A 141843-nucleotide genomic window follows, 5' to 3' on the forward strand; every position below is an offset into this window, starting at 1 on the left:
GTACTAGGTGAAAGGAACTGCTATAAATAGGTCTTGATAAAGCGTAGGGAGGGGAGTTCTACAGTCCTGATTAGTCTCGGTTTTGCAGTGAGCCTGTCTCGACTGTGAACGTCAACAGTGTTTCTCAGTTTTTTCCTTCCCCCTGATCTGGGACAGAAGGCCCGACGGGACAGGAGTTGGGTCATTTCCCTTCCTCGAGGTCAGTTAGGCTCTGGTAACTGTTTCCCTGGAGGGCAGGCTTTGTTAGGAAGGACAGAGTGCTCCGGCTGTTTCCAAATGGTTCTTTTCCCCTCCCCCTGCTGGAAGCGTGAGGGAATTCTTCTGATATTTACTGTGGGAACCTGGTCGTGCTCCTGGAGGTAAATCTCACAATATTGTGGGGGGCTCCTTTGGCTGGTTCACCCTGGAGTTTTTAACTCTCAGAATTGTGCACTCTGAGCCTCCAGAAATTCGTCAACTACAGTTTAGGTTTTCCTGCCCCAGCACTGGTGCCCATGGTGGTTCCTGCTCGTGAGTCTCTGCTCCAGTAATTCATGACTCTATTTGCCTGTCTGTCTCTCCAGCCCTGGGGACAAGTTTGCCCTGTGTCTTCCTCTCTCTTACAGATCCAAGAAGAGTTGCAGTTTTTCAGTTTTTTCTGCTTTTTACTTGTGGTTAGGATGGACTTGCAGCTTCCATGCTCCTTACATGCAGAACCCCAAACTGGAAGCCAATAATTGTTTTTTAAAAACATGTATGAGTCTCTCAAATCATGCAGAAAACAAAAAGTGGAGTTACAAACCCTGGTTACAATAATACTAGATTTGATAGCTGCCCTTGCATTTGCCTTTATTGGCACGTGTGTTTCCTCACATGGCTTCAGGTTACTGTCTTGTGTCCTTTGTCTCGCCCTGCAGGACTGTGCCTTTCTTGCAGGGCTGGTCTAGTGGTCACATCTCTCTCAGATCTTGTCTATTTGGGAATGTCTTAATTTCTCCCTCACTTTCGAAGGACAGTTTTGCCAGATACAGGATTTTTGGTTGAAAGTTTTTTCTCTTAGCACTTTGAATATATCAGCCCTCTGCCTTCTGGCTCCTCAGGTTTATGAGAAATCTGCGGATAATCTTATTGATGATCCTTCATATATGATGGGTCACTTCTCTCTTGATGCTTTCAAGATCCTCCCTTTGTCTTTTGACAGTTTGATTATATAATGTGTCTCCGTGTGAGTCTCTTTGAGTTCATCTTACTTGAAGTTCATTAAGCTTCTTAGATGCTTTTTTTTCCTGCTTTTTCTCCCCAAACTCCCCCAGTACATAGTTGTATATTTTAGTTGTGGGTCCTCCTAGTTGTGGCATGTGGGACACCACCTCAGTGTGACCTGATGAGCAGTGCCATGTCTGCGCCCAGGATCCAAACCAGTGAAACCCTGGGCCACCGAAGTGGAGCACATGAACTTAACCACTTGGCCACGGGGCCGGCCCTAGCTTCTTAGACGTTTATATTCATGTCTTATATCAAATTTGGGAAGTTTATGGCCATTTTATCTTCACATATTCCCTCTGCCCCTTTCTCTCTTCTTCTGGGACACCACAATGCACATGTTGGTTGCTTGATGATGTCCCAGAGGTCCCTTAGGCTCTGGTTTGTTTTCCTTCAATCTTCTTTCTTTCTGATTTTCAGACTCAATAATTTCCATTGTCTTATCTTTAAGTTCTCTGATTCTTTCTTCTTTCTGTTCAGATCTGCCTTTGGATCCCACTAGTGAATTTTTCATTTCAGTGATTATACTTTTCAACTCCAAATTTCTTTCTAGGTTCTGTCTCCTTTTTGATATTTCCATTTTGATCATACATCATTTTCTTGACTTTGTCCGTATCCTCCTTTAGTTCGTTGAGCATCTTTATGATGGTTGCTTTAAAGTCTTTGTCTAGATCTGCCGTCAGGTCTTTTTCAGGGGCAGTTTATGTTGATGAATGAGCCATACTTTCCTGTTTCTTTGTGTGCCCTGTGAGTTTCTGTTGAAAACTGGATGTTGAATCTAGTAATGCAGTAACTCTGGAATCAGATTATCCTCCTTCTGCAGGGTTTGCTGTTTAATGTTTTTGGTTTTTGACTCTTGTAGGCTGTCTCTGTGCCTGAGCTGTAGACTTATGGTCTTCTCTGAGCCTTTCCCTGGGCATGCGTGCTACGTACTAAATTCCCCTGTATATGCAGTTGCTTTTAAATGTCCTAGTCTTTAACGTCTGGCTCCTGAAAGGGGAAAAGCAAAAATTGAAGGGCAGGGGAGAAGGGCACTGGCCCTTTAAATCCCTGGGGGTGGATGGGGGGAGGGTTACAACAGTGTGGGGGGTCCAACAATAGGGGCTGCCCCTCTGTCTGCACGTCTAAGGTCGGAGGCAGTGAGGACACAGTCCCTGGTATTTGGAGGACGGGGTCCTTTCTGCCTCCCCGGCACCCACACCCTGTGTGCAAGCTGCTCCAGGAACAGGTGCACAGCTGGCTGTCCCGGGCCTGGGGTGGGCGGAGGGGAGCTGCTGCTGTTACGTCGGAGATTCTGCCAGTGCGCTTGTTGTCTGAGCAGGGACCTGGGTTCCTAGTGCCTCCTACTCCACCATCTTCCCAGATCCTCTCTCATTTCATATGAATTTTTTTTAGTTCATCCTTTTATTTAAATATATATATTTTTTTGAGGTAACATTGGTTTATAACATTATATAAATTTCAGGTGTACATCATATTTCAATTTCTGTGTAGATTACATCATGTTCACCACCCAAAGACTAATTACCATCCATCCCCACACACATGTGTCTAACTACCCCTTTCACCCTCCGCCCTCCCCTCTTCCCCTCTGGTAAACTCCAGTCTCTGTTTCTCTGTGTTTGTTATTTTTATCTTTCACTTTTGAGTGGGATCATACGGTATTTGACTTTCTCCCTCTGACTTACTTCACTTAGCCTAATACCCTCAAGGTCCATCCATGTTGTTGCAAATGGCCGGATTTCATAGTTTCTTTTGGCTGAGTAGCAGTCCACTGTGTATGTATACCACATCTTTACCCATTTGTCCCTTAATAGGCACCTAGGTTGCTTCCAAGTCTTGGCTATTGTGAATAATGCTGCAGTCAACATAGGGGTGCATATATTTTTATGCATTCATGTTTTCATGTTCTTTGGATAAATACCTAGCAGCGGAATAGCTGGATCATATGGTAGTTCTATTCTTAATTTTTTGAGGAATCTCCACACTGTTTTCCATAGCAGCTGCACCAGTTTGCATTCCCACTAGCAGAGTTATGAGGGTTCTTTTCTCCACACCCTCTCCAACACTTGTTATTTCCTGTCTTGTTAATTATAGCCATTCTGCTGGGTGTGGGATGATATCTCATTGTAGTTTTGATTTGTATTTCCCTAATGATTAGTGATGTTGAACATCTTTTCATGTGCCTGTTGGCCATCTGTATATCTTCTCTGGAAAATTGACATTAACTTTTACAATGACTATCCCAAATGTCTTGTAGATTTTTCTATGCTACAGATTTGTCCTACTGTTATTTAACTCAGTCCTCTATTCCTGTATTTCTTGTAAACTGGAAATTAAGTCTAAAGGCTTAAATAAATTCAGGTTAAATTTTCCTGGCAAGACCTCATTTATGGACTGTACTTCCTGCTGCATCAAGCATGCATGAAAACACTTTCCTGTGGTGCCCAATGGTGAAGAATTTGATTCCATGATGAATGGTTATTGGCAAGTTCCCCCACTGGGAGAGTAGCTCGAAGATCTTCCCAAAAAATTCAGTTTAGAATGCATTAGGGAGGGCCCAGCAAGAGTCTGCCATGAAGGGGCAGGGAGGCCACTGTGGCCAGCAAGAGATGCCAAAGGCCACGTGGACCGAGCAGCGAGTTGCTCAGGAGGGCACCCTAGCACCCAGGTTTGGAGGTCATGCAGAGTAAGGAGGGTTTCCATGGGGTAAGGGGGGAGCAGGGTACAACGGCCTGGCATGGGAGGTCAGAGCCTGAGTGGGGTGAGAGGGCATCACGGGGGGCAGCATTGCATCCCCCCAGTAGACAAGGGGACCCATCAAATAAACGTATTAAAGAGAAGTAGAGATGGTCTGAGAAGGGAGCCGGAAACATGGAAAGGGAGAGAACTAGAATGAACCCTGTGGTGTTGGATCAGAGTTGGTGGTATGAAGTTGTGGTTTTGGTGGATCTAGATGTAGAAATATAAATGCACGTGTGCACTGGGAGTCCACAGTCAGGAACATCCGAGCAGCAACAAGCACGCCCAGCGCCCAGACGTCGGTTTCCAGACACCACCTCCAAGAGAAGAACCAAAGTGCCTTGGAGAAATGCCTCATCCTGGGACAGGGCAGGGAAGACAGAAGATGAACCAGGAAGACATTTTCCCCCAGAAAGGAAAAAAGTCTCAGAATGATGGGGACTTGCCAAAGAGACACAAAGGCCAGACTGAGGGGCTCCCACTGGCCAAATCTGGGAAAATTTGAGCAAAATAATGATAGTAACAGACACTTCATAAATGAGACAAGAAACCCTGAGTTCACAGTGATATAAATGAATAAAGTGTTACAAGGAATGGGATGTTTACATTGTCTCAGAGCTTCCACACAAAGTACTTTTTAATTACAAAGGGGTAACAAGTAACTTGCAGTGAGACGCCTGGTGGAGCCACCTTCCCCAAGCAATTGAAAAGAACGTCAGCAGTGGTAGCACAGGTTGACCCCATGTGCCGCATGGCGGACACGGCGATGAGAATGAGCGTCACTTACGTGACGCATGACCTGAATCTCATCATGAGGAAGCACCACATAAGCCCCGCCTGAGGGACACTCCACAGAATGAACAGCCTGTTTGCATGAGTGCCGAGGTCACGGAACACTGAGGAATGTTCCAGACTGAAGGGAACTGAAGGGGCATGTCAACTAAATGTGACATAAGCTGCAGGGCTGGATCCGTTGTTGCATTGCTGCCACATCTGGCACTCCTTGGACGAGTGCCTGGGCTGTCCTGTGTGAAGCAGAAGTGACTGAGGGCCTCCAGCTGCAGCGGGCAGGGGCCTGGGGTCTACGTGGACTCTCTGACGGCACCCTCAGGTCTGCATTGTGGTCTGAGGCTCTCCCTGCCGTCTGCTTCCTCCCCACAAACCTTCCTGAGGGGCTGACCTGTCGAGATGAGTCCCCTGGTTGTGGTGGCTCTGCTGCGGTCACAGAAATGCTCTGGTGTGCAGGCTTGCGGGGGTCATGGGGCCTTGAGCCGGCCACTCACAAGTGATTCAGGAAGAAGGTTCTTTGTATTATACTTGCAACAATCCTGCAAGATTGAGATTGTTTTATGACAAAATTATTTTTAAAAACTAGTTTGGATACTCCAGATATTATGAAAACCAGCTCATATACAGTTTTCATTAAACCTAGCTATGCACAGGAACTTCCATTAGAACAGGTTGAACACGATGGCTTCTTCAAAACTCAGAGGATGGAGGGAAGGTGGCCCTGGCGGTAGCATTCCGTGCTGGTCAGGTGGCCCCGACTTCCTCGCTGTCTTGTCAGCCACTGACACTTCTGTGCCGTCTTCACTGCAGGCTCGGTCCTAGTGATTCAGCTGTGGCACGAGGAGTAGGAGCCCAATGCCATTTTTGTAGAGGTCAGTATTAAACAAAACAATGCACTATTTAAGTATAAATGTACTTATAATAAAGCTATTTGCCAAATTGAGCTATAAATTCAATTCCATTTCAATCGAAATACTGTAAGAATTTTTCAGGGAACTTGGCAACTGATTTTGAAATTTTCAGGGGACAAAGTGCCAAGATAGATATTGAAAGGACAAGGGGAGGCATACCTGAACTGCAGTGCTTTCAAAGTCAGGGCACTGTGCGAGGCAGAGGGACAAACAGGACAGAGTGGACGGAGGGTCCAGAGGTGACCCAGACCTGCATCAGGGGCCGTGAGCCCAGCAGGACGGGGTCATGTGACCTCTCCTCAGGAATATGCTGGCGATGTCCTCTGGGACCCATTGCAGCCAGACAGGTGTGTGCTGGGCTGCTCTGGAAAAGCTTTCACTCCTGAGGAGGAGCTGTAGCCACAGATGTTCCCACTCATGGGTCTGTGGCAGCCATTTGGAAACTGAGAGGGAGAAGTCAAGAGGATCAGAGAAAATCAAGGCCCAGAGCCCTGTGGTCACGGAGCCACCATGCTCTCTGGTACACAAGACACACACATGCCTCTAATTCTTTTTTTTTTTAACTTTACTATTATTATTATTATTATTTTCAAAGATTGGCACCTAGGCTAACAACTGTTGCCAATCTTTTTTTTCTTTTCCACTTTATTTCCCAACATCCCGCCCGCCCCTCACCCCCCGGGGAACATAGTTGTATATCTTAGTTGCAGGTCCTTCCAGCTGTGGGACGTGGGACACCGCCTCAATGTGGCCTGACGAGCGGTGCCATGTCTGTGCCCAGGATCCGAACCCTGGGCTGCCGCAGCGGAACGCGCGAACCCAACCGCTCGGCCATGGAGCCAGCCCCTGCCTCTAATTCTTGAGTAGCGTCATCAGGTCTTGTCTGGTCTGTGCAGACAGCGTGTGAAAAGCAGAGCAACATTTGTGGAAGAGGCCCACACAGGAGTCATGGCCAGCTCCCTGTGGAGGCGGTGGGCAGCCTCGGGAGGACTGAGCTCATCCCCAGGCACAGCGCTGAGCGCCAAGCAGGACAGGGCTGCTCCCAGGAGGCATGGCACGGGTGCTCGCCTGAAAACTCATCTCACCAGGCTGCCAGTGAGACCAATGCTGAGTGAGTGCAATACCATTTACCTAAGGCCTCTTTTATAGTGATTAGTTTCATAATTAAAATTCATTAAATTTATAAATAGAAGAAATTCCTTTAAATGTTTAAAGAAAACAATTTTTGAATTAGTAACCTCAATAAACTGAATGTTAATTGTGTAGCCCCAAGTAACCACACATGCTCTTCCTCAAGGGCACAAGTGACAATGCCATTTGAAATGTTAACAGAGCTACAGAAGGGCCCCCGGAGGCCGAGGAGCAGGTGGAAGCAGGCATGCACTTGGGAGATGGCGTTTGGGGCAGGAGTTAACTGGGGCTGGCCTGGTGGTCAGAACCAGGACACATTTGCCCACCAAGGCTCACTGGCCTTGCTGCTGAGGTGAGTGAGCAAATCTCTCACTACGGTTGTTTTTCTCCTTTCAGTTCTTTCGTGTCAGCCTCATTTTGGTGCTGTGCTCTTCGGGGCGTCTAGGGAATTTAGGATTATTATATCTTCCCTTCAACTGATCATTTTATCACTGAGATGTCCCTCTCTCTAGGAATGGCTCCTGCCCAGACACTGCCTTGCCTGCTGTTAGCAGCCGTGCCAGCTCTGTCCCCTCACATCGACTGTCCTCAGCGTGCAGGAGTGGATCTTGTAAAGGAACTGGGTTTTGTCATTTTATCCAACCTGACAATCTCTTCCAATTAGAGTATGCGTTCCACTGACATTTAATCGCTGATACACTTGGGTTTAAATCTACCGTTTTACTGTGTCTTCTTTTTGTCCCACCTATTTGGTTCCTTCTTACCTTCTCTTGGATTAATGAAAGTATTTGTTAGTCCATTTCCCTCCTTATTACTTTCTTAAACATTTTTATTGCTTTTACTGTTTATCTTAGAGATTACATGCATCTGACTTTTTAGAGTTTACTTTAAATTCAAATTTTTACCACTTATGGGACAGTGCAAGGGGCCTATAATCCTTTACTTCATGTACCGTCCCTCCCACCTTGTGTGCTAAAGTCTATGTATTTTAAGCCTACTTGTATGTTAAACCCTAAAAGATCTTGTTTAAACAGCCAGTATTCATTTTGATTTCCCCACTTTTTACCCTTCTCAGAAATGTTCCTCCTTCCTTCTTGCACCATCATACTTCCGTCTGGGACTGTTTTCCTTCTGTCTGGAGAACTCCCTCAGGGTGTATTTTTAGGGAAGGTGTGATGGTGACAAATTCCTTCAGTTTTGTTTTGTCTGAAAACGTCATTTCATGCTCATTTTTGAGGAATCTTTACTGAGCATATAAATTTGATTGGCAATTATCTTCTTTCAGCACTTTATAGGCGCCACTCTACTGTTAGGCCTTCCACTGCTTCTGTTAGCATCAGCTGCCAGCTGATTGTCCCTCTGAAGGTGAGAGTGTCTTTCTTCCTCTGCTTCTCAGATCTCCTGTCTTCGGTTTTCAGCACTTCACTGTGATGTGCTGAGGTGGAGGTTTCAAGTTTGTTACTTCTAATTTATCCTGCTTGGGGTCCAGAGATTCTCACAGCGATGGGGGTTGTCCGCTGTCAGTGTAGGAAAGCCCTGCACGTCCTCTCTCTCCCCTCGCCTCTGCTCATTCTTGCTGTTCCTCCAGGACTCAGCGACCGGTGTCAGACCTCCCAATAGCTCACATCTCTCATGTGCCCTTCCCCACGTTCCATCCATTCTTCTCTCTGTACTTGAGTCTAGATGTTTTCTACTGATGTCTTCCCGTCTAGCAGTCATCTCATCTAACGCGATAGTAGATCTATTAATTCTTAATTTGTCATTGTATTTTTCAGTTTTAGACGCTCTGTTTACAAATTCTTCCCATCAATTTTCTTGAATGTCCATCGTGGTTGAAGTCCATGTCTGAACACTGGCCTCTGCATCACCTCTGAGTGTTTCTGTTGTCTCCTCTTACCTTTTAGTCTTTGGTCCTATTTTTTTAGTGTGTCTGGTACTTCTTATTAAGAGTCAGTCTGTATGTCTGTGAAGTGACAGAGCTCTGGATCTTTCCACTGAAAGGGAACTTAATTCTGCTGTGGGCAGAAAGATGGAAAGGGCTGGCCCTCAATACCGTTGAGGGTTGAGATGACACAGCTGTTTCAGGCTCTGAGATGGCTGGTCCGTCTCACTTGCCCTTCAGAAGCACCCCTGGAAACCTGGGGTTATCTCATGGGCCAGCTGGCACTGAAGCTGTCTGTCCCCTGCACAGGGTGTCTGCTTAGCTGTTCAGCCTCCCGCCCTGGGCACAAGCATCTCTCAGGATCTGGCAGCTGCCTCCAGCAAAAGCTGCATAAGATACGGGCCCCTCTTGAGGCCCCCTCTTCTCCAAGATCTTGGCTCCTGGAGTCCTAGCCGATGTCACTCTTGTCTCTCCCTATCCCAATGCCACTGCTGCCAGCTCTGGCTGCCACCTTCTGCACACCAGCAAATGTTCCAACAGGAAAAAGTTGTGAAATAGAGGACCTGGCTTTATGCAAGTCTCTTCTCGCTGGGATTGTTTCTTCAAAGCCTTGGATGCTCTCTGATCTCTTCAGTAAGCTTGTTTTAAAAATGTATTTTCTCTGGCCTTGATGGTTCTTGGGGCAGGGTTGGTCTGATCCCAGCTGCTGCCTCATAGTCAGAAGTGGAAGGGAAGGGAATTTTAACTTTAAATGAAGTCCAATGTTTTATTAATATACAACATTTATTCACTGAAATGAGACAGTTCCTGAGGCTTATACAAATGGCATTTTATTATGAGAATGACCAGAGAAATTAAGCCGCCTGCCGAAAACATCACCCAGTGGCAGGGAACTAAACAGCTCATGATTCAGGTGTGACTGGAGAGTTACGTCGGAAATGGCTGAGAGAAGATGCGTGTTCTAGCTGCACCCACAGCCCCCTCAGTCAGGCAAATGTTTGCCTAAGTTCTGGCAATGAGAAGTATCACATACCGCTGTCAACGCTGCTCGTTTCTTCCTGCAGGGCTGGCCGCAACCCCAGAATAGAGGTGGTTTGACTTTCTGCAGTGCCCAGTGGTGCCTGGTCTCCACAAACGCCTGCCAGCCACACGAGCAGAACGCATGAGGTGCCGACAGCCTCCTCGTGTTCGTGACTCTCGTGGGGCCATGTCTCCTGAGTCCCCTCTACACGATGACTGTTACAGAGCCCCTCAAATGGAAAACAACAGCCTGAGGCCAAAAGTTTTAGAAAATGGAACAGAAAGGGTGGCTAGCTCAGAGACCAGAAAACTTGTTCTTTAAAGGGCCAGAGAGTAAAGATTTTCAGCTGTTTGGCCTATTGTCTCTGTCACAACTACTCAATTCCGCTACGGCAGCTTGGAAGCAACTGTGGACTATGTGTGAACAAATGGGCACCGCTGTGTTCAAGAAAACTTCACTTAGAAAACAAGCAGGAGGCGGGTTTGACCCTCAGGCTGTCGTCTGCCATCTTAGCCCAGACCATGGGCTCTGATGAGCAGGGACTGTGTCTGTTTCAATCACTGCTCTGGACAGCAGCCAGCCCAGGCCCTGGGGAAAGGAGGGCCACCCAGTGAGTGAAGGACAGGATACATTCTGCAGTTAGTTTGTGCTGACTTATCTTAGGGGGAAAATTCATGAAGCTCAGTAGCCCCCAGTCCTTAGGATGTTACCTTTCAAAATAGAATCCTAAGAAAAGGAGGACTGCAAGGTGGCCACGGGCCACATCAGGGCCAGTCCCAGCTTGTGCAGGGGACAGTAACAAGGAGTAGCAGGGCTCTGAGCAAGGTACCCCAGAGCTCTGGGAGGGAATGGGCTGGCCAAATTCCTGGGCCACACTGCTGTCCCCACAGATCACTGGCCTTAAACGTGATGAACCTCCCCTTACTATGGAAACCTGACTAAATCAAAGTCTTGAAGTGTGAACAGAGAGAGGTAGGAAAGTGTATCAAACTTGTCCCAGATTCCTAACGGTCGCTGGTGTGAACCAGGTGGCTACCACCACAACCCAGTGAGCATGCACAGAGCATCATGTGGCCCTCAGAATCCCAAGGACTCCCCTGCTCGATCCTGACTCCAGTCCTCCCAGAGTCCTACTCTCTTGGGCCCTGGAACTCGCAGGCAGTCCCAGCTCGTCATCTGTAAACTAGAGGCAGGAGAACAGCTGTCGTTCTGAAATTAATGACTCTCAGTCTCAGCCCCGCCTCTAGGTGTACAGGCATACAAAACCTGCAAAGAAACATTCCACATGTCAGCCAAGCCGAGCGCTCAGAGGAGAGCACAGGGTCCCCAGGGCCTCGGTGCTGTGTGCTGGGCCCCACCAGGAAGCGGTCCAGGGCCTTGCCCCACCAGGTCTCGTGGAGGTAGAACTGTTGCTAGCCCCCAGATAAAACATTAGAAGGATTCTCCTTTCAGGAAAGCCATGTGCTTCAATACCTGAACTTTGTAACAGCTACTCTGCACTTTGGCGTCACTTCCTGGAGCTTGGTTAGATCCTGGATGGGGAAGACTGATGAAGGGCTGAATTCCAAATTGGTGAAGTTTCAAGTCTTTACACATAGTATCACTTTGAACACACATTTATAGAAATTTGCATGTTGAGAGTCATGGCGGAAACCATGTCAGCATAATTCACTAGTACATCCCTGATCAGTGCTCCTGGGGCATCCACAACAGAGGCTGGTCTCAGGAGAACAGGCACACAGGCACCGAGGAGAGGCATAGGGAAGGGTGTGCACGTATGCAGAGGCCACACGGCCAACCACGTGGCTGCCTGCTGGGAAGTTCTCGTCACTGTCATTACCAGTATCAGAAATGCTGTTGTAAGAATTACATCTCCGCTTTTCCCATGTCCTGTCTGGGGCTAAGGTGAAAATTCAAAGGCTGCCTGAATGTGGTTTCTAAATATACTGGCCCCCAAAGAGTATGATGGCTTTATTATCCTAAGAATAAAAGCCAGTGTCCTCCAGCAGTAGAAAATTACAAATAAAAAGTTTAATTTCAGAAACTGAGTTCACCATTTATAAATACACTAAAACATAGTCAATGCAAATTCAGGTTAATAATAGGTACAGTATTTTAACAAAACGACAACTTTTCTAAAAGGTCATAGGCAAATGAGTGACTTGTTTCACCCAGAATATTTCATTGGTTTGAAATAAGAAAACAAACCCTTTCCTAGACACTGAAGCAAAAACTTTGAAGACATATTATTGTTAAAAAATCTGACAACTGATACTTCATTCTGATGTCCTTGGGAGTCTAAAATACCCCAGTGATGGCTGAATCTTCCCTATTATAAAAAAAAAATCTAAACACCTAAGGCTATTCTTATAGCTGTAATATAACAATCTTCTTCCCTGTTAATGAGCCATCTCTTCCAAAAAGAATTTTGTACATAATTTGATCAAATTGGGGGTCAGTGCACAAATTTCAAAAGAAACTTCATAGTGTAGACACACTAAGTCAGGGACTTGGAGATCTAATCGACAGGAGGGCTGTAAACGTGTCATGTTGTGCACCGGCCCGACAATAGGCAACGAGCTCATCATAAACACCTGGGGGCCCCCATGTAAAACCTGAATGCAAAACACGAAATGGAAAAGTTCTCTTTACGAAATCACTATATAACTGACATACATGATACAGCTAAGTGTAGTTTTGTCTTCAAATGCCACGTCTCTGTCGCAGTAAACAGTTATCTTCCAGAATATTCTCTGTACTCCTTGACATACTTTAGAGCCTGCAGTTAAAAACTGCTCAGTCAGGATGGCTTGAGCTCCACCTCCTATTTACAGATTTTATTTGACAGCCACAAAAGCTGTTTTGTTGCAAGTAAAGCAATTTTTAAAATACAGTACCTGATTTGTGGTTTTTACATAATTGAATAAAAAGCCTACTGAATAAAACTGTTTACATCTTCTCTGCCATTCTAGCAAAACAAATTACTAACGCCTAACTTTTAAAAAAACTTTACAATTATGAATTAAAACCTAATCATCGTATTCATAATTGACGAGACAGGCTATTTCTAGTGGACTTCTTAAAAAACACACCGTGATACCTGGCCTGAAGGACTAGGAGTAAGGCACATGGAGACACTACGGCGAGAGCTGGAAATGAAACTCAACGTGGACCTGAGAGTGCCTGGTCTGCTGTCCTACAGGGCCCCGACCGGAGCAAGCCACCAGCCCCGGGACAAAGAGCTGGTGCCTGATAAGCAACAATATCTTTAGTCTCGTGGCTCCACTGTGAGTTTCAATACTGAAAGTATATTAAGGGAAGATTCACTTTCAAAAAGATAAGTTTTTCAAAATGTTCCATCATGAGCCTGGACTGGCCAAAGCTACCATTCTCGGTGGGTGTGTTGAACAGCTTTTCTGAAGGGACGATACTTGGGGGACAGCCCAAAAACCTGACAGCTAGAGTTGAGAGGGCCGGCCAGGACGACTTCTTTAGGTTCCAGTAGGTGAGTGGGTCACAGCTGTGTTCAAGCACCTCCTCCTCCAGATACGCAAGCACCATGTCCTCGGGTACCTTCGTCTTTTCTCTTGGGGCTTTCCTTTTCATCTTGGCCATGAGTGACCACAGGTTCTCCTCAACGGAGTCTTTTGACGGGGAGCCTGGATCACACCCATTAGAGACAGGCGTGTCCTCTGAGGTAGAAGTCAACATTTCTAGTTCCCTGATTAAATCTTGCTTGTACTGCTCTGCCTCCTCCTCGGAGAACAGGGAGGCTTTGTAACGAGGGTCCAACAGTGTAGCAAAGATGTACCTGGGGTCATGGAGCGTGGAGGACAGTCGGCTCACCATGGCTTCCTTCAAAGACTTCAGCATGGTGTCGATGCCCATCGTTTCCTCAAACAGCATCTCGATCTTCCTGTTGAGGATGTGGATCATGGGGATGACCTGGCTGAGTGTGGACATGTGGGTGCTCATCTCCCGACTCGCAGCATCAAAGGGTTTCAGCGCATGACACACAGACTGCATGACTTCCCACTGGTCACAACTAATCAGTTCTCTGAAGTTACACTCGATTGACATCTCATTAACTGCCCTTTTCTGTTCAATGAGTCGTTCAAGCATATGAAACGATGTGTTCCATTTGGATGGGACATCTTGGATAAGATGGTGTGGTGGCAGCTCGTACTCCTTCTGCAGCTCTGCTAGTTTCTCTTTTGCTTTGGGTGACCGATGCACCCGCTCACATATTTTCCGTGCGATGCTAAGTAAATTCTGGACCATTCTCTGGCTTTTAATGGCCTCACTGACAATGAGATTAACTGTGTGACTGAAGCACTGCACGCTCGAGTGCTCCCCTTCATTCAGTGTCTTTCCTATGCTTGCATTGTCGGTGACCGTGATGCCAATCTGAAGGCCAGTGGATGTCACCCAGGCCTCCCACCAACATTCCAGCTGCTTCTGAATGCTGTTGCCGCTGTAGTCGCAGTCAATCTGTGACACATCTAAAAGTGCTGAGCAGTGGTGGTCCTCACAGTGCGGCCGGACCGACGACTCAAAGGTGACCCAGTGAGCAGTGAGTGTCAGGTACTCACGGGTCTGGTTACTCATCCATATGCCAGATGTGAAGTGGATCACGCCACTCTCAGCTTCCTTAAGATGTGACAGAATTATCTGTTTCACATTATCATACATACCTGGGATAGCTGTCCTAGAGAAGTAAGAAGGTGAGGGTAAAGAGTACTGAGGTTTCAAGTATTCGAGCAGCCTGTTAAAGCCAACATTGTCTACAAAAGAATATGGCTGAAGGTCAAGTGCAATCATTTCGGCTATGAGACTTGTTATTTTTTTGGCAACTGGATGAGAATCATAAAACTTCTCACTGGTGTCATCAAAGGAGGAAGCTCCTGATAATTCTGTGCTCAGGGGCACCCGGATGCCTGGAGAGGCGGGCAGCGCCGTCTGGGGGACATCAGTCTTGAGCACGCCGCTGTGGAACCTCTGTAAATGCCTTAGGAGACAACTGGTGCCCAGGTTACTCGGCTTCTTGCCCCTGCTTATTGTCCGGCCACAGTGCAGGCACACGACTTTAGTGGGGTCTGCGGAGCAGATAGAAAAGTGATTCCACAACTTTGAGGTCTTTTTGCTATTAACAGGAAATATAACTTGATTGTTTTTTGTAACCATTGTTGGCAAGTCAGTTAATTTGGAGGAGGAACTTTCTGCAGAAGCCAAAGTGGCATAGGGAGAATTTGCCAAACTGGTCCCCAGAAAGCCCTTCTGGTTCCCAACAACTTCCGGGTGGCGTCTGTAGAGATGTCTCATCAAACAGCTGGTGCCCACGTCCCCCTGCTTCCCCCTACTGATGACACAACTGCAGTGTCTGCACACTGCCTTGAGACTATCCATGGGGGCTAATGAAAAGTGATGCCAAACTTCTGACTTCAGTCTCTTCATGACCTTTTTGTTCTGCTGGAATACAGCACCAGATTCAAATATGCTGGGGCTCAACCCCTCCCTCTGCTGCTTCTCAGGAGAGGACACCAACGAGGCCTCACCGACGTCATCAGAGGACGACAACACGGATGCATCTTCCATAAGCGTATCTCTGGGATTCAAGTGCGATTGCAGGTCCTCGGTCAGCCGATCAGGGGAGGAGGATGCTGAAGGGGACTCTTGGACCAGCTTCCCTGGAGACGATGACACGGAGTTTGGGTCTCCCTCAGGAGGAGGGAGGGCAGGCAGCAGGGTAGGGGGAGCGGAGTACAGGGGTGGTATGCCTGTGCCCCCGCCGTTCTCCTGCAGCACAATGGAGCGGTGTGCCCTCCACATGTGCCTGATCAGGCAGCTGGTGCCCAGATCCTTCCCGTTCTTCCCTCGGCTGAACTCGTTCATGCAGTGAATGCAGACAGCTTTGGAGTTGTCCAGGGGCGAAAGGTAGAAGTGCTTCCAGACAGCAGACCTTCTTCTGGACCCAGACGCACCCTTTGGAAGCGGGAGGCTTTTCTCTGCTCCATTCTCTGCAGTTTCCTCATAATGGAGAGTGGAGAGGTGGGGAGGTGGCCCCACCAGGGCTTCTTCCCTGCTATACTTCTCAGAGATGGACAGGTCAGAGGAGACTTCTTCAGAAGAAACTACAGACACAGATTCCTCTGTTACTTGATCAGCAGATGGGATCTTAGATGCCATCTTTTGGACCAGTTTGATGGGTGAAAGTATGGTGCCCAGGTCTCCAACGTCTGCAGGCTGGGGCGGGGGCCGCGGTGAAGGGGAAGAGAATGAGGACAGGGCTGACACACTTCCATTTTCTTGAATGAGCACAGTAGGGTGTGCTCTCCTCACGTGTCTCATGAGACAACTTGTGCTCAGGTCCTTTTCATTTTTTCCTCTACTGAACTCTTTCATACAGTACATACATATTGCTTTAGTGCTATCCCGAGGAGAGATAAAAAAATGTTTCCAAGCTGGAGACTTCTTCCTGGAGCTTATGTTCCGGCTGGAAAGGAGGCTCTGCGTCACAGCCTCCATTGCAACATCATACAGTGTACTACTGTACTGTGAGAACAGGGACCCATAGTCATCCTCACTGTCAGCTGAGAAGTACTTCCCAGGGAGCTTACAGCTATGGCTCGTTTCCCTGATTTCTGCCTGTTCATCACCACTGTCAGCTTGTTTCCTGTCCTCTTGCTCATTTTTAAAGTCCATTCTTTCCAAACTGTGATCAGGAATCTGCTCATCATCTTCCTCTTCTATTTTAAAATTTATTTTATCGGAAACAAAATCATCATCCCCTTTGGGACAAGCTTCCTGGTTATTCTCCATGACTGACCATAACTATTGTAGCTGCTTCATCACATTGATATCTTATGTCGGTAAGAAACTGATCCAAATGCTCATTTGTGCCCCTAAATGAACCTTATCTTCAGTTTTTCCAAAACAATTCTATCTTTCAGGATGTTTATCAATATGGCTAATCATAAATCTTACTGAAAAGCAGAATATGGAACTCATGAGCACATCATCTAGGGCGTGGATCACTGCTTCCCAGGAGTTCTGCTATTAAATACTTCATGGTGTGGACAGAAATTTACACAGTGGAGACCTGCTTCTTGTCTTAGGAACAGGATTGCTGTCATCTTGATAGCATAATGATCCTTTTGCATTACCTATAAAAGATGAAATCAAGTTAAGCATTGAACTAAATCATACGTTTCAAATCTATACTGTCATGGATATACTGGCCTCAATATGCATAGAAAAAATTCCATAATGGTACAGTAAAATAGAAAAAGTTGTTCCTTGACGCTTTTACAATCCACTTACACAATGAAAATACCCTAAAACTGCAAAATAAAGACAGGAATTTAAATTCAAATGGCCTATTAATAAAGGATTGGGGGAACATAAAAAAAACCCCTACAATGGTATAAAAAGGTCAGTTTGGTCTAGAATTTACACCTCCAACCTTCAAGGGCTACTTGTAGCTGCTATAATCAGCAAAGAAGAATTCCCTGAAGTCCATTTTCATTCTACTTTGCTATAAGAACTGACACATAAAATAAGAAATTTAAAAAACCTACAGCTGACCTATGAATCAATTCACAGACTAAAAACTGAATATCATAAAGAAAATGATGATTCCCTGCATCTAAGGTGGAGGAAAGTCCTGCGAGAGGAGAGCAGCCTCCAGCCAGTTTCTCTGGGACACTCCCTGGGCGACTTGGTGCTGTGCAGGTGCTGGGGTGCAACAGCGAGGAAATGGCCACAGGGACGTTAGGATTTTAACTGTGACAAATGCTGGCAGCCAGGATAAATGATGTTAGGAAGGCAGGTGAGAGCAGGACAGGACCCAGAACAGGAGCAGGAGGGGTCAGCATATAATGACTGAGCTGAAATGTGAAGGATGATGAAGATGGGTGGGGGAGTGGAGCAGTTAATTAAAAAGTATTTAAGAAAAGCCAACAAAAAACCATTCTTGGCAATACGGCAGCATAAACACTAGGAAGAACATGCTTACTATAATAAAACCTTCAACAAACTTCCTTCTTTTTTTTTTCTTTTCCACCATCCCGGGGTTTAATATAAATACAACCAGCACAGAAAAACTCAAACTACACATAAACCAAATCAGAACGCCAAGTGGTGGGGACAAAAGAGAGGTTTCTGACCCTTTTGCTCAGCAAGCCCCCAAAGAAAAGCCACCAGAGGACAAATCAGGAAACGGAAGGTCCACGCAGGGTGTGGGAGGAGAGGCCACAGTCCTTCACCACAACTCAGCCAAAGCTGAGCTGCCCCAGGTGCCCTGGGCCTGCCCACCTGGGAGGCTGTGCCAGCTGAAGGCAGGGCTCACGCTCCTCCCCTGTGGGATCAGATGGTAGCTGCCCAGGCCTGCTGAGCTGGGGTAGGACACAGGCTCTGCCTATGCGTTCAGGCTGCCCATGGAGAGGACGGGGGTCACTACTTACCCCAGTGCCTGCATCGCCTCAGCAGACTACAGACGGCTGGCCCCAGACTGGCTCAGTGCCTCCAGCAGCTGTGCAGACACAGCATCCTTGGCCACCTCATGCCAGTCCTGCCTATCCGGGGCCAGCACAGCCCAGATAGGCATCTGAAGGGCACAAGATGCCCAAACACGTGGTGAGGAACACTGGCTGCCCAGCTTCATGTGTTGGCACAACAGCTGCAGGGTAGCCTGAGCCTTGGGACTCCAGCTCGTCCCTGGCCAGGGCCAATCTGCTGCCCTCACACAGTAGGCACAGTCGCGAGGGACCCACAAGCTGCTGGCAGAGTTGCTGTCTCAGGTCTGGCTTGAGCCACTCCATGCCAGCTGTCCTCCACAGAGGCATGACTGCCCTTTTTGGCCATGGGGGTGGCCTGGGCTGGGCAGCAATAGCCCCTCCTGCAGGCTGGGACTCAGCGGGCATGGAGTGGTGGGTAGGTGTGCCATGGACCATGGCAGCCCAAGCCCAGAACAGCAGCATCGGCAGGTGCTCAGACAAGAGCAGGACAGACACCACCCTGGTCAACACTTCTGCCCCAGGCAGCCATGTGTCCCCTGCCTGTCCCTCTGTCCTGCCCCCAGCACCACCTTGTCTCCCGGATTTGCCCTCTCACCAGCAGCTCATACTCCCACCTGGCCTGCACGGCTCTCCACCTTTACTCTCTAACACATTACTGGGCACACAAAGAGCAGAGTGGGGCCCGAGATAGGAGGGGGCTGAGCTGTGCCCAGCTGTGCAAACCAAGGCTGTCCATGGGCAATGCCTGATCGCGGGCCACACCAGCCAGGTGAGCCACCATCGAGAGCAGGAGCCAAAGCAGGGAGGCCACCCAGAATTTAGGCCACACAGTGCATTTCTCCCTATGAGAGGAGGCACTGTCAATAAGAACGCTGGACAACAGGCTTCCTCGGAGCCTCCCTGGGGCCCAGCAGTATGTATGGTCATCCTATCAAAGTCTTCCTGGCTTAACAAAAACGGCTAGCTGTCACCAGAAGCAAATGCAGGTTGTTCTGGAAAGAAAGCATTCCAAACAATGAATTCCACAAAGTTTAGCCAAATACTCAAAATTAAAAATTAGTATGTAAACAAAATATCACTGAACACACAGGAAACAGGACACGAGGCGTGAGAGTCGGCAAAAGCAGCAGATTTAGAGCACCAAGGACTTCATCCACTGGAATGACGACACACAGGACACAAAATAATTAGATACAGGGCCAGCCCCAGTGGCCTAGTGGTTAAGTTTGGCATGCTCTGCTCTGGCGGCCCGGGTTCGATTCCCAGGCACGGACATGCACCACAGATCAGTGGCCATGCTGTGGCGGCAGCTCACATACAAAAGAGAGGAAGACTGGCAACAGATGTTAGCTCAGGGCAAATCTTCCCAAGCAAAAACGAACAAACAAACAAAAATTTAGATATAATTGTGTTTCTAAAACATTATACATAATAACATATTTCATACATATAACCAGGCAGTTTATTTAAAAAATAAAATAGAAAATAAAGAAAAATGAGCAAAAAAGAAGAGACTATAAAAGTGAGAAGCTAGATTTGGAAAGGAATTTTTAAAAATTAGAATTAAAAATATACATAAATCCAAACCACGATGAGACACCCACTAGGATGACTATAATAAAAAAACAGACAGTAAGTGTTGACAAGGATTTGGAGAAATGGGAACCCTCATGCACTCCTAGTGGGAACGTAAGACGGTGCAACCACTTTGGAAGTCAGTCTGGCAGCTCCTCAAAACGTTACACATAGAGTTACCACACAACCTGGGAATTCTACTTCTATGTATATACCCAAGAGAAATGAAAATGCGTGTTCACTCAACAACTTGTACACGAATAGCAACATTACTAACATCAGCTAGAAAGTGGAAACAACCCAAATGTCCATCTACTGATGAACGGATAAAAAATATGATCCACTCCTACGACGGCAGGTCACATGCAGCCATTAAAAGGAATGAAGTACTAATTCAAGCCATCGCATGGATGAAGCTTTACAAACCTCAAAAACATCAAGCTAAATGAAAGAAGCCAGACACAAAAGATCACATACTGTATGACTGACTTCAAATGAAAGGTCCAAAATGGGCAGATCCATGGAGACAGAGCAGATCAGTGGCTGCTCCTGTGATCGGCACCCTTCCAGACCTCGCCCTATGCACCTCTTCATCCGGCTGTTCATCTGTGTTCTTTTCCATATCCTTTATTCTACAATAAACCAGTAAATGTAAGTAAGTGTTCCCCTGAGTTCTGTGAGCCGCTCCAGCAAATTACTGAACCTGAGGAGGGGGTTGTGGGAACCCTGATTTACAGCTGGTCGGCTGGAAGTACAGGTGACAACTGAGGCTGGTGTCTGAGTGGGGGCAGTCTTGACGGACTAAGCTCTTAACCTGTGGTATCTGACACTGTCTCCAGGTAGATGGTGTCAGAACTGAAGTGAATTGTGGGACACCCAGCTGGTGTTGGAGAACTGGTCAGTGTGGGGGAAAAACCCCACACGTTTGGTGGCCAAAAGTGAAGTATTCTGTGAGTAGAGTATAAGAACAAAGGAGAAACAGGAGAGATTTTTCCCAGATACCCAAATAAAGCTGTTTTTTTAAGGAAGGCAGAGATTGTCAGATTGGATGAGAAAGCAAGACTAACTAAATGCTGCCTGCGAGAGACACACTTCAAACATAAAGACACCAGCAGGTTAATGCAAAAGGACGGAAAAGCTGCGCCACGCTAACTCTAACCAATAGAGAGCTGGAGGGGCTATATCACCATCAGACGAAGACTTAAGAATTGCACACCAGGGACACAAGGGACATGACAGAGAGTGACAAAGAGGTCAATCCACCAAGTGTGCACACATCTGCCAACAGCCCTTCAAGTATATGAAGCAAAACTGAGGGAACGAAAGGGAGAGCAAAACAATTCACAATTACAGATGGGGGTCTCAACACACCTCTTCAATAGTTAATTCAACAGGGAGACAGAAAACCAGTGAAGATAACAGAAGATTTAAAAACACTATTATTAAACTTGACCAAATTGACATTTACCGAACAGTCCAACCAACACCACCAGAATACATATTATTTACAGGTACATACAAAACACTCACCAAGATAGATTATTCTCTGGACAATAAAACAAATCTCAATAAATTTAAAAGAACTGAAATAAAACACAGGATAGTCTCTGACAATAGGGAACTGAATGGGAAATCAACAACAGAATGAGACCTGGAAAAATCCAAAATATTTTCAAATAAATAACTCTTCTATATCAAGCCAAGGGTCAAAGAAAAAACTCACAAGGAAAAGTAAAGTAAATTTAATCCCAAAGTAAACAGGGGTGAAAAGATATGAAATCAGTGAAATGGGAAAAAAAGAGAGAGAAAACAAAATCAATGATACTAAACACTGGTTCTTTGGAAAGATCAATAAAACTGACAAACTTCTACAGATTGGTCAGAGAAACAAATGGAGAAGACAGAAACTACCACACTGGGAATGAAGGAGGCGGGGATCACTATAGATCTGACAGATGTAAGAGGATATAGTAAGGAAATAGTCTGAATAACTTTACCACCATAAATTCAGCAACTTAGATGAAATGGACAAATTCCTGGCAAGACACACATTACAGAAAAGAATACTGTAATACTAACTAAAGAAGAGAGAATGTAAATTTAATTAAAAAATTAAACTTGTAGTTAAAAAACCCTCTCAAAGAAACTTTCAGGCCCAGATGGCTTCACTGGTGAATTCTACCAAACATTAAAGGAAGAAAAACTACCCATGAAACACGAACTCTTCCAGAAAAGAAAAGAAGAAACTTCCCAATTCTTTTCATGAGGCAGCAAAACCAGCAAAGACATTACAAGGAAAGAAACAGATCTATTTCCCTGGAACCACAGAAAAGTCTTAACAAAATTTAGCAAGTTCTTGACAAATATTCAGCAAATCAAATTCAGCACTATATATAAAAAAATACACCATGAGTAAGTTGGGTTTATCACAAGAATAAAAGTTTGGTTTCACATTTAAAAAATCAATCAATATAATTCACCATATTAGGAGAATGAAGAAGTAAAACCATATGGCCATGTCATTCAATATATGAAGACATTTAACAACACACTTCTATCCCTATTCATGACACACTGTCACAAAGCAGGAACAGAAGAAACTCTCCTCAACCTTACGAGGGGCATTCAGGAACACCTGCAGCTAACACCACACGGAACAGTGAGAATGAGTGCTCCCCGTAAGCTCTGCAACAAGGCAAGAAGACCCACGTGCCCTCCCACTTCCATCCAACACTGTCCTGGAGGGTCCCAGGGCAGCAGGCAGACTGGAAAGGAAAAAGCACAACTGCTTGTACTCACAGAAGATGGCCATTGATGTGATAAAGGTCTGAAGGCCTCTATAGAAAGGTACTAGACCTCAGTGAGTTTGGGAAGGTCAGAGGATTCAAGGTCATTGTCTCTGGATGTCCCAGCCCCTCTTTGCTGCTCCTCCCCATTGGCAGCATGCCGCCTCATTCCTCAGCCCTCATCTTCTCGTTTTTGAACAACCTTGCCCTGTGCCCCTCTCCATGCTACAAGGTGGGCCCTTCATCTCTCTGGGTCTGGAAGAACCCAGCTCTGCTCTCTTCAAGGCTAACGTCTCATTCTAGGTTGATTCTGACTTTCTCTGAAGACTCTCTTGGGGAAGAGCGTGGGGTGGTAAGGATGGTAAGAGCCAATATGTACTGAGTACGTACTGTGGGCCATCTTCTGAGTGTTTGACCTGTATTATCTCTAAACCATGTGACAATCTCTTGCAGAAGGTTTAGTATGACTTTTCTCCTTGTACACATGAGGAAACTGAGGCACAGAGAGGGTAAGAAACCTGTCCAGGGCACACGGGTATGAAGTGGTAGAAGCGAGCACTGGAAGCACTGGGGGAGGGAGAGGGGAAGAAAAGAGTAGTAAGGAAGGGGAGATGTAATGGCTGTGAAATTCCCAGTACTGAGGAAAGACTTCTGACCACAGATTCAAGAACCCCTACAGATCCAAGTAAGATTTTTTTTAAAAAAGAGCTGCAAACAAAAGATAAAGCAGGGGCCAGCCCAGTGATACAGCAGTTAAGTTCACACATTCCACTTCAGCAGCCCAGGGTTTGCTGGTTCGGATCCAGGGTGCAAACCTACACACCACTTATCAAGCCATGGTGTGGCAGGTGTCCCACATATAAAGTGGAGGAAGACAGACATGGATGGTAGCTCAGGGCCAATCTTCCTCAGCAAAAAGAGGAGGATTGGCAGCAAATGTTAACTCAGGGCCAATCTTCCTCAAAAAAAACAAAAAAGAGAGAGAGAGAGATAAAGCAGACAGATAAAAATTACAAGGGACAGAGGAACATACTGAAACACCAGAGGAATGAAATCAGTAAAATCCAGATTATGAGATTTTCTGTGGGATGAACCCAGTTTCTTTAACGAAAAAATTCTGCTTACATCTTGATTTGAATTAGCAAACTGTTTAAGAACATTTTTTAGAAAATGTGGGAAATTTGGATACTGAGTTAATATATGACATTAAGTAATTGCTGTTAGTTTTTTAAGGTGTGATAAAGGTATTGTGGATATAACTTTTGACAGAATCCCATCTTTCCAAGTTACTTATTGAAATATATCCAGACGAAATATGATTTCTGGTATTTCCTTCAAAAATAATTGAGTGAGGGGCCGGCCCTGTGGCTCAGTGGTTAAGTTCGCGTACTCCGCCTTTGGAGGCCCAGGGTTTCGCTGATTTGGATCCTGGGCGCGGACATGGCACCACTCATCAGGCCATGCTGAGGTGGCATCCCACATGCCACAACTAGAAGGACCCACAACTAAAAAAAACATACAACTATGAACTGGGGGGCTTAGGGGAGAAGAAGCAGGGGAGGAAAAAAAGAAAAAGAAGACTGGCAACAGTTGTTAGCTCAGGTGCCAATCTTTAAAAAAGAAACTGAGCGAGGGCTACAGAAAAAACAGGAATGGCTGTGAGCTGGTAAGTGCTGAAGGTGGGTGTTGAGTGCATGGGGTCCACTACGCTAGTCTTCCTAAAGTACATTAGAATACTTCTGGAAGAATTATGTTAAGAAAAAATACTTAGACACACTGCTGACTTTTCAAGAGAAGCCCTGCCAATCGGGATCCATAAACACACACACATACTGCCATGCATATGCATATGTGAATAAAAACCATGAGTTCACACTGATACCTCCAATCTCAAGCCAACATCACAGGATCACTCTAGCACCCCTTTCTCCACATTTGTAACTTCCTTCTCCAACAGCGAGAAATCTGGCTCCCACTGTCCTTATAAGACCCAATCGCTTGCTCAACCCTACAACACCCAGAAAGCGGCGTTAGAGCCCTCACCCAGAGCACCAAGGGAAGCAAGCTCTCTAACCAGAGACAGTAGTTTGTGAATTTTTGTCTTTGGGCTTGAGGGTGTGTAAGCGAGCACTGTGTCCAAGAGTTTCTTTGGTCAATTTTCTCTCTTAAGCGTAGTTATTTTATTCATTTGAAACAGTTATATTCCTTTGTTTTTCTTGGTAACACAGCACAGAACTAGAAGAGCAAAACCACAATCATATGGATGAGAGCAACAAGGCAAAATTAATGAGGTATTTCCTTAACTCCAAAATATAAGCAGAGAGGACAAACCAAGAATAAAAACAAGGCCCGTGTGGACGCAGATCTGCACAGATGGAAAAAGAAGGCAGCCCTGAGCATGTAATATACTAATAATCCCAAAGTAGCCAACAGGTACTCACTGTAAGTCCCAAGGACCACGCTCTGAAATTGGGACTTTCCTGACTGCAATAAGGCAGACGCGTGTCAGGGGTCCAAGGTAAGAGGCTGGAGCAAAACAACCCAGACAAAACTTCCTTCCAGGGCAAAGACCCACATTAAAGACAAACTGGTGGGAAAAGACTCTAAACCGAGCAGCTCAGGGACAAAAGAAACAAAGAAAAGGAAGGGTGGAGAAGGGAGAAGGACACAAAACCTCAGGACCTCAGAAAGCAGCCCACTGTCCCAGAATGGCAGAGTGAGGACCCCCGAGAATGCACTGTGCCAGAGCAGCAAAGAAGGGGCTGGCAAGTTGTCAGTATCAAACTGTGCAGAACTCTGGGAATTAACCAAAGGCTTGCAACAGTCTGAGGAGCATTTATTTAAGAAAAACTATTGGACCTTTGTAACAACAGCAGGTTGTGGCAGTTGAACTCCCATCCTCCTTTCCCCACGAGAGCCATGAAACCAGCAGCCCCACACCACGGTAGGTGTGAAAATCAGCAACCTTGCAGCCACCAGAGGGGGCAGACCAGGTCTGCGGCCCCTCAAAAAGTCCCACTGTCTATGGCATTGTCACTATTTGACCTTTGTCACAGGTCCCTGGAAAAGCCCCATTCACAGGGCATGGCTGCTATTTGACCTGACTCAGATCTTGCTTTGTGGGAAAAGCCCTATACCCAGGATGTTTGCTGAAAACCAATATCTGCACTTTTTTTTACATCACAGCTGCCTATAGCTGCAATACCAGCTGGGGCAAGCAAAAGCCTGGCCAAAGGTTTAAAAGGAAGATCTGGAGAATAAGATGTCTATGGGGAGTGCTGAAAAGCTCTGACAAATTCCCAAGGATGTAGAAGGACACGCATGTCCAGAACTGCACAGCCCAGGAAAGACCTGAGGGGCTACCCCAATCTCTCATGTCTGGCTGGCCCTGGTGCCCTGTGTAAGAAGAAGGCAAAGGCAAAGTGCTAGAAGACGAAGGCCTGTCCCAGCATTGCGTGTGTGTGCACTCACACAGAGCCTCTTGGCAAAGATGGCAGACAGATTTGTTCCAGGCATGTAAGGAAACCTCTGACCAATCATTAACTGACCACCAAGCTAACCAAGCAGAGGCCTCAGCAGCCACACACTACAAGCAATACAGACTTTTCAGAATTAGTCCAGGCAAGCTGCAAAAGAGACAAACAGGCAAAAAACAAAACCCCAGCAACAACAAAAACTCAAGAGGGAGGGGAATCTGATGTCCAGTTTTCAACAGAAACAAAAACGTTACAGGACAGGTAAAAAGGCAGGAAAGTATGGCCCATACACAGCTAAAAAAATGTCAAAAGAAACTGTCCCTAAGGGAGCCCAGATGTTGGACTTCGTAGACAAAGTCTTTATATCAGCTATTACAAATATGTTGAAAGAACTAAAGGAAATCATGACAAGGTCTCACCAAATAAGTATCAATATACAGAGAAAAATTATAACAGAGAACCAAGCAGGAATTATGGAGTTGAAATGCATAACTAAAATTCACTAGAAGGGCAATAACTGGCAGAAGAAAGAATCAACCAACTTGAAGATGGGTCAAGTAGAACAACCAGACAGAAAATCAGCAAGGATACAGAAGACTTGAACAACACTGTCAACCAACTCGAACAGACAGACAGCTATACAACACTACAACACTCCATCCAACAGCAGCACAACACACTCAGGCGCACACTGAAACATCCCACAGTACAGACCAGACGGCAGGCCATAAAACAAGTGTTAACAAATTTAAAAAGACAAACTATGCCAGGATGCCCTTCAACCACAAAGGAGTTAGATTATAAAACAATAACAGAATGGAATTTGAGAAATCAATAAATATTTGGAAATAAAAAACATATTTCTAAATAATCCATGGGTCAAAAAGAAATTACAAGGAAAATTAGAAAGTATCTTCAGCGGTTGGCCTGGAGGCGCAACACTTAAGTTCGCATGTTCCGCTTTGGTGGCCCAGGATTCGCCGGTTCCGATCCCAGGTGCAGACATGGCACCACTTGGCAAGCCATGCTGTGGCAGGCATCCCACATATAAAGTAGAGGAAGATCGGCAAGGATGTTAGCTCAGGGCCAGTCTTCCTCAGCAAAAAGAGGAGGATTGGCAGCAGTTAGCTCAGGGCTAATCTTCCTCAAAAAAAAAAAAAAAAAAAAAAAAGAATATTTTCATCTGAACGAAAATAAAAACACAACACACCAGAATTTCTGAGATGCAGCTAAAGTGGTGCTCTGAGAGAAATTTATAGCTTTAAATACCTACATTAGATAAGAAGAAAGATCTCAAATCAATAATGTAAGCATTCACCTTAAAAAAAAAAACCTAGAAAAACAAAACAAACCAAGGCAGAATAAAAGGAAAAAGTAAAAATTAGAGTGGGTATTAACGAAACAGAAACAAAAAAGTAATGCAGAACATCAATGAAACCAAAAGTTGGTTCTTTGAAAAGATCAACAAAAGTGAAAAATCCTTAGCCAGATTAACCAAGAAAAAAAGAAGACACAGACTGCAAAAATGTGGGAACATTACCACTGATTCCTCAGAAATGCAATGGAATATAAGAGAATACAATGAATAACTTTCTACCAACAAATTTAACATCTTACGTGAAATGGGAAAATTCCTAGAAAGTAATAAATTACCAAAAGTGACTCAAGAAGAAATAGAAAATCAGAACAGACCTATAATAACTAAAGAAACTGAATTAATAACCTAAAATCTTTCCACAAAGAAAAACGTAGGCCCAGATGGCTTCGCTGGTGAATTTTACCAAACATTTACAGAAAAAAATAATACCAATACTCCACAAACTTTTTGAAAACAGAGGAGGATGGAATACTTTCCAGCCTATTCTAAGAGGCCAGTATCATCTGGCTACTGAAGTCAGACAAAGAAATAGCAAGAAAAGAAGACTAAAGATTGATATTCCTAGATACATAAAGGAAGCCACCATATTTTTAATAGTACATCAAGACTGCAGAAGAGAAAGCACCATGAAGTTAGACAAAGTTCTCTTGGGTCATGAAGCCTTCTTAAATTTCAAAAAAACTAGTATCATATAAAAATAAATGTGGCAGATGGAATAATGGGCCCTTGAAGAAGTCCATGTACTAATCCTCAGACCTGTGAATGTCAGGTTACATGGCAAAGGGGATTTATTAATAAGGTTGCAGAGGCAACTATGCAACAATTATGCAATAATAGGAAGATTATACTGGATTATCTTAAAAGTGGAAGAAAGAGGCCAGAAGAGAAACAGAGGGAACAGGACTTCAGAAGAATGACCAGAGAGATGCGGTGCTGCTGGCTTTGAAGATGGAGGAAGGGGGATCCCACAAGCGGGTGTAAGGTAAGTGTAAAAGGCAAGGAAACAGATACCGTGAGGACCTCCAGAAAGAAAAGCAGCCTGCCAATAACCTGATTTTAGCCCAATGAGACCCATTGTAGATTTCTGACCTCCAAATTTATGCTGTTTCAGTCACTAAGTTTGTAATAATTTGTTAAAGAAGCACTAGAAAACTCATCCAACATGGAGGAGAAAAGGATGAAGGTCAACTCCCACAAAACGACAGGATAAAAAGTAATACAGGGCAGAAAAACATCTCTATAGATAATGAAAGCACACCAGAAAAACACAACCTCAACTTACACAGTGACTACAACTTATTTCAAAAGCTAAAGATATTAAGAAAATAACACAAAAGAACAACATAAATCAAAATAGAACACACTGAAATGAGATTATGGATCCTAAGAAAATGCCAGAAAAATAAAATATCATTTGAGGAATAGAGACTAAGCTAGAAGCAACATAAGAACAAACAGACTCTACAAATGATTGCTTGAGATAAACAGAAGAGGAAAATACTTTTTTTTTTAATGAAAAAGAAATGAAGGGATAAAAAAGACTCAACAGAAACTGACCAATTTAAGTGATAGGTAAAGAAGATCCAACATATGGCTAATCAGAGCGCCCCCAACAAAAGAGGAGACGAAGCGAGAGATGAGAATCCTAAAACTTGAAAACCTTTCCAGGAATAAAAATTGTGAAACTACATATTGAAAGAGCATACTATATAGCTGAGAAGACCCATCCTTAACAATTAACACTGAGGTATATGCTAGTAAAACTGTTGGACTTAAAGAAAAAGAAATGCCATTCAAACAAAAAACAAAGTCACTTATAAGGGAAAGAAAATAAAACTGTCATGTGTCTGAAAGCAGTGTTTTATGCTAGAGGACAGCAGAATAACATATTCAAGGAAAGAAAGTGTGAGCCAAGGATTTTATATCCAGTCAAACTATCAAGTATAAAGGATGCAAAAAAACTATTATCAATATGCAAGAATTCAGGAAATGTTTTTCCATGAGTCCTTCCTGAGAAGTGTACTAGAGAACAAACTTAAACCAAAAAGTCTAGAGAAACACTGACGTAAGGTCCAGGTGTGCACATTTAATATCCATTTTCTTGTAGAACTAAGACCAAATGAGGGTTTACGGGAGAGAATATATAGGTAATGGCTCCGTGCTCTACAATGCAGAGCCTGTGTAACTATGAAGAAGAATGGGAGGATAATGGGAAATCCTATGCAAAAAATATTTTACCTGTTTTCAGTTATAATACAAGTGGTAGTAGAACTGCCATTGCTATTCCAAGCTTGGGATGTGTGTAGAGAGAGGTAAGGCAGATGAGTAATTAGTGACAGTCTAACACTCTCGTTTCCTCTGTCCTTGAGAACCAGGATTCTCAGTGTGGAAAGGAGACAGATTTGTGATTAAAAAGGTCAAATAGGGGCCGGCCCTGTGGCCAAGTGGTTAAGTTCGTGCACTCCGCTTTACGCGCCAAGGGTTTCACTGGTTTGAATCCTGGGCACAGACACGGCACTAGTCATCAGGCCACTTTGAGGCAGCATCCCACATGTCACAACTAGAAGGACCCACAACTAAAATATACAAGTATGTACTGGGGGGATTCGGGGAGAAAAAAGAAAAATAAAATCGTTTTTTTCTTTTTTTTAAGACTGTGTTTTACATTTTTTTTAAAGATTTTATTTTTTCCTTTTTCTCCCCAAAGCCCCCCAGTACACAGTTGTATATTCTTCGTTGTGGGTCCTTCTAGTTGTGGCATGTGGGACGCTGCCTCAGCATGGTTTGATGAGCAGTGCCATGTCCGCACCCAGGATTCGAACCAACGAAACACTGGGCCGCCTGCAGTGGAGCACGCGAACTTAACCACTCGGCCACGGGGCCAGCCCCAAAAAATAAAATCTTAAAAAAAAAAAAGGTCAAATAGACATCCTATAGTCAGTGAACAGAATATACACTCTAGCTCTGTTCACTGCAAAGACCTAGAAACACTGACCAACCCAACCGCAATGAGCATATCTAACATCCAGACTGTGGTTTTGAAACGTCATTTCCCATTACAAAAAGACCAGGGCTTCTTGAAGGAACGGCTTACTCCACGTCTGGGGCAGGAGGAATGCACGCTGGGCCTAGAACAGCCTGGCATACCAGGTAGCAAGGAACCTTTGAGAGGGCCCTGGGACTGTGCCAAAGGCTCTAGGAGCCAACTTGTAAAGGCTCCCACTATCCAAAAATGAGATGATCCGAACACAAACAGGGATCATAACAACAATACATCAAAACTCAAACATGTTTAAATCTATGAGTTCATAATACCAAAATAAAATCCACAATTATTACTTTGAGAACTGATACAAGGAAAGAATCAAGCACTTAGCTTCAGTTTCCCACGTGAACTACCTACCACACTAGATCACCAAACAGCAGATAGGGACAGGTCTCTCAGAGCAGCAGTCCAGCTCACAGACAAAGCGGCAGTACCTGAGCCAGAACGTCACCACTCCTAACTCTCTACGGATGAATGGACATAGGTGTGTGCATCGTTGGCTGCCAACATCAAAACAGAGAGACACAGCACATTAGGTGTCTCCTGATGGAACAACACAACACTCCCGTGAAAGCGTTACCACAACTCAAACCTGAATCTCATGAAGCCTCCAGAACCAGTACTGACTCCCAGCAACCAAGGACAGAGGAACACATTAAAGCACACCTGAGGCCCACGATCAGCCCCACCGAGACTGTGAGAACACCAGTCCGACCACCTGGCTTCCTCACAGATAACCTCCACGGGCAGGGGGTGACCCACAGACGAGAGACTAAAATGTCATCAAACACCAGGTAAACGAGCTACAACTTAGAGCTGCACAATTCAGGCAGAAACCCATGAAGAAAAACAAGTACTAATTGCCGCAGAAGTGAGCTCAGCAGTTCCTTTTGTCGGGAGGGAGGTGTGACTGAGACAGGACACGCAGAAGGACTATGGGGAGCCGGAAAATTTTATTTCTTAACCCAAATGATGGTTACAAAAGTGTCCACCTTATAATAACTCATCAAGCTATACGCTCATTTTATGCAGTTTCTCTATCTGTGCTATACTCTAAAATAAAAAAGCCTTAAAAAAACAAACCTTAAGAAACAACAAAGAAAAAAATAAATTAATTAAAAAAAACAAAAATAAAATAAAATAAATATTAAAAACAGGAAGAAAAAAGAAGAAGAAGAAAAAAAAGAAACCACAACAAGAAGGGCATTATGGTATTGGTGCCAGGGGCTCACAGACCAAGGCTCCGACTGGAGAGTCCAGGAATAGACCTGCACACAGTGTCTGCACACACTTGCTTTTTTATGCCGGAGATGCTGCAGAACAGTGAAGAAGGAAGATCTTTTAAATAAATGGTGTCAGGACAATTAGATCTCTTTATGGAAAAAATGACACTTGACCCCTAGCTCCTGCCATCCTCCGAATCAACTCCAGGTGGATGGTAGTGCTAAAGGCAAAACAATAAAGAATATAAGAAAATATCCATATAACCTTGATTTAGAGCAAAACGGGACTAACCACCGAGGGAAGGTGGATAAAATCAGGCCACATTAAAATTAAGGAACTTAAAAAAAAGAAACTGTTCTTCAAGGAACACCATTAACTGAGTAAAAAAAGTAAGCCTCAGATAAGGAGAAGATTTAGGAAAAAAGGCAAAAGAGTTACGAGCAGGTACTTCACCTCTCTCTCTCTCGCCTCTCTCTCCACCCCCCTACACACCAAATGCTGGGGAAGATCTGCAACAGAGAAGTACAACCACACAGGAAAAACACCTGCCACTGCCTAATAAGACTACACCCCACAACTAGTATCACCCCATGATTCCACTCACAGGTACATGCCCAACAGAAATGCTCGTGTACATGCAGCAAAAGACAACTGTGACAACATTCATCACAGTATTCATAAAGGTAAGAAATCGGTATTGACCAGAGATACCTCTTGTGACCTGTTCATGCAATGGAACATCATACAGCAAAGAAAATGAAGAAACTATCATTATTCTCAAGAAATATGACAGTGACCAAGAGAAGCCAGACACAAAAGAACACACATCATGGGATCCCCCTTACATGAATTACAGTGGCAGAAATGCAGAGAACGGTTAAGAGAAGGGCGCAGGAATAGGAGAGCACAGGGGCAATCTCCTACCTCTTCATCTGGTGATGGGAACATCAGTCTGTCTCCAGATGACAATTTACTGAGATGTGCATTTCTTTGCATGTGAGTTATTTGCCACAGTAAAAGAGGTAAAAAGATGGAAATCATCTACATGTCCTCCAGTGGCTGCCATCTGAGTGCTCCTATGGTGCATCTGTTCTGAGGCTTTAGATGCAGTCCTGTAACCCAGGGACCACCCAGCAGGAGGGAGACACTGCCACTGCTGCCTTCAGTGCAGAAGAGAGGGTGGGCCGAACGGCTCTGGTGGAAAGGTGCACCCACACACATAACGTGTGTCTAGAAGGGCAATTACGAAAGTTTCACTTTCAACTTCATAGGTTTCTCTACTGCTTGACTATTTCTGCACATTTTATTTGATAACCATAAACAGCAAAGATGTTTCTATCTTAGGAAAAATCCTGTCACTTGCTCTAGGAGTTTATTACTAAAGAAAAGAATTTTTTCTTACTATTTCAGCATCAATTTAAAAAAAGCATGTCAGCTTTGGTTTTCAAACCACAAAAGGATTATGTTCTTGTGACATTTTTGCTAATTTTACAATATGTGTGAAGAACTTGTTTTTTGCCACCTACCGCCAAACTCTGGAGATGGTACTGTGGCCCTGAAAGATGAGGGTTACCTTTTACAGGGCATGTGGATGGCACGTGGAACCAGGTATTCCATGGTTCAGATGCTATTCTCCAGCAAACAAAAGTTAGTTAAAAAATAAAACCAAACAGCATGAATATAAAATAGGGTAATCAATGACAACAAGTACAACACAGAATCCTTTCAGAACAAATCTAGTCACTGCTTCCACTGTTGTCACTGCTGCTCACAGGACAGAAGGGAAGCCCAGCTCACTTGGCCCCACCCATCTCTTCACAGCCAGAGGGCCACTCTGATGCCAGGCACTACAGCAATTAAGAAATTACCATTACACTCAAACACTGAGCAGCAATCTAAATTACGACTAGAAATTGAAGGGAGAGGAGGATGAGAGGTAGAAAGGAGGCATCCAAAACCAAAATTTTCTGGAATTTATTCTACACTTTTTAGTTTCAAAGACAAAATAGATAAAAGTAAACGCAGCTAACTGGAGGAGCCCTTCCATAAACTAGAAAACAAAATGTATGGAATATTCTCAACCTTAGACACGTGTTCTGACTTGCTAGAGAATGTACTGCTAATTTTTACTTAAAAAATTACAGAAATCACCTTCCAAATTACAGTCCTGCACTGCATAAAGACATTTTGGTCAACGACAGACCACATATATGATGGTGGTCCCATAAGATTAGTACCATGGGAGGCCAGCCCGGCGGCATTGTGGTTAAGTTCGTGAGCTCCACTTCAGTGGCCTGGGGTTTGTGGGTTCAGATTCTAGTTGTGGACCTACACATCATTCATCAAGCTACGCTGTGGCAGCATCCCATATACAAAATAGAGGAAGACTGGCACAGATGTTAGCTCAGGGCCAATCTTCCTCACCAAAAAAAAAAAAAAAAAAAAAAGGAGAGAGAGAGAGATTAGTACCACACAGCCTAGATGTGTTGGAGGCAATACCATCTAGGTTTGAGTAAGTACCTCTATGATGCTCATGCAACAACAAAATCGCCTAATGATGTGTTTCTCATAAGGTATCCCCATTGTTAAGGGACATGTGACTGTGCTATGATGCAGAGTTAGGTGTCAGAGTGTGAATTCTCACAGCAGGGTTTTCCAGTTCTCATCCTACAGTGCTTGATCAGACTGAGTAACTTACTAACATAATAATCAACTTTCATTTAATGATCGCAAATGCTTTCACTACCAAATACATCCAATTTGGTATAGTATATTTTTCCATTTTTCACATTCAAATTGAAGCATATTAAATGAAAACTACTCTAAGATATCAGGTCCCCCTGGATCAGACTGGCAGAGGCCCAAACACTTGGCAGCACCTTCTGCCGGTGAGGCTGTGAAGGGTGCTGATGGCATGCAAACTGGGGACCACATCCACAGAGGGGAATTCGGAAACACTATCAAAATGACACTGACCTGTGGACCCAGTGATCCCACTTCTAGAAACAGGGCCTGAAGATGGCCCTCATCAGATACAAACAGCGCCTGCCCACAGTCAGTCACTGCGGCCACATCCATCAACGAGGATGGGTGCTCAGATGTGTCGGGTAAAAAGGCAGCCAACACAGCGTGAATAGTGCTTGCTACCTTTTATGAGACAGAAGGGAAAACAAGGGGAATTACAAATATGTCTCTACGTGTGTGCTTTTTTTTGCAGGATAAAGCAGAAATAAAAATGGTTGCCTCTAAAAAGTGGAGGAGATAGGGATGGAAGTGAGATTTCTAATCAAATCTTTTATGTAATTTTGACTTTTGAGCCATGTAATTATTTTGTACATAAAAAGAAAATAAAAAAAGAAAATTCCAAATCTGAAACAAATAAACCTAATTGTATACTGATTGGGCAATATAACTGCAGATAAAAGAATATTCCTCAAGGGGCTTTATAACACAGTACTTTAACTTCATCCTAAGCAGAATATACACTAAGGACAAAAAGAACTTAAAAACACCTTAAACTTTGCTAAGTAGTTTCATCAGTAGTAGTAGTAACATAATATAGTAATTTTACAGTCCATTTTATGTACATTTTAGCATAAAATAAATATGCCAATGACACTAAGAATCAAGATTTTCAGGATAAGAAAAAGATACAAATTTTAAAAAATCAAAGAAAGTAAATAAAACCACATAATTTTAAATTTGTACTGAGAATAATCAGCGCGAACTGAAGATGTTTTAAGAATTTATTTCTTAGCTCTGCCCACCAGACAGGTGCTTACAGCAGCAATAACATATGAACACAATGAACACATCTAATTCCGAGACTTCAGTTTCTACCTTTCTGCACTAAAAGGAACCAAAGCACTGTGGAGGAATGGCTGAGGGCAGTCCTGGGAGAGAAAGGGGAAAGTGCCAGAAAGGAAGTGCTTCCAGGACGATGCTGCCTGAGAAGGACCAGGAGCCACCTTTGCGGGGAGCCCAAGTGGTCATAGTTATATCAATGTGAACATCAAAAAACAATAACAAAACACTTTAATAGATTACAATATAATGAATAAATGAAAATCCATTAGTCTGCACATTCAAAAAGGAAAAATAGAAACATTTGCCACAACTCAGGTGAATATTACAACCCACTGCTTCCCCTGAAAAGTGGTAATAAAGGGAGAGAATTCAGCATTTGTCCTGTCTTCTTAGGACATAATGGATGAGGGAAACATAGATAAAACAAAGAAAGAAAGAAAACAGCATTAGAAAGTCAGCTTCAGTCCCAGTAGGACAGCCTCTGAGGACCGTGCACTAAGCAGCACATGTCACCACCTGCATGAAAACATGTGCCTGAATCCATCAGCCTCTTCATGTGAGATCACAGGGCATATATAGGGAGCAGAGGAACATGCTAAATGACACAGCACGAAAACAGCAAACAAGTCCAGAACATGGGATGTTTGCAAGACAACTGGCCTGGTGTCTTCAAAAAGTCAATGTCATGGAAAAAAACTGAGGCAGGCAAGTGGGGTACGGTGCAGAGTATTCCAGAATAACGGAGACTAAGACATAACCACCAATGCAATGAGCTAGACTAGACTGGTTTGGGAAAAGCAGCTACTAAAGTCAACTGGGGGACAATTGGGGGATGTGACTGTGGATTTGGCCACTCGATGACACAGATTATTGTTACGTTTCTTAGACGTTATCGATGACAGTATTGTTGGTTATAGAGAAGAATCCCCTTTTGCCTTTTCTTCAGAGAAAAGAGCACTTAGAGGTGATGTGCTGTGAAATCTGCAATTTCCTTTGAAAAAGTGTGGCAAGCCCCAGATGGGTGCAAGGTGGCAATCACAGCTGTGACAAGTGCTCCATCCTGGGGCGGGCACAGAGGGGCCATGACCGTGCTTTCAACTCTCTGGTCAGTTAGGAACTTCACAATACAACCTTGAAAACCCTGAAGCATATTTGTTTCCAACTCAAAGTACACATGCTCTCAGTTAGCTGTCAAGTGACCCAGGGGATCAGAGAGCGGCAGCTGACACTCTTGCCTGGGTCACACTTGGGGATGACGGTCTTCCCCAAGGCTATAAATTAAGAAGTGGTCTACAGCTGAGAGTAACTTGAACGTATTCTGAGGATACATAACCACAACACATTCTAGGGGTGGCAATAGCATCAACTCCTCAAAGCCAGAAATTCCAGCGACAGCTACTGTGCTTGTGCAAAGAAACACTATAATCAAGTCCTGGCTAAAGTGAGATGGAGAACCCAAAGCTAAAAGCTAGAGACGGCTGCTAAGGGTTAAACTTCCAAAGCCCAGAACCAGTGCTGTTTCCACGCGATGTGGTCAGACGCCGTGATAAGGCTACCTTGGAAACAAAGCACATTCCAAAGCGAGCAAACAGCACAGTAAGGTCAGCTGGTCCCTGTTCTGTCCCTGAAATGTTCTGGGTCACAGACCAGGGCTATTTGGGTTGTTCTGCTCACTTTTCTGTGGGTCCCCCTTACCCAACACCAGTACTCTTGCCGCCTACCTTTTCTCCTGGGGTACAGGGCAATCCCACCCGTGACAAGTCTGAAATAGCTGCTGTGGCTGGAAGCTGCTGGAAGAGTCTTTAAAGCATCCTTTTCCTTATAGGATGTGGAACATGGCCTCTGTGACAGAGCAACTGGAACTCTCCCCGAACAGCACACAGCTCCCAGTGCTGCTCCCTCCACAGCAAGCAGACCACAGGTGAGGCTCAGTCGGTGGTGCCCTCAGATGAAAACTCAGCTCCTTACCATTTATATCTGCGGGGGCGGCGAAGTAGGAAAGAGCGAGTGCAGGGCCACAAGGCCAAGGGGCTGGGACCTCCCCAGCCAGATCAAGGACACACAGAGAGTGTCCAGTGGGCCATCGGGGGACACCCGAACCCCACCCGACCCCCAGGCCAGTGTCAGCTCTTTCTACGGTCTGCAGACTTTGCTGGGAAACAGCTGGGACACAAATGCTGAAAGGCCTTCACCTGAATGAGAGGGAAACCAAGCAGAGAAGACACCTTATCAGGAGCATGAGGAGCCAAGGAGGGGCTCTACCGACAGGACACAGGCTCAAGCAGAGGGACCAGCCTCTCCACCACACTGGTGCTTCTCACTCAGGGCCTCCACCCTGTCACCCCCAGACCATCCAGGGCTGAACTCAATGTCCTCTCCCTCTAGAAGAAGAGGTATTCCCAGAGCACACTTCTCACACAGGAACTGCTCATCATGTCTGCCCGTGCCTGCCTGTATCTTTTCCTTGGAGCATTTATTGGGCCTTTTTTGCTGGCTGACGTCCATTCCCACCACCACTACGTAGGTCCTCTGAGGAAATCCAGGGTAAGGCCTTCTTTTAAAAACCACCATTGCCCCCAGCAGGTAGAATAGTGCCTCGTGCAGAGAAGAGAGGTGAGAATACCTCATGGAGAGTCAAGCATCTGTCTCTCCTGCTCCCCTCTGCCTCAGAAAAAGGGGGCATGAGAAGAAAAGATTTTATTTCTAGCAATGCCTTGCAGAATTGAAACTACTGAAAGGACACAGCAAATAAATAGCAAGGAAGTGATCTGAGATATTCTAGAATGAAGGAAAATCCAGGTAACGAAAAGCGGGGTGAGGTAGAAGGGCAGGAAACACAGAGATGCATAAAGGGCCAAGGCCCTGGAAGTGTGCGGGACTGAAATCTGCTGCAATCCAGACACTTGAGAGGCCAGAACCGAGGCTGCAGGACGGTAAGGGCCAGAGGCACCCTCTGACTTTTCACGCAGCTGAGTTCAGTAAAATACAAAATGTGAACATGAACAATAGATTCCTATAGCCTACGTCCTCTAGTCCTGAGATTTAAATAGAAATTTAAAAATCAAATAGTAATTAGAACAACGACAGTCTCTTGACCCTATGAAACTGCATGTTTTGTGCAGAGAAGCTCAGCAGGAAACAGAACGCCAGTGACGGAGAGTCGGATGGGCCTCGAACCCACTATCAGAGGCTCCTTGCCCCGCACCAGCTGCTATGCCCAACGGTCACTCACCTGCTTCCCTCCCCTGAGAGGCAATCATCAATCATCATACCAAACGAGGAGAAAAGAGACAAGAGTTCAGAGACTGAAGGAGCTGAAGCCAGCAAAGAAAAAACCCAAATACCAAGTGAAGAGAAGGACTGCACTGACCATGATCACCACTCTTCGTGCTGCAACAGCTCCGTCTCCCAGCTCCGGTCACTCTCCAAATTCTACGCCGGACAGGGATCTGAAATACAGACACACACGTCTCCTTCACTAAATAAATACTGCCTGTCAGCTCCTTTGCACAGACACAGAATTCAATCAACGATCCTACTAATTTACTTAAAACCTTTCTCCAAGGTGTTAGGAACATTCTTTGCACAGCTTGAGTTACTTACAAACCTCTTCATGTGGATGCGGTGGCGTGAAAGAACAGAGTTTTCACATCCAAAGACTTCAGGAATTAACCAGAACAAACAGTGAGTGTGTGGGAGGGGAGCACTGTCAAGTAATCACATGTCAAGCGGACTAAAAGTCTGAGTTTTCTTCCAATAAAAGGACTGTGTCCTTTGAAACTTTTGAAGATTCACAGAATATCTCTTAACGTGAGCTGGATCTTTTCCAGAGAAAATGTAACTTATGACAGCCAGATATAATCTGTTTAAGGATTACAGGAAGTACACATCCCTGCATGGACAGCCCACGGGAAACCCTCAGAGTATGGAGTCCAGCGCCTGTAAGCTGTTTCCTCTCACAAGATAACTCTGTTTAGTAATGGAAATTAATTCCTAATTGAAAGTTGGCTTATTCATAGCACTTTTTAAAAAACTCCAACTAAATCCTTCCTAGTCCCCTAATTTTATCACCATGATATAGAGAAAACATGAAAAACTAGTATTCCAATATAAAAAGTCAGGAGGATGCCCTTGCTTTAGCAACCTGGCCTCATGAAAGTCTGAAGTGGATTTCTAAAACTATGCACTTGATCTCATCAGAGAGAACTTCAAAATAACTTCCCCTTTTTACACACACGAGCACGCCGATGGAGGCCTCTCCTGCCGGCTCACCTGGGCGGGCACCTGTGTCAAAGTCGCCCAAAACACCGAGAGAGGACCAGGGGAGCCCGCAACCCTCTTAAGCAACGGAGGTGGTGTGGGTCACGGAAACAGGACAAAAGACACACAAATGACTCCAAGTTTACTTGGGTCTAGGAAAATAGCAGCTGGAAAAATACTCGAAATTATGCTGTGTAGTGAGTCGTATCTTTATTAATTAAATTGGAATGGTCACACCCAAACACACACAGTAACTAAAAAGCCTGGAAAGCACGTAGTAACACTGAACCCGTCTCATCCGCTCCCTAAGACACATTTAAACAGGCCCTCGGCTGTCTCTTCCTGGATATGCCGCTGAAAACCAAGCACAGCTAGAGGAAACCCCAACGACACAGTTTGCAAGGCAGCTCGCTGTGCTGGCGGAGGGGCACCTGCCCCGGCTCCGGGCTGCCCGCGCCTGCCAGCGACCCCCGCGGACCCCTCCTCGGGGACGACCGCCGTGGCCTCGGCCCGGCCCGGCCCCCGGGCCACGCTCGCGTGCGCGCACAGACGCACGCGCGGCCAGCGCGCACTCACACCGGCGGCCACACTCCCGCTCGCCAAGCCGCTCCGGCCGGCACCACGGCCCGCGGGGCCGCACCAACTTTTTACCACTTTAGGTGTTTCCTCCACAAAATCCTACCGCCCGGACAACGCGCCTCGGGGGCGACCGTCCGGCCGGGCCCCGGGCGCCAGCTGTCAGCGGGGTCGGGGGCCGGGGGCGCGGGGTCCGCCGTGGCCGCGCGGGGTCTAGGCCACGGAGGCCGCGCCCGGCCCCCGGCCCCCGACCCGGTAAGGGCAGTACCGCGGGCCCCGGCTCGGCCCCTCGGCCCCGACCCCGGCCTGACCCTCATTCCCCAACCCCTTCCCCGGCCCGGCGCTCCGACCCCGGCCCCTCGACGCCGACCCCGACCGGAACCCCCAGCCCGGCCCCCGGCCCCGGCCCGGCCCGGGCCCGACGGCGCGCCAGGACGGCCGGGCCCGGGGCGCGAGCTCGCGGCTGAGGCAGAGCCGGCTCGGCCGCCGCCGCGTACTCACCGCGGGCGCCGGGCTCGGGGCGGCGCGGCTCCCGCCCGGCTGCGGACGACGGACGGCGCGGGCGGACGCGCTCCCATTCATTAGCCGCGGCTTTGTCTGCCCCCGCCGCCCCTCCCGCCGCCGCTGCCGCCGCCGCCGCCGCCGTCGCCGCCGCCGCCCGCAGCCCGCCTGCCCGCGACGCCGCCGGACGCTGCGCCCCTCCCAGGGCCCCGCGCGGCGCGGGGCGGGGCTGGGGGCGGGGCCGGCGTGCGCAAGCGCAGAGTCCGCACGCCCGCCCCGCCCCAGGGCCCGGCCTGGCGGGCAGCAGGAGGCGCCGCGGCGCTCCCGTCAGGGTGGGCCCGGGACGACCACGCAGGCGCAGTTCCCGCCCCCGCGCTGGAGGGTGGGGGGGGGGCCGGACAATCACGCAGGCGCAATCCCAGCCCCCGTGCTGGGCGGACCGACCACTCAGGTGCAGAGTCTGTGCGCCGGCCCCGCCCCCGTGCTGGGCAGAGCCGACCACGCAGGCGCAGTCCCCGCTCGCCAGCCCCGCCCGCGGGTCCGACCCAGGGGGCGGCAGGGTCCGGACGCGCTGGCTGGGCGGGGCCGGCCGTGGCGGTGTCTCTGGCGGCTGTGCAGTTGGCGGTGGCCGGCTGCGAGTTTCCGGGCGGCCGCGCACGTGCCTGGGCGCAGAGGGCGGCTGCGCCGCCGATGGGCCCTCGGCTCGGCCGGCAGGTGTGCGCAGGTGCCGGCAGGTGCGCCGAGCGGGGCCCGATTGCGCGTTCCCGGCCCCGGGCCCGACACCCAGCCCGCCGCGGGGGCCGCGAGCGCGGGGAGGGGAGCGGACGCGGGGCCGACTTGCCCCTCCGCCTACGGCCGCGTCACGCGGGCGCCCTGAGCCCGGCTGACCTGAGACGGCGCCGAGGTCCTCCTTCACGCAGAGCGCTCCGAGGCTGCGGCGGCAGCGTGCAGGGTGCGCTTAAGCCCTTAAGTCTAAGGCGATAAGTGCTTCCATGCGCGGCCTCGTTCACTGTAGAACAGGGATTAAGCTTAACCCCTGTGGGGGCGGAGGAAAAGAGCGACCCTCACCCCGCAGTGGCCAGCACCAGGGAGGCGTCGAGGTGGGGGGCTGTGGCCCAGCGGCAGCAGGCGCCTATGGCTGCTTTCACAATGCACTGGCCGAGCTCAGGAGCTGCAACAGGGACCGTATGACCCGCGAAGCTAGGAATGTTCACTGTCTAGTCCTTTACAGAAAAAGTTGTCAACTCCTGCTCTTGATGAACAAACCTCTTCAGATCTCTGCCCAAATGTCATCCTATTGAGGCTCTCCCTCACCATTCTCTATAAAGTTGCACCCCATTCCCTTTACCGGCTCTTCTGCTTTCATGCTTCTCTGCAATTTACTCATTCATTCGTGATCAGCCTCCCCAGCTAGAATTAACAATCCAGAAGAGCAGGGCCTTCTCTCTCGTGTGCACTGATGGATTATACACAGTGCCAAGAAGAGCAAACACTCTTTAAGTCTTGGTGGAATAGGTTGATTGAGTCTCCGCAATTGCCAGGCATGGAGGTAGGTGTGGACATAAAAGATTCCCCTAGCAGAATGGCGACAACTCTTCCCGGAAGGACTTACCAGGTCCACCTCCCTCCTTCCTCCTCCCTCCTGTACCTTCTGTATCCTGCAGGTCAGCCAGGTGTGGCCTGCTCTGAACCTTCCCAGGAAGGATTTTGTTCTGTACATAGGGTGGCCATATAACTTAATGCCCAAATGGGACATTAGGTCATGAAATGGGGATGCTACCAATCATGAAGCTGGCACCAGCATAAACTGGGACTGTCGTGGCAAGTCAGGGCGCTTGGTGGACCTATCTAACAGCTGTGATCCATTCATTTAACAAATGTTTGAAGAGCACTTTCTGTGTGCCCAAGGCACTGCACCTTTTTTTTTTTTTTCACGTGAACCAAAGTTTAGGCTCCTGGGTTTTATTTGAGTTCTGAGTACAAACCTGGAGTCCCAGAAAAGCGAAGGGGGGGGGGGGTTGTCTTCAGAGTCAGCAGCAACAAGTACAAGGCACAGTGTGTAGTCCATGCAGTCAACACGGGGATTGAAGAGTGACCGAGCACTCTGCTCCAAGGTCACTGAGGCTATTGAGGCAGAGGACTGACCTATAGCACCCTCCACCGGCTGAGTGGTCCTCTGTGACTGCGGGCAGCACTGCGTCCCTTGGAGAGGTTTCACTCCATGTGCAGCTTCCCAGCCCTGTGACATTGGGCATTTCTTCGTTTCTCAGATGTGAATTAAGATTCCAAGCCCACCTAAGGGGACATGGGGTCGACAGTGTCACACGTAGAAGCAGCTGAGTCCCCTGGCCCTGGTGACCACTTGGTCACCGGGGCAGCGTAGCAGGGTCCTGAGGGCTGGGCCTGAAGCAAGAGTGACTGTATCTCGGAGCCCCTCCCCATAGTGGTTTGGGGTGGACACCTGCCAGTCTCCTGCTGAAGATGCCATGGCTGAGTCCAGTGGTTACCTTCTTCTGGAACAAGAGAACAGCCAAAATAATTGAAGCAGACAAAGCACACGCTAGGACCAAGCATAGACAAACCCGGAGAATAAGCCAGGAGAGCTGCTTTTATAGAGAAAAAGGGGGAGGGCGGGGCTGTCCTTAAAGAAAGTCCATTGGGGAAGAGTAACAGTTCGGGGGCAACAGCTTCTCATTGGCTGAGCTGGGCATTTCTCATTGGCTGAGCTGTGACGTTTCTCATTGGCTGAGCTGTGGCGTTTCTCATTGGCTGGGCTGTGGCGCTTCTCATTGGCTGGGCTGTTACCGGGCTGGGAGAGAAATCTTCCTTTGGTACCAGAGTGGTGTTACTTGGGGTGGAAGACACAAGCGTTTGTCTTTTCGTGTTTGGAGTAACTGATGTGTGATGGGGCTGAGAGCTCCCCCTGCAGGCCTTCCCCATCCAGTTTAGTTAAGGTTTCTTTTGTTAATTTCCACCGGCATTTGCAGGACAGACGGAAAACAGGCGTGGGGGGGGGGAGTTTGGGGTGGGTGGGGGTCGGAGGGCGAGGGGGCATTGTGCAAGCTGTGTTCAGGGGGAAAGGTTTCCTTGATGATCTGGGTGCAAGTTCCCCCTGATGGCACTTGGCCCAGAGACACTGCCAGGATGCACACAGGCCACACACTCCTGGGAGGCCTCTGTGGGGCAGGTGGGGCAGGGTGGGCAGCAAACACATACCAAGCCTGGTAGGGTTGGGCCCCGATACCAGGTGAACCCATACATTCCTCACTTGGGCTCCCCTACAACTGGGTGCCCCCGCACCAGGGTACCACTGCACCCGGGTACCTCCCACCTGGAGTCCTCCCATCCGGGTATCTCTGGTATCTCCATCATTGCGGTTCCCAGGACCTCCCAGGCCTCCTGGGGTAGGCGGGACCTAGAGTGGAGGCTCTAGTTCCCCCAGGCCCAGCGAAGAGGAAGTGCCTCTGTGGCTTCCACTTCTGAAACGTTTTCGCTTTGTCACTGTGCTGTTAGAGGCAAGACTCCAGCTCCTGCTGAGGATGTGCGACGGTGTCCTGGCCGTGTTCCTCCGGAGGCTCGTGGCTGGAGTGGCCTTCCTCCTTTGTGGCAGACGAGCTACGAGGGCCTGCACTCAACCGCTTCCGGAAGGCCTGCCACGGGGCCCTGGGACCTCAGAGCTGCAGCAGATGGTCATCTTCTCGGTGCAGGAGGTGACGTTGATGTCGTGGTGCCTGGAGAGTGACGCGGCCAGCGGCAGGCAGGTGCAGGGGCCCCCAGCACAGGGTAGCCAAGCCGTGAACACTGGCCCAGCTGCCTAACTGATGGCAGGGCAGACCCCACAGTGTGGCCAGGGCCACCGCCAAGCCCCAGGCCCAGCCCTGCTGCTGAGATCTCTGGAGGCCTCCTTGTCCCCACCTGAACGGTCGGAATGATGGTGGTACCGCCTCCTCCGGGCGAGGGAGGGTGTGCGCAGTGCAAGGCAGGCGGGAGGAGCTGCCTTGCCAGAGCCCTGGTGCGACCTGACCCTCTGTTGCGCGGGCCGGAGGATCCCGTCCGGGTGGAGGCCCGAGGTGGAAGCACCCAGCCTATGGAAGGTGAGGACTCTGAAGGAGTCGGGAACAAACCCTGGGGGCTTGGCTGGAGCTTGGCCCCTTCCTGGCGTGCAGAGGAGAGGTTTGAAGGTGAACTGGGGTGACTGTGTTAAGAAGACCACTCGGGGTGCTGGAGAGGCAGTGAGGTGACCATCTATGTCACCTCGGGAGATGCTCCAGAGGGCCTTAGGAGAGAAAATGGCCTGATTTGGTGAGGGATTAAGGTGGACAGAGATGCAGGCAGGGTCCCTAGCAAGTGGTGAGGACCTCAGGTGAGATGGAGTATGTGGGAAGAGAGCTGCACTTACCTTCTTCCTGGCAGGGAAAAGTGGCAGCAGTAGGTGCCATGAGGAAATCTCAAGCCTGGCAGGGGAGACAGGGGCTGTGGGGCAGCGATGGGGTGCTCGGGGTGCTCGGGAGGGAGTAGGCAGGAAGTCTTCAGATGCAAGGCCCTGGGGCAGGAGCAAATGGCTGCCCATGGGAATGGTGGAATGGTGAGACCAGGAGGAGGGGCTGCTAAGGGTCATGGGCATGGGTCCAGGGAGGAAGAGAGGTGATGACAGAATGATCCGGAGGGAGAGAGAGAGCCAAGGAAATCCCAGGAGGCATCCTTGGTGGCAGTAGGTAGGACCCACCAGGACGTGGGGAGGAGCCCAGGTGGGGGCAGGCCCTGACTGAGGCAGAGGGCTCAGGTGGGCTCACACGCAGGCCTGCCTGTGGCAGCTGGTTTTCTTTTATTTTTGGAGGTGGCAGTGGCATCAGAGTTTGTAATTGTAACTAGGACTGCCAGCTTTAGCAGATAGAGGTACAAGTATTCTATGGGGCAGCCTCATACTAAAACATTATTTGTTTATCTGGATTTAAAAGTTAACTGGGTGTACTGTATTTTACCTGGCAATCCTGATTGTAACAGGAATACTCTTCCCTATTAACAGTCCAGCCAACACCAAAATAAAGAAAAACTGAGAACTATCTATGATCACACTAAATGGATAACTTTGAAGACAATGAGATGTCTATCTCACTCAGGTTTTATATACAAGCCTGTAGATTAAAAAAAAAAAGGTTTTACTGTATGTATTCTTTTTTAATTAGCTGTTTTCGCTTAATAAAATACCTAGGTGTCCCCACCACCGATTATGGCTGCACAGTGCCGTTCTGAATGGCCGCTTGATATCACACAGCAGGGTGGGCACACAGCCCTGTGGAAGGGTCCCAGCTGTGTCCAGCGCCCTGTCATAAACAATTCTCAGAGAAGCATGACTGCTCTTATGCCTTTGCAGACCCGTCTGTTATTTCCTCACAAAAAATTCCTAGAGGTGGAATTTTCTTAATTGAAAATTTTATGGAAGCAATCATAGGTTCACAGGCAATTCTAAGAAATAATACAGAAGGATCCCTTGTACATGTTAGCTCATTTTTCCCAATGGCAACTAACATTTTATAAAATGACAGCAGAAGATTGCAACCAGGATATTGACGCCAATACAATCCACTGATCTGGTTCCAATTTCCCCGGGGTTTTACTTTTGTTCATGTTTTATCACCAATGCAGTTTATCACCCTTGTTGGTTTTTGCATCCAGTCAAGATACTGGAGAGTTCCAACAAGCATTGCTCCAGGGGGTCCTTTTGTAACCACATCTACTTCCCTCCTGCCCCTGCCGTGTCACGAATCCCTGGCAACCACTAATCTGTTCACCATTCCTCAAATTTTGTCATTTTAGTGTTCCACAAATGGAATCATGTAGTAAGTAACCTTTTGGGATCGGCTATTTTTGCTCAGCGTAACTCCCTGGAGATCCAACCAAGTAGTTGCCTGTATCAGTAATTTGCTTCTTTGTATTGGTCAGTAGTGTTCCATGGTGTGGATGGACCACACTTTGTTTAACCACTCCCCTAATAAAGAACGTCTGGGTTGATTCCAGTTTTAGTGCATTACTAATAAAGATGCTATGAACACTTGTGTACGGCTTTTGGTGTGAACAGAAGTCTTTATTTCTCTGGGATAAATGCCCAGGAGTGCAATGACTGGGTCATAAGGTAGTTGCATAAGGTAGTTGGAGAAATTGCCAAACTGTTTCCAGAGAGGTGGCACCATTTTACATCCCCACTAGCAGTGTATGAGGGATCCAGTTTCTCCACACCCTCACCAGCATTTGTTGGTCACACTTTTTATTTTCATCGTTGTAATAGGTGTGATACCTCATGGTGTTTTAGTTTGCCTTTCCCTAGTGGCTAATGATGTCGAACATCTTTGCATATGCTTATTTGACGTCTGCATGTGCTCTTCATTAAAATGTCTCTTCATATCTTTTGCCAATTTTTTAAGTGGATTACTGATTTTCTTACTGTTGAGTTTTGAGAGTGTTTGTACATTCTATACGCCAGCCCTCTGTCAGCTAGGTGGTTTGCAAATATTTTCTCCCAGTCTGCAGCTTGTCTTGTCATTCTCTTAACAGGGTGGTTTGCAAAGCAAAAGTTATTAATTTTGATGAGGCCTAGTTTATCAGTATTTTATGTCTCTTGCTTTTGGTGTCGAGTTAGGAACTTTTTGCCTAGCTCTAGATCCCGAAGATTTTCTCCTACGTTTTTTTCTAAAAGCTTTATAGTTTTAAGTTCGTGATCCATTTCAAGTTAGATTTTGTATAAGACGTGAAACCCTTAGGTTGAGGTTCTCCTCTTCCTCCTCCCTGTCTTCTCCTCCTCTTCTCATCCCCGTTGTCTCCCTGTCTTCCTCCTCCTTCTTGCCTGTGGGTGTCTAATTGCTCCAGCACGATTTGTTGAAAAGGCTGCCTTTCCTCCATTGAAATGCTTTTGCACATTTATCAAAAATCAGTTGGACATATTTGTGTGGGTCTAGTTTGAGTTTTGTATTTTGTTCCATTGACCTGTGTGTGTATCCCTCTGCCAACACCACAGTCTTCTTTTTTTTTTAAAGATATTATTTTTCCTTTTTCTCCCCCAAGTCCCTGGGTACATAGTTGCGTATTTTTAGTTGTGGGTCATTCTAGTTGTGGCATGCGGGATGCCACCTCAGCATGGCCTGATGAGTGGTGCCATGTCCGCGCCCAGGATTTGAACCAGAGAAATCCTGGGCCACCGAAGCAGAGCACATGCGAACTTAACTACTCGGCCGTGGGGCGGACCTCCAATACCACAGTCTTGATTACCATAGCTATAATAAGTCTTGAAATTGGGTAGACTGATTCCTCCCTCTTTATTCTCCTTTTCAAAATCATTTTAGCTATTGTAGGTCCTTTGCCATTCCATATACATTTGAGAATAATCTTGTGTGTATGTACAAAAGAACTTGCTAGGATTTTGATAGGAATTGTGTTAAACTTGTTTATCAAGTTGGAGAGAACTGGCATTTTTACTATTTTGAATTTTCTAACATGAAAATGGTACCTCTCTCCATTTGTTTAGATCTTTGATTTCTTTCATCAGCATTTTATTATTTTCAGCATAGTCTGTACATATTTTGTTAGATTTACACCTATTTCATTTTATTTTGAATTATTGTAAATGGTGTTGTATTTTTAATTTCAGTGTCCTGTGTTCATTGCTAGTATGTAGAAATACAACTGATTTTTAAAAAATGTTTGTGTCGTATCCTGAGACCTTGCTGAGCTCACTTATTAGTCTTAGGAATTTTGTTGGTAGATTCCTTGGGATATTCTGTGTAGATAATCATTTAATCTGCAAATAGAGATGGCTTTATTTCTTCCTTTTGGAAATAACTGCATTTTCCCTCTTTTCTTGTCTTACTACACTGGCTAATACTTCCAGCACTATGGTGATTAAGAGTGATGAGAGTAACACACTTACCTTGTTCCTCATCTTTGGGGGAAAGCATTCAGTCTTTTACCATTAAGTATAATGTTATCTCTACGTTATTTGTGGATGATCTTCATCAAGTTGATGTCATTACCCTCTATTGCTACTTTACTGAGAGTTTTTATTATGAATTGCTGTTGAATTTTGTCAAATGCCTTTTCTGTAACAATTGATGTCATGAAGTTTTTTTTTTTTTTGAAGATTTTATTTTTCCTTCTTCTCCCAAAGCCCCCTGGTACGTAGTTGTATTTTTTTAGTTGTGGGTCCTTCTAGTTGTGGCATGTGGAATGCCACCTCAGCGTGGCTTGATGAGCGGTGCCATGTCCACACCCAGGATTTGAACTGGCAAAACCCTAGGCCACCGAAGCAGAGCTTGCGAACTTAACCACTCAGCGACAGGGCTGGTCCCTGATGTCATGAAGGTTTTATACTTCAAACTGTTAATATGATGGATCACATTGATTATTTAATTTTTTTTTTTAGCCCTGAGCTAATATCTGCTGCCAATCCTCCTCTTCTTGCTGAGGAAGACTGGCCCTGAGCTAACATCCGTGCCCATCTTCCTCTGCTTTGTATGTGGGACGCCTGCCACAGCATGGCTTGCCAAGCGGTGCCGTGTCTGCATCCGGGATCCGAACCGGCAAACCCTGGGCTGCCTAAGTGGAATGTGTGAACTTAACCGCTGCGCCACCGGGTGGGCCCCACATTAATTTAATTTTGAATGTTGAACCAGCCTTGCGGTCTTGCAGTAAACCCTACTTGGTCATTGTGTATAATTCTTTTTGAATATTTCTGAATTCTATTTATTAATCCTTTGTTACAGATTTTTGTGTCTATATTCATGAGAGATATTGGTCTGTAGTTTTCTATTTTGATTCTGTCTTTATTTGGTTTTGGTATCAGGATAACACTAGTTTCATAAAATGAGCTGGGCAGTGTTCTCTTCTGTTTTCTGAAAAAGATTGTGTAGAACTGGTGTTAATTCTTATTTAAACATTTGGAAAAATCTCTGCTAAAACCATCTGGGCCTGGAGATTTCTTTTTTTTAAGTTTTAAAATTATGAATTCAACTTATTTAATAGCTATATGGCTCTTTAAATTGTCTATTTTATTTGGGGGTAGCTGTGGTAATTTGTGTTTTTCAAGAGATTGGTCCATTTCATCTAAATGTCAAATTTGTGTGTCCAGAGTTGTTCATAATATTTGCTTATTATCCTTTTGATGTCTGTGGGGCCCATCGTGATATCCACTGTTACGTTCCTGATATTGGTAATTTGTCTTTTCTTTTCCTTCTTGTTTGTATAGGGTTCTCTAAAGAAACAGAACCAATAGGATGTGTATATATGTATATATGATGTGTGTGTATATATGTACATATGCGTGTACAGTAAGGATATTTATCATAAGCAATTGGCTCATGAGATTGTGGAGGCTTGCTGAGTCCAAAATCTGATGAGGGAGGCCAGCAGGCTGGAGGCTCAGGAAAGAATCAAAGTTCAAGTCCAGAGGTGGTCTGCCGTCGAACCAGGAAGAACTGATGTTGCAAATGAAGTCAGAAGGCAGTCTGCTGGAGAATTCTTTCCTGCTTGGGGAGGTCAGCCTTTTGTTCTATTCGGGCCTTCAGCTGATTGGATGAGGCTCATCTGCATTATGGACGGCAATCTGCTTTACTCAAAGCCCACCAATTTAAATGTAAATATCATCTAAAAACACCCTCACAGAAATATCCAGAGTAACGTTTGACCCAAATATCTGGGCACTGTGGCCCAGGCAAGTTGACACATAAATTTAGCCATCACAATTCTCTTATTACCCTTTTGATGTCTGTAGCTTCTGGAGTGATATCTCCTGCTTCATTCTTGTTATTGGTGATTTGTCTTTTCTCTTTTTTCTCCTTTGTAAGTGTTCCCTCAGGTTTGTGAATTTTATTGATCTTTTGAAAGAACTAGCTCTTGTTTTATTGTTTTTCTGTTTTCAATTTCATTGATTTCTGCTCTTATTTGTGTTATTTTCTTCCTTCTGCTTGCCTTGGGCTTAATTTGCTTTCCTTTTTTTTTTTCTTTTTGTAGGTTCTTAAAGTGGAAGCTTAGGTTATTGATTTGAGACTTTCCCTCTTTTCTCAGATATAGATTTCCCTCTCAGCACTGTTTTAGTTGTGTCCCAGAAATTTTGATATATTGTATTTCCATTTTATTCAACTCAATGCATTTTAAATCCCCTTGAGCCTTCCTCTTTGACCTATGGATTCTTTAGAAGCTTATTGTTTAGTTTCCAAGCATTTGGAGATTTTCCTGTGGTCTTTCTGCTATTGCTTTCTAGTTTGGTTCTATTATGATCACAGAACATAGTCTGTATGATTTCAATCCTTTTAACTTTGTTGACTTTTGCTCTGTGACCCAGGATATGGGCCATCTTTGTTGATGTTCCGTGGGTGCTTGTGCAGGATGTGTATGCTGCTGTTGTTTGTAGCGTGTTCTATGCGTGTTGTTTAGATCCTCTTGGTTGATGATGGTGTCAGGCTCTTCTAGATCTTTGCTGACTCGCTGTCTAGCAGTTCTGTCAGTTGCAGAGAGTAGGGTGTAGGAGTCCCTAACTATAATTGTAGATTTGTGTATTTTTCCTTTCAGCTCTATTATTTTTTGCTTTCTATATTTTTAAACTCTGTTGTTTGGGGCATACACGTTTAGTGTCATGATGTCTTCCAGAGGATTGATCATTTTATGGTTGTGCAATGTTCCTCTTTGTTCCCAGTAATTTTCTTTGCTCTATCTTTACTTCATCTGATTTTATTTATAATAAATAACATAATATATAATTATATCATATTGTAATATCTAATAAATGATACACTATGGCCACTTCTACACTTTTTTTTACTGATATTTGCATTATATATGTTTTTTCATTCTTTTATTTTTAACCTACCTATGTCATTATGTTTGAAGTGAGTTTGCTATAGACAACCTATTGTTGGGTCGTTTTTTTTTTTTAATCCACTCTGACAATCTGTGTGTTTTAGTCAGTGTATTTAGAACATTTACATTTAAATTTTTGATATATTAGGACTTATTTATTTATTTATTTATGACTTCCTCTTCTGCTTGTTTCCTCTCTTTCTCATTCCTCTCTCTCTTTTCTTGCTTTCCTGTGGGATACTTGAACATTGTTTAGAATTCCATTTTGATTTTTTGTAGTGTTTTTGAGTCTGACATTTTGTATAATTGTCTCAGTGGTTCTCTGGGTGTTCTAGTAAACTAACATAAGTTATCACAGTCTGTGGATATTGTTTTAGCACTTGGAGTGAAGTATAAAAAACTTACTTCCATTTAACTCCCTTTACCATCCCCCTTTTTCTTTTGTTTTGCTTGAGGAAGACCAGCTCTGAGCTCACATCTGTGTCAGTCTTCCTCTATTTTGTATGTGGGCTGCCTCCACAACACAGCTGACGAGTGGAGTAGGTCCACACTCAGGATCTGAACCCATGAACCCACGCTGCTGAAGCAGAGTGTGCAGAACTTTAACCACTTGGCCCTGGGGCCAACCCTCTACTATCCTCTTTTAAAAAATTAAAAAATATAATTTTCCAAAGTATTTCCTATATATACATTTAATACCACATCAAATAATGTTATAAGTTTTGCTTCTACCACCCAATATGACTTAAGAAACTCAGGATGAGAAAGATAATCCTGTTGGTATTATCCCATGGTAAAGAAATCCCATGGTGTTTTACCCATTCCATTGTTCTTCTTTTCTTTTCTAAAGTTCTCGGCCTTCTCTTATCATTTCTTCTCTATTTGGAGAAATCCCTTTATCTGTTCTTTACGCGTAGTTCTGCTAGTGATACCTTCTTTAATTTTCCTTTGTCTGAGAATTTTTTTATTTCCCCTTCATTCCTGAAGCATATTTTTACTAGATATAGAATTCTTTCTTTGCAGCCCTTGAAAAGTGTGCTGCTTCCTTCTGGCCTCCGTGGTTCTGATGAGAAATCCACTGTTGTTCCAGTCGTTCTTCCCTTAGATGCAATGTGTTGTTTCTCTCTGTCTGCTTTCAAGATTTTTTTCTTTGTCATTTGTTTTCAGAAATTATCATGTGTGGCATAGATTTCTTTGAGTTTATCATTCACTCTGCTTCTTGAATGTGTAGGTTTATGTCATTTGCCAAATTTGGAAAGTTTCTGCCATTAGTTCTCCAAATATTTTTTCAGCCTCATACTCTTTCTTCTCTCCTTCTGGGATACAATGACACAAATGTTTCATTTATATTTTTATAGCCCCACAGATCCCTGAGGCTTTGTTATTTTTTTCCCCCTTCAGTCTATTTTCTCTCTGTTGTTCAGATTGGGTCATTTCTACTGTTCTATCTTCTAGTTCATGGATTCTTTCTTCTGTCACATTTATTGTGTTACTGTGTCCATTCAGTGAGTTTTGTATTTTGGTGTATTGTATTTTTCAGTTCTATAATTTCCATTTGGTTTTTTTTAATAATTTGTTTCTTTGCTAAGATGTTCTATATTTTCACCCATTTCAAGATAATTTGTACTTGCTGTTGAAGCACTTTTGTGATGGCTGCTTTACAGTCCCTGTCAGGTAATTCCAACATCTGATTCATCTCAGTGTTGGTATCTGTTGATTGTTTCTCATTCAAGTTATGAATTTCCTGGTTCATGGTGTGACAAGCGATTTTTTTAAAATTGTAATCTGAGCAGTTTGGGTGTTGTGTTAGGAGACTCTGAATCCTGTTTAAGCCTGTGTGGTAGCAGGCAGTCATCCTGTTCAGGCGCAGCACGTCCTGGCCTCCTTTTGTGAGTTGTACTTCCAATGATCATTGTTTTCAGAGCCCTTACATTTCTGTCCTGTCTGTTTTGTTTATCTGGCCTACTGGAGCTTCCACTTAATTTTGCTGGTGCTGAGCCAGCCCTGGTGGCCTACTGGTTAAAGTTTGGTGTGCTTGTCTGTCAGTAGCCATGCTGTGGCAGCAGCTCACATAGCAGAACTAGAACAACCTACAACTAGAATATATAACTATGTACTGGGGCTGTGGGGAGGAAAAAACAAAAAAAGAGAGAGGAAGATTGGCAACAGATGTTAGCTCAGAACGAATCTTTCTCAGCAAAAAAAAAAAAAAAATCTTATTGATGCTGCCTATGGGAACAGAGGTAATTCTCCAGGCTGCCCAGAGCCAGTAGGTGGGGAGTGAGTGAGGTTGGACCCATGGGAAGGAGAATGCTTCCAGAGATCTGGTGCCATCAGGGTTCCTGCTCAATCTCTGCCAATTCCCCCATGGGAGGATGGTTAGCCTTCCCACAGCTGCTCAGTGGGAGGGTGGGGATATACTGGCCCTGGGCTGCCTTCTACTGCTGGGTGGAGGATGAGAGATGCCAGGTTGCTGTGTTTTTCCTCAGTCCTAGGTCCCCAGCTAGCCTACTTTTCTTTTCCCACCAGAGTCCCATAATTGTCTGCGCTATTATTTCCCAGTTTTTAAAGTTATAGTTAGTTGGAGAAGCAGGGAGAGATGAGTCTAGCCCATTTATTCCTGAACTAGAAGTCTCTGGTGTTATTTTTTATTTTTATTGATGTAATTTTTTATTCAATGTATTTTTAAAACAGCTCCATTGAGATATAATTCATATACCATACAATTCACTCACTTAAAATGTATAATTCAGTGGTTTTTAGTATATGCATGGGATTGTACAATCCTTCTCACAGTCAATTTTAGAACATTTTCATCATCCCCAAAGAAACCCCATACCCATTTGTAGTCACTTTCCATTTCCTCCTCCCCAGCCTCTGGCAACCAGTAACCTGCTCTGTTTCTCTATAGATTTGCCTATCATGGGTGTTTCATATGAATGGAATCATACAATATGTGGCGTTTGTCTTCTTTCACTTTGCATATTATTTTCAAGATTTATCCATGTTGTAGCACATTTTAATACTTCATTCCTTTATATCACCACATAATATTCCATTTATGGATATACCACATTTTATTTATCCATTCATTAGTTGATGGACATTTGGTTTGTTTTAACGTTTTGGCTATTATGAATAATACTGCTATGAATCTTCATGTACAAGTTTCTGTGTGGACATGTATTTTCATTTCTCTTGGGTATATACCTAGGAGTAGAAATCCAGGGTCATATGGTAACCCTATGTTTAACATTTTGAACTGCCCAACTGTTTTCCAAAGCAGCTGCACCATTTTACATTCCCACCAGCAATGCAAGAGAGTTTCAATTTCTCCACATCTTCACCAACACTTGTTACTATCTGACTTTTTGATTCTAGCCATCCTAGTAGGTATGAAGTGGTATGTCATTGTGGTTTTGATTAGCATTTCCCTGATGGCTAATGATGTTGAGCATCTTTTCATGTGCTTACTGACTATTTGTATATCTTCTTTGGAGAAGTGTCTATTCAAGTCCATTGCCCATTTTTTATTTGGTTATTTTTTGGTTGTTGAGTTGAGGCCTTTGGCTTTTATTCTGAGAGATGGGAACCCACTGGGAGGTTCTGAGCACGAGTGTGGCAGTATCACTTGGGCTGCTGGGTAGAGAAAAAAATACAGAGGTACAAGGGTGAATCAGAGAGACTAGTTAGGATACTGAGATAATCCAGATGAGAGATGACAGTGACTGGCCCTGGGTAGTAACAGAGGTGGTGACACGGGCTGGGTCTGGACACATTTTGAAGGGGGACCAACAGGATTTGCTGATGGATCAGTTGGAGATGAAGGCCAGAAGCTGAGTATCAGTTGTGTTAAGTTTGAGGTGCCTATTAGACATTTCAGAGGAGATACTGAGGAGGTAGCTAGATATAGGAGCTGTCAAAGCATAATTTTCAAAAACTTAAAAATATGACTCTACATAAATACAGCTCTAAAATGAAGATGTGTCAAAGATTTATTTAAATCATTAATGAGGAAACTGGTATGATGGTGAGGGTGGTTCGAAAGATTGGAGAGAGAGGGAAGTATTTGAAGTGGCTGGAAAAAAGCTTGCTAATTTAGATTGAAAACTGGTTAATGTTCTACAGGGCCATAAAACTGCAACCTTTTCTAACTGTAATCTTTTCTACTAGACAGAAATAATTTTTATCACTTACTACTGGGCAAAATACATTTGCATTGCTGTCAGACAAGAATCATTTTACCTAGTCATCCATTTTCTACAAGTTAAAGTCTACTTTTACTGAGTTGTAAAAAAATCATTGTTGTCGTTACTGTTGTCAGGTGGATTCCGACTCCTAGTGACCCTGTGTACAGCAGAGCAGAAGCCTGCCTAGTCTTTTTGCACCATTCCTAGAGGTTTTTTTTTTTTTTTTTTTTAGGACGATTAACCCTGAGCTAACATCTGCTGCCAATCCTCCTCTTTTTGCTGAGGAAGATTGGCCCTGAGCTAACATCCACACCTCTCTTCCTCCACTTTATATGTGGGATGCCTACCACAGCATGGCTTGCCAAGGCGTGTCATGTCCACACCCGGGATCCGAACCAGCGAACCCCGGGCCACCGAAGTGGAACATGTGAACTTAACCGCTGTGCCACCGGGCTGGCCCCTCCTAGAGTTTTCATGGCAAATTTTTTGGGAAATAAGTGGCCAGGTCCTTATTTTTAGTCTGTCTTAGTCTGGAAGCTCCACTGAAACCTGTCTACCATGGATGACCCTGCTGGTATTTGAAATCCCGGTGGCATGGCTTTCAGCATCACAGCAACACAAAGCCACCACAGTATGACAACCAACAGATGGGTGGTATGGTTACCTGACCTGGAAATAAATCTGGGCCAGGGCAGTGAGAGTACCAAATCCCTCTTTTTTTTTTTTTGCAGGGAAAGATTCACCCTGAGCTAACATCTGTTGCCAATCTTCCTTTTTTTTTTTCTCCCCAAAGCCCCAGTGCATGGTTATATATCCTGGTTGTAAGTCCTTCTATGTGAACCACCACCACAGCATGGCAACTGACAGACAGGTGGTGTGGCTCTGCAACTAGGAAACAAACTCGGGCCGTCGAAGCAGTGAGAGCGCCAATCTTTAACCACTAGACCATCAGGGCTGGCTTGAGGGCACCAAATCTAAACCACTAGACCACCGGGGCTGGCCAAAAAATCATAATCAACAGTAAATAGCAAGTTAAATAGTTTTACACCCAAGAAAATTCCAAATCTCTTGGCACGTGTGCTAGACAACACTTGGCTTCCCATGGAAAGGACCCACCACCATCCTTTTGCCTATTCATAAGTTTTGGAAAATTTTTATTAGTCTCCTGCTGCCGCGCCCCCCCCCTCCCCCGCCCCCTTATGAGGAGAAATAGTCTCCAAAGGTTATTCTTGACCACAGAAAGCTGGTCTTATTGTGTTTGGACCTGATTCATCTACACAGGTGCTGTAAGAAGTGGTAATTAACATGTACAGGCCTCCTTGTTGGGCCAGCACGTCTAAGCCATATGGCATTACCCAACAACCAAGTCCGGAAAATCAACTTCTGTCTAGAGATGTCATCATAAGGAATGTAGGCATGAGCCTCTATTATGCCTGAGATTTAAATTTCTCTTATTTGCTCTTCTAGTCCTGGGTTAGGAAACCAAATCAAACTAATCTTCCTCTGGTTTGCCTGCAGTACCTGTGCATGTAGGGAAGTTTCTATCTTCTCAAGGTCTGTGGTGTCTGCCACAGTTCTTGTTTTCCTTACTACTTGTAAGACAGAGCCCTGGTATGCCATAGTACAGGTACCTGACCAGTATCGGTTTGAGGGCTGTGTGGGCATTGGTTCAACACAGCTGTCACAAGCCTTTTTCTAAGGTAGGTGGGTCATATTGAATCACATGAGATGTATTCTCAAATATGACACCCACATAAAGCCTTGGTTGCACAATCAATTTGTCTAATTATATCCTGGTAAAAAGGAAGACTGATTTCTATTGAAACTATGCAAATAACTAGATTTCTGTTAAAAGAGAAGAGTCAGTAAAACTACTTTTTCTGAATTATGAAGTGAGAAAATATCATTTGAAGAATGTTTTGTTTGTGAAAATTAAAGGTTGGAGATAGATCAAGAAGGAAAAAGGATTTTTTTTTTGGTGAGGAAGATTGGCCCTGAGCGAACATCTGTTCCCAGTCTTCCTCTACTTTGTATATGGGATGCCGCGATGGCATGGCTTGATGAGCGGTGTGTAGGTCCACACCTGGGATCCAAAACAGCAAACCACAGGCTGCCAGAGCAGAGCATGTGAACTTAACCATTAAGCCACTGGGCAGCCCCAGATGAAGGATTTTATCTTACTTCTGCCAGACTTCTTCTATCTTCTGCAATAGAACATTAAAAAAATAACACTAGTACCCTTATCCTTGCCCTTTGTTGGGTCGAGACTTCAGCCACAGATCTAATGGTGTGGAGGTGGAGGTGTGGAGTGGGAGGGGGCAGTGATGTTTCTAGAGCTGAGCTTTTGGCTGGTACATCTAATGGAAGGGGCAGTGGTTGATGTGTCTGGGGCCACGTTTCTGGCTGGTATAGGCCTGACACACAGTGAGGACTGAGCTACGATGAGGTGAATGCATAGAGGTTTGCTCAAACTGATTGTTGAAAAAGAGTTATATCGAAAGGGGAAAGGATAGAATGAACTCTGTTGGATTGGAATTGGAGCTATCAGTATGAACTCAAGGTTTGCTAATAGATATTGAAAAAATATAGGGGTGTGTGTACATACTTACACATATTTTTCCTAGCTCTCTCTGCTGAGTGTAAATGGAATCCACTTTATATTAACAACCTTCTGTGATTTGTTTCTCCCATTCAGCATTATGTGTCTGAGATTCAGCCATGTGGCTAAGTGGTGCAATTCATTTGTTTTAGTAGCTGTGTGCTATTCCATTGTGCAGACGTATCTCACTTTATTCATTTTATTGTCCATGGACAGGTAAGATTTTTCCCCAGTATTTTTTCTATTAAAAACAGTGCTGCTTTGAACATTCACGAACATGTTGCCTGAAGAACAAGTGTAGGTTTCTCTGGCATACAGCTAGGCGTGGAATGTACCTAGGAATATATACTGGCTTGCTGGTAGTGGGTATGCACATTATGGCAGCTTGCATTTTCCCAATGTGGCTACAACAACTTCTCCTATACCACATGCTTCTCTTAAAATGTGACTTCGAAACTTCTCTCCACAGGAAGTAGGGGTCGATGTCCACCCATCTCTGGAATCTGGACAGGCTTGTGTAGATGCTGTGTGACTTCTGAGGCTACGATATGAAAAGCGATACAGGTCCCTCCTAGTTCTCTTGGGACTCTTGCTCTTGGAAGCTGGCCACCATCCCACAAAGAAGTCCCCAAAGCCCTCAGCCCACAGCCTGAACCAGCTTACCAGCCACATGACTGCACTGTCTTGGAACAGCCTCTCCAGCCTCCAGTGGAGATGCCCCAGCTGGTGCAGCATGGACTAGACCAACTATGTCTACCGAATCCACCCCAAACAGCAGATCTGCGAGCAGGAGGAATGATTGTTGTTTTGAGCTACGAAGTTTCAGGGGTGGTTTGTTGTGCAGCAATACACACACATGTCCAGCTTCATTGGGTGATGCCATCTTATTTACCAAGATAATGGTACCACTTGACATCCTGGGCAACAGTGTATGAGTGTTTCCGTTGACTCACCTTCTTGCCATCACTGGGTTTTGTCAGACTTCAACATTTGTGCTTATTTGGTGTGGTTTTAGTTTGCATTTCCAATTACTAGTGAGGTTATTGACCCTTTCCATGTTCTTCTTTGCAAGGAGCCTAATTATGGGTTTTGCCTGTCATTCTGTTGGCTTGTCTTTTTCTAATGGATTCGAAAGGGTTCTTTATATATTCTGGAGACTAATCATTTGCAAGGTATATGTGTTGCAAATATCTTCTGGTTTTCACTTTTTGTTCTTTATTCTCCTTATGGTCTTTTGAGGAACAAAAATTCTATGATACATATTTTCTATTCTTTTTATTTTCAATCTCTGACATTTTTAGGTGTATTTCTTGTAAGCAGTATTTGATATTTATATTCCAATCTCAGAGTCTCTGTTTTTTAATAGATGAATTTAATTCAATCATGTCTCTGATTACTCAAACATTTGAATTATTCCTGTTGCCTCTTACTATGTTCCTTATTTATCATGCATTTATCTTTTTCTCTTTCCTGCTTTTTGTTGGCACTGTCAGTTTTTCTTCCTTTCAGTTTTCCCCAGCTGTTTTCAAAGTTGTAAATTCCATTTCCATTTTTCTAGTGGAAACTTTGATATTTTAACATTTTAAATTTTTTTCTATTGATTCTAAATCCTCTAGCAATACAACTTTTGCGTGCTTTTACTTCCTGCTTCCCCCTCCGCTTGCCATGTGCCATGAGTTTACCTGGGATTTTCTCTCAGGTTATTATTTGATTTTAACAGTCCAAACTGGTTTCTTTGCTGGCACTCATGTCTCACTCTTGAATTCACTTTTCATTTTGCTAGGGTATATCTCTTAGTAACTTTGTTGTTGTTGTTGAGGGAGATTCACCCAGAGCTAACATCTCTTGCCAATCTTCCTCTTTTTTTGCTGAGGAAGATTAGCCCTGAGCTAACATCTGTGCCAGTCTTCCTCTATTTTGTATGTGGGTTGCTGCCACAGCATGACTGTGTGGTGTAGGTCCGCACCCGGGATCCAAACCTGTGAACCCCAGGCCGCTGAAGTGGAGCGTGCCGAATTTACTTACTATACCACAGGTCCCCTTTTGTTAACTTTTTAGAGACTGCGTCTGTGGTAAACTTGGATGTTTCTAGGCTGTGAAGATACTTTATTTTGCTGCCTCACTCCAATGCTAGTTTCACTGTGTATGGAATTCTAGGTTCAGCCCTTTTAGAGTTTTGACAACCACTCCTTTGCCAAGTGACACTCAGGTTCAGTCTGGTTAAAGATCCTTCCCCTCTGCAGGCTTTGAGCTAGTCTCTTTATCCTCGGAATTCCAGTGTCTCTCTGACTGCGTGTGTGGGTCTTTTCCCCTCACCCCTCCTGGGCATCACTTCCATCCTTTGAGAAGCCACTCTCCTTTTCTGCAAAGGGTTTTGTGTCTTCCACCTTCTCTTCCACGAGGCTGTCTCTCACCTTTGCTCTGCGTTGTAGGAGATCCTCCAGCTCACTGGTTTGCATCTGGCTTGCCCAGGGTGCTGGCGAGAAAGGTGCGGGCCCGCTCGCTTGCCCTCCACTGCCGGCCGCTCAGCACATGTGGACTCGGTTAAGCAGACAGGAGTGGAGGAGACACTTGCAGCCCCTGGGACTGGTGCAGATGTGGTCGGGGCGCCCCTCCTTGGCCCAAGAATGTGTCTGGAGGGGGCACTAGCTTCGAGGTGGGACCTTGCTCAGGACAGAACACTGGGTGACCTTGGCTGCAGTCCTAACCTGCTCTCCAAGCCTTCACTTCCCAACCCGTATACTGGGTGCAGAGGGGGACAAGTACTGGTCAGCAAAAGGCCTGGGGCTCTAGCCCCTACCTAGGACACTTGGGTGGACAGGGCCAGCCCACTCCCAGTGAGGCGGTTGGTGGAGGGTCCTAGGCAGTGGACCCTGCCCCGCCTGCCCCTGTGGGGGAAGGTCTCCTGGCTCAGAAAGACTCAGCCTCTGCCCTGGGGGTGCCCCTCCTCTTCCTGAGGGGCTTCCCCTGCTGCCACAGCGGGGGGCCACCTGCCACCTCCTTTCCCTTGGGGCTGGGCTCCCCACACAGTTAGGGGCTCCTTCATGGCCACCGCACTAAGCACAAATCCTCGAAAGAAACCAAGGAACCATCTAGGCTTCTCCCTCTTAAAACATTTTGGGATTTAATGTATGAATGAGGGTGTCATGAAATGACTGAATTTGAGTTTAAACAAAGGCCAAAGTGAAAGCAGCTAGTGGGAGAGTGGGACTCAGGTCCCTGAACCAGGCCCAGGGGCCCCTTCTTCTCCCCTCCGTGCCCCCTCCCAGCCCCACACACGCTGGGCACCTCCTCCAGGCTACACGCTCCCCAGTGCCCTCTGCCACGGCCGCATCCCCTGCCAGTGCCCCCTTCCTCTCCACCACCAGCCCTGTCCAGTGACCCCCCTCCTGACCTCCCCTCAGGTCCCCTCTCAGTCCCCACCCGTCAGGCTCCCCCCAACCTCCTGACTGGCCCAGCCTGTCCCCCTCTGGTTCTCCTCACTCCATCTCTGGGGGTTCCCTTTCCCCCCAGCCCAGCGCTCCCCGAATGCCGCCTGGCCCGCCCCTGTCCAGTGTTCCCCTACTTCTCTCCAGCCCCCCGTGCATTATGTGCCCTCCCTGCCGGCCTCCCAACCGGCACACCTTCTGCCCTGCACCCCCTCAGGTCTGATGTCCACTCAGCCTGCCCACCCCTGTCTGGCCCCCCCTGTCAGGGATCCCATCAGCACCCCCCATAAATCCAGTGCCCCCTCAGGTCGCTCCCACTTAGTCGGGTCACCTCCCATCCCCTGAATCCAAGCCTCCCTTCAGGACCCCAGCCGCAGGGTCTGGTCCACCCCTCAGGTTCTCCTGTTCCCCTGCCCGACGCTCCCTCAGGCCCCCTGGGTCCCTGAGTCGGGTCTTTTCCTCAGGCCCCCTCGGCCCCCGGCCCGCTCGCCCCTCAGGCGCCCTCGGCCCCCGGCCCGCTCGCCCCTCAGGCCCGCTCGGCCCCTCAAGCCAACTCGCCCCTCAGGGCCCCGCGGCCCCGGGGTCCGGTCTGCCCCTTAGACCCCCTCGGCCCCCGGCCCGCTTGCCCCTCAGGCCCCCTCCCCCCGGCCGGCGACGGCCCGCGCGTCATGGCGGCGGCGGCGGGCGGGGCGCGTCTCGCACGCAGCGCGCCGGGCGGAGCGCTCGCCGCATTGTTTGCTTCGCTGGGGAGCGAGCGAGCTAGCCGGCCCGGGCGTCCGCGCCAGCCCCGCGCCCCGCGCTCCGCGCCCCGCGCTCGCTCCGCCGCCCGCCGGCCGGGCTCCGCGCCGGGCCTCCCCGCTGGGCCCCCGCCGCCCGCCGCCCGCTCGCCCGCCGCCCGCCGCGCGAGTCGCCGCCCGAGAGCCCGCGGCCGCCGAGCCGGGCCGGGCCGCCGCCGACAGGAGCCCGCGCCCGAGCGGCGGGCCGGGCCTGCGCGGCCGTTGGCGGAGGAGCCTGGGCGCCATTAGCGCCGCCTCGGCCGCGCCGGCCCCCGCGCCCGCCCGCCGGGCTCCCGCGGCCGCGGCCCCGAAGGTGAGTGGGCGGGGGCCGGGCCGGGGTCGCCGCCGCCGCCGCCGCCTCGCGGGCCGCCCGCCGCCGCCCGCCGGCCTCTCGGGTGGTGGTGCCGACGCCATGTTTGGCGGCCGCGGCGGCGGGCGCATTGTCCGCGGGCGGCGGGCGGCGCAGGGAGGCCGGGTGTCGGCGGGCGGGCGGGGGAGTCCGGGCGGGCGTGGGGCCGCGAGGGCGGCCGGGCTGTCGGGGAGGCGGGACGGGGAAGCCGGGAGGCCGGGGTTCGGGGCGGCCGGGCGGGGAGGCCGGGAGGCGGGACCGGGGAGCGGAGGAGGCCGGGCTGTCGGGCGGCCGGGCTCGTCTGGCGCCGTCCCCGCCCGGCCTGCGCGTGGGGTCGCGGCGGCCCCGGACGCGCTGCCTGTGGCGGCGCGGCGCGTTATGTAACAGACACGCTCGGGGTTTGGCCCGACAGGAAACTCCCGCGAGTGGGGCCGTGCCGGGAGCGCTCCCGACCGAGCCCGGGCGGCCCCGCGCGCCCTCGGCGGTTGGGGACAGGGACGGCGGGATCGCGCTGCCGGCTTCCGGGCGGGTTTGCAGTGAGCCCCCGAAGTGGACTTGCGCCCGGCTGCCCCGGGCCCGGCTGCGAGAAGCAACTTTGCCGAGGTGTAACTTGCGGACAGTACCGCTCCCGCGAGCGCGCAGTCGGGTCCTGGCCAATGTATACGCGCCCAGGAGGCCGCCCCCGTCGGAAGCATCCCCGCCGCCCCACAGAGTTCGCCCCGGCCCGGTCTCCAGGTAAAGCATGGTCTCCGGGAGGGGGGCTCGGTGCCGCGCGCGCGCAGGGGCGCAGGTGGGGCGGCGGCGGCCCGCCGCGCGAGTGGAGACCGGGAGCCGGCCGCCCGCTGCAGTCTCCCCTCGCGCCACCCGGCTTTCCGGGGTGCGTCCAGCAGGCTTGTTGTCCTTGTGATGCCCGCCCTGTGGACGCGCTTGTCCTGCACGGCGGCGCGAGCGGGGATGGAGCCGGAGGGCCGCGTGCGGAGCCCGTGGGGCGGCGGGTGGTCGCTCTGCTCGGCAGTGCTGCCGGAGGCCGCCGCGCCCGCACGGCCGCGTTCGGGTGGCGGAGCCACCGCGCCGTCGTGTCAGGCGGCGGCGTCCTCGGGAGGCTGGTGGTGAGGAGCCCCAGCGCCCGGGGCGCGGCCTCCGAGGGGCTGCTTGGCGCCTGGCTGGAGGGGGGAAAATTACACGTTTGGTGTCCGTCGGTGAGGAGCCCACTGTTGCTGCCCCGCCTCCGTCGTGACGCGTGAAGCTGGCCGCGGGTCCCCTCCCCGCGCGCCGGTGCCGACACACTGGGGCCGCCCAGGTCCCCTCGGAGGGCTGGCAGGCCGGGGCACCCGCTGGGCCGGGAGTTGGGGTTCGGCTGCCGTGTTCCTGTGTTGCTCTGGGTAGGGAATTCCTGTCAAATTTCAACATGAAACGTGGGTTTCTACTTGACAGAAGGAAAGAAAACCGCATCCTGAGGGCTCTCTGTCTTAGAGAGTCCGTTAAGGTTTGCGGGGATTGCCTTTAGGGACTTGGAGAGCGAAGCCTGCTCTTTGAGGGCTTTTCCTGAAGACGAACTAGGCCTCGGTGCAGCTGCTGCGGGCTCCCGTGGGCGCCCTGACCGGCGGGCCGCGTGCTGCATGGGCCCTGGGCTCCAGCTTGGGACGTTTGTTTGTGAGCCCATCTCTTGGAAATGGCTCTGCTTCCTGTCAGTAAGGTGGTGGTTGGAGGGAGGTGTCTGAGAGGTGTTGAGAAGTCTCCGCCGTCAGTTCCTAAGGTGACACCTGCTTGGCAGGCGGTGGTCCAGAGTCGGGAGTCTTCAGGAGAAGTGAATTGTGGAAGTAGACTCCGTGGAGTGTCGGGGACATGCGCGCAGAGAGTGGAGGTTAGAGGGGAGCGAATTCTCCTAGATCTCTCTGGCCAAGGTTTCAGGCATCTGAGCTAGTGCTGGTGATCCCATAGTCGGGGGCTCTGCAGGCAGTGTGGGGTTCTCAAGCGTGGCCCTTGCTGTGGGACAAGAGCGAAGGTGCCGTCTGTGGGCGTCTCTGGGGTGTACTTGAGAACGAGGAGGGCATGGCCCATCTCTGTGGTCAAGCCAAGAGGGGAGAAGTGCCCCTGAGGGGAAGGGGCAGGCTGACTGGCCCATAAGGGGTTTCTGTGGTGGTCACTGCTGAGGCTCTGCGGAAGCTGGGTTGCGTGCTCCCCTCTTGGGTCCTTGTGTGGCTAGTGGGCCTCCGCCTTAACACAGGTGTGAAGGGTGTGTTCATGGAGAGCACCCACTGGCCATGATTGGACTGCTGAGGCCTTTGGCCCTCAGCAGGGTTGCTGCCAGGACCAGTGCACTGGGCTCCGGGGGGATCTTTCCAGGGCAGCAGCAGGGGAGGGGAAGAACGGGTCAGGGGCAGCGTTGGTCAGGAGCAGGGAGCCACTGAGCATGCCTGCTTTGCTGTCACAGCCTCTGTGCCTGCTGGAGTCCAGCTCTGTGCATGGGCTTCCCTGGGCTTCCCTACTCCTGAGGGATGCTGCAGTCGTCTTGGTGACCTGTTGGCTTTGTGTAAGAACGTGACTGGTGAGCAGTGGTAATCACTGAGAGACCTAGAGGAACTTGTTTGCTGTGCATGCCTCTCAAGGGCCACTCCTCACCGCCTGCCCTCTCTGGTCCTAGGAGTCCCTGGGGAGGGGTGGCCTGGTGGGGATGGGCTGTTGAAGGTTGTTGAAATATGATCATGAGTCCTGGGATGAGTGATTTTGGAAACCTCAGATACGTTAGCTTGGAGTTTCGTTTTGATTTAGCGTGAGTTGCTTAGTTAGCTCTGCCCAAGTATACTTGATGGTTTTCTCATCTTGTGTTCTCTGTATGGAGTTAACTTTATCTCTGCCTCTGTTTTAGGGAGTCAGTACCAAATGAGGAGGAAAGGACGATGTCATCGAGGCGCTGCAGCAAGGCACCCTTCCTCCCCGTGCAGTACTAAACACTCCCCCACGCGGGAGACCCTGACCTACGCACAAGCCCAGAGGATGGTTGAGATAGAGATTGAGGGTCGCTTGCATAGGATCAGTATTTTTGATCCGTTGGAGATCATATTAGAAGATGACCTCACTGCTCAAGAAATGAGTGAATGCAACAGCAATAAAGAAAATAGTGAGAGGCCCCCTGTGTGCCTAAGAACTAAGCGTCACAAAAACAACAGAGTGAAAAAGAAAAATGAAGCCCTTCCCAGCGCCCACGGTATGCCAGCCTCAGCCAGTGCGCTTCCTGAGCCCAAGGTGCGGATCGTGGAGTACAGCCCTCCCTCTGCCCCCAGGAGACCCCCTGTCTACTACAAGTTTATTGAGAAGTCGGCTGAGGAGTTGGACAACGAAGTGGAGTATGACATGGATGAGGAGGACTATGCTTGGCTGGAGATCGTCAATGAGAAGCGGAAGGGCGACTGTGTTTCAGCCGTGTCACAGAGTGTGTTTGAGTTCCTGATGGACCGCTTCGAGAAGGAGTCGTACTGTGAGAACCAGAAGCAGGGGGAGCAGCAGTCCCTAATCGACGAGGATGCTGTGTGCTGCATCTGCATGGACGGCGAGTGCCAGAACAGCAATGTGATTCTGTTTTGCGACATGTGCAACCTGGCCGTGCACCAGGAGTGTTATGGGGTGCCCTACATCCCCGAGGGCCAGTGGCTCTGCCGACACTGCCTGCAGTCCCGGGCCCGGCCTGCCGACTGTGTGCTGTGCCCAAATAAGGGAGGTGCCTTCAAAAAGACGGACGACGACCGCTGGGGCCACGTGGTGTGTGCCCTGTGGATCCCGGAGGTCGGCTTTGCCAACACGGTATTCATAGAGCCTATCGATGGCGTGAGGAACATCCCTCCAGCCCGGTGGAAACTGACATGCTACCTCTGTAAGCAGAAGGGTGTGGGTGCCTGCATCCAGTGCCACAAGGCAAACTGCTACACAGCATTCCATGTGACATGTGCCCAGAAGGCTGGCCTCTACATGAAAATGGAGCCCGTGAAAGAACTGACTGGCGGTGCGACGACCTTCTCTGTTAGAAAGACCGCTTACTGTGATGTCCACACACCCCCGGGCTGCACCCGGAGGCCTCTGAACATTTATGGGGATGTCGAAATGAAAAATGGTGTTTGTCGAAAAGAGAGCTCAGTCAAAACGGTCAGGTCCGCTTCCAAGGTCAGGAAGAAAGCAAAGAAAGCGAAGAAGACAATGAGCGAGCCCTGTGCGGTGCTGCCGCCTGTGTGCGCTCCGTATATTCCCCCTCAGAGGTAAGTGTAAGCATGGTCGAGGGTGAGCTTAGAATGAGGGACACCAGGGAAGGGCACAGCAGGGCTGTGTTAGAGGATCATCGCGCTGTTTACCTAGCTCCCTGAAGGTCCTCTAAAACTTGGTCACGTTCATTCGCTATGTTGTGGGAGCATGCATGTTGCAAAAGACTTGAATCTGTGAGACCTGGAAAAATGTATAGATTCCTTAATGCACACAGGCCTACGGGGTAAGCCAGACACTGTCAGGCTGACTGCAGCTACACTGACTGCAGGGACCGGAGTCTGGGACCCCGTGGCACTCCACATGTTGTCACTGTCTTTGACACAATAAAATACTATTCCTCGCCTTGCTCCCCCACTAAAATTTGGGAACCTTGTAGGATCTTTAAGAGAATTTGTTGGAAAGTGAAGCAGCATGGCTAAGACAGACACTGGAGTGGAGATGAGAGTGGAGCCGACGAGAGCCTCGTGGAGGGAGGTGCTGGCCTCCTTCCTGTCATTTGATAGCCTTTCTGGTTTTCCTGACTGTTTCCTTCATGGTGTGAACATTGCCTGGTCTGTGTAGGGCTCTCTAACCTAGAGCAGTCCACAGTGGTGAGGGTTGGGGCTCTGCTGGTGCCTGTTGCGGGCAAGCCCTGTCTTGCTCTTGCGAGGTGTCCTGGGGCCGATCCCCATCCACCTGTGTGCACTCCTGTCCCTGAACTTGTTTCCTCCTCTTTGCCTGCTCATCTTGTTACTGACTTGGTCTTTTTATTCTCTTATCTTTAAAAATGCTCTTTTTCAGAATACGAGGTAAGTGACTTGGTGAGTTTCACACCAGAGCCTGTGAGTGCCGTGTGAGTTTGGGAGAGCAGAAACCCCACTCGAACACTTCCTTGAGCTTTGAGGAAGTAACACGGTTTATAATAGGGCATGGGGCTTTAAAACAGTTTGGTTAAGGAAGTAAAGCATCCAGATGATGAAGTAAGGATGCCAATGAACGTGTGCTCCAGAGAACAGTTTATGTGATATCTCTTGTTACCTGGACTGTCTTTTTATTTGGAAGTGAGTCACATATACATAAAATTATATTCATCTTCAAATTAAATGAATGACAAACTTTTAGGATATTTTTATTATTAAAGAGTAAAAGTTATCTTCAACATACTGCATATTAGCTCCTTGTATTATTTTTCTGTATATCTGTGATATAAAATAATTCATGCCTACCAACACATTGTAATTAAATGATATAGTTTGATTTTCACGTGTCATGAATTTCATTAAGCTCACTAGTTACGTTCCAAGATGTAATGGGATCTGCCGCTTAGAATATTGGTTTTATCCTAAGAGAAGCAAACACCTTGTATTAAGAATTAGGAGTATGGCGTTTTTCCTTGAAATGAAATCTTTTTTCTTTTTACAGAGCAGTACATACTCATTATGGAATCAGTGCATAAGTGCTCGTATTCTCTCTCAACCACAGAGAACCACTGTCAAAACCAAGGTGTCTCTTTGTAAATCAGTCAACCTTTTAAAAGACAGTTTGACTTGGATTTCTACCTGTAAGTCAAAAAGTGTAGGATTTGTATCAAGAGTCCTAAAAATTTCAGCTTTACTGAAAATGAAGTAAAAAAACCAAAAAATATGATCTAACAAAGTGAAAAACCAGATGTGTAAAGTGCTTCCTTCTCTGCGTCCAGCACCATGTGATTACCTGCTCCAGGTGAGGGGTGCTGAACACGGGGCCTGTCCTGTGGGGCTGCAGGGGAAAGCACTCCTTTGAAAAATTTTAAAATTCAGGCACTCGAGGGTCTAAGATGACCAGTTCTGATCGAGAACAAAACTTGTGCTTTGGACCTAAATATTTCGAAGCAGGTGATGTAGCTAAACCATGTCCTATGTAGTCTGGCCCATGTTTATTTTTTTCTTCTCTTAATTTAGGAATAAACTGTTAGTTCAGTTTGGAGTAGAGACAAAGATGTGTCTGTATTAGTGTTCCAGGCCTCAGGCCTTGCCCTCTGCGTTGCTTAGAGTCTGTGAGAGACCCTGGTGTTTTGGGCTACCTTACCACCTGAGGAAGATCTCCCAGCTGCCCTTGGTCCATTGGTAACCTTATGTGGGACTACCCCATGGGTCGTCAGGGTAGGTGCTGGAGGTGAAGGGAGGCCCGGGCTTGCCAGCAGCTGCTCTTATCCTGAAGCTGTGGCCTGAAGTGCTGCTGATCTGGCGGCCACATTCTTAGGACCGTGGTGTTAACCTTTGGTGTGTGCAGGAGGCCCCTGTAGAATGTAGATTGGGGTGAAGCCAGGCATGCCTTGTGCAGGGGGAAGCTGGGCAGTCTCTGCGGCCTTTGGTGCAGGACCTGTTGAGAGCTTCTGTTACAACAGTGTTCTGAGGCAAGCTTGGGAGCAGACCTGTGGTGCTGGAAGAGGGATATGGGATCCATCCACCCAGTTTCTTTGGAGATCTCAGCAGAAGAGGATCTGCCTTATTACCTGCAGAGAGAAGAGTCAGCTGCTATAAGGCTGGAGGGGGAGAAACAGGGACTGTAAGTGCTTTTGTAATTTGGTTTAAAAATTAAGTTTTCAGATAAAAAAGATAACTGAGACCAACTAATTCTAAGTTACAGTCTGTTCTAAATGAGAGGAGGAGGATATGTTTGATTTTTTAAATATTTAGTATTTTTAAGCCACCAAGATTGCTTTTTACTTCTCTAAGTAAATAAGTTGTTACTTGATGATGATGCTCTGAAATAAAGACGGGGGTATTCTGAGACTTTGCTTACCCATTTAAGAACTAAGTCAGTGGAATCAGGCTGCGGGGTCTAGGGCTGACCAGCCTTCCTGGCACGGTGGAATGCCATGCTCTGCCCTGGTGGGGCAGATCGGGTCTGGTTTGGTCATTGGCAGCCTTGGTCCTTCTGCCTGTGAGGGTCCCAGCCTTTAGTGTGGCCTGAAGCTGCAGAGATACTTTAAGTGACTCTTGAGGAGTTGTCCTAATGTCTTGGGGTTATGTGGGGTTGGTGTCTGTGTCTTGTCTCCCTCACCTACCTTCATTAAAGTAAAAATGGTTTTCCAGCAGAGAAACAACATGTTTAAGACTGGGGAAAATACAAAAAGTCAAGTCTAAAGAGAGGAAATTCCTCTTTCTCCCCCTTTTTTTGCCTTCTCCTCCAAGAAAAATCAGCATTTTAGCAGGTGCTGTTACAGCTCTTTTTGTGTCCCGAGCAGTATCTTTTCCTGGTGTAGTCACTCTTCTAATTGGATTCTTCTCTGGTTCTTTATTCATCTCCTGCTGCTTTGCGGGAGGGAAGGGGTCAGTCGAGGAGGGCACTGGGGAAGGGGACAGGTCAGACAGAGGGACTGGAGTTGGAGCCTCCTGGTTCCCTTGGAGTAATTAACTGAGCTCCCTCAGAGCACCAGATGTAGTGACTCTCCTCTCTTTGGCTGCGCTTGGATGTCACTCCTCATCTGTGGGGAGGATGACCTGTAATGAACCAATAGGCTGAAGTGCTGTGTTGGTCTGGTCTCTGGCCTGGTCCTTTTGGCCACTCGGACCATTTACATGTATGTTATCCAGTGCAGATGCCTATGAGGTAAGTTGTTACTTGATGATGAGGATGAGGATCGGGTGCACAGCTCTCTTTTCTTGAGGGTGCTGCTGGTGGGTGCCCTCTTGCTGTCCAGATGCCAGATGAGGACAGAAATGGGAGGGTGGAGCCAGCCCTGTGGCCGGGTGGTTAAGTTCGCACGCTCCGCTTCAGCGGCCTGGAGTTTCGCCGGTTCAGATCCTGGGCGCGGACATGGCACCGCTCGTCAGGCTGTGCTGAGGTGGCGTCCCACATGCCACAACTAGAAGGACCCACAACTAAAAATATACAACTATGTACCGGGGGGCTTTGGGGAGAAAAAGGAAACATAAAGTCTTAAAAAAAAAAAAGAAATGGGAGGATGAGCACTTAGTAGCCATTGGACAGAGGAATTTTATGCTTATTGGGTGTAATAGTAAAAAGTTAGGACTTGAGTTTTGTATGTCTTTTTTTTTCATGTTTCTGGCAGTTAATTTTATTATATTTTATCAAAGTTCCAGTGTGCTGTGGATTGGAGAAATGAGAGAAGTGCTGGCTCGGCCCTTCCGGGTGGAAGCCCTACTCTGATCCCCATAGTGGCCAGCATGGGCCTGCGTGTTGAATCCTGAGGATGTGCTGCTGGAGGCAGGTCACAGAGCCCATGCTGGGCAAGCGTGGCAGCTCTCCCCGGGGTCCTCAGTGGAATGGCCTGTGTAGTGTCTAAAGCAGCAGCTACTCTGGAAAGGACTAAAAACCAAACCAAAAAGTGGAAACTGCAGGTTGTGAAATGCATGTTATGTGGAGAAGCAGGGCTGGTGTTTACCTTGCTGCCAGATCTCTCCTTGTGGTCACTTAGCAGTGTGCCACGACTGAGTCGCCTCTACAGCTCTTGCCGTCTGAGGGGAGAATCCCTTGTGGTAGAGTATTTCCCTAGAGCTATTTTAAATATTCTAATTGTCGCCCTACTTAGACTTCATTGCTTTCCTTGGTTTTTTAATTCAGATGAGGGGTGGCTGGGTGTCTCATTGTGCAAGTCTGTCCTGGTCCAGGCTGTCAGCTTTTCCCTCTGTCTCCAGGCTCCCCAGCCTGCAAGGGCGTTCCTCCGGTGAGGCGGGATATGGTACATCTGGTGAGCAGATTTGTTTTGATCAAAAGAGCTGAAGTGAGTAAAAATAGTGCTGGGACAAAAATCTGCATGCTTAAAGGATGTGTCTTTCACCACTGTCAGGATGCTCTTCGGATGCATTGGACTCTTTCAGGAGATGCCTGTATTTATTGAACTAAAATTACTATCTCTGAGTGCAGTGCTGTGGGCCACACGCCATGGTCACTGGAGCATTTAGACACCTCGGCTCACGCCCTGCCTCTCCCAAGCCACCATTGGGCCCCTCCTGGGGGCTCTGCTTGGTGGCCTCCTCTGCTGGGACTGCCCTGGTGTTGCCCACTCTCGGCTGGTTTGCTCTGCTCACTGCTCCAGCATCCTCACCATCCCACTGGGCCTGGGTCTCTTCCCCAGGCATCTGAGGTGTGCAGAGCAGGCTCTCAGTTCACGGGAAGAACCTGCCAGAGTACCGAAATTTTGCCATTTCTGTTCACGTTCACTGTATTTGCTTACTTTTGGGAGACAGAGAGTTGAAGATTTGACGTTTTCTTTAATACTGGTATTGGATAATTGCCACACACAATCTCATCATCATTCCAGCCTCAGGGTTACTTGGGCTGACACGTGGGAAATGTCATTTTTGACGGACAATTTGAGTCAGTACCCTTAGTCAGCAGTGGGATAGACAGACTAATAGTGTTTTGAATGTTACTGGAGACTTCCTCCATAGGCACACGCAGAGACTGGTATTGGGTCTTGGATAGTATCTTTATTTCAGTTTTTTATTTGGAAAAAACTCCAAATTTACAAAATATTGCAAAAATAAGGAGAACAAGGAACACTCAAATCCCCTTTCCCTGGAGTCTTCTCTTGTTAATGTTTTATCCCATTTGCCCTACACATGGAGCAGGCACACGTGTCCTTGCACCCTTCCGAAGGTGATTCCATGCGCCCCTCTGCTACAGTGCACATCACCTAAGACCAGGGCTGACCGTTGGGTGGGCACAGTGCGGGGTTCCTGTCATCTGACTGCAGTGAGGCGGGAAGGATCGAGCTGCCCTTGTAGCCACCTCCACCTCCAGTCAGGACCAGTCCTGGTCAGGCTCCTTTGTTCTGGACATTTCCAAAGCATCTCAGGGTCTGCTGAGATGTACTGTTTGTGAAGACGACGCCTCTTCCCCCTTTAATAGAGTATTCTGGGTTCATACTCGACCCAAATGTTGTGCCTGTTGGTCATCTTCCCTGTGAGGGCTGGAAATGAGTGTCTACCTCAGTCCTCCCTCCAGTTTTCCCTTCTCATGTCACTGTGGTGCTGGTTTTCAGAGAGGTCCACCCCCGCAGGACCCGGCACTGATGTGGGCTCATGGGTGTGGCTGGCAAGATCAGGGCAGCTTTTGGGGGGCAAGCATCTGGTGGGATTTCTAATAAAATTGGGCTCTGCCCATCTGGCTGTTACTGTCGACCTGACCCCATGAATCTTGGCTTCTGGTGAGTTAGCCCAGAGGAGACCTCTGCTGCAGGCAGCCTCCTTGCAATGACCGTGGGTGGTGGCAAGGCCTGGCTGGAATGTGTGAGCGTGTGCACCCCGATGATCTCAGGGCTCTGTGACTGTCATCCATGCGTCTCGAGCCCCAGGAAGGGTGTAGATGGTCCTGACTGTTGCTATGCTGGGCAGGGGGTTCTCCCAGGAGCCATTGTGCACAGAACCACTTCCTTCCTGAGGCAAATTCTGGGTTTTTAAGGTCTAGAGGGTCAGATTTTACCTCTGTCTGACTTCTGAGCTGTTCTAAAAGTGAGTTGTGCCCATTATAAAGATGCAGAGAATTCAGAAAATATTAAAAAGGGAGGGCAGATCCCACTCTCCAGAGATGACCCCTGAGAACATCACAAGGGCCTTCTTCCAGTGTCTATGCACATTTGCAGGTAGGAATAATTTTTTAATGGCGTTTTTCCCTGTTCATGATTTTTGTAGACAAAGTTTAAAAACAAAGAATAAACTAGAGACTAACATACTCATTTATCAAATGTAACAGGTTTTTTAAAGAATTTTTTTATTGAGTTAATGATAGGCTACAATTTTGTGAAATTTCAGTTGTACATTATTGTCTGTCAGTCGTGTTGTAGGTGCAACCCTTCACCCTTTTTGCCCACCCACCCCCCCCTCCCCTGGTAGCCACTAATCTGATCTCTGTCCACATGTGTAAATTCCTCATACGAGTGGAGTCATACAGAGATTGTCCTTCTCTGTCTGGCTTATTTCACTTAACATAATTCCCTCAAGGTCCATCCATGTTGTTGCAAATGGGATGATTTTGTTCTTTTTTACGGCTGAGTGGTATTCCATTGTATATATATACCACATTTTTTTATCCAGATATCTGTTGATGGGCACTTTGGTTGCCTCCACGTCTTGGCTATTGTAAATAATGCTGCAGTGAACTTTGGGGTGCATAGGACTTTTGGAATTGCTGACTTCAAGGTCTTTGGATAGATACCCAGTAGTGGGATAGCTGGATTGTATGGTAGTCCTATTTTTAATTTTTTGAGGAATCTCCATACTGTTTTCCATAGTTGCTGCACCAGTTTGCATTCCCACCAGCAGTGTATGAGGGCTCCTTTTTCTCCACAACCTCTCCAACATTTGTTACTATTTGTTTTAGTTAATTTTTGTCATACTAATGGGTGTAAGGTGATATCTTAGTGTAGTTTTGATTTGCATTTCCCTGATGATCAGCGATGATGAACATCTTTTCATGTGCCTATTGGCCATCTGTGTATGTTCTTTGGAGAAATGTCTGTTCATGTCTTCTGCCCATTTTTTGATCGGGTTGTTTGATTTTTCTTGTTGAGTTGTGTGTTTGTAGCAGTTTTTTTAAAGAAACAACATTAAATGAACACTCCAAGTCCCTTTGGGATCTCTCCAGTCCTGTTAGCCTGCCCCTCCTCACAGCAGCCACTCACTGTAAATTGGTGGTGGGTTCCTCTAATCCATATTTTTCTGGCTTTTCTACACTTGTGTGCATGCAGTCTGGTGTAGGTTTACACATTGACATTGAACAGTGTAGTCACGTGCACATGTCATTTGGCGTTGCAGTGGGTCTGGTTCATTCTGACTCAAGTTTGTTAGTTCCCAATGCCCACTCCTTGGTAGTGGGCGGTGGTGTCACAGCCATCCATGCTGCTGATGCCAGAGCTTTCCCGCTTCAGAGCGCAGTGTTTTTTGGTATTGGCATGATGCCCCCAGCATGACCTGGTGTGTGTCTTCCTTTTCATTGGACTGCGGGTTTTGTGTGTGTCCCTGGGGCCAGGTAGGCCTCTGCCTCAAGCCTGTGTGGTTAGTTGGTTAGGTTGTGTTCTTTACGGATGTCTCCCCCTTGGCTTATCTCCTCATTTTTAATGATGTCTTTAAAAAAATCTTTCGAAATTTGAAAATCTAAGTGGGGAGAGCCTGCCTGTCTTGTGACCCAGCTTCAACAGTTGATGCACCTGCCCAGTCTCCCTTACCTGCTCCTTCCTTTCCATCATTTTGAGGCAGATCCCAGTCACATCATTTCATCCATAAATATGTCAGTGTAGATAGTGTTAGGATTCTTAAAAACATAACCATAATCTTACACTGTCTTGATGAACTGAAGTTTGTTAATTTCAGTGCCTTTTCCAGTGTATTGTTTGTGTCCTAAGAACTCTGTCCCTGCTGTGTTTCCTCCAGGAGTCTCTAGTCTTCCTGCAACCAATTGTCACATGCAACAGGAGGGGTCTACTGTATGTCTTCCTGCACACACAGCCAGTCCTTCCTGGCTGGACCTGCTGGCTTCCAGCACTCATGGCCCTGTCCTTGCACCTCTGGCCCCCCTGTCTCAGAACCATACAGTGGCCTCGCCGAGCCCTGATCTGCGTAGGGCCAGCCCCCTTGTTCTTCCTCATCCTCTCAGCTTCTGGTTAGAGTCCCTGTGATGTTCGTGTTCCTTCAGGAAGCCCTGACTCCGCGCCACTGGTTTTACTTGAATACGAGAGCGTGGCCTAGCCTCGATGCTCACTAGAACTTCTTTAATGTCTTCAAGCGAGTTCATAGTTTTCTCCATAAGAAATTTAATATTATAGTGTTTTTTAAAATTAGCATTTTTTGCTGATTGTATAGATTCGGGTTTTTTTAGATTGATGTAGTACATTGTAGTTTCTCTTAGATTATCTTTGGGGACAATATCTATGAAAATGACAGTTTGGGCTGGCTTTTCCCTCCTTCACTTTTTTGTCTTTATCCAAACTCAGCCCCGACCAGGACTGCCAGCCCAGAGCTGATTTGTCAGAGTGAGAGCAGACATCCTTGCCTTGGTTCTGGTGCTTTCCAAGGGATTGCCTTTTATTATTTTTTATATATTTTGACATATTTTATTTTATGGCTAATGCTTATCATATCTTGTTTAAATAACCCTTCATTTCTCTGAGGGCCTCAAGATTTTCTTCTGAAAGCTTTCAAATGGCCTTTCCTGTCCCTTGTTGCCCTCCTCTGACTTTAGCGTGACCAGTTTTGCTCAAATGCCTCGATTTGTTGGGTGTGTCTTTGCTGCAGTGGTCAGCCTCCCTGTAGCATGACAGCCCCCAGAATGGGTCTTTGCTTTGCTCCCTGAAGTGTCCCGGGGCATCTATCCCTTGGAAGTGCTGGGTCACTTGTGGAATCAGCGCTTTCTTATGAGGTGAAAGTACGGTTTTATTTTTCAGTGTGGATGACCATTTGTTCTCTCATCACTTCCTGAGTCATTTCTCCTTTCCCTAGGGATCTGTCTGCACTTCCAGCTACTGGCCAGTGTCCCTGGGTGGGCGGGTCTGCTTCCATGGCTGCCTGCAGCTCTGGGAGGTGTCTCTGTCTCTGCTGGGGCAAGTTCATCAGACATGTGTGGTTCTTGTTCACCCGTGGGTCTTTCATGTAAGTTTTGGAGTCATCTTGTCAGCTTTCTTGACAGTTTAAACCCTCTTGGGAACTTGGAAATTCCATGGCATCTACAGACCAATTTGGAGAGGATTTGTTTATTTATGATATTTTTCTTTCTCGCTAGCGTCGTTTGTCATTGAGTGTCTCCACTTGTTTAGAGCATCTTTATTGTCATTCAGTTATGTTTTATATTTCTCCCTTTATAAAGATTGTGCACATCTGGTCCTTAAACCATTAAGTTTCCTCTCCTTCATGTTGGTGAGAATATCCCCTTTGGTTCTCGTAGGAGCAGGAGGGATGGTAGGCATCTTGGTCTTGGCCCCAATTTCGAGGAGCAGCTCCCAGTCTTCCCTGAGATGAGGCTCGCTCAGGTCTCAGGATGAACGTCTCCCAGCCATGCTCACAGGACCCTTGCTGCTTGGCACGTGTTGGGTGTTGCAGGTCAAGGTTGATTCATTGCTTTTCCAGATCTTTTAAGATGATCACGGTCTGCTCCCTTATCTGATGATATGCAAGTTGTTTGTAGGACTGCTAATTTCAAGACCACCCTTACCTTCCTGGGACAAACCCTCTTGTCCTTGCTTATGGTGTGAAGTGTTTTTTATACTCAAGTGGATTCGGTTTGGGTATTCTGTTTCAGTTTTTTTTTTTGAGGAAGATTAGCCCTGAGCTAACATCTGCTGCCATTCCTCCTCTTTTTGCTGAGGAACACTGGCCCTGAGCTAACATCTTTGCCCATCCTCCTCTACCTTATCTGTGGCACGCCTACCACAGCATGGCTTTCCAAGTGGTGCCATGTCCGCACCCGGGATCCAAACTGGTGAACCCTGGGCCGCTGAAGCAGAACGTGCAAACTTAACCTCTGCGTCACCGGGCCAGCCGCTGTTTCAGTTTTGCATGCATGTTTACAAGTGAGTTTGGCCTCTGACCTCTTTCCCCCAAGGCCCTTGTTTTGTACACTTACCTAGTCTGAGTTGGATGCCTCTCTTCTCTTTCTGGTTGGTGGGACAAGATTGGGCTGCTCTGATCTTCTAATGATAAACCTCTTCTGGAAAATCATCTTTTCCTTTTCCTTTTCTTTTGGGAGTAGGAGGAACATTTAAAACTATTGATTCAGTTTCTAAAATAATTGTTATATGAATGTATTTAGGTTTTCTTTTTTTCACAAGTCCGTTTTGGGAGGTTACCTTTTCTTACAGGTTTGTTTTACATCTCGGTTTTCATGATACTCATTTTCAGTTGTATGTGTTTCCTTTGTCCTTATCCACTGCTAACATTGTTTTTGTCCTCTGTCTTTCGGTGGTTCAGTGGTTACGAAAGTTTGTTTAGTCTTTTCAAAGAACAGAGTTTTGGTTTTCATGAGACTTTCTCATGTGTTCTTGTTTCCTGTTCATTAATTTTTGCTCATTTGTCTTTTTTCCCCTGGTTTATAGAGAGATAATTGACATATGATATTGTCAGTTTAGGGTGTACAGCGTGATGATTTGATACACACGTGTATCCTGAATGTTTAGCCTGAGAAAGTTCGTTAACACAGCCTTCACCTCACGTAGTTGCTGTCATGGTGAGAACAGTAAAACTGCTCGTGTCAGCTTTTGAGGGCCATGTACTGTGTCATTAACAGTCACCAGCACGGTGCTGCGCCTCAGGTTCTGGGATGCATTCTTCTCAATTTTATTGTCTTTTACTTTGTTTTTTTCCTTCACCTCTTCAGTCAGACTCCTCACACGTGACAAATCAGCCTTTCTCCCTTCTAAGAGGCATTTTGGATATAACCCATCAAAGTAATTTTGAAAAGCAGTGTAGTACCTTGCACATTTTTTCAGCTGAAGTCCAGCATTTTTACCCCAAGGTCAAATAGTGGAAAGGTATGTTGAAAGTATGCATGTGTTAAAAGGCTCATCACTGTGAGAGTGAATTCAGTGGGATCTGGGTGGGCTGGCAGTTTGCCCCCGCGTCCCCCACCCAGTGCCGGCTGCTATCCAGCCGCTGTCCCTGTGTTGATCTGTATGTCACTCTCACTGGACTTCCAGGGTTGGGGTTTCTTTTTTTTTTTTTTTTTTAAAGATTTTATTTTTTCCTTTTTCTCCCCAAAGCCCCCCGGTACATAGTTGTGTATTCTTCGTTGTGGGTTCCTCTAGTTGTGGCATGTGGGACGCTGCCTCAGCGTGGTCTGACGAGCAGTGCCATGTCCGCGCCCAGGATTCGAACCGTCAAAACACTGGGCCGCCTGCAGCGGAGCGCACGAACTTAACCACTCGGCCACGGGGCCAGCCCAGGGTTGGGGTTTCTTCCAGATCAAGTTGTTGTTAGGATTGTCAGTACACACCTGAGCAAAACAAATGTACAACTTGAAGGTTCTTAACTGTAAGTGTCACGTAATGGGTGCATCTCTTAACAAGACGAGGCTTTAAAAGGATGAGTGAGCATTTCCATGGACGGATGTGCTGCTGTGCTGGGGCAGCTTCTCCCTTAATTCTAGTCTTGGATTTTGTTATTAGAGACGCAAGTGCTGGAAACCTTGATCACATAGGTAAGTAGATAGTATGAAAGCAGTTTTGTTGAGCAGTGTACTCAATTTTTAAAATTTCCTTCCATGTTATATGCCAGACTCACAAACTGATGTTTATCAATAGACCTTCAGTTGGGTCCTCCTTCAGTTTCTCCAGAAGCTGAGAGTGGGCAGCCCCTGGCCTGCAGAGGTTAGAATAACCTTCTGCCGAGAGTTGTTCACTGTCTCCTTCTGACGTGTCCTCGAGACTGTCAGCAGAACTCACCATGTATCTGTCAGCTGTGCCTGTTTATCTTTCATTTGGAGGTAGCTTGTTGATGAGATATTCAGAAAGGCTTGAGAAAATAAACTTGGTCTTTTGAATATACTCTTGCCAAATATTGTATTTTTTAAAAAAATATTTATAATACAGGATCAGAAAGTTACATAAAACAAATGCATAGTTTAATGAATTACTGTGGGGTAAACACTCTCATAACTACCATCCACTTGAGAACATGGGACCTGGCCAGCCTCCCAGCCCCCTTGGCGACCCCTTCCCATCCCCAAGACCACCTCTGTCCTCACCTGTGTGGGCCTTCCCTCCTAGCCCTCTTCCTCAGCAGGGTTTACTGTGCCTTTAAGGCTCTCCTCTTTTAAAGGTCCCTGTTGGTCTCTTTCTCTCTGGAGGTTAATTGTTGAGGGAGCCGGCTCCCTGTCCTGTCTTGGGTTTCCAGGTCCCTGTCCCTTGGCTGGGCGTGTGTCGACTGTGTTTCGGTGGTGTGGGTTAGCGCATTCCTCTGCCTTCCACTTGCTGTGAATTGGTGGTTGGGGTAGGGGCTCGATGGGTGCACGGTTGATGTGATGGATGTGTTCAGTGTTGGCACCTCTGCTTCCCGGGCGGTGCTGTGTGTCCTTCCAGGAGGCACGTGGTCAGTGTCTGTGCCGTTGCAGCCTCTGTGCTCAGCCCCAGCCCTCTTCCTTCTTCATGACTCTCTGGAGCTTGTGAGGTAGAATCAGTGCTCAGAATGCAGTTTTTCAGTAAACACTTTAGTATAGCTTTAAATATATTTTCATCAAAGGCTTTGTTGCTCACACCTGTGGACTGCTTATGGGTCAGAAATCCTGACTCTAGGGGAGATGGTGGCTTGTTTCATTAGGTTCAGAATCTTTATTTATAACATGTTGCCAAACAGCATTTCTTTGGACCTTGAAATTGTTAAAAAGTACTTTTATCTAGATTGCCTTGTTTGACCATTGAAATAACTGAGTATGTATATGTGTTAAAATCTCTCTCTGCATGTGTAGAGATCCATGGAACTGTATGCCTTAGAATTTATGCACTTCACTGCACTTGAGTTATGCCTCGTTAAAAATGGTAAAAACAAGACCCCACCAAAAACGGCCCTTGTGTGGTGCCCAGCACCAGCCCAGCCCCATCCACAGACAAGGAGCTTTGTCCGTGGGGGCTGTGAGTAGTGCCTGCCTTCCTTGGTGTGCCTTCTGCGGGAACCCTCAGGGGACATTGGAGCTGTGCTGGTTACTGCTGGTGGGCATCCTGTCTCTGCTTCCTGCTGAGGCTATATGACCAAGTGTCCTTGAGGGTGCAGACCTGCGGGCCCTGCGGTCCCGGTCAGGCAGTGGCCACACTTGAACTTCGGCTCTGCATTTGCCTGTGGAAGATCTGGGCGCCTTCTTCTTGGGGCTGGATTTGGCCTGAAGGCCACTCACAGGGCCACTCTTGCAAAGCCCCCAGCCTGTGTCTGGCATGGAGCTGCCCCCAAATTCAGTTCCTTGGTTGGTCCCTCTGCAGGACTGATGCTCAAGCTGTGTCCTGCCAGAAGAGGTGGCATTGGCTCACTGCGTGGCGTGTGGGTCTTGGTGGCCCCAGGAGGAGGGCAGCCACACATGGTGTGCATCCTCAAACTCAGTACAGAGGCTGACCAGCAGCATGATTTGGAGCAATCTTGGAAATGAGCCGGAGCCGTTGTTTTTAAGAGAAGGAACATTGCGAGTCTGGACGTGACATGACTGGGAGTGTTGTGACAGTTTTGTTCATTGATTATTTTGTAGAACTTCTGCTTTGCATTCTTTAGAAAATTTGGTCTTAAAATTCCTTGATTTATGTCCTGAAATTTTGATGTTTGGTGCACAATGAGGAATGTCTTCTTGTTGCATTTTGTATTTTTGTTCTGTTAAGTTTTTAGTTCATGATTGAATTTATGTTATCTTTCATGTCCTCGTGAGGTAAATTGATGAATCAGTCTTTGTTTCAGCAGGACAGGTAACAACAGGGACATGGAAGCTTTCTGTCTGGCCTTTAAGGGTTTTTTTTTTTATTTTATTTATTTATTTTTTTTAGAGATTTTATTTTTTTCCTTTTTCTCCCCAAAGCCCCCTAGTACATAGTTGTATATTCTTCGTTGTGGGTCCTTCTAGTTGTGGCATGTGGGACGCTGCCTCAGCGTGGTCTGACGAGCAGTGCCATGTCCGCACCCAGGATTCGAACCAACGAAACACTGGGCCGCCTGCAGCGCAGCGCGCGAACTCAACCACTCGGCCACGGGGCCACCCCCTGGCCTTTAAGGGTTTTTAAATGATCATCATTTCCCCTCATGCAAGTGTCTTTTATAAACCCTTTGCATTTTGTAGTCCCTAGAAGGATGAGGTCTCACAAGAACCTTGAAGATGCCTTTTGTCATTTTAGTGACTAATAGCTACTCTCTGTCTTCAGCCCTGACCCGTCAGCTGCTTCTACCTCAAGTTGTCTCACCTCTTTTCCTCTTTGAGATGACCAAGTGGGACCAGTGCCCCACACTTGCCCACCCTTCATGAGAGCACACAGTTCTTGAGGAATCTCTTCACACGTACACTGCAGCTGGCGAAGCTTCCACTGGACGCTGGTTAAGGTCAGCGTGCATGTGCACAGCATAACGTGAAGAATTGGGAACATTCAAAGCTTTGCTCAGCGTGTTTTCTTTTTAGATGTTTGATCTGAGAGACCCTTGAGTGAATTAGATGTGAGTGAAACCTGCAGATGGTTGGAGGTCGTGGACTTTGTTTCAGCAGAACCAGAGACACAGGAGGCAGCAATTACATGTGCCATGGCTGAGAGGAAAGTTGAAAATGTATTACTGTACTGCTTTAAAGCTAAACTCTGAGTTTTTCCATGTTTTAGGTTAAATAGGATTGCGAATCAGGTGGCCATTCAGCGGAAGAAGCAGTTTGTTGAGAGAGCCCACAGCTACTGGCTACTCAAAAGGCTGTCCAGAAATGGCGCCCCCCTGCTGCGGCGACTCCAGTCCAGCTTGCAGTCCCACAGAAACACGCAGCAGGTACGTGGCCCTCGCACACTTCTCAGTGTCTCTCTCTTGCCCCCTCACACAGTGAGCAGACACAGCAACTCTGAGGAGGGAGTGCCTGCTTCTGGCTGGATATGTTGCCAGCCTCGGGCCCCAGGCTCCTTGTCTACAAACCCCGGTCTTGTCTAGTCCTACAAGCGAACAAGGACCCATGTGTGCCCTGAGCTCTTGAGCTGTGAGTTGTGCAGGTTGCTCTCATCCAGCCACGTCGCCTGGTGTCCTGCAGTTTTGAGTTCTGCTTCCTTCTCCAATCCGCACACTCTGGGCATGCCTGGGAAGCCATTACCAGGCTGACAGCCTGGGTGGGGGCCCCGGGCAGGGAGCAGCAGGAGGTGAGGCACAAGTCTGTGTGGGGCAGGAGTTTGGGTTCTGGGAACGTTGTCCATGGGGTGATCTCTTTTTAGGGTTTTGCTCTGAAGGCTGGTTTAGCATTGACTGCAGTGGGAAGGGAAGGGGATGGGAGCTGAGATAAGGGAGAAGGGGCAGGGATTGTGCTGTTTAAAATAATAAAACCATGTGGGCTCTAACATTTTAGTAGTTAATTTGGGTTTATAGAACCACTGATAATTGTAAAGCAGTTCTGGAAGAATGGATTTTGAAAGTAAGAAATTGGGTCTCTAAGATGTCTTAAAAATAAACTGAAAGCAAAAATGGTTCTTTTGCACGTTGCCCAAAATTCTTGACTGGCGTTGTCTCCTCACTTTATGCCGTGAGGAGTGGCCAGCTTTGTAGGAAGAGCTGTCTGTGCTTGGCCTCTGGGCTCAGCCACCTCCTTGGGCTGAGAGACGGGAGGACTCAGCGAAGAGTGGAGCCTGATCAGGGTCCCCTCACTGCCGTCCTGGTTGCGTACCAGAGCTGTTCTTCTGACAACTTTGTATCAGATCCCTGTGCGGCTGCCAGCACCACCATCTTACCAGCTCTGCTGCTCTCTCCCTTTCCATCCTGAGTCACCAGGCAGCTGAGCGAGGCCGAAGTGATGCTGTCAGACATGGCAGGACGTTGTGCCCCCTGGGTGGCTGGGGATAGGGCTCTCTGGATCCAGCAGGTTCCTGGTTTGTGGGGTTCTCTGCGGTGGAGTGTTCCTGGCCTACCACTCAACGTTGCTCCCTTCACTGTGTTCTGGGGTTGGGGTATGACTCCTTGGGAGGCTGCTTGGTTGTAAAGTTGGTCCTTTACTGAGTGAGAATCCCTGTCCCTCATGTTGCCAAACTCCACAGTCCCTGGCACAGAACAGAGGCCTAGGTGAAAGTTTGTGATCGTTGAGTGAATCAACGTATTTTTCATTCCGTTATGTCTTTTTTTTTTTTTAAGCTTGGCACCTGAGCTAACAACTGTTGCCAGTCTTCTTTTTTTTTTTTCCAGCTTTTTCTCCCCAAGTACCCCCAGTACTTAGTTGTATATTTTTTTAGTTGTGGGTCCTTCTAGTTGTGGCATGTGGGACACCGCCTCAGTGTGGCCTGATGAGCTCTGCCATGTCCGCGCCCAGGATCTGAACCAGCGAAACTCTGGGCCGCCGAAGCAGAGTGCATGAACTCAACCACTTGGCCACGGGGCTGGCCCCCCATTATGTCTTGAGATGCCACTTTTTGTCTCTCTGCCATCCCTTCTTCTCAGTCCCAGCGTGACTCCCAGGCCGAATGTGTCCCTCCCCACCTCGTGCCCCCACTAGGACATTGATGTCATTCCTAGGGACCCCTCCTCTTAACTTTTGCTATTTCTACTATGGTGACAAACAGGTAACTTAAAGTATTTATATATTTAAATGCTTTTTTTTTAAATTTGGATTTTAATATCTTTTTTATACTTTTCGGAGACCACAGAGAAACTGTTAAGACTCGAGGTCTCATGGGGTGGGCCATACCCCTTGACCCTTTTCATCTCCAGGTAAATAGGTGCCTCAAGGGCTGCAGGTGCTTCTGGGACCCACTGCCCCTCTGAGGGGTGATGGTTGGGCCACTCCTTCACCTGGTGGCCCAGGGCTGGGTGTGGGTGTCTTGGTGCCCATAGTGCCCTGAGTCACATCCCATGAAACATGCAAGGACACTGTCTTAGATAGTGGTGTGGGACAGAGCTCGAGATGGGCTCAGGCCTTTGTGCAGACCTGGTGTTGCCTCCCGTGCCTTAGGATGGTGAGGCTTGCTGGAGTCGGGGGCGGCGGATTGAATATTCCAGCTCACCGAAGGGGGCTCCTTCAATTTGAGTTCTCGGCTTCACTGGATGCCTGTGTGGATGAGGCTGGGCTGTGTGTGTGTCTCCAAGTGCTGCCGGCCCGCCAAATAGCCGCCCAGCGCCCGCCTGCCCGCTCCATGAGGTATTGGGACTGCTGACTGCCTTGGACACATCCCTCGTGTCTCATCATGTGTGCTGCTGACCCTGGGGGCCATGTGCGTCCTGCCCTCACTAAGTCAGAGTCCATCCGAAACCTATGTGTTGGACCTGTGGAGTCCATCCCAAAGCTATGTGTTGCTCCTGGGATCTTTGTGAGTGACGTCTCATTAGCTGATGTGCTGCAGACTTGTTGCTGCTCCTCTTTGGGAATGGAGTTTGGGTTCCCCCTCAGGGCTGTGCCAGGACTGGTGGGCAGGCAGGAGTGATTGGCCCGGAGCTGGTACGTTGTTGGGGCGTGCTGACCGCAGGGTGTGGCAGGTATCGAGGATGCTGCGCAGCAGGAAGAGTAGGGTGCGCGGCTTGCCTGGGGCCAGTCTTGGGAGCTCTTTGAAAGTTGGGCTGCGAAGTTGGGGCCAGAGTCTGCAAGGCATCCAGTGTGAGAGGCGGGGCGCTGAAGGGAGATTGTGACAGAGGTAGGACAGAGGCCTTAGTCTTCACTCCAGCAATGGCAGAGAAATGGAGGGAAGCAGAGAATGCAGACCCAGGATTCTCATCTTGGGGCTGGAGGGGATTCTCCTTTCATACAGCCCCTGGCGAGCCATGCTCTAAATGGCGGCTTGTTGCCTCTTGTGCACACAGGCCCGTTAGAAACTGGCGGAGGACATGCGGGGGCTCAGCTCAGGCTCAACTCGGCCTGTGTGGTCTGTGAGTGGGACTGGGGGCAGCAGGGGAATGGGGTTGGGGAAGCCAGGAGGGAGGAGCGCATTGGGAGGGAGGGAGATGGGTGCACTGCGCACTAAGAGGCGTGCTACCGAGGCTCTATCAGAAGAGGTGCTGACACATGGGTTTGAGATCAGTTGTTTTAGATTTCACATTCTGCCAGATAGAAAATGAATTCATCACAGGAAGATGGGGAATGGAAGTGTCAGCTCTCTTGGCAGAAGGAACTGGGAGGAACTGTGTAGAGTCTACACCACTCGAACTGGTTGGTGCTGAGAGCCTTTTAGTGCAGCTTGGTTCAACCAGGGTTCTGGCAGGAGAGCGTTATTGACACGGTTGTAGACAACTCGCTTGTGCGGCTTGCGGAGGCACCAGCCACAGACGTGGGTCGGCCCCGCCACCCCCGTGCTCCGGCGTGAGGTCCTGCTTCATGGGAAGGACAGGAGGTGGACAGGTGTTAGGGCTGCACCCAAACCATGCTTCCCCCCCCTGCATCCTGTGAGGGTTGACATTTTTAGGGGGGGCATCCAAAATAGTAATGTTCCACATGGAACGTTTTAAGGCTTGGTGCAATTTTAAAGTTTTTTGAAACTTTAAAAATACCTGATGTTAGAGTTTAATTTGACTCATTTGTCTATGTTTTTGGGTGCCTGCCCTGATGCAGGTCCTGGAAGAGGTCAGGTACAGCCCTTCCCTCCCCTGGCTGATCTCTGGTGGAGGACGGAGACAGACAGATGGGACAAGCTGGTCTGCAGGCGAGGCGCCGCAGGCTGGGCCCTGCCGGGACCTTGCTGCTGTGCGTTGCAGTGCTTCAGGACCCCACTTCTTCTGCAGTGGTCTGTTGGGAGCCCACAGAAGCCTGGTCTGGCTGTGAGCACAGGGTCCCTGCGGCCTTGACTGGGTGGGAAGTGCAGGTACCTTCCCAGGGGGCCTTCATAGTGACCGTGTCTGGAGCCAGTCCGCCACCATCCTTCAGAGCCTCTTGGGAGTGGGGGTTTGCAGGCCTGCTGCGGGGTGAGGGTGGAAGCTCCTGTTCATCCTGTCCTGCTCTTGAGCGAGCACATCTACCAGCTCACCATGATGCTCCCCTCTGACAGGAGGGCCTCTCCGTGTTCTCTGTGTCTCATGGCTTTAGGACAGCATGGTCATCGTGCTGTGCTGGGTGCAGGGGCATCACCATCCACCTTACTGCTGCTGGCATCAGGTTTAGCAGCAGAAGCTGGGCCCCTTCATGTGTGTCTCACTTTAGGGGCTAGGACTGCTGCCCCTTTAGGTCCTACACACTGGTAGTGTCCTGGGACTTGGGTGGATGTGCTGGGGCCCTCTCTCCGTGGACCTGGCCTGCCCCTCACTACTGGACAGTTGTGTCCCCCCAGCACAGGAAGTTTTGATCCGACCAAGCTGGTCCTCACTGGGGGATTCTTGCCATCTCCCCGACCCCAGTACTTGGGTCTCCTCCTTCCACTCAGTGGGTGTCCTCCTATCATTCTTCTGGTGGAAGCTGGCTAGATTTCAAACATGGTCTTCTAAAATTCTCTTTCCCGATAGCCTTTTGGTAGTAGAAATAGCTTCACTTCGATCCCACTTTACAGAGACTGTCAGGGTTGGTTTTCACATAGGAAATAAGGACCACTCAAGAGCAGAGTCAGAAAACTCAGTCCCTTTTGAGCAGAGGAGGCCGTGCATGTCTCAGTCGGGTCCCGTCAGCAGGCCCCTTCCTTGTGGGGCTGTTGTGTGCAGGGAGAGTGGCCCTCAGGGCCTCAGGCAGGTCATCTTCCAGCCCAGGCAGTGAGCACACCGGTCAGTAGGGCAGATAACTGTAAGGGTTACAGTCAAGATTTCTGGTCCTGACCTGGCTAAACACCCTTTGGGTGATGTTGTCAGAGTGTCTATTTCAAACTAATGGACAAGATGAATTCTAGATGCCCTTGGGGAATTTGGTTTGTAAATCCACCTTTTTATGCATTTATTGGCCTTATTTATACAGCTGATATTGCTGTTAACTCCTATTTAATGCCTGAGAACTTTAAATAACGTGAAAATAAGCCCAGTGATTCACATCTAGTGGACACTGAGTCCACCTCCCAGTGGAGCCAGAGAAAGCCTGGTTGAACTTGGAGGCTCAGGTTCAGCCCTCTCCGTCCCCTGTGCCCCTGGCCAGTCTCATTGGCTGGAGTGCCTCTTCTGGTCTCATCCTCTCCTGTGTCCCTTCTTTGTCTGCCTTTGGCTGGCTGTAGTGTGAAGGTCCCTCGCAGTTCTCTGTGGTGACTGTTTGCCTTCAGATCCTAATATCCTTTAGAAAGCAGTGTGGGCTGTGGATAGCCCTGTGCATGTAGCCTTAGGGTTGAGTGCCGACAGTTTCCACTCCACAGGCAGAGAGCTCCCTCTGCCCCTGGTGGTCAGACTGGGAGTAAGGTTGCAGCAAGGTGGGGGATACTGGGGGGTGGGGACACTCCCTCCCCACTGTGGGTATGGTTTCACTTTGCACAGGATGGGGTGAAAACATGAGGGACAGAGCCGTCCAGAGAGAGAAAAGGACCTGATAAGTGTGGAGTATGTTCTGGAAACTGATGAGCGACCTGCCCCCGGCTTAGGGTTGTGTGTGTCCTCAGGGGTGGTAAAGGAAAGCCGCCTGAGGTAGGGACCCTCCTTCAGTCCAGGGAGACGTGCGCATAAAGTTGGAACAGGATTGGGGTGTCATGGGCTGCTGGGATCAGAAGGGTCCCGGATGCCAATTGGAAGCCGCGATGGGGACAGGTTTGAGCATCTCAGTGGAGTGTGGTTTCGGGATGAGGTGAGGGAGTGCCCCGTCTGTGCTGGGTCCGCCTTGGGTCCACCTGGAGTAGAGCTGTGGTCAAGCAGAGGGTGGGCCTTCAGTGATATGGGGACACTAGCGGGCAGGGTTACCTCCGGGTGTGTGGACTCTGGTGCTGTGTCTCGGCAGCACACGGGTAGAAGGTGACCCGGAGCTGAGGACGGGCAGCAGCTATAAGAGTGGATGGTGCCTGCGTTAGATGTATGTGAAGGCCTGGGCCAACCTTGGGGGACAGGAAAGGAAGTATGAGGAAGTGCAGGGGGGCAGTGGGCTGCTGTGAGGGAAGGGAGCCCCAAAAGGAGAGCGAGGGTGGACGAGATGCAGGGTGTCACAGCCGATGGGTCCGCAGGGCAGAGCAAGCCAGCGTGAGACGTGTCGTCAGGAACATGGGAGTGTCTTGGTTATAACTTCCTGGGGTTTGAACGCAGGCCCTGCCCCGGGAAGGTCTCTCTGATTGCCTTGTCGGGGACTTCTGCGACGGCTGCCATACAAGTGTGTGTCTGCCAAGTTGCCTGTCTCCTGTTGTGGCCAGGGTAGCTCTTCCATGCTCCTTGGTCCAAGTGCTTTGAGGGGTCCTCCCTTGTCAGCCCTGATCTCTCCCACCACCTTGCGTTTCTTTGCTTTTTCAGTACAACATTTTTAGTTTTGAAAACACTAGAGTGGAAACAGGCTGATTGTGGGCTGCGTTGAGGTCAGTGGCATGGGTGTCCCATCAAGGCAAGAAGAGGCACTGCAGTGGTGACCACGGAGCGCCGATTTCGGAGGCGCTGGATGCAGGCGCGTGGGGACGTGGACCCACTCGTGCTGGGCCTCCACAGTGACCCCAGTGGTGGGCAGTGGATGGAACTGAGAGAAATGGCATGTCCAGGGCACAGACCGTCCTGTAGTGGGCTCGGCCCTGGGGTTTTCTGTGTTTTGGTGTCTTCTCGGGTTGCTCCCTCCATTCCCAGTTTCCAGAAGGTGGGAGGCCCCAGTCCATGATGGCCTCCCTTGGTCACCGAGGCTCCTCCTGACTTGGGGTCAAGGCACGTGCCCACATCGCGGGTCCTTCAGTTCTTTGAGTCCTGTGAAGGCTCTTCGCCCCTCCTGCTCTTGGGGACCCTGTGGCTCCCTGCAGGGCAGAGGCTGTGCACTTCTGCCCTGACCGTCCTCGGCTCTGCTGGTCAGTGCCTGGGCTGGCTTTCAGCTTCACGTGCTGTCACTGGGCTTGTGCTCAGAGCTGGGCTCCCGCCACTGGCTCTCACCGTGAGGGTGTCTGAGGCCAACTTTGGATTGATTTTCTCAGAGAGAAGATGACGAGGAGATTCAAGCCGCCAAAGAGAAGCTGAAGTACTGGCAGCGGCTGCGGCATGACCTGGAGCGTGCGCGCCTGCTGATCGAGCTCCTGCGCAAGCGTGAGAAGCTCAAGCGGGAGCAGGTGAGGCTCCATGCGGGGCTCTCCCCCTTTGAGCATCCCCAGGGCGGTTCACAGACCCCAAGTGGGCTTCACAGGCCATGGACTGAAGATGCCCCAGAGCCAGTCCCAGGGGTTGGCCATGCAGCCTGCAGCGTTCTGGACCTGCAGCCCTTGCCGCCTGCCCTCCTAAACTGTCCTTCCTCAGGGTGCAGGCCAGGTGACTGCCAGCCCTGGATTGCAGGTGGCTTTATGGAGGGGGTAGCACGGGGGCAGTGTGGTATCCACTTCGGTGTGCTGTGACGGCATTGTGCCAGGGAAAGTGGGAGCCTGCTGGCACACGGTGGTGAGGGGGGGAGAGCTATGTGTGATGTACCTCGACATAGGCCGTGGGCAGTTTGCTGGGCAACGGCCAAGAAGAAATGTGTGACAGCGTTTGAAGTAGGAGCCTTTATTGGCTGTGGGACATGTGATGATGCTGAGCACTCGCGAGGCAGGAGGTGCAACTTCTCAGAGAGGGTTCCATGGCGAGTGTTGACACTGAGTCCTGTTGTCCTGCAGGTGAAAGTGGAGCAGATGGCCCTGGAGCTGCGGCTAACCCCGCTCACGGTGCTGCTGCGCTCCGTGCTGGACCAGCTGCAAGAGAAGGACCCGGCTCGCATATTTGCCCAGCCGGTGAGCCTGAAGGAGGTGGGTGTTCACGCGCTCCTGACCGGGTTTGCTCTGCTACTTAATTAATAAACGTTACCTAGAGTATACGTTTACTTGTATTCGTAATTTCTCAATTTTATTTAAGATTTTTTTAAAATCATAAAAGTGATACATTTCATTGTAAAATACTGGAAGTGAGAGAGGTGAGAGTTGTTCCGCAGAAAGAGACTCTTGGCAGTTGGCGGGTGTCTGCCCAGACCAGTGCACCGGTTATTGGATTTTTAATAAAGGCATTTGAGTCAGGCGGGTCCCTGGAAGGGTGCGAGTTTTAAGTTTGGTGTGTCTCAGTGCTGCTGCTTGTTACTGTGTGAGCATCATTTGTGCTGTGTGTGTACGTGTGTGTGCGTGCACATGTGGCTCTCATGTATAACGGGTGTATTGGTTATATAGAATGAATAAAAGTCCTTCTTTGTTTGTAAATGATGATTTTTCCTCCCTGAAATTAGGTACCAGATTATTTGGATCACATTAAACATCCCATGGACTTTGCCACAATGAGGAAACGGTTAGAAGCTCAAGGGTATAAAAACCTCACTGAGTTTGAGGAGGATTTTAATCTCATTGTAGATAACTGCATGAAGTACAATGCCAAGGACACGGTGTTTTATAGAGCCGCAGTGAGGCTGCGTGATCAGGGCGGTGTTGTTCTGAGGCAGGCCAGGCGCCAGGTGGACAGCATCGGCTTCGAGGAGGCCTCGGGGATGCACCTGCCTGAGCGGCCTGCTGCGGCCCCTCGGCGGCCTTTCTCCTGGGACGACGGTAAGCACTGGGCCCTGCGTCCAGGAACAGATGGGAGAGTTCCTTTCCCGCAGACTCTGCACTGGCATGGCACAGTAGAAATACAGTGCAAACCACATAAGTAACTTCAAATTTTCTAGTAGCCTTGTGAAAAAAGGGGAAAAAAGAGGTGAAAATTTATTTTATTAATGTATCTTTAACCCAGTATATCTGAAATATCGTGATTTCAACGTGTAATAATGTACAAACTACTGAGGATATTTCTCATGTTTTTTAGTTTTCTCTTTGCCACCTGGTATGTATTTTACACTCATGGCATGTCTCTTTTCAGACCAGCCATGTTTCAAGTGTCCACTCGAGAGACATGTGGCCAGCGGCCCCGTCTCGGACAGCCCAGGTCTACCTGATACAGACCAGGCAGCAGTTTAGTTGGGGACTTGTCCCTCGGGGGGTCCTTTGATCGACTTCCTAGGGTGTCTTGTGGCTAGAGGGAGGTTGTTGGCTGAGTTTCACAGTGAACAAGACAAGCACAAGAACTCTGGCTGGCTTTCCCCCAGACCCTTTACTCCTGGTGTGCACACGTGGCAGAAAGGCCTCCAGACTTGGGGCTGTGCCTCCCCCTGAGCATGGGCATGTGCTCCTCAGAAACCCGGGGGCTGTCTGCCCACTTGTCTGCTCACTTGTTCTGATCCTTGGAAACTGAGGGCTCCCCTCACTGTGTCATGCTCTGGCCACCACTGAGCTCCCTGGAACGAGAAGGGGCTTGGGACTGCTCCGTGTCAGGCCTTTCAGAAAATGGCCTGCAAGTTGCCTTGGCGTTGCCTGAGTAAACTTGAACATCCAGGTTTTCTTTAAGGTGAAAATTAAGGATGAGAAGTCCTGATGTTTCCTTCCTCAGTATCTGGGAAGGGACATAGGTGAGCTGGTGGCCACATGTCCGGCGCACTGGGTGCTCCTCTCCTTGCCTGTTAAGTACATGTGGTCACCAAGTGCCTCACGCTGAGCCGAGGCCCATGGTGCACACACGGCTGGTCCTCCTCTGCTTAAGGATCAACAAGATAGTCCAAGGTGTTTTCCTTTGGGGCTTCAAAGGACATGAGTTTTATTTATGTGAAGGTTTTTGAGGTGGTTCATCTATGAAGGTTTGTTGGAACAATGATTTATGACTACAAGCTGAGCTGTTGTGTTTTAGGCATTCTTATTGATTTCCGTGTTCTGACGTCTTGTTTACTTTGTAAAAAAGACAGTTGCTTTAATGACAGGCTGTTCCTGGAGGCTGGGGCTGCATGGGCTTCTGCCCAGTGAGGCTTTAGCTTCCTCTCTCTCTCTTGTTTGCTCTCACTTTTATTTCAGGTAGTTCTGGAGAGTAGTTTCTTTTGTTAGCCACTTCTCACTAATTTAAGGTAATTTGTGCTTTATAAACTTTAGTGTTTTGCAGAAATTGAAATTGCTAGGGATTATTGTGGTAAATATACCTAAAATTCAGAATTATCTGTGAGTTTAGCAGCCCAGTTTTAATGAAGCCACACAACCTAAAGTCTGCAGACTTGAGCTCAGACATCAGTTGTGATGTACACGTGGCTCCAAGTTGGTGCACTTGCACGAGCCAGCACAGGTGCTCTTGTGCGTGTGGTCTCTTTTGGGTCTTTCTGTTGTGCCTTGCCTGGCACAGGCAGCTTGTCTTCATGAGAAGGCGTAGAGTGATGGTGAGCCAGGAGAGGCTGTGGGCATCACTTGGGCTGTGTCTCTGCTTCGGTGCCCTGTGCCCACCTGTCCCTCACCAGCCGTAGACATAGAGACTCCTCCAGGATTGTCCTGATAGCCACAGAGTGAAATGCGTGTCTCCCTGTTGCAGCGGCCTTTTGTGGGTTCAGGGCATGGGTGGAGGGGCCTTTGGGGCTCCCAGTGGGTGGGGCCTGTGCCTCTGCATCACAGGGCAGTGCTGGGGCCTCAGCCAAGGGTGATTTAAGGGGCAGTAGGGACGAGTAAGCTTTTCTTGTCTTAGAAGGCACTACCAGCATTTGATGGCTAATGGAAGTGTGTCCTTTGACTTCAGTGGACAGGTTGCTGAACCCAGCCAACAGGGCCCACATGGTCTTGGAGGAGCAGCTGAGAGAGCTGCTGGACAAATTGGACCTCACGTGCTCCATGAAGTCCAGCGGGTCAAGGAGCAAGCGGGCCAAGTTACTAAAAAAAGAAATCGCTCTTCTTCGAAACAAGCTGAGCCAGCAGCACAGCCAGCCCCCGCCTGCGGAATCAGGTATTGGAAGCTTTGAAGAGGAAGGTGCTCGGCTGGGGCAGGAGACTGGGGAGGAAGGTAAGCACACAGCTCAGTGTCAGTCTTAACTGAGTCTCAGGAGTCACCACTGACTTTGTGTTTTGAAATTCACAAAGCCCCCACCCACTGGTATTTTGTTTTCTTATGGTTCCTGCCATCTGTGCTTTATTTTGGCACTTAAATATTACAAAGCTTAAGGAATAGAATAAGAATTTTTTTCAGATTGGTTCTGAAAAACCATTTAAAAAGAGTGGTTTAGGTCTTACACAACCATCCAGAGTAAAAGTGGCTTGTGCGATTGGAGTAAGGATTATTTTTGTTGTGCTGTGTAAATAGAGGGAGAGCCATTTAATTATGCGCTAGGTTATCAAATGCAGCATTTTGAAAGGGCTGTTTTAAACTGTCCTCACTTATATGATCCTTCTGGTGTTTTGAAGGGTGGGAACGTAACACACCGGTCACTGGGGAGCAGGAAGCTGAACCAGAGCTGCCTGCTGTCAGGGCGGGCCGACCACATGGGCTGCCTGCAGGTCCCCCAGACATGGCCCCCTTCTCAGCAGCATTCTTGCACTTCACTTGAATAGCCTTGAAAGATGAGAACTTACCTTAGTCATAGTTGGAGTGTATCTGGGAAAAGAGCTAGACATCAGGATGTTTTTATGGATAGAAAACACATAGAGAAGAAACCCATCTGCCCAGTAGGAAAACTAGAAACCCCCAGTGCACACGCAACCTTTGGTGGAGGTGGCTGCTTTGGCAGCCTTGTGTCCCATGAAGGGGACTTGAGGTGAAAGCTTTCGACTGTGTTGTGTGAGCATATGGGACATGGTGGAATACTCTTCCCACTCTTTTTTGCTTTTCTTTTGTATTTTAGAGTCAACACATTTTAGTTACACAAAACAGAGGAATAAGACTCCTCCCACCACAACTGTTAGAAGTTTGGTTTATAATCTTTCTGAGTCTTTTTCGGCATGTCCAAATAAGAGTAGCAAAAACATTGAAACAAGACACATACAAAATTATTCTACAATTTGCTTTTGGAAAAAAACTTTGGTCTGCTGTGGACATCTGTATCAGCGGGTGCCACCCTGCCATATTCCTGTAATGACCACGCAGTGTCTCCTGTCTGGGGCACCACAATCCAGCCAGGCCTGGCCAGTAAGCCTGCCAGCTTCTGGCTGGTCCCTCTGAGGTGAGGCAGTGCCTGTGTGTCCGCCTTTAGCCTGTTGCTTGAGGCAGCAGGTGGAGGCAGAGCCAGAAGCCTTGAGTCTCCTTCCTCTGAGAAGACGGCTTCCTGTGCGCACAGCTGAGACCTGTTCACGCAGCCTCGCCTCGCTTCACACTGGGTTTGTTTCAGCGTTATGGCTCCTCTCGTTAGGTTACTGTAGTGTCAGATGCAGACTCTGCAACTTCTCTTTAGGGTGATGTAAATGGTAGTTGGTCTGTAGAACAGAACAGCGTGGCCCTTCAATGTGGAAGCCTCTGCTGTGAGCACACGATGTTCCCCTGCCTTTGAGGCCCTGATGGGTTTTGTTCTGAGAGGCACTTGCTCACAGGGACCTTGACAGCCAGACCTATCTAGGATCCTGGGCTGCCTCCCTTTTGTGCCCTGGCAGGTCCTTGGGAGTAGGATGGGGTCCGGTGTGGGGCATACGCCTTTCTCCTGGCCAGCCCGCCTCCCGCTGCCCAGCTCTCTGACCAAGGTGATGTGTTTCGCTTACTTAAGGAAACCCATCTTTGTGTATTATTTGCACTGAAAAGAGTGAGTTGAGGAAAAAGCTTGTCAACAAGTCAGTTCCCCATTGTCAGGATGGCTCCACTGAGTGCCTTCTCCTCCCCAGCAGCCTGGCCTTCTCACTACAGAGCACTGTGTGACCTCTCTCCTCCTCGCCACGGGCTTCCTCCTGGCATCGCGAGCCTCACCTGCCAGGCGAGAGTCCCCCAGTTAGGCCCCCTCACACCGGGCAGGAGTGAGCCTGTTCCCCTGGAAGGCCACCTTTACTGCTCTGTGGCCCTGGGTCCTTTTAAAGGAAGTGCACACAGAGTGAGCTCTGACAGTCACCTGCGGAGTGTTAGGCTTCTTGTTAAAAATGACTAAATACATGGAATGGGCATTTTCCTTTCAGGTGATGGGAAAGGTGGCTGAAGGGATGGGGAAGGGAGGGAGGGAGTGCCCACTGTAAGTATTTATGTTTAATTATATTTAATTGCATACATGTTGAAGACAGCCAAAAACATATTTGTGAGTTAGGATAGAAATGTGAACTCACAATACTTATCATGTGCCAAAACCGAAGAATCTTCTGAAAGACGAGGACTCATACTATAATATTGTTTCATACCCAAAAAAGTAGTAATTCTTCAATATCAAACATAGTGTCTCACTTAATTGTAATTTAACATTTACGTGGTTTCCGTTTGAAGAAACTTGAACAGGGAAGTAATCGTTGGGTGTCAGGCCCGCTGAGACGCCCTTGTCTGAAGGAGGTCCCTCTGATTGACCCCTGGAGTTGAGACCTGCAGGTGGCCGTGGCTGTGGGGTCAGCAGCAGGCCCAGTCCCCTTCCAGCACTCCTTGCAGTTGGGGACAGTGCTCCAGCAGCTCTGCTGTTGCTGTTAACTCCTTGGCCATTGGGGTTTCAGTTTGGGGCTGTTCCCTATGTTGACTGTGGAGCTGTGAGGCTCAGTTCCAGCTGGAGGTGGAAGGGCAGGGCACAGGCCACTGTCCCCAGGTCGCTGAATGGAGCGTTCACTTCCAGTTGTTGGGGTTTTAGGTCGTGAGTTGCGTTCTGTCTTCGCTGTGTCAAGACTGTGCCTTTCTCCTTTCTGAAGGCTCCAGAGAGTCTGCGTCAGTTCAAGGAGCTGAGCTTCTGTCCAGCCCGTGGGCTTGCAGTTTGGTGGGTCCTGCTTTATGCACACATCACGCTGTACCACACAAGGACCCTGCCGTGTTTGTAAAAGGACGTTTCACGTGGTGTGACACGTACATATGTGTCGTGTTCTTTTAGGATTGTGAGGGGAGGGAGCACGAGGCAGGGATGGCGCTATGATGGTGTACAGTTGTGGGTCAGAAATGGCTAATTCATTCATTGTGATTGTCCCAAACTGTCTGTGGCTTTGATACGGGAGCACTGGGTTGTTGTAGTTGGTGCCAGGTGTGTAAAGTATTGTAGAACTGTTCTTGCAGAGTTAGCTGCATCTTCTAGTTTGCTGGAGTAGCTCTTATGTCGGTCGTCCTGAGTGGAAACCACTTTATGGGCACCCATTTGCTGTTTAGTATTGTAGTGAGTCCCGTTGAGTGGGATTTCAGTGCTCATTTCTGTGTTTGCAGATTCTGAGACTCTATGTTCAAGTCACAGAGTTTATTCTAGAAGTTAATTGAAGAAAAATTGAGTGTTTCTCACACACGGTTAAGTAACATATAGTTTGTTAGCAGCGAGTGACTTTCTAATAGAGTTTTCATACTTGTGTATTAACTTCCAGTAGAATTTCCACTCAGGGTCCTGATTGGGCACACCTGCTCTGTTGGCGGGCTGATGGGTGCGGTGGTACAGCCATGGGGTTTACCAGGCACAGGTTCTGTCTTCTCTCATCTTATGGATGAGGAAGCTGAGGCTCAGAGGGGTTCAGCGGCCTCTGTGGGTCCCACAACTGGTGGTGGAGGTGGTTTTTACCTGGTCACCTGAGCAGCCTCTGCTTTTGAGCACTGCCTGTCATCTGTCCACCCCGTTAATGCCACAGAAATGCTTCCTGTGAGCTGCCCAGGCAGACCCACAGAGCAAGGACAGTGGGCGCTCAGAGTGACCACGGGCAGGGTTGGTGGGTGAGCAGATGCTGCTGTGGCTCTGCCACCAGGGCCACCTTTGGGTACGAGGAGGCGTTGAGAGGCCCATCTGATGAGGGTGCAGGCTTCGCCTCTGGTGTAGGGCTCACGTGAGGGCAGGAGAAGCCCTGTGTGAGTGGCACATTGCGGGAGAAGGTGTGGCCCGCAGTGGCTCAGGGTCTTGTGTGTGCAGCCAGGACGTCGGCACCTTGGCTGGCTCCTGCCCAGGCAGGAGTGGGCAGGCTCTAGGGGTTGAGCTGGAACAGGGGTCTGAGGTGCTTCTTAGCCAGCGTGCCAAGTGGGGCGTGGCCCCGGCCGTGGGATGGGACGGCCAGGGAGGCAGGAGGAGGCCGCAGAGAGGCCCACTGGGCCCAGACTGAGGCGGATGTCTGGCTGTGGCCCCGCAGGGCTTTCGGCAGGTACTTTTGGTGTAGTGGTCAGGACAACAGCCTGATGTGGAGGCCTGAGGGAGAGGCCAGAGGGAGGAAAAGGAGGCAGGAAGCAAATGGAGGCATCTGCTTGAGAAGGGAGAGGGGAAGTGGCCTTGCAGCCTGTGCTCCTGAGATGCCGGCCAGCAGGGAAGACTGCAGGACGGATGCTTAAGCTTCTTCGCCTGCACGCACCGCATCGGGCGGGATGGCCGTTTACAGTTATTAACACAAGGCTTTTCAACAGTGATTCTTCATGTTCTCTAATTCCCATCTGGTCAATATTCCTATGTGTTTTGTCAATATTATTTTCTTAAACCTGTTGGTGACTAAACAGTGGGTGGGAAGAATTTCATCACCAGCCAACATGTCAGTGTGACTGATGGTTCAGTGTTTCCACTCTGTAGATGTCACAGTATCCCATGCCGGGTCATTTGTGTGCCCTTGGCGTCAGTTTCATGCACTGGATAAGTTTGTCTCTTCTGTCTAAAACTGACTTTTATCAGAGCCTTTGTTGAGGAAACACTCTCCCCTGGGTGTTTGAGTCGCCTGTGATGTGCTCTGACAGGCTTTGAGTGGCATCTGAAGGCGGAGGCACCTTTCAGGCAAGCTGCCGCCACAGCCCACCAAGGCCTGACCAAGGCTGTTTCTGAGAGAAGAGCGGAGCCCCTTGAAGGTCAGGTGCCACCCGCTCCCGGCAGTCTGAGCTTTGCTTGATTCTTCTCATGTTAGTTGGGGAGAATTCTCGAAATATTTGCTCTGAGTATCAGTGAGCCTTAGAAGTTGTGTAGCTTTTCATTTTCAAGATGACTTTGGAGTTAATATTTTTAACCTTAGATATTTCAAATGGTTTTTGGGAAGTTTGCAGGTTTAATAGAATAAAAACTATACCTAGTGATGATATATACTTCTTAGGATCATTTAAATTGTTATTCTTGGTTTTATATCACTCGTCCTGTAGCCAGAATCAGTCTTCCTTGGAAGGAAACCACAGTGGCTTATCCCAGCGGGGTGTGACCTTGCTCACCAGCCCGCTTCCTCCCTGGAGGGCCTCCCCTCCAGGTGCTGGTGTCAGACAGACCAGCCTCCCAGGGCTGAGGGCTAAACGTCTGCTCCCTGTGGTTTTCAGACTTCTCATTATATTAGAAAATTTTGAAAGTCTTTTTTAAAGAGGTTAAGTAGTCTTCTTCCAAAGGCTGTTTTTTAAAGTCAGGTTTAAAAAGAAAGAACCTACATTATGGCCTTTCGGAATGTGGAATAGAAGTTAGTGTGTGCTGAGAACTGAGTGGGAAATCTTTCCTACTTTCCCTGGAGAAGTGTTCACAGCCACTCCCTACTCCCTGTTTTTGGCATCAACTTAGCAAACCCTGGTCAGAAATCAGATTTAAGTGTTTCCTTTTGTCTGCTAACCTTGTGGCCTGCGTCAGGACTGTGGGAAGGCCCAGTTAGACCCCCTTAGTTACATGAAATGTCTTTTCTTCCTCAAGGTAAGTGAATTTTGATTGCAGAAATTGTCATGAACTCGAATGGTGTATTTAATATTGGCGTATGCGAAGTGATCTTCTATGGCTGTTTATACACCTGGGCACTTGGACCTGGGTGCCACGCTCCCCAGTGTTGGGGTTAGGGAAACGCACACAGTGTAGCCATGCCCCGGGGCCGGGCCACAGCGGCCCTCACTGCTTGCAGACAGTGTGTGTGATGCTTTGTTTCCTTAATTGAATTAGTATTTGGTGGACTTCACATTTATAGTAAGTTTTATAATAGATTTTTTTAATCATCAGTTTTCAAAAATCACTTTATTTATAATTTTTTCAGGAGATAAATCTCCCCCTAAACTTGAACCATCAGATGCATTACCTCTTCCTTCAAACTCGGAGACTAATTCAGAACCACCAACCCTCAAACCAGTAGAACTCAACCCAGAGCAGAGTAAACTATTCAAAAGAGTCACATTTGATAATGAATCACATAGCACTTGCACTCAGAGCGCACTGGTAATCGGACACCCTCCAGAGCCCACCCTCGCCAGTAGTGGCGATGCGCCGGCGGCGGCGGCCTCCGCAGTGGCGGAGCCATCAAGCGATGTAAACAGACGCACTTCTGTTCTCTTCTGCAAATCGAAAAGTGTAAGCCCCCCAAAGTCTGCCAAGAACACTGAAACCCAGCCAACTTCTCCTCAGCTAGGGACCAAAACCTTTTTGTCTGTAGTCCTTCCGAGGTTGGAGACTCTTCTGCAGCCAAGAAAAAGGTCGCGGAGCACCTGCGGCGACTCCGAGGTGGAGGAGGGGTCCCCGGGAAAGCGCCTGGACACAGGTAAATGCCACAGAGGCCTTGCCGCGCGTCCTCTTCTCCTGCAGGGGCTCCGGGCAGCGTTGTCGGGAGGTGCCACAGCTGCTTGTGCAGTTTACTGTCCAGAGTTCTCTTAATTTCAGGAAAGAAGACAGACAGTACAGCTTTTCTTTGAAAAGTCCTAAAGCATAGGTCTGAGGTGGTGCCACTGGGGGTGGCTGTGGGCCAGGGTTGGCCTGGCATGGGTGCCTGAGCTCGACCCTTCCCTCTGGTCTTTTGGATACAGGAGAGGCCTCAGAGCATAATTAGTACTTGGTCGTTTTTCACAGTGTGCATCCAGGTAAACTGGTGGTGTGTGAGAGGCTGCACCTGGTTTGTGGAACCCCCTGGTGGGGACATGCGCAGGAGTGACAGCATGGGGTTTGGGGGTGCCTCGGGGGGGGGGGTCGGCTCTACTCTCCGCTGTGTCATGGGCCTCCCTTTCTGAAGATGGTGCCTGGGACCCTCTACAGGATTCTATCCTGGGGCCTTCTGAAGAGAGCACTTGGCCCAGTCGGTTAAAGATCCTTTTGACATTTTCTCACTGTTCCATGCAGCTTTGTTAGTACATATGTGACAAATTTTTATGGCCTGCTAAAACAACAGTGAAGGTGTCTCTCATTTACTACTAAGCTTTTATAACTTAAATTTAATTAATTTGCCAAGAAGTTCCCCATGCATGTGTTATATCAGTAGCATTTTCACGGAATTTCCTCTGTGCTAAGTTTGAAGGAAGCCGTGTGCTCTTTCACGGCCTCTGTTTATAACCTTTCAGATTAAAGCCGAGGAGGCTCTGAGCTGGTTGAATTAGCAGGACTGTTTGTCATCTGCGCCTGTTTGGTGATGGCCGTGCCTCTGAGAGGTGGTGGGGTTGCGTCTCTGACACGTCCTCTTGGGGGTGTATGTGAGTGGGTTTGTCCTGTTGTGGCTCCGGGCCTGGCCGTCTGCTGGAGCTGGACAGAGAGCCGTACGTTTCTTCTTCCGGCCCTGCGAGCGTTAGGGCAGCTTCTCGTGCCTTTCAGGCGGGAGCACGTGGGTCTGGGGGGCCCTGGCCTTATCTTCTGGGGTGGCAGCGAGTGAATCCCTGTCCTGGAGCCCTGCCAGGGCAGGGTCAGGTGGGTGGCTGGTGGTGGGGGTAGCCCCGCCCAGGGCCATCTGTTTCTCCCCTCCGCCCATTGAGTCTGAAGTGTCTCTGGAGGAGTTGGAGCTCCTGGAGGTCTTTATGCCCAGCTGTGTTTCTGCACGTCAGCAAACAGTTCATTCTTTTTGTTGCCAAAGTCGTTTCCCATAAATTTCATTTTAACGTGTAGGAAACTTTTGTACATAGAATTAATTTTATAGAAATTCTCTACTTATGTACGTCTATTTTGATGGATTGATACCAGCTTGGAGTTTTTTAAATAATTTGTTGAAGCCTTTTTTGTTTCGTTTTCTAAAATAATACGAAGCGACTTCAGTGTTCCATAGGATATAGATAGAAATATAGATGGAGCTTATTTCAGTTCTTGAGAATTCCCCTTAATGACACCGTGGCCTTTCTTAGCCAAATTTAGTGGAAGACTCTTTCCACTTGTTTTTTAAGCGTACTAATGAGTCCCAGCAATTAGGAGTGGGCGGAAAGTCAGTGTGTGTTGTGCTCTGGGCCCCAGGGCCTATCTGGTTAGTGATAGCTCTGAGCGCCAGGCCCTGGCCAGTGCTCTCCCCTGTCTGGGGTGCCCACCCCACACCAGAGCTCTGACCACCCTGTCGGCAGCATGAGTGTGGGGCATGGTTGGTCCAGGGCCCCCCCCGTGAAGTGGATGTCTGAGAATAGTCTGCCAGGCCCCATGGTGGCCTTCACCTGACCAGTTGGTCCTGCTGGGACTGTGGCCACCTGTGGGCCTCCAGCTGTTGGTGAGGTTCCACTAGCCTGGCGGTCATGACTTTCAGGGGCCTCTTGGTCTTACTCACCAAACATAAAAATAAAGTGCCCCCTCCTTCCACTTTTCCCCTTCTGAGTGGAGGATTCTGCAGGCTTTTGGTGGCGGCGGTGAGTCTTACGTGGAGGTTTTACCGCAGGCCTCCAGTGAGTGGGTGTCTGGAGGAGCGCCTGCACCTTTGATCTTTTTGAAGTGGAGGCTTCTGCTTTCTTGTTCCAGAATGGCCCTAGATTCAGTGGATGCCTACTGAGTCCTAGCGTTCTCCTGTATGCCCGGAGCCTTAGTAGCATTAGGATCCACTTGGCGCTCAGGCACAGGGCTGGTGCCACCTGGCGTGTCCCTCCTGGCACCCCTTACTGGCCTTGATTTTGCCCGGGCCTCCCGGTGCTCTCTGCATGTTCCGGGTTTCTTGCTCTGAGCTGCAGTCTTCGCAGTCTGAGGATTTGAAGTATTCTGAACTTTGCTGTTTTCCCAGAGATTCATCTGTGTGCTCTGCCTTGTGGGGCATTCTCTGGTGTTCCACAGTGTGCTGTAGGGTTTCCAAGTTAGAGTGAAAACAGATTTGTTCATTCTGAGACGCCGGCCCCGCTGTGGGTCCTTCCTGCTCTCGCGGTATTGGAAGCACCCATGGGTGAAGTGTGCAGTGCTTCTTGCCCTCATGGAGGGTTAGTGCAACTACCCTGCTCGTCCTGTGGTCACATCTTGTAGAGCCTGCACTGTCTCCTAGCTTCCTTCTTCCATGACCACTGACTGACTTCCAATGATGAGTAAATCAGGCCAGAACTTCTGTGCTGCTGGTCTCTTCTCTTGAGACTCCTCCGTGATTCCTGTTGTCACTGGCGGGGCCTGTGTGGGAGAGAGGGAGAGTCTTTTGTGTCTTTAGGCTGTTCAGGGAGGAGGCTGGTCTGTTGGTGCCTTTCAGTCAGACTAAATGGCTTTTTCGCTGTTTTCCAGGTTCTCATTTTAACTACTAACATGCTGGGTAGTTCACTCTTTGGATCCTAATTATTTTCTCTTACTCAACTTGGACTGGAGCTCTGCTAAGCGGTCATTTTGGAGCGCAGAGAGATCGCTGCATCCTTGCATTTCACGTAATTCTTGTGGATAACGTTGGAAGCATCAGTTCAGCCATCCTCCAAACAAACACAAACACCAACACTTGGAGGAGACCTGCCCCACCCCACCCACCCCTTCTGTAAGTCAGAGCCAGACGCCCACAGGAGGACCGCGCAGGTGCATGAGGACCGCCGGCACCCTCCTCGAGCTGGCAGGATGCTTCCTCGGCCCCTCCTGTGGATAGGTGTGACCGATGCAGAGGGAAGCCTTAGAGTCAAGTGCTCGGAGAGCCTGCTGCATCCACAGATGACTTACGTGGACAGAGATTCTGATCCTGCCCTTGGCCGGCACAGAACCGGGCCTGAGATGACCAGGGGATCTGGGTTGGGGCACCCGGGCTCGGGAAGGAACTCTGCACACTCCACACGGCCCGGCTGGAAGATCTCTCCCTCGGTTGTTAGCATCTTTGTTTCCCAGTTTCTCCCTGATCTCCCTTCTCTTTCCTTTATTGCCTCCTGGTCGTCCCCCGTGGATAATTGAGCAGCGGCAGCTCTGTCTCTCTGGTCACCATGCCCAGCGCCTGCCTCAGCGAGCAGAAGTCTTGTCCGTGGGACTGGAGGTGTCCCCTGCCAGGTGTCCTGTGTGAGCCTTCCCTGCCACTGCTGCATCTTGTTGGAGCTGGTCTAGGCAAAATCAGGGTGGTTGGGTTCTTCATATTTGCTGTGTTTTTGTGTTTTTATCGAAAGGTTGAAAAATGCACAAGAAATGCATTTATATTGCCAATAGTAAAAATAAAAACGTGTAACAAACTAATGGGCATGCCCCACCGCTCCGAGAGGCCGAGTGCAGTCATGGTGCCCGTGGCCTCTGACGCTGACCCCACATCTGTCCTGTGTCATCAGGGTCAGCAGGAGCCAAGTGGCAGCCTGGGTGGTGCTGGGAGCGCTTACGTCCACACCACGTGGCCCCGGGTGCACAGCGGCGGCGAGTGCGGCCGTCTCCTTACCTTACCTTACCTTGCCTCTTGCCGAGCTGCCATCCAGAAGGTTCTTCAAGGCCCAGCAAGGGCGTGGTGGGTGTGGACCCTGGCCATCTGTCACACCTGTGGAAGCACTTGGGACTTCTTGCTGCCTGGTGGGTGTGAGCTATGCAGGGTGGAGGTCCCAGCCTTGGGAAGCCATTACTGATGGGTGTCTCGGGAAGGCCTGGAACGGCCTTGATGGTTGGGGAGTCAGGCCAGGATGCTCTTGGCTCTGTGGGTCGTGCCTTTAGGGGCAGAGAAGGAGCATTAGTGTTTGCTGCTGTCTCCTTACTAAGAAGTCCTCATGGTGCCACCTGTCACGGGGCTGGGCTGAGTCTTGAATGCCCTGTGTGGAGAGGCAGCTCTCGCGTTGGAGGGCATTGGCTTTTTCCTGATAGCCACCTTGTCTTGTAATTTGTTTTTCATTGTGTGCTAACTTTACTCTCAGTGTTTAAAAGACTACCTTGTGCTAAGATGGTTGCTGAGAGTACGCTCTGCTCTGTGCAGGGTTGTGGTGAGGGGTTCGGGCGCTGCGTGGATGCTTGCTGTTCGTGAATGGCCTGTGGGCTCCCCTCTGTGCAGACCTCCAGAACCTGCCTGCCTGCGTGTCATATCATGTCCTTGCAGGGTCTCCAGTGTGTGGCCTGGTGGGCTCCCTGAGCCACAGCTGGCAGGCAATGTTTGTATAGGGAGCCCATTGGGAGGGGCCAGTGAGGGAGCAGGGGGAGGTCACAGCAGGAGGGTCATGGCTGAGGGCTGGGCGGCCCCTCAGAGCCCGTTGCTGTTGTGGGGTCCTGCTCTGGCCATAGCGGCCTCATGCTGCTGGGCTTGTCTGTGGGCCTGCCACTTAGTAGGTGCTCAGTGACATTTCACAGGTAACACGTGAGAAACCGTGTATGTGAATAACTCGTCACACTGGGTGTGTGTGTCCTCTACCTAAGTCCTTAGGACGGTGAGAGGGGGACGTGACCATTTTCTTTAATTTCTCAGATGGAAGATTTGCCCTGCATTTTAATCGTTTCCCCTTAGTGTCACTTGTGGAGCCTGGCTTCAGGTGGTGGTTGTCACCAAGCACATTGTGCAGATCACACCTCTTCCATTCTCCTAGTGGACATCTCGAGTGTGGCCGCGCTCCATGCTTTACTGCCAGGTCTCCTTTCTCCCCAGGTGCCAGGTGTGTCTGTAACGGGCACTGCCTGCTCTTCTCTTGCTTTTCCCAGCGGCCACCATCTGCTGCGGGATGGGGAGGAGCCAGTTGTGGATGCTGGACCCTGTTCATCCCTCAGTCAGGCTCTTCCCTGTCACAGGTGGTGAGACTCATCCATCACTTTTCTTGAAAGGCCTCCTTGTTTGGGAAGTCACAGGGGTGTTAGATGTGGGTGGCTTTGTGGTTCTGCCTCCTTTTCGCCTGGACTGTTGCCACAGCGTGTGTCTGGACCCGGCCAGGCGTTGGTGATGTCCTGGGGCTGCCCCCGAGGGTGCAGGTGTGGCCTTATAGCCTCGCTGGTCCTGGGCACCTGATGTGCGCCTGCCTCACTGCACCCTTCTCTCACGCCCAGGTCCTGTGTCCTGGTTCTGTCCGTCTGGGTTGGGTGCGGTGTCTCTGACTTGCCTGACTCAGATTTGGGGGTCTCTCTGCTCTTGGGAGATCCCAGTGGGCCTGGATGGCACCTTCTGTGCCCTCCTGAGAATGGTCAGCCTCCGAGGACCCTGGGGGTTGAGATGCAGGGCCTTGTCCCTCACTCCCCGTTTTCCCCACCTGCTGTAAAGGGGCTGCAGGTGGTTCATCTGTGTTCAAGGGTGATAGGAGCTTGCCGGGTCTCAGCCCTATGTTGTCAGCTCGACTGCTGGGTTTTATGGGCCTGCTTTTTTCAAGACTGTTTGGTAAACTCTTATAACACCCCCGACTATCTGCAATTAGTTCTTGTAAGTATGAATTAGGTTTAAAATAAAAACACTAAGTTTTTCTTAAGGCCAGTGGTGTTATGTCCAACAGAACTGGAGCGGGCTGTCCAATGAATTTACTTAAAAATGCATAGCTTCGGTCTGTTCAGGGAGCAGCAAAACCCGTCCAGTTTCCACATTTTTATTTCTTAAGACGCTGCCATCAAAGTTTATTCACCTCCCTTATTTAAAAGTGAGTCATATTCATTGAGAAAATATGGAAAAGCATATAAAGCAGATCAAAAACCCCTGTAATCTGGCCACCCAGATTCAAGACAAATTCGAAGAAAGAAATTTAAAAATTTTTTAAGCAGAGGGAATGGGATTCATCTTTGGGGGAAAAAAATTATTCACAGCCCTCCAGCTGTGGCCCCTGGAGGGAGCAGGCTGGGCCCAGCGGCGTGGCACTCGCCTACAGCTCGCTGTGTCTCTGTGGGAGAGGTTTCTGCTTCGGGCGTCATCCTTGCCTACTGAGATGTCGGAGGGAGGGAGACCTGTGGCTTTTCAGGGGAAGATGCGTGGTTTGGCTTTGAGATCTGCTTTGATTAAGATGCTCCCACACTGAGATGGTGAGATTGTGTCTTATTCAGCTACTTAGAATGTTTGAAAACCAGTGATGTCTACCTTCCCGGTGCTGCGGTGCCGGCCCACCCCATGGATGTGGTGCCTGTAGTTTTGGACCTTCCAGACATGGTGGCCTAGGTTAATGAGATGCTCACTTTTTGTTTTAAACTGTTTTTGAGGTTCATGTTAATACTTTTCTTTTGAAAGAAGATTTTTTCTTATACTGGCTGTTCCCACTGAAGCTCCTCTGCATGAATCCTCTCTTGGTGATGGTCTGACTCCTTAATGAGGTGGCCCCCATGTGGCCTAGACTTGGAGGGGCCTCATCCAGATGTGGCTCATTCCCCAGTGTGGACTAGATCAACAAGTGTGCAGAATCCATTGATTTAGGAAGGAATACCTGGATGCCCCTTTCTTTGTCTTGGGGGAACCTATTTAAAAATTTTTGCTTTTTTAAGGAGAACACCTTTAGACAAGTGTTCTCTGAACTAGTTGGATTTGAATTTATTATAATTTGCTATCTTTATTTCATTCCACAAGTGCTTCTCCATCTCCTGTGTTTTAAGCTCTCTGCTGGGTGCTGGGGGCTGTGGGGTGAAAAAAAAGATGCTGTCTGACCTGGTGTATGAAGCGTTCTTGTACAGCCTGTCCCAAGGTCAGAGAGGATGGTCACGCTTGGAGCAGTGGCTCTGACAGAGCTGAGCTCAGGTGCCTGCGTGCCTGTGTTGCAGGTCTCACCAATGGCTTTGGGGATGCGAGGAGCGAGCAGGAGCTGGGCGGCGCCCCGGGGAGGAAAGCCGCACCCCGACGACGCTGTGCCTCCGAGTCCAGCATCTCCTCCAGCAGCAGCCCGTTCTGTGACTCGAGGTGGGTACACAGTCCTCATGCCTCCCCCATGTGGCTCCCCTGCCCCACCACAGGCCCTGGCCTGGGGAGGGGTGTGCGTATTCTGACCTTTAGGGGCAGTTTCCTGTGTGTTATATATTAATCTTCTTTGTAGAATTTAACCAGGAATAGAAAACATTCTACATAAAAAATTAACAATTTTTGAATCTATAGTTACATTTATACTTTGTCTTTTCCTCCCAAAGCCTTGCCTTTATAAAAACGGCGGCAAGCACAGCCCTGCTCGTCTGCCCTGTGGAGGCCACTTTGTAGCTGGGGGTCCTGCGGCCCCAGGCTTGCTGGGCACAACCTGCTTCATGTGGGTTGCTGTGGGGCTCTTGGCTCAGCCCCCGCAGGGTCCGGCCCTGGGGCTGCAGATGGGGCAGTGAGGAAGGAGCCACTTTCTGACGCAGCTGTGCTTTTCCTCCTGAAGTCTTAGCGCGCCCAGGTGTGGCCGTGGCAAGCCTGCCCTGGTGCGTAGACACACGCTGGAGGACCGCAGCCAGCTCATCTCCTGCATCGAGAATGGGAACTACGCCAGGGCGGCCAGGATCGCAGCCGGTGAGTTCACACTCACGCCACTCTTCCAGAAGGCAGCACGTCAGGCCGTCGGCGCCCATGTGGCCTCTGTGGTTATGTCCGCCTCAAAGCTGAGCTCTGCCCCTCCCCCTGGGGTTTCTCTGGTGTCAGTGGAGCTCCCTCTCGGAAGGGCACGGCTGCAGGCTGTGCACTGAGGTGGATGGGGCCTGCGGGCCGGAGTCCTTGTAGCCACTGCTGGGAGCTGTGAGAGGACAGTGACGATTTTGTCCTGCAGTTTATCGTTTTCTGTGCAGAAAACTCAGCTCTAAATGGTTGCTGGGCATCAGACACTGTCAAGGCCACCCAATGTTTGTTTAGGCTCATCTGTCATTTGCAACCAAGTGTGGGCCTCAGGGTGGTGGTTCCTCAAGTTTCAGCATTAGAGGCAGGTGAGGGAGGGCCCCACTAAGCTGGGCCGCTGGGGCTTGGGGTCGGTGGGAGCAGCTCTTGCTGCAGGCAGCACCTGTGCTGTGCGGGGGTGTTGGGGCAGAAGCACGAAGCAAGAAGGGCAGGGCCACGGCGAGGAGTGACACAGGAGAGTTCTGAGCAGAGAGAGGCCCATCAACATGGCCTTGAACTTTGTCCTTGCCTGAGTGGAGACTGGGCTGGGGGCCAGGCAGGACCTCCATCACTAGGACATGGATGTGGTAGGCTTCTGAGCGAGGTCTCCAAGTCAGGCGAGGCTCTGTGCTGGGTCGGGTGGGGAGGGCACAGTAGGCGGTGGTTCTGTGGAGGGAGCCAGGGCTGTGGTTTTAAATTTGGGGTGTCGGTTGCAGAGATGTAGTGGGGGGCCCTTTCCTTGGAGATTGGCAGGGGGGACTAAGGAAGGGGAAGACGCTGGGAATCTGGAGGTTGGAGGCCCTGGGGAGGGGTGTGAGGAAGCTCTCGAACGAGGCTATGGGTTATGCAGTGTTGCAGCAGCAGAGGGGTGTGGAGGCTCCAGACACCCACAGAAGGGCAGAGGGGCCGTCTCTCTGCCTCCCCCAGTCCTGTGTACCCTCAGGCTGGGGGCAGGTGCATCCGTGACCATCCTGCTACTTGGGAGGTGGCTGCAGGGGGACAACTTGCGTCTGGCTTGGGGTGGCCCCACATGTTCATGGCCATGTCGAGTTCTGAGGGTGGGGGAGCTCTGCCTGCCTTTTGATTACTCGCTTTCTCTGCTCCTTCTTTCCCCAGAGGTTGGTCAGAACAGCATGTGGATTTCAACCGATGCTGCGGCCTCCGTTCTCGAGCCCCTGAAAGTTGTGTGGGCCAAGTGCAGCGGCTACCCCTCGTACCCAGCCCTGGTGAGCCATGGGACAAGCAGATCATGGGGCCGGGATCCCAGTTGGCACACCTCATGGAGGCTGTATCTCTGGGTCGGGCATCGGGTTGGTGCTGCTGCTCTGTGGGGAGCAGAGGCGCTGAGCAGCATGGCCCTGTGCTCCAAGGTCCAGAGACATCCTGCCATTGTTGTGGGGATGCGTGTCCTGAGAGACCTGCGTGTTGGAATGTCAGGGTGTCCTTAGGGTTCCTTCAAAACCCACCTCAGCTTGGGGCTGGAGACTTCCTTCAGGGGCATGGTGTACGAGTACTCAGACATGACCCACGTGTGCTCTCCCTTGGCAGATTATTGACCCCAAGATGCCACGCGTGCCTGGCCACCACAATGGAGTCACCATCCCGGCCCCGCCGTTGGACGTGCTGAAGATCGGTGAGCACATGCAGACCAAGGCAGATGAGAAGCTCTTCCTCGTTCTCTTCTTCGATAATAAGAGGAGCTGGTGAGTGCAGGTGTCCAGGCTTGCAGGAATGGGCCCTGGGCTCCATGGCACGTGGGGGCTGGGCGTCTGTGCAGATGCTGCAGGATCAGTGTGTACTTGTGTTCTGACGTCTGCTGCCACGTCATCATAAACCTAAGCATGGAGAGGGATGTGAGCAGCCGGGCCCTGCAGGTGCTTGCCGACATTTAAGGTGGGGGCTCTACTGCCAGCCCAGCCCCCTTGGGGACAGGGGGTGAGTGCTGAGCACCCAGCCAGATCTCTGTTCCTACAGCTCTTCTTCCTGCCTGGATCCCACTGGCCATGCCTCGTCTCTTCATTTCTTACCTGTGTGGGTCCATGTAGTACTCATAGGCTTCAGTGGGCTTCCTAATCCTAGTGCTCTGCTAGGGTTCCCCGCTTTGGGCCTCCCTTGCCCATAGTGCCTTGGGCCCCCGACATGCTATGGTTCAGACCCTGACCCCCTTGAGTGTAGGCTGCATTTGGCTGTCTGTGCATGCAGAAGGAGCCGTCACCACAGCACCTCCAGCTCTGAAAACTCATGATGCTGGTGGCGGGGGCCCCAGGTGATTTTGACTTAGGTTCTCTGCCCCTCAGAACTGGGCGTTCTCTTCGCCTGAGGCTGTTTGGCAAGGAGTGGCTGCGTGGCCTCTCGGAGGGCAAAGGTGCTTCATTACACCTTGTGGAGCCAGCTGTGCGTGGCCTGTCTGAGGAGATGCATGCCCTGCCACCCTCCAGGGTGGGGCTGACCCCTGGAACCCACCAGCATTGGCATGTGTGGTGGTATTAATAGCCGCGTCCCCATCTTTCTCCTCACTCTGACCTTCTCCTAGTCAGACCCAGAGAGAGGTTCACGCCGGGCTTTGTCCAGTCTGATGGCCAGCAGCCCCACTGCTGGGTCCCCTGCTGCTCTCTTGGGGTCTCACTGTGTGAGTCTTGGTGTGCACATATATACTTGTGTGCACATGTCTCTGCACACGTCTTGTGTGAGTGCGTGCCCATACGCACGTATACATGTGTGCATGTGTTGGTGTGTGCATATGTCTGTGAACATGTGTGAGTGTGTCTGCGTGCACATATATATGTCTGTGCATGTGTTGTATGTGTTGGTTTTCGCAGACATATACATGGGGGTGTCTACTGGCATGTTCCTTTGCTTGTCTTATGTGGCCCTTAGTGGTCACTCAGGAAAGGTGGATGACTGACAGGGTGTGCCTGCCTCCCACCGGCCTCCAGGACACAGTGGCCCCTTGGGAAGTCTTGTGGAGGAGAGGAGGTGACAACCTGGTTCTTGTACCTTCCCTGAACCCCTGTGCCCCAGAGGTGTGGCAGGAAAGTTGGGCAGGGGTTTTCCCAGAGCTTCTCTTCCCGCCCTTCGCCCCACAGTGCCTGATGTCATCTGGAGGGCCCTGTGTTGTTACATTACCCCATGAAGTGTGTGGAAGTTACTGAGCGGGCAGTTCTTATTGTTCCCATCTTTTTCCTTTTTTTCCCCACACCCAGGATCTGAATCTGCAAACCCTGGGCCACCGAAGTGGGGCATGCAAGGGTTACTTTTATTTTTTATATCCTTAGCCCTAGTGCAGTGTTTGGCACAATATAGGCACTGGTTAAATAGTTATTGATTGAACTAGTGTTAGCGTTGTACCTTATATATAGTATAGGTGTATACTGAAGAGACTGATTTTAAAATCGGAGTTGTAAAGCCTTCAGAATTCCTTCTGAATTCTGTTTAAATATGTTACAAATTTGAATTAGAAAATATTTTGAAAGTAAGTTTATCATCACTCAAATTGGTCTTTCAAAGTAAATATTCTGTGCCATAATAAATAACTCATTTGTAGTTTATTCGTTTGTATTACAATGATTAAAGCTTTAAGTGGCCTTAACCTTTTTTTTAACTTTTTATTGAGATTATGATAGTTTACAGCCTTGTGAAATTTCAGTTGTACATTATTGTCTGTCAGTCGTGTTGTAGGTGCAACCCTTCACCCTTTGTGCCCACCCCCCACCCCCCCTTTCCCCTGGTAGCCACTAATCTGTTCTCTTTGTCCACATGTTTAACTTCCTCATATGAGTGGAGTCATACAGAGATTGTCTTTCTCTATCTGGCTTATTTCACTTAACATAATTCCCTCAAGGTCCATCCATGTTGTTGTGAATGGGATGATTTTATTCTTTTCTATGGCTGAGTAGTATTCCATTGTATAAATATACCATATCTTCTTTTTCCAGTCATCAGTTGATGGGCACTTAGGTTGCTTCCACATCTTGGGTATTGTAAATAATGTTGCAGTGAACATTGGGGTGCATGGGACTTTTGGAATTGCTGACTTCAAGTTCTTTGGATAGATACGCAGTAGTGGGATGGCTGGGTCATATGGTATTTCTACTTTTAATTTTTTGAGAAATCTCCATACTGTTTTCCATAGTGGCTGCACCAGTTTGCATTCCCACCAGCAGTGTATGAGGGTTCCTTTTTCTCCACAACCTCTCCAACATTGGTTACTTTTTGTTTTGGTTATTTTTGCCATTCTAATGGGTGTAAGGTGATATCTTAGTGTAGTTTTGATTTGCATTTCCCTGATGATCAGTGATGATGAACATCTTTTCATGTGCCTATTGGCCATCTGGATATCTTCTTTGGAGAAATATCTTTTCATGTCCCCTGCCCATTTTTTGATTGGGTTGTTTGATTTTTTGTTGTTGAGTTGTGTGAGTTCTTTATATATTATGGAGATTAACCCTTTGTCAGATACATGACTTGCAAATATTTTTTCCCAATTGGTGAGTGGTTTTTTTGTTTCAATCTTGTTTTCCCTTGCCTTGAAGAAGCTCTTTAGTCTGATGAAGTACCATTTGTTTATTCTTTCTATTGTTTCCCTTGTCTGAGAAGACATGGTGTCCGAAAAGATCCTTTTAATACTGATGTCAAAGAGTGTACTGCCCAAATTTTCTTCTAGAAGCCTTACAGTTTCAGGTCTTACCTTTAGGTCTTTGATCCATTTTGAGTTTATTTTGGTGAATGGTGAAAAAGAATGGTCAATTTTCATTCTTTACATGTGGCTTTCCAGTTTTCCCAGCACCATTTGTTGAAGAGACTTTCTTTTCTCCATTGTAGGCCCTCAGCTCCTTTGTGGAAGATTAGCTGTCCGTAGATGTGCGGTTTTATTTCTGGGCTTTCAATTCTGTTCCATTGATCTGTGTGCCTGTTTTTGTACTAGTACCATGCTGGTTTGATCACTATGGCTTTGTAGTATGTTTTGAAGTCAGGGGTTGTGATGCCTCCAGCTTTGTTCTTTTTTCTCAGGATTGCTTTAGCAATTCGGGGTCTTTTGTTGCCCCATATGAATTTTAGGATTCTTTGTTCTATTTCTGTAAAGAATGTCATTGGGATTCTGATTGGGATTGCGTTGAATCTGTGAATTGCTTTAGGTAGTATGAACATTTTAACTATGTTTATTCTTCCAATCCATGTGCATGGAACGTCTTTCCATCTCTTTATGTCATCATCAATTTCTTTCAGGAAAGTCTTGTAGTTTTCGTTGTATAGGTCTTTCACTTCCTTAGTTAAATTCACCCCAATGTATTTTATTATTTTTGTTGCGATTGTGAATGGTATTGTGTTCTTGAGTTCTTTTTCTGTTAGTTCGTTATTAGAGTTTAGAAATGCTACTGATTTACGTAAGTTGATTTTATACCCTGCAACTTTGCTGTAGTTGTTGATTATTTCTGATAGTTTTCCAATGGATTCTTTGGGGTTTTCTATATATAAGATCATGTCGTCTACAAAGAGTGAGAGTTTCACTTCTTCCCTCCCTATTTGGATTCCTTTTATTCCTTTCTCTTGCCTAATTGCTCTTGCCAAAACGTCCAGTACTATGTTGAATAAGAGTGGTGATAGTGGGCATCCTTGTCTCGTTCCTGTTTTCAGGGGGATGGCCCTCAGTTTTTGCTCATTGAGTATGATATTGGCTGTGGGTTTTTCATATATGGCCTTTATTATGTTGAGGTAATTTCCTTCTATCTCCATTTTGGCAAGAGTTTTTATCATAAATGGCTGTTGGATCTTGTCAAATGCTTTCTCTGCATCTATTGAGATGATCACGTGGTTTTTATTCCTCAGTTTGTTGATGTGGTGTATCCGTTGATTGATTTGCGGATGTTGAACCATCTCTGTGTCCCTGGTATGAATCCCACTTAGTTACGATGTATGATCCTTTTGATGTATTGCTGAATTCAAGTTGCCAAAATTTTGTTGGGAATTTTTGCGTCTATATTCATCAGCGATATTGGCCTGTAGTTCTCCTTTTTTGTATCATCCTTGTCAGGCTTTGGTATCAGCGTGATGTTGACCTCGTAGAATGTGTTAGGAAGTGTCCATCCTCCCTAATTTTTTGGAATAGCTTGAAAAGGATAGGTATTAAATCCTCTCTGAAAGTTTGGTAGAATTCCCCAGGAAAGCCATCTGGTCCTGGGCTTTTATTCTTTGGGATGCTTTTGATTGCTGTTTCAATCTCTTTCCTTGTGATTGGTCTGTTCAAATTGTCTGCTTCTTCTTGACTAAGCTTTGGGAGATTGTAGGAGTCCAAGAATTTATCCATTACCTCTAGGTTATCCATTTTGCTGGCATATAGTTTTTCGTAGTATTCTCTTAGAATCTGTTGTGTTTCTGCGGTATCCATTGTTTCTCCTCTTTCATTTCTAATTTTGTTTGTCTGAGCTGTGTCTTTTTTTCTTTGTAAGTCTGGCTAGGGGTTAGTCAATTTTATTTATCTTCTCAAAGAACCAGCTCTTTGTTTCGTTGATCCCTTCTACTGCCTTTTTCGTTTCAATAGCATTTATTTCTGCTCTAATTTTTATTATTTCTCTCCTTCTGCTGACTTTGGCCTTTGTTTGTTCCTCTTTCTCTAATTCAGTTAGGTTCAATTTGAGGTTGCTTAGTTGGGATTTTTCTTGTTTGTTAAGGTGTGCCTGTATTGCGATCAATTTCCCTCTTAATATAGCTTTTGCTGTATCCTGTATGAGTTGGTATGGCATGTTATCATTTACATTTGTCTCCAGATGTTTTTTGATTGCTTCTTTAATTTCTTCAATGATCCATTGCTTGTTCAATAGCATGTTGTTTAGTCTCCCTATCTTTGTCCCTTTCTCAGCTTTTTTCTTTTAATTAATTTCTAGCTTTATATAGCATCATGATCGGAGAAGGTGCTTGTTACTATTTCAATTTTTTTAAATTTATAGAGGCTTGCCTTGTTTCCCAACATATGGTCTATCCTTGAGAATGTTCCGTGCACACTTGAGAAGAATGTGTATTCTGCTGTTTTTGGATGGAGTGTTCTATATATGTCTATTAAGTCCAACTGTTTTAGCTTTTTGTTTAATTCCACTGCTTCCTTGTTGATTTTCTGTCTAGATGATCTGTCCAATGATGTGAGTGGGGTGTTGAGATCCCCTACTATTATTGTGTTATTTTTGATATCTTCTTTTAGGTTTGTTAATAGTTGCTTTATGAACTTTGGTGCTCCTGTGTTGGGTGCATAGATATTTATAAGCGTTATTTCTTCTTGATGGATTGTCCCTTTGATCACTATATATTGCTCCTCTGTGTCTCTCTTTACCTGCCTTATCTTGAAATCTACTTTGTCTGATATAAGTATTGCGACACCTGTTTTCTTTTGTTTGCCGTTAGCTTGTAGTATCGTCTTCTACCCCTTCACTCTGAGCCTGTATTTGTCATTGGAGCTGAGATGTGTTTCCTGGAGGCAACAAATTGTTGGATCTTGTTCTTTAATCCATCTTGCCACTCTGTGTCTTTTTATTGGAGAGTTCAATCCGTTTACATTGAGGGTGATTATTGATGCATGAGGGCTTAATGCTGCCATTCTGTCGCTCGTTTTCTGGTTTTCCTGCATTTCCTTTGTTTCTCGTCCTGTGTGATTTGGTCTACCCATTGACTTCTGTAGTTTCTTATGCTGTGTTTCTTAGTTTTTTCCTTATTTATTTTTTGTGTCTCTGTTCTGCTGTTTAGTTTAGTCGCTACCCTGAAGTTTGTATTCAGAATCTCGTGCATAACATAGTCCATTTTCTCATGGCCTCTTATTTCCGTAGTCTAAACTGAACTCAGTCCCTTTCCTCCTCCCCTCCTAAGTTACTATTTTCATATCTTATTCCAACGTGTGTGGTGAGTTTGTGGTTAAAGTGACAAGATTGTCTTTGTTTTTGGTGTTTTCCTTCCCTTTAGCCTAATGCTGTAGTTGAAGATTTGCTATCCTATTCTGATTCTGTTTGTCTCCTTACCTTGTGTTTTGTGACCCCTTTCTCCCGTTTTTTCTTTTTTCAGGTATGAAGGCCTTGAGGATTTTGGGGGGGTGGGTGGTCTTGTGGCTGCGAAGTCCCTTAGCCTCTGTTTGTCTGGGAAAGATTTAATTTCTCCCTCACATCTGAAGGATATTTTTGCTGGGTAGAGTATTCTTGGCTGAAGATTTTTATCTTTTAAAATTTTGAATATGTCATTCCATTCTTTCCCAGCTTGTAAGGTTTCTGCAGAGAAATCTTCTGAAAGTCTGATAGGGGTTCCTTCGTAGGTTATTTTCTTCTGCCTTGCTGCCCTGAGAATTCTTTCTTTGTCATTCATTTTTGCCAGTTTTACTACTAGATGCCTTGCAGTAGGTCTTTTTACATTGACAAATCTAGGAGATCTGAAAGCGTCCTCCACACGCATTTCCCTTTCATTCCCTAGATTTGGGAAGTTCTCTGCTGTTATTTCTGTGAGCACGCTTTCTGCTCCATTCTCCTTCTCTTCACCTTCTTGGATATGTATAATTGTTTTGTTGCATTTCCTCATTGAGTCAGATAGTTCTTGGAGATTTTCTTCATTTCTTTTTAGTCTCAGTTCTCTCTCCTCCTCTGTCTGGAGCAATTCAACTTGTCTATCTTCTTTTATGCTGATTTGCTCCTCTATGGGGTCCACACGAGCATTCAGGGAATCCATGTTTTGTTTTATCTCTTCCATTATGTCTTTCATCCCTAGTATTTCTCATTGATTCTCCTTTGCAGTTTCAATCTCTTTTGTGAGGTAGCTCCTGAACTCGTTGAATTGTTTCTCTATATTCTCTTTTACCTCATTGAGTTTTTTGACGATAGCTATTCTGAATTCATTGTCATTTAGTTTACTTATTTCTGAGCCTCAGGACAGAATTCTGGGTATTTATTGTTTTCTCTCTGGTCTGGAGTTTTGATGAACTCCCTGATGCTGGAAGAATGGGGTTTTACCATTGTGATATTATTCGGTTGCAGTTACAGCCTGTCGCCACTGGATGGGGGTCAGGAGCTGCGTATTCTGAGCCCTCCACCCTCAGCCGAGATGGCGCAGCACAATGTGGGTGGGGGGTGGGGCACTTTCTCTTGTGCACAGACCCAGGTTTCCCAATCAGCTCTCACTGTCTCATCTCCTAGGGTCCTAGTTTGATAAGGTCACCCCACTCGGAAGCTTTCACCTCCATTAGAGGGCTTCCCTCTAGGCTGCAAGGGCGCTAGGGAGTCCTGGGCGATCCCGTGGATGTGTGACCCCTCCCTCATTCATTCCCTCCTGGCACCTCCTGCAGCAGTGATCCCAGTCTCTAGGGGAGGGAGTGGAGATCTCTTTTACCCTGTTCCAGCTCCTCCGAGGGGGGCTCCAGCCTCTCTGCCCTCTGTCATGTGGCTGCTGTGACTCTCCAAGGATTCCTGTGCTATTAGGATATTTTCTGTTGGAATATGGTTTCTCCTTTTTGTTGTATGTTGAAGGGGAGAGAGTCACAGGTAAGCTCACTCTGCTATGATGCTGACGTCACTCCCCCATCTTTTTTTCTTTTAAAAAGGCAATGGCTCCCCAAGTCCAAAATGGTTCCCCTTGGTATTGACGAGACAATAGACAAGTTAAAAATGATGGAAGGGAGGAACTCCAGCATCCGAAAGGCCGTCAGGATTGCCTTCGACCGTGCCATGAACCACCTGAGCCGCGTGCATGGGGAGCCAGCCAGCGACCTCAGTGACATTGACTGACGTCACCTCTGCGGCCTTGTCCATAGTGTTGATAAGTGTACATATTTGTATATTGTTCAAAACTTAACTTATTCTGATTTTTAGGCGTAGTTCTTTAATTCTTTTGCCCTGGGGAGGTGGGGGAGGTTTTATTTCCAAGTTTTCTATGAAACCATCCCCGTCTGGGCACTCTGTGAATGGCGTGGGCGCGTCTTCCAAGCGCGACTCTGTGCCCATCACAGGTCACACCGGAGGGTGCTGCTTATGTCACTTTCTTTGATCTGTAGCTTTTTTTTTAAAGACTTTTGAATGTTTAATAATTTTGTAAATCATACTCTTTACACAGAGTACCACTTATTTAATAAGACGGGATGTAAATTTACAATGACAAATGTGTATTTTAAGAAAGAAAATGACGTTATTTTGAAGGTACTTTGTGGAAAGAGGTGGAGAATAAATTTATGCCGTGTACATCATTTGCAAATCACCAAAAACACTCCGCCGCCCCCGTGAGGGCCGGGCGGGCGCTTCCTCTGGGTGTTGCCATCCTCCTTCCCTCCCTCTTCCGCTGCCTTCTCCTCTTCCTCCTTGTCCACCCGCCAGCCTCTGCCCGTCCACCCTTGCCTCCCACGGGTGTGCCTCCCAGCGGATTATTTATTGTAGAAAGTGTATTCATTTGCTTTATAATGAAAGATAAATTTGCAAAAATATATTGATATGCATTTTTATACAGGCACATAAAAATTCAACTTGCTTTGGGAGCAGGATGTGTTGGTTGTTGTATAAATGACTGGCTGTGTGTTCTTTGATTTTGTAACTTGTAATCTTTTGTTTACAATGAGGGGCTTTCTGTAACTTGTTTTAATTTAGAACTCTTTGGTAGCAATAGAAACTTTGGATACATTTTTGTATGGTACATGTGATGTATATAGAATTAGTACTTTATTTTTATTTTTAAGAGGTAAAGCATTATGTTAGGGGAAAAGGTAGGGTGGGTTTCCAAAATTTCATTTTTTATATTAAAAAATAAAGTGAAGATTTGGACAGTGTGGCCATTTTATTCCTGTATGACCGGAACGCTTGGCGGGGGTGTGCCTGGAGGCTGGGAGAGGGCGAGGATCCCCGTGGCCTGTCCCCAGCCAGCTCATCGAGGCACGTGACATGCCTTCATCTTAAGATTTTCATGGGATGGCATTATTTATTATTTTACCTAATCATATTTTTATTTCAAAGTAATAGTTTAAAGTCTTTAAATGTTTCCTTTTCAGTCTCCGTTGTTTGTAATATCTCCATAGAAACTTGGAAATAAAACATCTGCCTTTGCTAGTTTGGTCCTGTGTCTGAAAGACGCTTTCTCTCTGCTGTGGTTCTCTGGGACCACTGACCCTCGAGGGCAAGAAGGCCTCTTGGTCTGGGGGAAGCATTGCTGTGGATGTGGCCCTGGCTGTGGTCAGACCAGGGTGAGGGCTTCACTCCAGGTTCATGCCCGGAACTCCTGCTGGAGCTGTCACAGCCCATCCTGACCCTGGAGCTGTGACGGCTGAGCCCCTTCCTCTGGCTCTGCGGAACCTCACTGCTCAGCACTGACCGCCGGCCCACCCTGGGCATAGCTGCACAGGGGCTCCGTGAGGGGGCAGTGGCCCTGCTGTCCAGGGCAGAGGGCACCCTCTGCCCTTAGCAGGACCTCCTGGGCCCCACTGCTGGCTTCCATCAAGCACCAGGGGGCCCTGGGGCTCATGCCTATGGTTTCTTTTTTCTTTCTTGAGCTGTTTTACAGTATAGGAGAAATACGTCAAAAAAGTCAAGTTTTCTAGGATCTGAGACTCCAGTCTCTTCCTCTCCTTCCTACTCATTCTTCTTGAGTTTGTAAGAATGGGACCATGATGCCCACACTATGCTCAGCTGCTTATTAAATTACCTGTTTCAGGCAAATGCAAAACTGCACTGATGGGAACACGCAGCAATGTGCCGAGCGTGCTGTTAGTGTGCTGCCAGCCGCAGGCTGTCCCTCTGGGTGCTTCCAGGGCCTTGCCCTATGCACAAGGGGAGGTTGCCTTATCCTCTCGGACCCACTTTTCAGGCTGATTCCAGGCATTTCAAGACTATTCTGGATTTCTGTCCCCTTGCAGAGTGGTTTCAGGTGGGGACACTTGCGGTTGGCATCTCCTTTGGCTCTGGGTCATGCGGGGTGTCCAGGTCCTGCGGTCTCTGGGTGGGTCTGGGCAGGGGGTGCGCTGTGGGCTGCCTCTCACTGCTGTTTCGGGGTGGGCGGGGTCCTGGAGGACCTCTGGGTGGGTGGGCTGAAGGAGCCACTTGGAGGCAGCGGTCCCCTGGGGCAGCTGCGTGGGTGAGGGCCCCCAGAGGCGTTGGGCCTCCTCAAAGCTGGTGCCTGGCAGCCTGGGGTGGGAGTGGCACCCACCTTCCGACTGACTGCCAGGGCCCTGACCCTGCAGACTCGAGGCTGCCGGCAGACGCTGGGGCCTGAGCCCAGAGGCCCCACTCCACCGATCTGCATGGCCTTGGCGGGGCACTGCTCCAAGCTTGAAGGCGTTTTGCGTCCTGGCCAGTGTAGACAGTGTGCATCATGTGGCTCTCGGCTCTCGGGTCCTCGCCTCTGTCCCCCCAGGCCTGAGTCTGCCACGTGGTGCCACCCCTTCCCCAGCCCTGTGGGCTGGTCTCAGGGTCTCCCCGCAGCAGCCAGGGGTCCCCTTGGGTGTGTGTCCAAGCTTCCTGGGTCAGGAAAGAGCAGGGCCCCGCTTCACCTTTTCCCTGGAAGCCAGCACCTGCAGCACGTCGCTGAGGCCGCACTAGCGCACCCTACGGACCCCAGGCTGGGGAGATTGTCCACGTGGCACACCCCACACGCTTGCGGGAACAGGTCTCGCTGGCCACATCCGCAGTCGCAGGACCCCTGGAGGAGCTCCCAGGGGGTGGGCAGCTCAGGCCCCGAGCGTGACCCTTGGGCCTCCCGTGTCCAGAACCCAGATTCCTGGTGGGTGGGAGCGGCTGCCCTACCGCAGGACACCAGGGCAGTGGGTGTGGCCGAGGCTCCGATTGACACCCTACCCCCCATTCTGTTTTCTTGGTGATGAAGCCTTTTGGAATAGTAACTACAACCCCCAGGCTCCCTTGCAGCCAGGTGAGGCCAGGAGACCAGACCAATGGGAAGTAATTGGGAGGGTCACTTCCAGGAAATGTTCTCTGAGCCGGGAGGAGTGGTTTTCCTTACTCTTTCTTCCTTTCTGCTGGCTGGAATGTAGACGGGGATGGAGCTGGAGCAGTCATTTTGGACTATGTGGAGAATGGTAGGAGCAAGATAGACAAAGCCTGGGTCTCCGATGCCTACACAGAGCTTTCTTACCAGTCCTGAACAATTATTTATGTGATAGAAACACACATTTATACTCTTTTAAAGCCATAATTATTTTTCTTTACAGCAGGTAAATTTCAAATGGGTCAAAAATGAAATAATTAAAATTCCAGAACAAAATCATGAAGTGGTTATTTATAACCATGGAGTGGGGATGATCTTTTAAAATATGACTCAACCTCCAGAAACCATAGAAGAAAATATTAATATATTTAACAGTGTAAAATTTAAAAATCTGTGCATGCATGGCCAAAAAACATCTCTCACGATGTCAAAAGACCAATTAAGAAGAGTATTTGCAACTCACACCCCAGAAAAAGGGCTCATTTCCTTAAAATATAAAAGTTCTACAAGTCTTTTTTTTTTTTTTTTTTTTTGGTGAGGAAGATTGTCACTGAGCTAACATCTGTGCCAATCTTCCTCTATTTTATGTGGGACGCCACAGCATGGCTTGATGAGTGGTGTGTAGGTCCGCGCCTGGGATCCAAACCCACGATGCTAGGCCGTTGAAGCAGAGCATGGCAACTTAACTACTGTGCCACCAGGCTGGCCCCCCATGAATCTTTTTCTTTTAGGCAGATTAGCCCTGAGCTAACATCTGCCACCAATCCTCTTTTTGCTGAGGAAGACTGGCCCTAAGCTAACATCTGTGCCCATCTTCCTCTATTTTTTATGTGGGACACCTGCCACAGCATGGCTTGACGAGTGGTGTGTAGGTCCACGCCTGGATTCGAACTGGTGAACCCCGGGCCACTGAAGTGGAGGGTGAGAACTTAATTAACCGCTGTGCGACTGGGCCAGCCCCCAACGAGTCAGTTTTGAAAAGACCACCGATAGGACAGAAAAAAGGGAGAGCTGTGGACTCATACAGAGAAGTAAATACAAAGGGCTCTAAACATTAAAAAATGCTCAGCCTCGCTTGTAGTAATGGAAATGCAAGTTAAAACCGCACCAAGAGGCCGTGTTAAACTGTAGGGCAAGCAAAGAAACGAAAGCATGGGAGGCATTCAAGCGAGGGCAGGGGAGCCTCTGGACATGATGGCGGGCGTGTGCTGAAAGGGTCCCTCTGCGAGGACCAGCACCTGCATCTGTCAAGCACCATTTGATCCAGTAATTCGACTCCTGGGCATTTATCCTACAGATTGATTCTCATCAATGCGAAATGATTCTGTGTAAGGCTGCAGTATTTGGTAAAAGTGACGGAAACAATCTAAATGTTCATCCAAAGGGGACTGCTAACTAATCAAGGCACACCCACACGATGGGTCCCTATGCAGCTGTTGAAAACAGTGAGGAAGCACTTTATACACTGAGGTGGAAAGGTCTTCAAAATCAAGTGTAAAAAAGCATAGAAGAGTGGGTGCTGTGTGCTGCCATTTGTGTGAAAAAGGGGACTTGATTGTGTTTGCAACCAGTATTTCAGGAAGGGTGCGCAGAAAATGTGTAACTACGGTTGTCCGTGAGGAGGGGAGCAGGATGCTGGGGTGCTGCACGCCCTTTTATACGTTTCGCATTTTCAGTCGTGTGAATGTCACACCTTCCCCAGTTCTGCCAGGAATGCCTTACGGCTCCTTCACCAGCCACCGTGGTGGCATCGTGCACAGTCTTGCACGCTCACCGTTTCTGACTGCTGCTGTTGTGTCTGTGCGATGAGGCCCAACCAGAGGGAGTGCCAGGTATCATTTGTCACCTGTTGGCTCCAAATCCACCCTCCTTTGGCCTGCTTTGTGGTGGGGGGCTGGACCTTGTGCACAGAGGGCGCTGGAGGGACGCTGCAAGGCCAAGTGGAGGAAGGGCTTGCCGCCTTCTTCAGTGTTCTGTTTGGCACATGGGGATCACCTGGTGGCGATCAGCTCAATGGCCTTATGGTTCAGCCTCAGCTGTGGCCTCTGCAAGTTTCCCTGCCCCCGTGAGCTTGTGCACCCGGCAGACAGCGCAGGGCATCGAGTGGGAGGAGCCCCTCTGAGCTTCCTCATTCCCTCAGCTTGGGGGGGTGCCTGTTTCCAAGGTTACCACTTATTTACCTGAGGGTCCGCAGTGCCCCTTTTGGTGATCATTCACTGTTTACTAGTTAACTGTTACATTTTCCTGTCCAAATTTCTGGTGTGGTTCCCGTCTGCTGGCTGAGCTCCGGCAGACAGGGAACTGGTCCCAGGAAACAGCCCCTTCCACATGGGTTTTGGGGATTGGCTTGGTCATGACCTCAGGGGTGAGCAGTGTTGAGCTCCTGGTCAGTGGGGAACGGGGTGTGGGAATCCGTGGCCTGTGGCTGCATCACAGTTCTCACCTGCAGTTGGTCATCAGCACAAGCCATGGGAGGTGCAGGCCGTGGGAGCCCTGGGGCTGCTGCACTTGGCCGTGAGGGCGGTCCTGATGCAGACAGGGCTGTAGTGGGATGGGTTTCCCTGAATGGCTGACAGACAGAGAATGTCAAGACCGGTTCTTTTAACCCTCAGCATGTCTCGATCTGAAACCAGGGAGCCCCCAGGACGGCACTGAGACCATCTGTTTCCTGCAGCTATGGGGCTGATGTGGCTGCGACTCAAACACAGTCACACCATTCAGGTTGCAGAATTACAACTGCAACCACGGCCTGGCAGGTTTCTGTTGTGAAAGGAAGACTCAGGACCTTGACTTCTTTTTTTTTTTTTTTAAAGATTTTATTTTTTCCTTTTTCTCCCCAAAGCCTCCCAGTACATAGTTGTATATTCTTCGTTGTGGGTCCTTCTAGTTGTGGCATGTGGGACGCTGCCTCAGCGTGGTTTGATGAGCAGTGCCATGTCTGTGCCCAGGATTCGAACCAATGAAACACTGGGCCGCCTGCAGCGGAGCACGCGAACTTAACCACTCGGCCACGGGGCCAGCCCCATGGACGTTGACTTCTTGAGGCATTCTGAGCCTCCCTGACTTGCCCTCCGGCGTGTGAGGAGACCCATCTTCCTCTGCAGGGAAGCCTCTGATCTGTAGGCTGTGGAAGGTGTTCTGCTGGCCATGGTAGTGCTGGTCAGCGTGCTGCTAGAAAGGTGTCCTGCCTGCTCCCAAGCCCGGCTCCCTACTGTGGCTGGACCGCCTGCCTGGCTCCTAACGTGCAGTGGAGGCTGGAGGGGTCCTGGCACTATGGGGAGGCCTGCTGGGGCCAGGCATGAGGAGGAGTTCTTGAGGGAGAGCAGCAAAGACAGGAGGAGGGGCGTGCAGTGCTGGGGCCGTTCTTGGAGGGGTCCTCTGAGCTCCCTGCTGTGCGGGGAAAAGGCTGGAGGCTCCAGGGGGTGGCAAACGATGGGGGCAATGGATGCAGTAGAAGGGTTGGGTTTGAAGATCTTCGGAAGCAGAGCCCTGGGGCCCTGCAGACAGCTTGGCTGAGGGGGCGGAGGGGCGCTGTGGCGCAGGTGTGTGTGGGTCTGTTCCCGGAGGGGATTCAAGGAGACCCAGGGTCCCACTGGGGCTGTGAGAGTGAGACGCTGCTTAGCTCCCAGGTGATGCTGAGCGGGCAGCTGCAGGAGGGTGGGTTTCAGCCGAGCTCACCTCCAAGGCCCCACCTTTCCTGCTGTCCCTCCATTTCTTCCCTTCTCAGACCATCCCCTGTGTGAAACAGGTCCAGCATCCTGGAGCCCTCTGGGTGTCAGCTTGGCTGATTCCAGGCCTCGGCCCCACTGCTCCTCCCTCCTGCCCAAACCTGGGCACCTCCTCCAGGAAGCCTCCAGCTCTCGATGACCATGCTCTTCCAGATGGAGTGCCAGGGCAGGACCGTGAGTGTGTGCTGTGCTGGCTTCTGTCCCAGCTACGCTCTGGGGCCACATGTTGCCTGCTGTGGTTCCCTGGCCTGGCTGAACCCAAACCAGACACCAGCAGGAAGCCAGTGCTCAAAGTAGGAGTTTGCTGTGGATGCAGAAATCCAGGGACAGCAGCTCCTTGGGAAAGCTGAGAGCCCCAGGGAGGCCCTCGACGAACGATAGCAGATGATAGGTGACTGACAGCTGATGAAACTGTGCAGAAACGCTGCCCTGGGGCAGCAGGTACTGGGGACCTGGCAGGCCTATGAGGCGGTGGAGGCCTAGATGCTTCCGTCGTCCACAGGGAGTGTGTCCAGAGGGCCTGGAGGGGACCAGGAGAGGATCCTTCCTGGTGGCTGGTGGGGGTGCAGCCTGGGGTCCTGAGGTGCTGCCCGCCCAGTGGTGCCATTTTCGTGTGAAAAGGACAGGGCATGCCGAGTGGACAGACATGTCCCACCTGCTGCCAGGCAGCAGGGGCCACAGGGAATTGGCCTTGGGCGGAGGGTCGCTGGGCTGGTGCTGGCCAGGCCTCAGTCAACCTCAGGGGCTCCCTTCGTGGGCGCATCACGTTGCCTCCCCCATTCTCTTGAGGCCGAAGGAGAAGAGCAGGGCTGCTATCCCAGCTGGTTATAACCCGGAAGCTCACTTTAAAAATGCCTAATTTCAGTAAAAACCAACCTGATGTGTCTCACGGTCACAGCACTCGATTCCCTCTGAGTTGGGAGGCTCAGTGAGGGAATAATTTCATGGTTATCTCCATTGGTTTACATACAAGACTCGCATTTAAAAATAAATGCTTTGATATCCTGGAGGGGTTATTTTATATAGTCTTAAAAAACGATACACAGCAAGATATTGAAAATTAAAAATTCATCAGTGCTCCAACACTCTGTACCTCACTGAGACTCAAGCGTGATTTCTCAGGTTGGGGGCCTGGTCCTGGGTCTTTGCTGCGGATGGGGGAGAAACTACCGAGACCAGGGGCTCCCTCAGGAGATCCACCTGTGGGAGGATGTGTGGACCAGCCTGGCCACCTGGGGGCAGGTGCTGGCCTCCCATGTCCAGGGAGACAGAGCGATGCTGGCACCACTGAATAGGAGGTGAGGCCCTGGGCTGCAGGCTGCCAGCACTGGCTGTTGTAGCCCAGCTGTGTGGACAAACATGGGGGCCAAGTTGTGCACTTAATATCTTCTCATCTGCTTTTAGTGGGGTTCTGTTATCTTATTACAGTATTTCTCCTGTTGCAAATGAAATGCATCTCTTGTCGAACCAGCTCCAGACTTTGATGTTGGCCCAGCAGAGGGGGCTCTCACCCTGAAGCACCTGGACCCTCCAGTGCCCACTCCTCCCTGGGCCCACCCACCCAGCAGGGATCCCCCAGGTGGAGGGGGAGAGAGGTCTGAGGGCTCAGTGTGGATGGCCAGGCCCCTGGACAATAGTCACTGCGGCTGGGTCCAGGGTGGTGGGGGACAGCGTACAAAGGCTCCCAGGCCAGGGGGGTGGAGGCTGAGGCCCCGCTGTTGTTGCTTATAAAACAGCCCAAGTTCAGAAGCGGCGGCTGTGGTTCCCCCGACCTTCCTCCTCCCCCTCCTCTGCCTCCAGGCTCACTCTGTGACCCCCAGCCTCGCGACCTGTCCCTGTGGTGGGTGGGGGGCCTCAGTCAGGTGACTGACAACGTCTGAGGCCAGGCTGGGGGCCCGTGCTGGCGGCTCGGCCCCCAGAGTCAGGCCGGGCATCCGAGGTGCCTCCAAACCGACCCTCAATTCAGCAGGGAAAGACGACTGAAGCCAGAGTCTGGGGTTTGTGTCCCCCTGAGGCCTGAATTTCTGTGTGATGAATGGACAGCAGTCGGAGAGACATATGCAAATACACTCACGTCTATGCTAATCAAGTATTTACGCCAACGACTGTGTCTGTGGCGAGGATGTGCATTAACGAGTGACCGTGAGCTTGGGGCTTGGCTCCGAGCGTCTGCTCTGCTCCGAGGGTGGTGCTGTGGCTGACAGGCCGGGGGTGGGGGCTGCCACTGCTGTGCTCAGCCCTGTTTACCCCTAGAATGGACCCTCCGAACCCCAGCTGGTACCACTGAGGAGGAGCAGCCCTGGCCCTCGGGCCCAGCCTGTGACTGCTGGGCAGGAGCATCGTCTCCCGGTTTATGAATGACCCTGCATCAAATGTGAACATGAGCTTCTGCCCATAAATCATACACACAACCTGTTGGCTGTGGCTGTTACAGCCGAGTGTCCTCAGAGAGACAGCAGATTTGTTGTAATTTATACATAGCAGATGCTTCGATTTCACTGACACATTGAGTAAACCACTGCCTTGCACTGGGGTGGTTTTGGGGCTCCCTCCGGGCTTTGTGAATTGGAGCCTGTGAAGTGCCTCTGAGCCGTGGGGTGTGGCCAGCAGAGCTGGGGGTCCTTGTGGCGGGGGTGGTGTGGAGATGCCAGTGGACTCGAGGGGCTTGGCGCTGTGGACTCGGGGTGCTGTAGCTGGCTCCTCGCAATCTGCTTCCCGCTCCAGCACCAGGAGCCCCTCATGCACATGTGGTAGACACCCTGGCCCCCTTGTGCCCGTGGCCAGACTCAGGCCCCAGGTGTGCTCACCAGCCCCAGTCAGCTTGGGAGGTGGGCCTGGAAGAGGCCTGAGCAGGCCCTGGTTGGGGCTCAGGCCATTCAGGGGTTTTGGGATTCAGGTGCTGGGCTATGATCTAGAATAGGCAGCGGGTGCCCAACGCTGGTGACTTAACCCTTTGCCGCCTGTGCCCAGCCCGGAGGGCTGCCCGAGTTTGCTCAGGGGGTGGGCGCTGTGATGCGGGATTCAGGGACACGCTCGGCCCACAGAGCCTGAACCCCTGGGGCCAGCGGGGAGCTGTCCTCACTTTCCTCTAACAACCCTTGTAGGGCGCTAACTGTTGAAGCTGTTCGTATTATTATCCCCATTTCCAAAGGAGAACTCAGGGGAGCTTGGAGGGTGATGTTACTTGATCAGGGGTGCAAGGGAGCGTGCCAGCAAATCGGAAGTCAGGGTGTTTGTGACCTCATCTCAGAAGGGACATTCATCGCTTGGGCATACTCTCTTGGTTAGAAGTGAGGCACCAGGTCCAGCCCCGCTCAGGGGAGGGGTTACTCAGGGCCGGGACCCGGGGGCCACCCCAGCGGCCACTCCCACAACCATACGTGTATTAACTCACCTACCTTCTAAAACTGAGTTCAAACCTTTCCTCTGAAAGGCTTTAGAATCGTTGGGGTTAATGCCTAGATACCTCATAGTTTTTGTGACTATTATGGACAGCATCTTATTTCTATTACGTTTCCTAGCTCTAGAGAAACACTAGATTTTCATAAGTTGGTATTGAATTTAGGACCCTTCTGCACTTTTATTTGTTCTGACAGTTAACGGATCCTGCTGGGTTTTCTGCATAAATCGCCACTCACCTGCATGTGATGGGAGGGACGCCTTTCCTTCTGAATTTGTTCTTCATTTACTTCTTTTTCTTTTTTGACCCAGCATGGGCCGCTTCCTCCAGTGCCATATGCCCCCACGTCTTGACATCTGTGCAGTCAAAGCTGAGAGAGGCCTCGTCAGCCTGAGGACGCCTCCTCTGGAGGGTCCTCTCCCGTCAGTGAACCCCTATGCGTGCTGCGAATCCCCCCACAGCAGCAGGTCCCATTTGCTGAGCACTGACTCGAGGGCTTTTGGTGTGACAGTCTCAGGGGTGTGTCCGAGGAGAAGCCCCCATCCATGCCCTCAAGGACTCCCGATCATGAGGGGTCAGGAGGGGAAGACGGACAGGGACCGGCACAGCCCAACGGTGTGCACAGTGCTGGCAGAGCAGCTGGGTAGCCGTCAGGAGGGAGACGAGCTGTCTTGGAGGTGCTAGGGGCACCACCACTGTCCCCCTGACCTGAGAAAAAGAGGGATTTTCTCTGTCCCTCTGGGGGGTGACTGACACTGTCTCCTCTCCTTCAGAGAGACAGTCCGGGTCTGGGGCAGCTGGGCTGTCAGCAACCCTGCTGGTCACTCACCCCAGCTCCTCCTCTGCTCCTGCCCACCGGCAACGCCCTCTCCAGGTCCCTGCCCAGACCCTATGTCTTTCTCTCCTGAACTTTGTCCAAGATTCACATGCCCCAGTGGGACCCCCTTGGGGCAGTTCCCCAGCCCGGCCTCATTGGCTCAGGGTCCCTCGCTGTCTCTCGTCTTCTCCCTTCAACCTCCACCTCTGGCCCTTTCTCAAGCCTGCATCCTGAGGCTCCGTTCCTCAACCCCAACCATCCTCTCACTCATCCCTTCGCACATCCACCTGGTCCAGATGGTTCCTGGAACCTACTAGTCATCAGGCTCTGTGTCAGGATAAGAGATGGGGAGGACGAGAGATGAGAATGCACTGCTCCCTCCCAGGCAGGAGCTGGGCAAGAATCAAAACCAAAGATGAAAGAACCACAAGTGTGCTGGGCGTGCTGCCTGGAGGAGGGCATTTTACAGCACACCCAGGAGGGGGGAGCTCCTGGGTGGACGCCAGGAATGGATCAGGAGGTGGACTGGCCAGATGGGGCAGAATGGGGCTAGGTTGGAGGAGCCGCTCAGAGAAGGCAGGCAGGGCCGGAAGGCCACCTGGACAGGTGGGTGGGCCTCCATACCGGCCAGGGCTGTTGTGCATTGGGAGGAATTGAAGCAGAGGCCATGACGTGGCCAGACTGAGCCGTAGAAGGGGCATCCAGCTGCAGCAGTGGACGGAGTCCTGCCCCCATGGGCTTCCAGGGCAGAGGGGGGCTCAGAAAAGACCACACAGGAACTTCATGAAGGGGAGAAGCTGGCAAGGGAGTCGGGCGGTGAGGGCAGGCTCCTCTGCTGAGGGGACCCCTGAGAGATGCGAGAAGCCCCCACGAGCCACCTGCACAAAGGGGGCCGTGTCCTGGGGAGAGGCAGGGCCGGCGTCTGAGGCCTGCACAGAAGGGCTCACGCTTGGTTAACGCTCTACTGTTGCCTCTTGAAATTCTTAATAGGTTTTGAACATGGGGCCTTTTCATTTTGCACCGGGTTCTGCAAATTGTGTGGCCGGTCCTGGGTCGAGGGGAGGCAGGTGAAGAGACTGGGGCAGGAATGTGCTCGGAGCACTCAGCAAGGGGCGCTGGCTGGTGCAAAGTGAGGAGGGGGAGGTGCTGGTGGGTGGGGGTTATACTGTGAGCCCTGGGTCATCACTCGATGGGCTCTGAGCTGGGTGACACCATCTGAGTTATGGTGGCCTGGAGGCCGTGAAGAGACAGCTCCAAAGGGCAAGGGAATGTTGCTGTCCTGCAAGGTGGAGACAGTAGGCGGGGCCAGGGCAGAGGTGGGCGGGGCGGGGGACCGGCTGAGAGGTGGGGCTGGCCCAGCGTGCTCAGGTGGACCCCACAGGTTTGTGACAGATGTGCTGAAGGGTGGGACGTGGTGAGCGAGGGAAGCGGGGTGGGCCGTCGGCCGAGATGAGGGTCCCGGGGGTGTTGGGCTGGGCTCCATGGCTGGTTTTGGATGTGAGGCTCTGGTGTGCTTCAGACTTCCCAGTGGAGGTGAAAAGCTGGAGAGAGCGGGAGATGGGGGGACAGGGCGAGACTCAGAGCAGAAATTCTCCGGAATGTCCCTGGCGAGTGAGTGTGTTCAGAGTAGAGGGGTCTGGGGTCTGGGCCCATGGAGGGGGGAGGGGGCACGAGGAAGAGCCAGAGAACAAGGCTTCCTGGAGAAGTGGAGAAGCTTCTAGAAGGAAGGGGGACAACAGAAAGAGTCAGAGGCTGGGCGACCTGGAGACCACTGGGACCCTGGGAGGATGGTCTTGGTGCAGGTGGAGGGGTGGAGCCCACCCCCAGGAGCTGGGTTGGAAAGGGGTCAGCAGCTGGAGATCTGGAGGTCTGTGTTTTTAAGATGGGAGAAGTTACAGGATGCTCTTAGGCTGGTGGGAATGACCCCACAGAGAGGGGAGGTTGCATCGTTTAAGCGGCGAGGAGGGGGTGACCTTGTGGAGAGCAGGGGGCTTGTACACAGGGCTGGTGATGGTGGAGCAGTGGCCCCTGTCCTGGGGGGGCAACACACAAGGGCCGTGGGTGGTGAGGAGGTCTTTTCTGAAGGGAGATGTGAAGCAGGGTGGGCTCCACTGTGTGTGGACCTGTGAGACCCCCTGCAGGGACCCCTGAGACCCTGCTCTCGTTTCTGTTTCAGAGAGTCCGTCCTTCCCTGGGTGGGGGAGGTGGAACCACTGTATGTAGTCTGGCTTGTAGTCAAGGAAGGGAGAGGCTGGGGGGTGGGAGGATGTGGTGGTCAGACACAGATGCTGCCCCAGGGGCCCCACTGGGAATTGGGCTCCACCGCTGACTGGTGGGGATCCTGGGCTCTGCCTGCAGATGCCTCCCCAGGTGCAAGAGCCTTCACTGGCTGTCCCAACATGCCAGGGGCCATCCCCAATTCCTGCCACCTGTTCATGGGGTGGGGGAGGGATGCTCCCTGTGGCCCTGGGCTAGCCTCGTCGTTAATGATAATATTTTCCTAACACCCCTCTACCCCGCCACCAAGCCTCCAGGACAGACTGCCTGCTTGCTTACCAAAGAAAAACCAAAATTCTCAGAAAGAGGCATTGCAGGTATCAGATCCAGAGTTAATGGCCAGGTCTAAGTGGTTGAGGCAGGAGCTGCGAGTCGGACACCGTGGTGCAGGACAGGCTCCTGAAGCCAGGAGTCCTTTCCAGCAGTCCTCCATGCCATGCTTCCCCTGGGCCTTTGACGTGTCCTTGGGAAGCTGCCTTCACTCATCCCACCTCTGACTGCAGGTACCCTGAACAGCGGAAGTGGGAGAAAAACACTCCGTTGTGAAAAGGAAGTGCTCTTGGACAAGGTGATTCTTTGCTGGCTGCGCTGAATCCAGTGCAAGGTTGGGGGGGACCCGTGGTGAGGGGAAGTCTCGTGCAGAGAGACACTAGAACAGGCCACATGTATCAACAACTCATTGGGCAGGCCCCCGTTGGATGCCCCCAGGGATGTTCGGCCGAGAGCCACAGGACTGCAGGTCCCTCAGACCACTCCCTTGTCTTGCTGGGGGGCTAAGAGGCCCCACCCCTGCACCAGGGGCATGCACGCGCTCTGGGAGCTGGGCCTTCCGTGGGCGGCCAGGGCCCCTCCTGCCAGCGATGTCCGCTGTGTGACCTGGAGAGGGATGGGATTGCAGGGCAGGGTGGAAGGGGTGATGGGGGCCACCCCCAGGCCTGCTCTCTGAGGGAACCGTGCAGGGAGCAGGCGGGAGGCCAGGCCCGCTCGGGATGCCCCTCCAGGCTCCTGGCAATTTGGGAAATTGGATTGTGAATGATGAGGTTCAGCTGGGTTACTCCTGGTAGATCCTGTCAAGTTAATTGAAAGTAAAACACATGATATTTTCTTGTGATGAGCAAAGGCAGTTTAGCTGGAATGATCAGCAATGGGTCCGGAGGAGCTTGGAGACCATGGAAGGAAAACAGGAGTGTGAAGGCATTTGATAACTATGGTGGTTCTCCCCAAACCGTGGGCGTTTGGATGCAGTGATATCCCGAGCTTCTGGGTCCTGCAGGCTCAGCTGGCCAACGAGCCCCTGACCTCGAACAGCACGATTCTCGATTTCACTGTCATCATCTCTTAATTAAATCATGTTATTGGGGGCATTTGTTTTCACTCTTATACTGACTGTCCCCAGGATGTTGGACTGGGACCGGGGGAGCCATGCACTGCAGCCTCGCAGGACCCCCACAGGCCCTGCTGACCACCCATGCCCATTGCTCTGCTCTCAGGGATGGCCCTGACCCATTTCCATGCCCCTCCTTCCCATGAGCTCTCAGAAATGAGCCTGGCTCCCACTTGCAGTGGCTCTTGGTGCTGTGGGAGTGGAGCAGCTGGTGATGCCTCCCAAGGTGGCGACCAGGTTGTCATCAGGACTCCAGGGCATTAGAACCCTGGCCACGAGACCAGCTGCGTGAGCTGTCCTGTGAGTCGTCCATGGCTGTGAAACGAAACTGCCACAAAGGTAGCAGCTCAGACAACGTGTGTTTATTATCTCATGGTTTCTTGGACAGGGGTCCAGGCACACTGGCTGGATCCGCTGCTCAGGTCTCATGTGGCTGCAGTCCAGGTGGCAGCCGGGCTGTGGGCTCACTGGGAGCTGGGCTGGCATAGGATCGGCTTCTGCGCTCACTCAAGTTGTTGGCACTGTTCAGTTTCTTTCGGTTGTAGGACTGTGGTCTCAGTTTCTTGCTGGCTCTTGGCCAGTGTCTGCCCTTGGGCTCCCACGTGTGGTAGTCCCCAACATGGCTGCTTTGCTCCCTCAGCAAAGGAGCGAGCGATCCAGCAAGATGGGGTTACAGTCCAGTGTAATATAGTCTGTGTCACACAGACTTGCACACAGTCATGGACACTCATCTCTCTTATCACATTCTCTTGGTTAGAAGCAAGTCATAGGTCCTGCTCACCAATCGCTGGGAGGGGGCCACCCAAAGCTTTGGACACCAGGATGTGGGGGGCAAGGGGACCACCCCAGCATCTGTCTGCCATGCCCCTTCAGGTGAGTGTTAGCACCCGGTGGTCTGAGCCCCACAGCACTGGCTCCATGTGCATGCTGGGGATGGGAAGGCCAAGGCATCCTTTGTTGGGTTTGGCCAACTGGCCTGAACCTTACCTCCCTCCCCTCTGTCCAGCACATTCCCCTGCCCTGCAAAAGTCTGGGCCTTTGTACTTGCTGTTGCCTCTCCCTGGAATGCCCTCCCCTCCTTGCTGGCGCCGACCTTCTGGGCACGTGTAGATGTGTATGCACCTAACAACAGAGCATCAAAGTATGTGAGTAAAAAACTGAGAGAACTGGGGCCAGCCCAGTGGTGCAGTGGTTAAGTTTGCATGTTCTGCTTCAGCGGCCTGGGGTTTGCTGGTTCAGACCTCGGGCATGGACCTACACACCGCTCATGATACTGTGGCAGGCATCCCACACATAAAGTAGAGGAAGATGGGCACAGATGTTAGTTAGCTCAGGGCCAGTCTTCCTCAGCAAAAAGAGGAGGATTGGTGGCAGATGTTAGCTCAGGGCTAATCTTTGTCAAAAAAAAAAAAAAAAAAAAAAGCCCCAAACTGATGAAACTACAAGGAGAAATGGACAAATCTTTATTAGAGTTAGAGACTGCAACACTCCCCCATCAGTAATTGACAGAGCCCGCAGGCAGGATATTGTAAAGATACAGCTGAACTCAACAACACCATCAATCAACTGGGTCTAATTGACATCTATAGACTACTTCATCCAACAATAGCAGAATACACATTCTTCTCAAGCTCACCTGGAACATTCACCCAGATAGACCACGTTCTGAGCCATAGAACACAGCTTAAGAAACTCAAAAGCCTAGGAATCATACAAAATATGCTCACAGACCACAATGGAATTAAACTAGAAATCAATAGGAGACAGATAGCTGGAAAGTCCCAAAGCATTTGGTGAATAAACAATGCACAGGTCAAAGAAAAGTCTTGAAAAAAATTAAAAACTATTGTGAACTAAATGAAAATGGGCATACAACTTATCAAAATTGGTAGGATGCAGCAAAAGTAGTGCTTACAGGGAAATTTGTAGAAGAATGCATACGTTAGAATAAAGAAAGATCTAGAATCAATAATTAAGCTTTCACTTTAGGAAATTATAAAAAGAAGAGCAAATTAAATCTAAAGTAAGGAGAAGGAAAGAAATAATAAAAAACAGAGCAGAAGTTAATGAAATTGGAAACAAGAAAACCATGAAGAAGATCAATGAAGCTAAAAGCTAGTTCTTTAGAAAGATCAATAAAATTGATAAACCTCTAGCCAGGCTAACTAAGAAAAAGAAAGAGAATACACAAATTACTGATATCAGAAAGATGGGCCTTCACTGCAGATCCCATGGGCATTAAAAGGACGATAAAGGAATACTATAAACAACCCCACGCCACAAACTTGACAACCTAGATAAAATGGACCAATTCTGGAAAGACACAATCTACCAAAACTCACACAGGAGAAACAGATAATCTGAATAGGTCTATATATGTTAAAGAAATTGAATCAACAGTTAGTAACCTTCCAAAACAGAGGGCTGTTTGCTCAGTTGGCCTCACTGGTGAATTCTACCAAACATTTAAGAAAGAAATTATGCCACTCCTCTACATCTGTTCCAGAAAACAGAAACAGAGGGAACATCTTGTAACTCATATTGTGAGGCCACATTACCCTCATACCAAGACAAAGATATTCATTACAAGAAAAGAAAAATACAGACCAATATTTCTCATGAACATAGATGCAGAAATTCTCAACAATGTATTAGCAATTGAATCGAACAATGTATAAAAATAATACACGGGGACTAGGAACAAGTGGGATTTATCTCAGGAATGCAAGGTTGGTTCAACATTCGAAAATCAATTCATGTAATCCATCAATCAACTGGATAAAGAAGAAAATCAATCATATCAATAGATGCAGAAAAAGCATTTGACAAAATCTGACAGCCATTTATGATAACAACTCTCAGTAAAATAGAAGTAGAGGGGAATGTCTTCAACTTGGACATCTACAAAAACCTACAGGGAGCACCATACTCAATGATGAGAAACTAGATGCTTTCCCTCTGATTTCTGAAGACTCAATGCAGAGGCACTTCCTGCAGGCAGCCTCCTGGACTCCTCCTCCCTCCCACTGCTGAGTGAGAGGCCTCTTCTCTGTGGTCCACAGTTCCTTGTGATTGCCATTGCCCATCTGAATGTCTGCTGCTCCTATAGTCTGTGAGCTCCTTGAGGGCACTCTCTCTGTCCCCGAGTCTGGCAGAGGGGCTGCATGCAGCAGACATGTGCTGAAGAAGTGACACAAGGAGGAATGAGGTAAGTACTGCAGGGTCAGGCCATTACTCAAGGGGTTTTTGGAGGGAGGAGCCAAATCTGTGTGAGGGGCAGGGTTCAGAAGTTCATTGACTGGCATGGGGTGCCTGGTTGGAAGTGACATCACTGAGGTATGTGCAGCATCCAGGCCAGTGACAGATGGCTGGTCCCCAGTGGCTGTTTTCTCTAGTGTGGGCAACTGTGTGATGGATGGGTGGATGGGGACCACACATCTCAGGGAGGTGGTGATCGACCCAAGGAGTGAGTCCTCAGAGGTGAGTGAGCAGTAATCTGGGAGTGTTTATGACACATCCACCAGATGAGAGGAGGCTTGGGGCTCAGCAAGGTCATAATGTTCCTGATGATAATGAGTTTGTCATCTATCTATCCCTCCATCTGTTCATCCACTTAGCCACCTACCCATTCATCTGTTCATTCAACCACTTCAACTATCTATTCACCCACCCATCCATCCGTCCACCCACCCACCCATCCACTTGTCTATTCGTCCATCTGCCCATCCATCCATCATCCATCCACTCATCTATCCACCCCTCTATCCATATATCTGTTTACCTCTACTTCCCTCCCTTCTTCCACCATACACACATCCATTGACTGGATGTTATAGGCTGATTTCTGGGGACCAGTCTACTTCAGAATGCTTGAGATCTAGATGGGAAGATAATTCTCAGAGCCCTCCTTTTCTTCCTTCCTTCCTAAAACATCCACCAAATGCCTATGAGGGACTGAGATCCGGGATGCAGAGAGGACTGAGACAGTTTCAGCTCTCAAGGAATTCATGTTCTAGGGATTAATTTTAAATCATATTAAAGAGTTTGAGTGATAAATGAAAAACAGGGCCAAGTAAATATCATTTGGGAGATGGAGCCTCAGGTTTGTTGCTTATGGTAGGGAAATTTACAGTGAAAAAGGAATGACAAAAGAAACACTAAGGGAAAAGATGGAACTTTTGAAGTGGGCTGGGAGAGAGGGCTCTCTCCTTGGTAAACCAAGCTTCCTGGCTCTGTATCTTCAGGACTACTCAGCACAGATCAGGCTTGAGAAAATCGGTGATTAACAGCTGGGGCTTGAGTGAGTGGACATCTGAGCCGAAGGCCCCCTTGGAAAATCAGGTTTATGGGGGTGTCACAGTAATATTCACCTCTTTTAATTCCACAGCTCAAGAGCTTTGACAAATGTGTTCACCATCACAATCGAAACATACATTTCCATCACCCCTAAATCGTTCTCTTATGCTCGTTTTTGGTTAATCCCTTAGCCAAACTCAGCTCCTGGCAACCACTGATCTATCTGTGTGTGGTTTTGCCTCTTCCAGAACACCACGTAAAGGGAGTCACACAGCACGTTGTCATTTCAGTCTGGTTTCTTTCACTGCGCACAATGCGTTTGAGATTCATCCATCCTGCTCTGGGCATCAGAAATTCCTTCTCTTTTATGCTGAGTGGTGTTCTATTGTGTGGATAGATTATAATTTTTTTATTCATTCACTAGTTTTGGGTTGTAAAGTGTTTGCCAGATTCATGTACAGATCACTGTAGAGGGCACGTGTTTTTATTTCTCTTGTCAACAGCCAGGAGTGGGCTTGGTGGATGATATGGTAAGTGGATGTTTAACTTCATTAGAAACTGCCGATTTGTTTTCCAAAGTGGTGGTTTCATTTTGCATTCCCACCAGCAACATAAGAGACTTCTAGAAGCTCCACTTCCTTATCTGCAGTTGATATTTTCAATTTTTTAAAGAAATAATGGCCAAAAATTTCCCTAATTTGATGAAAACTGTAAACCCACATATCTAAGAAGCTCAGTAAACTCCAAGCACATGAAGGAAATTACAGCAAGATACATTGCTTAAAATGAATCCTAAGGAGAAAATCTTAAATGCAGACAGAGGAACAAAGATGAAAATGACAGCTGACTTATCCTCGGAAACAAGGCAAGCCAGGAGACGATGGGGCAACATTGTCGAAGTTGCAAGAAAAATATTGCCAGCCTAGAACTCTGCCCAGTGAACACAGCTTTCAAAACTGAAGCAAAATGAAAACTTTCAGACACACAAAACCTGGAAGAATTCATCACTAGAAGGGCACAAAGTGGCCATGAGGCTTCTGCTGCAGCTCAGCCCTGGGTCTGGGCGTCGAGCTGTGGGTGGTGAGAGACAGAGGGGCTCACTGGCCTATGGCTGCCCTCCTGAGGCAGGGAGCCCCTTTTTGTGACCAACACAGAGACTGACAGATCAGAAATAGAACCCCTTCTTGGGGGAGCCTGGGTGGACACAGAGGATCCTGAGAGGGTCTCTCCCTGACCCTGATCCCGACACTGAAGGGTCCTGCAGTGCCTAGCTGTCCGGGTCAGCCCTCTTCCCTTCAGAGCCGCCAGGCTGGTGGGCTGCTGCCTCTTGGTGGTGTCCAGGTCCACCCACATCCCCACTCTGCCTGTCTTCCTGAATATCTAGCCGTCTACCACCAGGGATCCCAACAGCCGGCTGGTTCTAACCTTGTTCCAGCGTCTGAGCGGCACTTGTGTGTGCCATGCACGGCTCCATGCCTGTGCCTCCCAAGTTCTGGGGATGGTCTTGGGTGTGAGCCACCAGTCAGCCCCTTCTGGGGATGTGGGAACCGTGATGAGCCCTTCCCCATCCCACCCTGTGGCAGACCTTTCAGGCTCAGAGGCTGTGGCTTGATCTGAGGGTTTGCTCTTGATTCTTCTTGCTCCTAGTGGGAAACCCCCCCAGGTGAGATCTAGAATGAGCTGAGGGGTGCCCGAGTTCCTGAGTCCTGTCTGCTTCTCCAAGGGGCTCCTGCCCACTCGCCTACAGGGTCTTTGCTTGTGCCAGTCACACCTGGGGGCATGCACAGCCCAGAGCGGTGAGAGGAGGAGGTCGGGCACGGCTCCTGTGGGCATCGGCTTTCTGGGCAGTTTCCTTCTGGAGCCCAGATCATCACCTGGTCGTCAACCTTACCCCTCAGAAGCAAATGCTACCTGTCGGGATAAATGCCAAAATGTGCAACGTTCACATTTAAAAAAGTCTGAGACGACTCTGGCTCTCGGCTCTTTCCAGATCGGCATTAAATTTGCAGATCTTAATCTCCAAGGATGTGGTGGAATTTGCCTCTCTTCAAGTTCACACCTGTCAGGCCTGATCCATCACCAGGTGCAGCCTCGGCAGGTGGCCCCAGGAGATGCCCCGCCCTCAGCTCGCCCACCTCTTAGTTGCAGCTCTGCTTGTCCCAAGAAAACGCTTTGAAAGGATTTTTAAAAATGTGTCTGACCCAATTATAAGTTAAAACCCAATTAGTGGTCCTCTTCCAACTTTGCAAATAGTTATTTCGATTTCTCAATAATTGTACAGTAAGCGCGGTAAATAATGACGCTCCAATTCTCCTCATCTGTGAAAACTTAAACTGCGACCTTCAAATATGCCATTATTCCGTTATTGCCTGAATTATCCCATCTCGATGGCAGTGTCCGCAGGGCAGCAGAAAGGGCTCGGCATCTGTGTGGTCATTGTGCAGTAGGGGCTTTCGGGGGTGGGGGAGGCTCCTCAGATCCCTCTCAGGGCACCGTGATGTCACGGGGTCCTCCCGAGTGCTACACTTGGGACCACGGGGGGCTGGGTGTCTGCTAAGATGGAGGGGGGCTCGGGCCCAGCTGGAGGGTGGCAGGGGCTCCCTCCCCGGCTCTCTCCTCCTGGCCCCTTGAGGACTCCAGGGTCCCTGCCCTTTGGGGGCCTCCGTGTGGTCTGTGTGGCCTTCAGAAGCCACGGCCCGAACTTGCTGTCCAATCTCAGGTGTTCCTGCCTGATCAGGCTCTCTGGGCCCCAGCTGCTCCCAGGGCGCCGGGACAGCCCAGAGCTCCTTGAGGACGGGCCCTCTGAGGCATCTCCTGCCCCACCGCCATCTGGGTCCTGAAGCACATATTAATTGCCTACTGTGTGCCGGTTGCTGTGCGTGGCGGGTGCACAGGGCAGGAGCCTCCCTGAGCTGGTTAGGCCTTCTGGTGACCTGAGAATATCGTTCTGCTACAATTGCTGTTGGGCCATGTGCCATCAGGTGTGGGTTTCGAGGAATACATTGTCAAATTGCTCAGGGTCTATTTAAAGAGGATTTTCTTAATTGCAATGCATATGCAGCAATTTTTATTAATAAAAACAAATTTTGCTTAAAAGTAAGAAAATACACCTTAAGAGATATTCAGAGTCTTGAGTTTATGTGAAGCAGCTGACCTAAACAGAAATGGGAGAAGAAAGTTGGCTGAGCTCTGCAGGGAGGACAGGCTTCCAGGGTAGGGGGTGCTCTCTGCACCCGGAGCCCTCCCCTGGGCTGGGCAGATCCCCTCTCCATGTCCCCACAGTGTGGCCTGACCTGGTGTCACCTGACCAGGGATCACACGATCTGCTTTCCAGCACTGCCCATCAGAGGTCAGCTGCTGCCTCCCTGGGACCTGGGGAGGGAAGGGGCCCAGAGACTGGCCAGGACGGCCCTGCCCTTGTCCTGTGCTGGGGCCTTGCTGGGACCCGGGGGCGCTGAGGTCCTGTAGGAGTGGAGGCTGGGGATGCAGCGACCCTGCCCCTGGTGGCTCCAAGACCCCCTCCTTCCAGCCCCTTTGCCTGGGGGTCACAGGCAGCCCGGCCGGGAGCCCTCCCCAGGGCGCCTCCTGGCAGGCGCTCCTGTGCCTGAGCCCGGGATCCCATGCCCTGGATGGGCCGCGCGCGCACAGGCTCAGGGTCCGCGGAGGAGGCCGAGGGTGGGCGGGCTGTAGACCAGGGCTCTCCAGGCCCCTCGGCAGAGCAGTCGTGGGGTGGGCGTTTTCTGCAGCGTCGAAGGGGCTGGGTGCGGATTCCTTCGGCCGCCGGCGGCGGAGGGGCCGCTGTCTGCGGGGTTCTCTGTGCCCCCATCGACCGGTCCCGGGCTGGTTCACCCCCGGTGTCATCCCCCGATCGGCCACCAGGTGGCAGGAGCGCTCTTCACGACCCAGCCTCAACTAAGACGGATGTCAGTGCATCCAGGTTTGGGAGAAAAGCATAAAATATTCAACAGGAAAACTTTAAATAATAATTTGGGCAGAATCGGGATGGGACATGCCCTTGGGTTGTGAAATGGTTCCGGTTGTTAATTAGGGGCTTGGTTCAGAGAGTGAAGGCAGAGACTGGGGCGTCTGGAGTCTGTTTGGGGTACAGGAGGGGATATGGGGGCACCTCTTTCTTACCTCATGGGCTCTGTGGGGTCTTCGCACCAGGCTGTGTGTCTGTGTTTGATTTTTGACCTGGGGGCGCCCCCAGGGTGGGTGGGGATGCTGTGGCCCCAGGAGCCTCCCCTGCTGGGCCGGGTCCAGGGTGGTGGGGGAAGGCAGAGTCTGAGTCAGCTGGGACCCTGCAGGTGGCTGGGGGCACTGCGGGATGGGTGGGCCTGGCCAAGCCCCCTCGCTCTCCTGGTGTCAGGGAAGCCCCTCCTGCAGGGACCCTGTCTGGGGCTGTGGGGCCTGGAGGGCGGAGGTTCATCCTGGACCTCTGCTGGGGTGTGGCTGAGCAGCCAGGAGCGCCTGTTGGGATCCTCCTCGCCACTCACCATGCTCCCCAGGAAGCCCCTGCCCCTCCAGAGCAACCTTGGGGCCTCATCAGTGGAGCGAGTGATCCACATCCATCTTCCCCACAGATCGTGGCCCCCAAGGGCAGGGCCGCACTGGTGATGCCCCCACTGCATCCCCAGAAAGGGGCTTGGAGCACAGAACTTGTGCAGCGTACACA

The 141843-nt window shown here is 49.1% G+C and overlaps 2 protein-coding genes and 1 long non-coding RNA gene across 13 annotated transcripts; 2 read left to right on the forward strand and 1 right to left on the reverse strand.

The window, feature by feature from the left end:
* Positions 1 to 11729: 11729 nt before the first annotated feature.
* Positions 11730 to 41039, reverse strand: ZBED4 (zinc finger BED-type containing 4). 2 transcript variants are annotated; one of them, XM_044777482.2, is made up of 3 exons: positions 40864 to 41039; positions 38897 to 38975; positions 11730 to 16881 (listed from the first exon to the last, which is right to left on the reverse strand). In XM_044777482.2, exon 3 carries the CDS (start codon positions 16535 to 16537, stop codon positions 13013 to 13015), a length of 3525 nt encoding a protein of 1174 aa, XP_044633417.2. In that variant the 5' UTR covers positions 16538 to 16881; positions 38897 to 38975; positions 40864 to 41039; the 3' UTR covers positions 11730 to 13012. The 2 variants fall into 2 exon arrangements, with proteins under 2 accessions (XP_044633417.2, XP_070362798.1); XM_070506697.1 differs by lacking the exon at positions 40864 to 41039 and having other exon boundaries at positions 38897 to 39033.
* Positions 41040 to 41400: 361 nt separating this feature from the next.
* Positions 41401 to 59918, forward strand: LOC106845992 (uncharacterized). The gene is made up of 3 exons (XR_011502514.1): positions 41401 to 41577; positions 44377 to 44957; positions 58967 to 59918. It is a non-coding gene; the product is annotated as an uncharacterized lncRNA (long non-coding RNA).
* Positions 59919 to 62847: 2929 nt separating this feature from the next.
* On the forward strand, positions 62848 to 119382 carry BRD1 (bromodomain containing 1). Of its 10 annotated transcripts, none has more exons than XM_070506699.1 (14): positions 62848 to 63014; positions 63463 to 63785; positions 65920 to 67300; positions 82552 to 82708; positions 89884 to 90015; positions 90553 to 90681; positions 91149 to 91461; positions 93497 to 93757; positions 99787 to 100284; positions 107535 to 107670; positions 108122 to 108249; positions 109444 to 109553; positions 109876 to 110030; positions 117890 to 119382. In XM_070506699.1, exons 2-14 carry the CDS (start codon positions 63707 to 63709, stop codon positions 118071 to 118073), a joined length of 3663 nt encoding a protein of 1220 aa, XP_070362800.1. In that variant the 5' UTR covers positions 62848 to 63014; positions 63463 to 63706; the 3' UTR covers positions 118074 to 119382. The 10 variants fall into 10 exon arrangements, 9 of the variants coding, with proteins under 9 accessions (XP_070362800.1, XP_070362801.1, XP_070362802.1 ...); XR_011502515.1 differs by lacking the exon at positions 62848 to 63014 and having other exon boundaries at positions 63117 to 63785; positions 99787 to 100097; positions 100180 to 100284; XM_070506700.1 differs by lacking the exon at positions 63463 to 63785 and having other exon boundaries at positions 62876 to 63014.
* The last annotated feature ends 22461 nt before the right edge of the window (positions 119383 to 141843 follow it).

This window comes from Equus asinus, chromosome 4, assembly GCF_041296235.1.
Source record: "Equus asinus isolate D_3611 breed Donkey chromosome 4, EquAss-T2T_v2, whole genome shotgun sequence".
Classification (NCBI taxonomy): domain Eukaryota; kingdom Metazoa; phylum Chordata; class Mammalia; order Perissodactyla; family Equidae; genus Equus; species Equus asinus.

Bases quoted from the DNA above. Each gene is read 5' to 3' on its own strand.
- ZBED4 (XM_044777482.2), bottom strand. From the start codon at position 16,537: ATGGAGAATAACCAGGAAGCTTGTCCCAAAGGGGATGATGATTTTGTT.
- BRD1 (XM_070506699.1), top strand. From the start codon at position 63,707: ATGTATACGCGCCCAGGAGGCCGCCCCCGTCGGAAGCATCCCCGCCGC. The intron at 67,301-82,551 runs GTAAGTGTAAGC...TCCATGTTTTAG, and splicing joins CCGTATATTCCCCCTCAGAG to GTTAAATAGGATTGCGAATC. The intron at 82,709-89,883 runs GTACGTGGCCCT...TGATTTTCTCAG, and splicing joins CCCACAGAAACACGCAGCAG to AGAGAAGATGACGAGGAGAT.